At 47.5% G+C, this 121,896-nt stretch overlaps 1 protein-coding gene across 3 annotated transcripts; it reads right to left on the bottom strand.

The window, feature by feature from the left end:
- Window positions 1–6,975: 6,975 nt before the first annotated feature.
- CORO1C (coronin 1C) lies at window positions 6,976–120,544 on the bottom strand. 3 transcript variants are annotated; one of them, XM_060249328.1, is made up of 11 exons: window positions 119,702–120,544; window positions 72,255–72,454; window positions 40,985–41,107; window positions 22,712–22,841; window positions 20,020–20,201; window positions 18,452–18,571; window positions 17,422–17,526; window positions 16,652–16,797; window positions 14,905–14,962; window positions 14,538–14,783; window positions 6,976–10,340 (listed from the first exon to the last, which is right to left on the bottom strand). In XM_060249328.1, the coding sequence occupies exons 1-11, from the start codon at window positions 120,522–120,524 to the stop codon at window positions 10,221–10,223; spliced, it is 2,253 nt and encodes a 750-aa protein (XP_060105311.1). In that variant the 5' UTR covers window positions 120,525–120,544; the 3' UTR covers window positions 6,976–10,220. The 3 variants fall into 3 exon arrangements, with proteins under 3 accessions (XP_060105311.1, XP_060105312.1, XP_060105313.1); XM_060249329.1 differs by lacking the exon at window positions 119,702–120,544 and adding an exon at window positions 114,589–114,674; XM_060249330.1 differs by lacking the exon at window positions 119,702–120,544 and adding an exon at window positions 114,539–114,551.
- Between the last annotated feature and the right edge of the window lie 1,352 nt (window positions 120,545–121,896).

Here is a 121,896-nt window from a genome sequence, read left to right on the forward strand (position 1 = left end):
GGATTAATGACACTGTGATATTTAGAAGCAGGGGTGGTTTTGTAGAAAAATAGGTGGTGAAGCTCATTAGCATATCTCATTAGCATATGCCACCCCCCACCAGCCAAAAGCAACACGACACAAGAAAGGAGAGCCCCAGGCAAGTGAGGCCTGCTTGGGCTGGCTAGAGATCCAGCCAGCCCAAGCAGGCCAAGCTCACCTGGGGCTCTCCTGGGCTGCTTCCCCCACAGTCAAAAGGCCAACAAGCCACCCGCTGCCCAAAATCACATCAGAAGTGGAGAAAGGGTGGTGTGGGCTTCTCCAGGGGTTAATGAGGGCTGCTGGGGGCGTGGCAAAGCTCTTGGTGGCTGGCTGGCTGCCCGCTCTCCTAATCCAGGGATTGTTATGCAGCTGCACCTGCTATTCAATGGACAAGGTAGATAGGTGGGGAGGGGGGGCATCAGAAAGGTTCAGGAGCTGCACTCCTGTGAGCTCCTGCTGAATTCAAGTCCTGTTTAGAAGCAAGAGTTTGGCCTGCACTGTCCTTTGAGTGAGTTTGACATTCAGGGGAGGAACAGAAAATGTAGGTCTCTCCACCCATTTGCACAAGCGAGAGAAAGCTGGCGGTGCTGGGAAAGGAAGTGTCGATGCAGAGACCATTGTGAAATATGTTGCGGCAACATTTAAATCCTGTAGGCTGCAGGGGCTATGAGCATCCAGAGGAGACGTGTTTGTTAGGAGAACAAGCCACCAATGCAAAGCCACTTTGTCTGAACAGACCGATCGACACAGCCATGAGAGGACAAGACAGAGTGGATTCGCATTAGCATCTCTTGGACTGCAACAGCCAAGTGCTGCGCTTGGATTTCTTAATGTTGGTTTAGATCTTTACCCATTTAGGAACGTTTCTGTGCAACCTCAGGCAAGTCATTCTTGCAGGTTGCATTCAGATGACACAATAAGCCATGGTTTGTGCAATAAGCTCTCATGAGGCTACCAGATTCAAGTAAACAAACCCCTGATTTTGGCTGCTTCTTGCCTCCTCTCCAGCTTCCGGCAGGGGGGACATCTTTCCTAGACGACAATATTTTGTGGAGTCAGAAGAAGAAGAAAATGAAGATATTGGATTTATATCCCGCCCTCCACTTCGAAGAGTCTCAGAGCGGCTCACCATCTCCTTTCCCTTCCTCCCCCACAACAGACACCCTGTGAGGAAGATGAAGATATTGGATTTATATCCTGCCCTCTATTCCGAAGAGTCTCAGAGCGGCTCACCATCTCCTTTACCTTCCTCCCCCACAACAGACACCCTGTGAGGTGGGTGGGGCTGAGAGGGCTCTCACAGCAGCTGCCCTTTTAAGGACAGAGCTATGGATGACCCAAGGCCATGCTAGCAAGTGAAAGTGGAGGAGTGGGGAATCAAACCCGGTTCTCTCAGATAAGAGAGCTCTGGCTGACCCAAGGCCATTCCGGCAGGTGCAAGTGGAGGAGTGGGGAATCAAACCCGGTTCTCCCGGATAAGAGTCCACGCACTTAACCACTACACCAAACTGGCTCCCCACAAACCACAGTTAAAAGCCACCACAAACCACAGTTAAAATAAACTGCGGTTAACCATCAGCTACAGATCCTAGCCGGAAATCCAGGTTTGGTGCCATATCACACTACCTCAGACTACCTGCATTAGGAGAGATTTAAACACCAAACCATGATTCATCGCAATGCCTGCTTGCAGTCTGTGACAAGGAGGAGGAGGAGAATCACAGATTTATACCCCACCCTTCTCTCTGAATCAGAGACTGAGCGGCTCACAATCTCCTTTATCTTCTCCCCCGCCCCCGCAACAGACACCCTGAGAGATGGGTGGGGCTGAAAGAGCTTTCACAGAAGCTTCCCTTTCAAGGACAACTCCTACAACAGCTGTGGTTGACGCGAGGCCATTCCAGCAGCTGCAAATGGGAAATCAAACCCGGTTCTCCCAGATAAGAGTCCATGCACTTTACCACTTCACCAAACTGGCTCTCTGTTTTGAATGAAGGTTCCAGGGTTCAATCCCCAACATCTCCTGTCAAAAAGACCAGGCAGGAGGTGATGTGAAAGAGATCCTGGAGAGCCGCTGCCAGTTTGAGTAGACAATATTGCCAATGGTGGACTGAGGGTCTGATTCAGTAGAAGGCAGCTTCCTGTGCCCTCGCAGTGCTATTGCAAAATAGGTCTCATGATAAAAATGTAGGCAGTTGCTCACTGCATCTTGAAGACTTATGGACACTGATCTCATGAAAGCTCCTAAGTACATTCCAGTTCAAGTTGACCACACAATGGCAGGATTTGAATTTATACCCTGCCTTGCAAGTTCCTTTGCCCATGCAAATAATGCAACCCTTACAAAAGTGTACCTGTGCGGATCCAACTCACCTCTTGTGCTCAATTAAATGGTGGTGCTGAAAGTTCTCTGTCCCAGGGATGTAAAAGGGAGAATTTAAAGAATAGAAGAAGGATCAGACCAATGGATCAGACCAATGAGGGTCTCTCTAGTCCAGCATCCTGCCTCACACAGTGGTCAATCAGTTTCTCTGGAGGGCCAACAACAGAGCAGAGAGGCCCTGAGAAGAACATTAGAAGAGCCCTGCTGGATCAGACCAGTGAGGGTCCATCTAGTCCAGCCTCCTGTCTCACACAGTGGCCAGCCAGTTCCTCTGCAGGGCCAACAACAGGGCAGAGAGGCTGAGGCCTTTCCCTGAGAAGAACATCAGGAGGGCCCTGCTGGGTCAGACCAGTGAGGGTCCATCTAGTCCAGCCTCCTGTCTCACACAGTGGCTGACCAGTTCCTCTAGAGGGCCAACAACAGGGCAGAGAGGCCAAGGCCTTCCCCTGAGAAGAACATCAGCAGAGCCCTGCTTGATCAGACCAGTGAGGGTCCATCTAGTTCAGCATCCTGTCTCACACAGGAGCCAACCAGCTCCTCTGGAAGGCCAACAACAGGGCAGAGAGGCTGAGGCGTTCACCTGAGAAGAACATCAGAAGGGCCTGCTGGGTCAGACCAGGGAGGGTCCATCTAGTCCAGCCTCCTGTCTCACACAGTGGCTGACCAGTTCCTCTAGAGGGGCAACAACAGGGCAGAGAGGCCGAGGCCTTCCCCTGAGAAGAACATCAGATGAGCCCTGCAGGATGAGACCAGTGTGGGTCCATCTAGTCCAGCATCCTGTCTCACACAGGGGCCAACCAGCTCCTCTGGAGGGCCAACAACAGGGCAGGGAGGCTGAGGCCTTCCCCTGAGAAGAACATCAGATGAGCCCTGCAGGATGAGACCAGTGTGGGTCCATCTAGTCCAGCATCCTGTCTCACACAGGAGCCAACCAGCTCCTCTGGAGGGCCAACAACAGGGCAGGGAGGCTGAGGCCTTCCCCTGAGAAGAACATCAGAAGAGCCCTGCTGGATCAGACCGGGGGGGGGGGGGGTCCCTCTAGTCCAGCCTCCTGTCTTACACAGTGGCCGACCAATTCCTCTGGAGGGCCAACAACAGGGCAGAGAGGCTACGGCCTTCCCTTGAGAAGAGCATCATCAGAGCCCTGCTGGATTAGACCATTAGTCCATCTAGTCCAGCCACCTGTCTCACACAGGGGCCACCCAGTTCCTCTGAGGGCCATAGAAGCCGAGGCCTTCCCCTGACTCTGGGATTCAGAGCCTGACTGTTTTCTAATGTGGAGGTTTCCCTTGAGTTATCATAGGTAGGAGCCACTGATAGACCTCTTCTCCGTGAAACTACCGAATCAGTTTGGTGTAGTGGTTAAGTTTGCGAACTCTTTATCTGGGAGAACCGGGTTTGATTCCCCACTCCTCCACTTGCAGCTGCTGGAATGGCCTTGGGTCAGCCATAGCGGTGAAGTGAGCGGACTCTTATCTGGGAGAACCGGGTTTGATTCCCCACTCCTCCACTTGCAGCTGCTGGAATGGCCTTGGATCAGCCATAGCTCTGGCAGAAGTTGTCCTTGAGAGGGCAGTTGCTGTGAGAGCCCTCTCAGCCCCACCTACCCCTTACAATCTCCTTCCGTTGTGGGGGAAGGAGATTGTAAGCCGTTCTGAAAGAGAGAAGGGCGGGGTATAAATCTGCGGTCTTCTTTTAAAAGCCTGTGGCCATCAGTACATCCTGTGGCAGTGAAAGCCCTTGGTTATATGTTTTTTGGGAAGCCTTAATGAGGAACTGTTGTTAACCATGAGCTATGGGGTTGGGTGTTTGCTCTATATTTCTTTGAATAAGCCACCACAAGCACCTGTCTCAGTTCTGGGCCAATGTCTGGACATTGTGGTCAAGCAGTTGAAGAATAACTGAATCCAAGCAAGACAATGATAGTTGGTGAGGGAATGGTTTTGCCTACCATAGATGGGATGGTTTTAAGTTGACAAATGAAGTGAAGCAATTGGTGTGCCATTGAGAGAGCCTGGCAAAGCAAGCTATCCCTCTCCCCACCCTTCCTCCCCAAGGGAGGAGCCTTAGCCAATGGATTAAATAGAGGTTTTGTTCTATAGCTCCTGTGCGATTGAGCAAACCTGGCAAAGCAAGCTGTTACACAGAAGGAAGCAAGAGAGGGGGAGAAGGAAGCAGATGACCGCCAGCTGCTCGGGGGCCTGATAGGAGCTCTCCGGGGGTCTGATTCAGCCTCCAGGCTGCATTTTTGATAGCCCTGGCTTAGTGGAAGAGCATCTGCTTGGCATGCAGAAGATCCCAGGTTCAATCCCCTGCACCTCCAGTTAAAAGGCTCAGGTAGCAGAAGAGATGAACGGTCTCAACCAGAGAACCCAGGGAGCTGCTGTTGGGGTAGACGACTCTCACTTGGATAGACCAATGGCCGCCACAGCATCCTGTACATCCCTCTTTATCTCAAGCAAATTCCTTCTCAGCTCTTTGGAGCAGTTTCCCAGAGATCAGCGAGATCCTTGCCATTCCAGAGGCATGTAACACCACCTTCAAGACGACCTTTGAAGGCAATGGATGGATGTTTATGCAACAGAGGATATGTAATGTGAATGGAAAGTTAGGGCTGTTTCGTACTTATAACGTCTCAATCCGCACCAGCCAATGTTTCTGTATGTCTGTGCAATTTGGCAACTGGATTCGTACACCGCCTGGGGCCTCCATCTCAGGGTGGGAACACGAATCACGAAGTTATTTCGGCAGGCTCTTTCTATAACGACCTGCTCGCGGCCTCTTTCAGTGCTCCTTCTTCTAGAGAGGAATGCATCCTCCTTCACCGCGGCACACATCGTGACTCCTACCAAGACGGCAAGAGCCACAAAATACCCAGCCCCACTGTGAAGGGAACAGCCGTCACTCAGTGGTCGCCCACGTGTGTCCCATAACCAGAGTTTTGACTCCCAATAAACATTTCTGACTGAATAAGCAAAATAGCATGTAACTCGAGCCCAGCCTGGTTGGAAGCAAGCTGGGCTAGAGACACACAATGTTTATTTACTCATTCAGGCATTTACGAGCTACCTTTCTTGGGAGTCAGAATTCTGGTTACGGCCCAGGTTTTGTAGCAGAAACTCCTTTGCCTATTAGGCCACACCCCCCCTGATGTAGCCAATCCCCCAAAAGCTTACAGGGCTCTTAGATTAGGGCCTACTGTAAGCTCCGAGAGGATTGGCTGCACCAGGGGGTGTGGTCTAATAGGCAAAAGAGTTCCTGCTACAAAAAAAAGGCGCCATGGTTGCAGCACACAAATGGCTCCCACTGAGCTCTGCCTCTCCTCCATCTTGGTGTGTCGTGACAAACATTTTCGGACCTCGGTCCTTTGTGTGGGAGGGAAAGTAGCGCCAGCACTTTACAAGATGCTGCAGGGGAGAGAAGCGGTATGACACAGCCACCGGAGAGGACTTGCTTCTGCCTCTCTGTTGCCGGCAGGGGTCGTTTCGTAGAAAAACAGGCGGTGGAATTCATTAGCATAACTCATTGGCGTATGCTGCCTCCCCACCAGCCAAAAGCAACCTGACGCAGGAAAGGAGAGCCCCCGGTGAGGCCTGCTTGGGCTGGCTAGAGATCCAGCCAGCCCAAGCAACCTTGCTCTCCTGGGGCTCTCCTGAGCCTCTCCGCCCCCCAGTCAAAAGGCCAGCAAGCCACTGCCCAAAATCACATCAGAAGTGGAGAAAGGGTGGTGTGGGCTTCTCCGGGGGTTAATGAGGGCTCTTGGGGGGCGTGGCAAAGCCCCTGGTGGCTGGCTGGCTGCCCGCTCTCCTAATCCAGGGATTGTTATGCAGCTGCACCTCCTATTCAATGGACAAGGTAGGTGGGGAGGAAGAGGCGGGAACCATCAGGAAGGTTCAGGAGCTGCGTTCCTGTGAGCTCCTGCTGAATCTGAGGCCTGGTTGCTGGAATGAAGGGCATCCCTGAGCTTAAAGATATTATAGCATTGGAGAAAGTCCAGAAAAGGGCAACTAGAATGGTTAAAGGGCTGGAACACTTTCCCTATGAAGAAAGGTTGAAACGCTTGGGGCTCTTTAGCTTGGAGAAACGTCGACTGTGGGGTGACATGATAGAGATTTACAAGATTATGCATGGGGTGGAGAAAGTAGAGAAAGAAGTCCTTTTCTCCCTTTCTCACAATACAAGAACTCGTGGGCATTCGATGAAATTGCTGAGCAGTTAAAACGGATAAAAGGAGGTACTTCTTCACCCAAAGGGTGATTAACATGTGGAATTCACTGCCACAGGAGGTGGTGGCGGCTGCAAGCATAGCCAGCTTCAAGAGGGGTTTAGATAAAAATATGGAGCAGAGGTCCATCAGTGGCTATTAGCCACAGTGTGTGTGTATGTATAAAATTTTTTGCCACTGTGAGACACAGAGTGTTGGACTGGATGGGCCATTGGCCTGATCCAACATGGCTTCTCTTATGTTCTTATCTGCTGCTCTCCCCCATCTCAACGCGATGCGTGGAAAAAAAGAACTTGCCCCAGTTGTGCTTCCGCAGGGGGGAAAAAAGACAACCACAAGAAAGCGATGGATGTAACCAGCGGTGTTTTTCTTTAATGTCTGAAACTGGAAGCAAGCATCTCGACAGAACGCTACGGCCGCTCTATAAGAGGGGCGTCTCTCAAAACACTTTTTTGGATGGATTCTGCAGGAGGCGGCCGTCACAGCTGGCAAAAAGCTCCAGGCACTGACTCTGCGGAGCGCGGATGGGCATCACCGGTTCTCTTGAAGAAAACGCACCCTGTGGAGAAAACCTGCAAGGCGGCCTTTCCCGACCCCTCCTCCCCTCAAAGAAAGCCAGTCTCTGCGAAAGCCAGTGCTGTTGGGAGCAACAAAGGGAGGTCACTGCGGGACGGCTGAACTGGACGCTGGGGTGGGGGAAAGCGCCTCCCCCACCAACAATTAAAAATTCAACAGGTCCCCGAGAACGTAACACTGAAGCGACACGTATGGATTGATAACAACTTGGGGAGGGGGGCTTCGTCTCTCTTTTTTACCTCTCTTCTGTACTTCCGCACGTCACTTACCACTTTGCAAACTGAAACACCACATTTCAAGGCACCCCCCAGCAGCCCTGACTTCAGATTCACTGCGGCTTCCCCTCCTCTCCTTAAAATGCACCGATCGATACCGACCGCACCTCTTCTGCCCCTTCCCCCTTCCCAATTCGTAGAAGCTCCTGTTTCCTAAATCTTCACGCAGCAACGCATGCACAACGCCCCCTCCTCTCAACAAACCCCCGGCAACAATTGTTTCTATGTGGTTTAGCTTTCCGTACAAGAACGTCAGGCGCCGGAACCTGTGAATCCATTCCACTAACGGGTGCTGCTTTTGCGCTGGTTCAAGGCGTTTTTCTTCTGGCAGTAGAAGGCTCCCTGTATGGGGTGGGGGGAGCTTGGTTAGTGGAATGGAGCTGCAGGATCCAACCTAACGTCCTCCCAGAGCACTTACTATCCAATCTTGAACATGCAATATATTTTTTCAATAACTGACAACTTCAGAAATCCTAACTAAACGAATGGGAGAAAAAAGCTCACCGCACATTTTAACTCCAGGTGATGAAATGAGGGTTTCACCATGTCCCAATTTCATTTTTGTTTCCAGCGGTGTATGTGTTTGTGTGTAAAGTGGAGAAACACCGTGTGTGTTATTCAAAACCTCCTATAACAAAGAACCTCCAAGGTGACCGGCAAGCTCTCCAGTTATGGTCCAGCTGCAAGATTCTTCTAGGAATCTTGGCGACCCAACGCATCCCATGTTTGCAAGACACTCAGCGAAGGGAGAAACTGCATCAGCCTGTGCTGGTTGAACTGGCACCCTGGACCCAGCACAAATGGTGAAAACTACTGTGGAACTTCCTTCTGAACCACCCCCCCCCTCCCCTTCACCTGCAGCCACGGACCTCAAGGACACACAATCACCTGGACACAGGATGGACAAAGGCCTTGCAGATGAGCAAGGATGGACAAGAATGTCCCACGTCACCTCTGGGGCCTGAAGATGTCCCCTTCTGGCATGAAGGCGCCTCCTGTTCAGCAGCCGTTACAAAGAACGCAGTGGAGGAAAACATAAAGAGCAGAGAATTCCACCTCCCGTCTCCTGCAACTCAGGCACCCACAAGCTGTCTGCATTTCCTCTGGACGCGCACCAAGGACCCAGCAGTGGGTTCTTTTCAGACGTGCGCTCAGCTACTAAGTGTGTGCAAGCTGGGAATCAAACTCTGCCGCAAGTCAGCGGAGGACACGTTTCTATTCAGTGTCTGATGCTGGAGCCCCTGAGTGAGGGACTGTGGCAGCGTGGCCGACGCGGCAGCACGCAATCCAAGGGCACTGGGTGTCTGGCCTCGGCTGGGCTACAGCGCCGCACGCGAAGAGAGCTGGAGAGCAGTGCTGCAGCCAGGGAGCCAGCAAGGATCAGGTGGCCCAAGGGACCTACGGCCGCCTCCCACCTGGCCCAGCAAAGCTTCCATCTGAGAAACGTGTCCCTCCTTGCTGAAAAGCTGGTTCTTTGCTGAAATGCCCACCTGTTTCCAGGCCACCAGGCCGGACAGCCCAAGACATGAAATGCCCACCTGCCTCCAAGACACTGGCCATAAGCAGACAGGACGCCCCTCTGCTGCTGCAGCTGCAGTCAAGCTCCAGCTGCTATTTCTCAAGGAAAATGAGGATTTTTAAAAAGAGAAAAATCTCACTTATTTAAATAACCCTTCGTGACCCAGACGAGGAAGCGCCAGGCTCCGAGAGAGGCACGGTTGTGCACGCTATAAACACAGGAAAGGAAGGAAGGAAGGGGGGGAGGGAGGGAGGGAATACTAACAAGTTGCTCAAGAGCTTGTAAAATTTTTTATCCTTGATGCTCCAATATCATTTTCTAAAATCTTACATCCGGGTGATAAATGGAACGGCTGCAGAAACACGTGGACCCGAAAACCAGCAGTCACCACAACATGCCAATCTGGGACGCTAATGGAGATTAAACCAAAAGCACAACATGCCCGGCTGAAGGGGAAATAGGACTTCAAAGGGCAGGTCTGGAAAAAGCCCTCCGCTGCACAGGGGAGTGAGAGGGGTCTGTAGCCTGCAGGGAGGAGGCGGGATCAGGATGCCTTCAGTAAAAGTCTGCGAGCTCGAGCCATTTCAGCCCCAGACCACCTTCTGAGCCGCCTGGTCCATGTTTCATGGGGACCCTCCCTCCAAAATGTTCAAAGATAAAAAGATTTCTCACAAAAACCACTTTGTTCTCTGAATGGCACCAATAAACACAGAGACACATTTCAGTAGATTAAGAAAATCAAATACTGCAAAATTTGTTTTAAAAAGAGAGAGAAATTAAAAAAAAAAGCTACTTTTGGATTTTGGCAACGTTAAAGTTAAAAAAAAATACTTTAAAAACAACACAGTAATTGGTCCCAAATCCAAGGAAGTTGGCAAGTTTGGAAAGGCAGAAGGACTCGCGTTCGGATCAATTAATATGTGGAAACAGACTGTAAAATCAGCACTTTTTGGCAACGGCCACATGGCAATTGTCAGGAACAAAATGATCATCTTTCACTTTTTAAAAAAGTTGGCTTTGGATTGTTGGCTTCCATTGGCGCTCATGAATTTAGGAGAACCAAGTTCTAACCGGAATACTCCCGGAAGCAGTCTGCTGGGAGGTGGAAGGTCTTCCCCAAATGGCAGTGTTTCCCCCCCAGCCCCTCCCTCTCCCCCGTCCCACGCCTGGCTCTCGTCACAGTTCTGCTTCTTTCCCTCTCCCCTTCCTCCTGCACGGCTCTCAGACTGCAGTCTTCGCCATCTGCTGTTCTAACTTGGAAATGCGCTCGTCTTGGTGGGCTATTGTGTCTTTTAGAGATTTCAGCTCTTTCAAAATTTCATCCAATTTGGTTTCATTTTGCTGGAACAAAGAGAAAGAAAACGAGCATCAAAATAAGGAGAAGATACAGTCACATGCAGTGAGACGAACACTGGGCTCCCAGGGGATTTATCCAGCCCTGCCCAAAGCAGCAGGGTCGTTTGGATGGAAGCAGGGAGGGAGCTGCCCTAACCAAGAGTGCCACTTCCACGAATCTTGTGGCCTTAAAACAGGCATTAGTGGAGGCGGGTCCAGAAGCAAACCACACTGGCCTGCTCTGAGCACGAAGGGCTGTCGGGTTGTAGCTTGGGGATCCACCTTGGTCAGACGTGGCAGCTGGAACCTGAGGCAACAACTGTAGCCAGAAGTAGATCCAAGCAGGCAGCCGTGTTGGTCTGAAGCAGTTGAACAAAGCAGGAGTCAAGTGGCACCTTTAAGACCAACCAACTTTTATTGAGAACGTCAGCTTTCGTGGGCTCTTAAGCACACTTCATCGGACGAGAAATCCGGCGCAGTGAGCAAAGCCATACATGACAGAATAGTAAAATTAACAAATTGAGCAAACCTTTGATCTGAGTAGCACGATCAAAGGCTTGCTCAATTTGTTAATTTTACTGCATATTGCTGTTTTGTTGTTTTCGCGTGCTCATGCTACTTAGATCAAAGGTTTGCTCAGTTTGTTAATTTTACTATTCTGCCATTATACCATTTTACATTCTAAACCACTGCCTACCAGATAATTTTACTTCACTGTCATTGGTTCTTAAATCTGTACCATGTTGCATTCTGGGCCACTGCCTACCAGCTCTGTATGGCTCTGCTCAGCTCTGTATGGCTTTGCTCCCTGTGCCGGATTCCTCGTCTGATGAAGTGTGCTGAAGACCACATGAAAGCTGACGTTCTCAATAAAAATTGTTTGGTCTTAAAGGTGTGACTTGACTCCTGCTCTGTAGCCAGAAATGTCTTTTTATCAATTCTGATTGATTTACCAACTATGCCCCCTCCTGGAACAAAGAGGTACTGCTACCATCATCCACGCCTCGATGACTTCTTCATCAGATTGCTGTCACGCACTCTGTACTATTTATTTTATTTTATTTTATTATTTTCGTAGTTTTATACCCCGCCCTTCTCTCTGAATCAGAGTTTCAGTGTAGCGTACAATCTCCTTTATCTTCATCCCCCACAACAGACACCCTGTGAGGTGGGTGGGGCTGAGAGAGCTCTGAGAGCAGCTGCCCTTTCAAGGACAGCTCTGCAAGAGCTATGGCTGACCCAAGGCCATGCCAGAAGCTGCAAGTGGAGGACGAAGAGGAAGAAGATATTGGATTTATATCCCGCCCTCCACTCTGAAGAGTCTCAGAGGGGCTCACAATCTCCTTTCCCTTCCTCCCCCACAACAGACACCCTGTGAGGTAGATGAAGATATTGGATTTATATCCCGCCCTCCACTCCGAAGAGTCTCAGAGCGGCTCACGATCTCCTTTACCTTCCATCCCCCACAACAGGCACCCTGTGAGGTGGGTGGGGCTGACAGGGCTTTTCACAGCAGCTGCCCTTTCCAGGAAAACTTCTGCCAGAGCTATGGCTGACCCAAGGCCATTCCAGCAGGTGCAAGTGGAGGAGTGGGGAATCAAACCCGGCTCTCCCAGATAAGAGAGCTATGGCCGACCCAAGGCCATTCCAGCACCTGCGAGTGGAGGAGTGGGGAATCAAACCCGGTTCTCCCAGATAAGAGAGCTCTGGCTGACCCAAGGCCATTCCAGCAGCTGCGAGTAGAGAAGGGGGGAATCAAACCTGGTTCTCCCAGATAAGAGAGCTAGGGCTGACCCAAGGCCATTCCAGCAGCTGCGAGTGGAGGAGGGGGGAATCAAACCCGGTTCTCCCAGATAAGAGAGCTCTGGCTGACCCAAGGCCATTCCAGCAGCTGCGAGTGAAGGAGGGGGGAATCAAATCCGGTTCTCCCAGATAAGAGCGCTCTGGCTGACCCAGGGCCATTCCAGCAGGTGCAAGTGGAGGAGTGGGGAATCAAACCCGGTTCTCCCAGATAAGAGAGCTCTGGCTGACCCAAGGCCATTCCAACATCTGCAAGTGGAGGAGTGGGGAATCAAACCCGGTTCTCCCAGATAAGAGAGCTCTGGCTGACCCAAGGCCATTCCAGCAGCTGCAAGTGGAGGAGTGGGGAATCAAACCCAGTTCTCCCAGATAAGAGAGCTCTGGCTGACCCAAGGCCATTCCAGCAGCTGCAAGTGGAGGAGTGGGGAATCAAACCTGGTTCTCCCAGATAAGAGAGCTCTGGCTGACCCAAGGCCATTCCAGCAGCTGCGAGTGGAGGAGGGGGGAATCAAACCCGGTTCTCCCAGACAACCAGTGCACCAAACTGGCTCTCAACTAGCCAGGGTTGGCCCTGCTCAGCTTCTGAGATTGGGCTGGCCTGGGCTATCCACGTCAGGGCTAGCATGTATATGTAGTAAAGAAAAGATACCAACTAATGTTGGGACCTTGCTCAGTTCCGCAGGGCCTGTAAGACAACCCTCTTCCGGCTGGCTTTTATATTAATTCTTACAACAAATCTAAATTATATAAAGATTTTTTGTGCCTATAATTTACTTTAATATATTTAACTATGTAAGCCTACTATTGGTTTTTCTCCTTTATTTTCTATGTTTAATGTGTGTTATTGTATTGGTTATTTTTATTAATGTATGTAACTTTTATACTTATCTATGATATGTTCATTTTCAGAATTTTCATTAATAAAATCATTTGAAATTTAAAAAAAAAAATAATAACTAACCGGCATAGGAAACTGAGTGTAGTTCTATTAGATTTCTGCTATGTTTTAATGTTTTTAACTGTGTAAAATGCTTAAAATTAATATTTTTATGTTCGAATTTATGTGCTGTGAGCCGCCCTGAGCCACCTTGGTGGGAAGGGCGGGATATAAATCATAAATAAACTAAACTAAAAACTAAACAATACACAAGATATTATTTCCAGGGTCAGACCTTGGTTCAGAAGAAGCACAAGCGAGCACTGGAAATGGCAGGGGGCAGCTATAAGCGACCCACCTGCAGAGGCACTGCAGCCCTCACTTGTGGGTCCTGACCCACAGGCTGGGAAACCCTGTTTTAGAGGATGTTAAATTAATGTTAGGGTATATCCTAGCAAAACTTAATGACAAACTGAAACCATTAAGGGACCATTAAGGAGAGCCAGTTTGGTGTAGTGGTTAAGTGTGCGGACTCTTATCTGGGAGAGCTGGGTTTGCCACTCCTCCACTTGCACCTGCTGGAAAGGCCTTGGGTCAGCCAGAGCTCTCGCAGAGGTTGTCCTTGAAAGGGCAGCTGCTGTGAGAGCTCTCTCAGCCCCACCCACCTCACCGGGTGTCTGTTGTGGGGGAGGAAGGGAAAGGAGATTGTAGGCCGCTCTGAGTCTCTGTCCTTGAAAGCGCAGCTGCTGTTAGAGCCCTCTCCAGCCCCACCCACCTCACAGGGTGTCTGTTGTGGGGGAGGAAGGGAAAGGAGATTGTAGGCCGCTCTGAGTCTCTGTCCTTGAAAGTGCAGCTGCTGTTAGAGCCCTCTCCAGCCCCACCCACCTCACAGGGTGTCTGTTTTGGGGGAGGAAGGGAAAGAAGATTGTAGGCCGCTCTGAGTCTCTGTCCTTGAAAGGGCAGCTGCTGTTAGAGCCCTCTCAGCCCCACCCACCTCACAGGGTGTCTGTTGTGGGGGAGGAAGGGAAAGGAGATTGTGAGCCTCTCTGAGACTCTCCGGAGTGGAGGGCGGGATATAAATCCAATATCTTCTATCTTCTTCAAACTACCATTCTGATATAGTGACTGTCGGGTTTCCAATTATAGAATTCCTACAAGAAAAATCTGAGACACCTACTGTTATAGCAGCTTTTCATTTATGGTAAATTGGATTCATTTACTTGTAACAGTAAGTCTGACAACAGTGACAGGGAAAAGTATTTCTTTGTTAATACTGTTAAATAATACATAAGTTTGTATTGCTACATGAGAGAACGACCAATAAAAATTACTAGGGGAAAAAATTAACGTTAGGGTTTTTTAAAGACACTATTTTTATTTTAAACATTATGAACGGATTTGAGAACTAAGCTAAAGGGCTGTGTAATAAATATGACAAATTCGACGAATAAATAAAAGTGCCCAATAGGGAAACAATAAGTTTCCATAGCACAGACACCGAGGGCCAGTAGCTCGTGTTGACTCACAGGGTTTGAGTTGTCTGCTGCTTTCTTTGGGGCGCTGATGAGATCGCTCTTCTTGTTCACTGCCGGCTTGTTATCCAAGATGTTCTTCTTCACCACCTTGAGATCCCTGTTCTTGCCTGGAATGTATCCGTGCTTCAAGGAGATGAGGATGGGGTCGGCGTTCTTGCCCTCAAACCACTCCTCCGCTTCCAACGCGGCCTCCGGCCCAGCCGTATCCGGATAGAGATCATCTTGGAATAGGTCAGACTGGGGGAGAGAAGGAGCCGAGGTAAGAACCCAGAAGATAAAATGCTGCAGATAAAACTCACGTTCTGCTGAAAGCACAGGACGACGTCCACAGGTTTGAAGAAGACACGGCGGTGCTCACCTTTCGAGGGACAGTCATGATAATGGGCTCGCATTTTCGCTCGTGAAGCTTGAAGAATCTTCAAAAGGAAAGGAAAAAAACAAAAAGTCAGCATGCGCAACTTTATAACCTTTCCCACTAAAACACTTTTAACATTGCAAAGGCCCACAGCGAGAGGTTAAAGCCTCAAGACAGGAAAAGGAAACCAGGACCCTTCTATTGTACTGCTGCTCCACACAAGGGTGGGTGTCTTTTTTCAAATGACCATTTAGGTACTAGTAATGAGATGGAACTATGGGCAGAGGTTCGTGACATTGTACAGAAGGCAGCAATCAGCACCATCCCAAAGAAAAAGAAATGCAAGAAAGCAAAGTGGCTGTCTGATGAGGCTTTACAAATAGCTGAGGGAAGAAGGAAAGCAAAAGGCAAAGGTGAAAAGGAAAGATTCACCCAACTTGAATGCAGATTTCCAGAGAACAGCAAGGAGAGATAAGGAGGCCTTCCTGAAGGAACAATGCAAAGCAATAGAGGATCATAATGGAATGGGAAGGACAAGAGATCTCTTCAAGAAAGTTGGAGAAATCAAGGGAACGTTTCGTGCAAAGATGGCCATGATAAAGGACAAAAATGGTAAAGACTTAACAGAAGCAGAAGAGATCAGGAAGAGGTGGCAAGAATACACAGAAGAATTATACAAGAAGGATCTCAATGTCCTGGACAACCATGACAGTGAAATCGATGACCTTGAGCCAGACATCCTGGAGTGTGAAGTCAAATGGGCCTTAGAAAGCATTACTAACAACAAAGCGAGCGGAGATGACAGTATCCCATTTGAGCTATTCAAAGACCTAAAAGATGATGCTGTTAAAGATGATTTGTTGACATAATGTTGACACTTTATGTCAACAAATTTGGAAAACGCAACAGTGGCCACAGGATTGGAAAAGGTCAGTTTATATCCCAATCCTAAAGAAGGGTAATGCCAAGGAATGTTCAAACTATCGCACCATTGCACTCATTTCACATGCCAGCAAGGTCATGTTAAAGATTCTACAAGCTAGGCTTCAGCAGTCCGTAGATCGGGAACTACCAGAAGTTCAAGCTGGGTTTCGGAGAGGTCGAGGAACTAGAGATCAAATTGTATGACGCTCATCATGCCACATCCCCAGTCCTGTATTAGCCTTACAACATCTGAAGCCATTTGCTAAGCAGGGCGAAGCCCTGGGCCACGGGAAAACACACTGTGCAGCTTCTTTGCCCACAGACCTGGGGAAGGGCAGCGCATAAGGGAGGGTGGCTTGGCCGGTGTGGCTGGCCAACTCAGACTTCTCTCGGAGATGCCAGCACTGCACGTTTGACTCGAAGAATAATTGTGATTGTATCACTAGTTCAGTCCCATTTATTTCATTTGCGCCTGACGAAGCATTCTGGGAAGCAGACTGCTTGCTGGTTCGCTGCTGCGTCGGTTTCCAACTTTGGGACAGTTATACCATACAAGATATAAATCCTGTTGGACCCAGAGGCTCCACACAAGCGAACAAGAAGAAATAAAGCCACTGCTTTTTAAATCACGGGGAAACTCTCTTCTTGCAAGCGGAGCAGCATTACGAAGTGACTGCTTTTGGTTTGGGTCAGCATTGGGAACTTGCAACTGTGCGTGCGTATACATTGCGTATTCTGGTTACGTTTTCTACATACAGTTTATAAATCGATTCTGTTTGTGCAACGATTAGCCGCGAGCTTGGTGCTTTTTCATTTCTCTCGTTACCTGGCGATCTCACACTTGTTGACGTCCAGGCCCCTCTTGGGCATGAATCCCATCCCTCGCTGGGGCTCTTTGCTGCTGAAGGTGTTGAGGTAGTGCACGTAGGGCGACTCGTCCGTGATCTCAAAGTAGCGGATGCTGCTGTCGCCCTGGAAGGGGAAAGGCAGATGAAACAATGAGGCGGGTGCATCTATTCTTCCTGCTGCGTGGGTGGGCTTCCCTCAGGCAGGCAGGCAGGCCCACCCTGAAGTCTGATCTAGCAGGCTCTGGCCAAGGGCCTATGAACCCCCTCCAGGAGAAGCACATCCCCTAAGGGCAGCCTGATCACTCCAGCACTGTCAGAGAAGCCCTCGGGAGACAGAGCCTGCTGGGGGATGCTGCTAAAAGGCAGCTACTGCCCCAGAACACTTGATGGGGTTCTCAATGAACAAGTTGCCCTACTAAGGGAAGGTCAGCCAGCACTCCGGCTTGCCTGTTGGACCCTGACTTTCAAAAAGAACCACATTCAAGGGACCAAAGAAGAAGATGATGATGATATTGGATTTATATCCCGCCCTCCACTCTGAATCTCAGAGGAGCTCACAATCTCCCCCAGATTCTTCCCCCAGAACAGACACCCTGTGAGGTGGGTGGGGCTGAGAGGGCTCTTACAGCAGCTGCCCTTTCAAGGTCAACCTCTGCCAGAGCTATACAAGTTATGCTAATGAGTTATGCTAATGAGCTCCACCACCTATTTCTCTACAAAATGACCTCTGACTGCAGCTGCCTCCTACCTTTCCACATAAGTAAATGATGTTGGTGTCTGGGTCGTAGAAAGGTAGCAACACCCCATTGCTGGTGTCCATTTCATGGAGGGCGATGGGCTCGTCCATATTTTTCTGAAAAGAAAAGAGAATCTTATTTATTTATTTCTTAAAAGCTACGGTCTGACTTAAGGTATCTAAAATCCCACACGCTTCAACAAAAGACAAGAAAAAATTCTTCTCTTGAACTGACAGAAGTTGTTGACCTTCTCAAGCAAAGACTGCAGAACACTTTACAGAGAGACCCTAAAGTTCTTCGAAAAGTTAAAGAACCCATGCAGTAAAAACGCAAGATTCAGGAGGAACGCAGGCTAGCAGCAGCTTTACATAGGATTGTTTCCAAATAGCATAACAGAGAGATTAAAGTGCAGCCATCTGCACTCCATTAACAAAAAGGTAACAGTTTGCTGAATAACCTCTTAACGCTTGCTGACATTAAGAACTGTTGGTTATTTTTCTTGCAAATGAATCAAGCTCCAGTTAGGACTCTGGTGAATCCTCGGGGAAAAAAGGAGTTTCATAGAATCCTAGAATCATAAAGTTGGAAGGGATCTCTAGGGTCATCTAGTCCAACCCCCTGCACAATGCAAGAAACTCACAAACACCTCCCCCTAAACACAGAACACAGTAAGAATGGCTCCCTAAGCATCTCTGTTCATGATAACGGGGGATCATGGAGGAAGGAGGAAAGAACTTAAGAATATGAGAACAGCTTTTCGAAACATCAGCCACAGACAATCAGGCCTTTTTGTGTAGCAGGAACTCCTTTGCATATTAGGCCACACACCCCTCCAGGAGCTTTCAGGGCTCTTATTACAGGGCCTACTGTAAACTCCAGGAGGATTGGTTACATCAGGGGGTGTGGCCTAATATGCAAAGGAGTTCCTGCTACAAAAAAAGCCTTGTAGACGCACACCCCCGGAGGGACATCAGTGCAGATCTGCTTCTCCATTAGCGGAATACATGCACGCCCACCCGCAATGGCGAGACGAGGCCTTACCGGGTTCCAGAGTGCAAGCTGCCTTTCACTCATGCGGCTGAACCCGGTGGTGAAGACGTTCCCGTCAGAGAGGAAGATGGCTCTCATGGGCCGCGCCCCTTCGTGTGCCTTCTCTTTCTCCTGGTGAAAAAAGAAGACAGTTGTAAATAGACTTAAAACTCAGCAAGAAAAGTGATAACCATCCACAAGATATGCCTTTCTCCCAGCTTTCCCAGTGAGGTGTGCAAAATAAGCTAGATTGCCCCATCTCATTCCTTCTAGGTTCAAGAATGAATTTGATGCTCAGTTTATCTAATTTAATCCCCACATCCAAATCACAAACACACACAGTCACACATGAAGAAGACGACGACTGCAGATTTATACCCCGCCCTTCTCTCTGAATCAGAGTCTCAGAGCAGCTCACAATCTCCTATATCTTCTCCCCCCACAACAGACACCCTGTGAGGTATGTGGGACTGAGAGAGCTCTAACAAAAACTGCCCTTTCAAGGACAACCTCTGCAAGAGCTATGGTTGACCCAAGGCCATCCCAGCAGCTGCAAGTGGAGGAGTGGGGGATCAAACCCGGTACTCCCAGATAAGAGTCCGCGCACTGAACCACTACACCAAACTGGCTCACCAAAATGAATCTGCCTTCTAGGGATGGGCATGAACCAGCACAAACCAGCTCACAACCATAGGTTTATGATAAATTTTGGCTGGCTTATGATTCATGAACTGAAGTTTGGGAACTGAAGTGGTGCTGTGGATTTCCACAAATTTTAAGGCAGTCCATGGTGATTTGCAAAGAGCAGAAAGAAGGGGAGTAAATGGCTTTGAGCCATTTAAATCCCTACTTTCTGCTTTTCACACAAACAGCTGAGCAGCAGGGAGCAGAAAGCAGGAGTTTAACTAGATCTGAGCAGTTGACACCTCAACCGCTAAACTGTTTTTTCACCAGGAACAGAAAGCAGGGGAGACAAATGGTTACAAACCAGTCCAACTCACAAACCAACCTCATGGTTTGTATCAGTTTGTGGTTTAAGCAATGAACCATGAACTGAAACAAATGGCAAAAATCCAGTTCGTGCCCATCCCTACCGCCTTCCACTGAACGGATCCTTGGTCTGTCAGGGTCTATATTGTCCATAGACTGGCAGTGGCTCTCCAGGATTCTGAGTCTTTCCCATCACCTATTACCTGGTCCTTTTTAACTGGAGATGGTGAGGACTGAAACTAGGACTTTCTGCATGCCAAGCAGATGCTATTTCACTGAGTCACAGCCTCTCCCCACATGAAATCATAGCAGATATGGAGCATACAGCTTGGCTTTGTGGCATGCAACAAACTTAGTTTTAAGCAAAACCTGACTCTCCGGGGCAAAAACTTCCACGGAATACCACCCGCACGATTGTGTTGCCACATATACCAGGGGTGGCCAACAGTAGCTCTCCAGATGTTTTTTTTGCCTACAACTCCCATCAGCCCCAGCCATTGGCCATGCTGGCAGGGGTTGATGGGAGTTGTAGGCAAAAAAAAAAAAGCCACCTGGAGAGCTTCCGTTGGCCACCCCTGACCTATACTCACAGCAACGATTTCTTGTTTCCTGGGATCGATGACGCGGACTTTCTTGTCTTTGGAAGCCGTGCAGATGAGGCTGCCGTTCCGATTCCAGCTCACGTTGTAAATCATGTCCTGGTGCATGTCGTCCAGGTTGATCAGAGGCTCCCCGGTCCCCACATTCCAGATGATAACGGCATTGTCACAACCTAAACGAGGAGAAAAGTTAGCATTGTGCATTGACACATGAGTGATCCTATTGGTATTCCACCAAGTTAAATCACATCTCCTCATCTCTAAAGAGACGAGCAGAGCCCCGTGGCGCAGAGTGGTAAAGCTGCAGTACTGCAGTCGGAGCCCTCTGCTCACGACCTGAGTTCGATCCCAGCGGAAGCTGGTTTCAGGTAGCCGGCTCGAGGTTGACTCAGCCTTCCATCCTTCCAAGGTGGGTAAAATGAGTCCCCAGCATGCTGGGGGGAAAGTGTAAAAGACTGGGGAAGGCAATGGCAAACCACCCCGTAAAAAGTCTGCCGTGAAAACGTGAAAGCAACGTCACCCCAGAGTTGGAAACGACTCGTGCTTGCACAGGGGACCTTTCCTCAAAGAGACAAGGGAATAACATCCTATCTCCCTCCAGGCTAGCCCAAAGGCCTCTTCAGTAGTGCTAACCTACGGAAAAAAGAAGTGGGGCATTCAAGTGTTTTAAGAAGTCTTTATCCAGTGGATACACATCACAGTTGAGAAGAGTCAGGGCATCAGACCAGGACTCGATCTAGGCCAGCTTATTTCCTCAACAAGTAATTCAACTGTGGATGTAACTGCCAGTTGATGCACTGATGGCCATGAGCACAGATGGCTTTAAAAGGGGGGTTAGACAGAGTCCTGGAGGAAAGATCCATCAATGACTAGGTGCCACGGTGATGAAAGGGAACCTCCATTTTCAGAGGCAGTAAACCCACTCTCCTGAAAATGTATTTGCTTAGCCGTTGATTCTTGCAAAGCTGAAATCCCCCCCCCCCAAAGGAACCAGTAATGCAAACTTTCCTTTGGCCCACCCAGGGTCACAAAACGTCACGGAAGACACTACAAGAGAACCACCTACTGGGAGGTTTTGTGGCTGCTGTTTCAGTTCATGCCAGTTTTCAAATATACCGAAGAGAGGAAGTTAACAGTACAGCAGAGAACAAAATGGCTTCTCAAAGCCAATCTGGTGTAGTGGTTAAGTGCACGAACTCTTATCTGGGAGAACCGAGTTTGATTCTCCACTCTTCCACTTGCAGCTGCTGGAAGGGCCTTGGGTCAGCCATAGTTCTGGCAGAGGTTGTCCTTGAAAGGGCAGCTGCTGTGAGAGCTCTCTCAGCCCCACCCACCTCACAGGGTGTCTGTTGTGGGGGAGGAAGGTAAAGGAGATTGTGAGCCGCTCTGAGACTCTTCGGAGTGGAGGGCGGGATATAAATCCAATGTCGTCTTCTTCGCTATGAACAGGGCTTTTTTGTAGCAGAAACTCATTTGGATATTAGGCCATATCCTCCTGATGTAGCCAACCTTCCTGGTTCTTACAGTAGGCCCTCTTTGGTGTAGTAGTTAAGTGCGCGGATTCTTATCTGGGAGAACCAGGTTTGATTCCCCACTCCTCCACTTGCACCTGCTGGAATGGCCTTGGGTCAGCCACAGCTCTCTTATCTGGGAGAACCGGGTTTGATTCCCCACGCCTCCACTTACACCTGCTGGAATGGCCTTGGGTCAGCCAGAGCTCTTGCAGGAGTTGTCCTTGAAAGGGCAGCTGCTGTGAGAGCCCCCTCCGCTCCATCTACCTCACAGGTCGTCTGTTGTGGGAGAGGGGGGGAAGGTAAAGGAGATTGTGACCACTCTGAGACTCAGAGTACAGGACGGGATATAAATCCAATATCTTCTTTTTCTATAGTGTTGTTGTGAAGAGGGAAACTACAAGAGGGTGCTAAAAGAATCTCCTCAGGGAATCTGAGGCAAACTGTTCTCTCTGCCAGAACCTCCCCCTCCACCAACCCACACCCAATACATCAGAGGCGATAATACTCAGTTGTCTTACAAGCTGGTTTTAAGGATTACAGAGACTACACGTGTGGAATACAATGAAGGCTCCAAAGTACTGTATAAGCATTCAGTATTGATATCACAAGATTTACGCCTGAGCGTCCAGGGTTCTGGAAAGCCCTCTCATCGCACCGTGCTCCCTCCAGCCACCAGTTCCATGGCAAAGGAGCCAAGCAAGATCTATTCCTCCTTACAATCCCTGGGCCAAAGGAGGCCCGTCTGAAAACAACTAGGGACAGGGCCTTTTCGATTGCAGCCCCCTGTTGGTGGAACCAGCTCCCGGAGGAGGTGAGGGCCCTGCGGAATCTCAGACAGTTCCGCAGGGCCTGTAAGACAACCCTCTCCCGGTTGGCATACAACTGACCGATATCTGAATATCCAAATTCGTGAACATCAGCATATCTGAACATTGGAATACTTGAAGAACCGACTTTTAGGGAAGATGTAGCATGGTATATTGATAAATGTGTTTTTATGTATTTTACTGTATAAATTATTAATGTATTTTAAACTGATTTATTGTTAGAGTTTTATGTTGTAAGCCGCCCTGAGCCGGCTTCGGTGGGGTAGGGCGGGATATAAATCAAATGAAATAAATAAATGAATGAATGAATGAATATTCCCCACTCAGAGGCCCAAGGCCTACCTGCGCTGAGGAGGACATTCCGGGCCGTAGGGTGCCAGGCTACGATGCCCACTCTTTTGGAATGACCTTCTAAGACAACGACGGGGTCCGTCAGTGAGAGCGTGAGCCCGTTCTCTGGGATCTGCCACACCTAGAAACAAAAAGGCAAGGATTATTGTGTGGAATGTTGTCCATTTTAAAGAGACACGTGTGCCGAGCTCTCCCTCTCACCTCCATTTTATGCTCACCACCTGACCATAACTTAGATTCCGGTCCCCAGCCTTTCTGTGGAATTGTGACCCAGGGTGGCAGAAGCAAACACAAAATGACTGCTGCAGGAGTTGGAGCCAATTGCACGGAAGAAGGACAAAGAGGGAAGAAGAGAACTTGAGAACGTAAGAGAAGCCATGTTGGATCAGGCCAATGGCACATCCAGTCCAACACTCTGTGTCACACAGTGGCCAAAAGAACCAGGTGCCATCAGGAGGTTCACCAGGGGGTGTGAACTGGCAAGTGTCCTTCCTTCCTTGCCCTCTCAAGCAGAGACTGACCAAGAGAGAGATCTTGGGGTCGTGGTAGATAACTTATTGAAAATGTCGAGACAGTGTGCGATTGCAATAAAAAAAAAGGCCAACGCCATGCTGGGAATTATTAGGAAGGGAATTGAAAACAAATCAGCCAGTATCATAATGCCCCTGTATAAATCGATGGTGCAATCTCATTTGGAGTACTGTGTACAATTCTGGTCACCGCACCTCAAAAAAGATATTATAGCATTGGAAAAAGTGCAGAAAAGGGCAACTAGAATGATTGAAGGTTTGGAACACTTTCCCTATGAAGAAATGTTAAAATGCTTGGGGCTCTTTAGCTTGGAGAAACATCGACTGCGGGGTGACATGACAGAGGTTTTGCATGGGACTTTGCATGGGATAGAGAAGGTAGAGAAAGAAGTACTTTTCTCTCTTTCTCACAATACGAGAACTCGTGGACATTCAATGAACTTGCTGGGCAGGCGGGTTAGAACTGATAAAAGGAAGTACTTCTTCACCCAAAGGGTGATTAACATGTGGAATTCACTGCCACAGGAGGTGGTGGCGGCTACAAGCATAGCCAGCTTCAAGAGAGGATTGGATAAATATATGGAGTAGAGGTCCATCAGTGGCTACTAGCCACAGGGTATAAATGGAACTCTGTCTGGGGCCGTGATGCTCTGTATTCTTGGTGCTGGGGGGGGGCACAGTGGGAGCGCTTCTAGTGTCCTGGCCCCACTGGTGGACCTCCTTATGGGACTTGGGGTTTTTTGGCCACTGTGTGACACAGAGTGTTGGACTGGATGTGCCACTGGCCTGATCCAACATGGCTTCTCTTATGTTCTTATGTGACACAGAGTGTTGGACTGGAGGGGCCATTGGCCTGATCCAGCACGGCTTCTCTTATGTTCTTATGTGACACAGAGTGTTGGACTGGAGGGGCCATTGGCCTGATCCAACATGGCTTCTCTTATGTTCTTATGTGACACAGAGTGTTGGACTGGAGGGGCCATTGGCCTGATCCAGCACGGCTTCTCTTATGTTCTTATGTGACACAGAGTGTTGGACTGGAGGGGCCATTGGCCTGATCCAACATGGCTTCTCTTATGTTCTTATGTGACTCAGAGTGTTGAACTGGATGTGCCATTGGCCTGATCCAACATGGCTTCTCTTATGTTCAGACTAACCCACCTTGCAAGGTTCTTGGGGGAGAGGGCAGAGGAGGGGAGAACAGTGTGAGAAGACTCTTTGGGCCCCGGTTAGGAAGAAAAGTGGGACATAAACAAAAAGGGCATAATAAAACAATAAGCATAAAGCTGTATACTATACCAGCCACCCCTAAATATTAAAATGGCAAAAGCTAAAACAAAAAAAAAGTCAAAAATCCGGAAAGGTCCATCATAACAAACAGAAGACGAGTGAGATGGTGACAGTGCTTTCAAGATCTGACAGGCTAATGAAGAGGCATCTCCTGAGAATCTTCCTCTGCCCCGCTACTGCCTCTTGGACCACAGCTGGCCTACATAGGACAGAAAAAGTCAAACCGCTGAGGCAGCTCAATTATTCCCCAGCAGGGGGCAGCACAACCATCAGCGGCTTCTGCTAACTAGCCGGTTGTTTCAGGTAGGCAGGTGGCCTGTGTCTCTTTCATACATACTATGTGGCTCTCGAAGCCCCCACCACCCTGCCCACTGGCTTGGAGAAGGCATTTGTGTCTTAAAATCACTTCTCCAAGCCAAGACAATCGGTAGCTTGGAGAATGCACGTAAAGTTAAAGTTGCTTTCTTTCCACTTCTGCCTCGCCCATCTATCTATCTTCCCTCCCTCCCTCCGACTTTCATGTCTTGCGGCTCTCAGATATCTGACACTTATCCTATGTGACTCTTACATTAAGAAAGTGTGCCCACCCTTGGTCTGAAGCAACAGAACGAAGTTTGAGTCCAGTGGCACCTTCAAGAGTCGGGTAGGGAACGATGGCTCTCCAGATGTTTTTTTGCCTACAACTCCCATCAGCCCCAGCCATTGGCCATGCTGGCTGGGGCTGATGGGAGTTGTAGGCATAAAAAATCTGGAGAGCTACTGTTGGCCAATATATGTGTGTGTGTGTGTGTGTACAGGTGAGGGGTCCCGTAAAATCCATAAGGAGGCTGGACCATCAGGGCCCTGTGGGGCGCTACAGGCCTGCTAGCGACCCTATGAACAGTGGAGCCTTCCCTCGTCTAGGAGCCTTCCTCAACATTGTGCCTATTGCAACAGAGGAAGTCTTGCACTGGGAGGAGCCAGTGAGCCACCGTTAGAGGAACAGATCTGCGGAAACCAATTTGAAGTATCCACACTCAAAGCAACGCAGGCAATCTGAGAACACCCAACAGACTGTCAAAACTCAAGAGGCTGCAGTGGTCCAGGAAAACCACCAAGGATCTTTTTTCACGATAAGCAAGGTCGCGGAAAAGTCACGGGCTGCTCAAGATGGGATGGCAGCGTCTCCTTTAAATTGGAAACCCTCCCTCTGCTGGTAAGGGAAGATTAAAAGTACTCAACACAGGCTCCTGTGAGGGAACCTTACGGTACTCAACACGTTACTGCTAGTCTAAGAGGGTAGCTTCAAATATCTATTTTTACCTATGTTTTAGTATTGATAATACATGATCAGCCATTCATGCAATTGCTCCTGGGCTTCCAAAGTGAAGTTTCAAACAAAAGAATGGACATAAACACAATGTGACGAGGTATGATTAAGAGAAATGCTGAACTGCCAAGTTCAATGCTGAGTCACTTGCACGGATGTTACCACTTCGAGGATCGACTCGAAAGGATTCTGGCAATCAGGCTTGTTTTGTGCAATCCAGACCAGCTGCACAACACAACCAGCTCACGCTTTAGTGGGCGGGCAGTGCTGTTTCTCACTAGGCAGGTACAGGAATGCACTGCCTGTTTTATACCAGCCAGCATTCTCTACTGAGGTACATGGAGACCAACCCAGCTTAATTCCAGGGCTGCAGCTCAGGGGCAGAGCTTCTGCTTGGCATGCAAGAGATCCTGGGTTCAGCCCCCAACTAAAAGGACCAGGCAGTGGGTGATGGGAAAGACCTCCATCTGCCTGAGACCCTGGAGAAAGAGCTGCTGCCTGTCTGAGCAGACAAGGCTGACTTTGATGGACCAAGGGTCTGATTCGGTATAAGGCAGCTGCATATATTCAAATGTCCAGCCCATTCCTCTAATGGGAGAACAAGTTTGGTGTAGTGGTTAAGTGTGCAGACTCTTATCTGGGAGAACCGGGTTTGATTCCCCACTCCTCCGCTTGCAGCTGCTGCGATGGCCTTGGGTCAGCCATAGCTCTCGCAGGAGTTGTCCTTGAAAGTAGGAAAGTAGAAGTAGGAAACCAGCCAGGGAGGCAGTGGGGCCCTTGGATGACCATGGGGTAAAAGGATTACTGAAGGAGGATAGGGAAATGGCTGAAAAGCTAAATGAATTTTTTGCCTCCGTCTTCACTGTAGAAGACGAGAACTTTTTGCCCGCCCCAGAACCACTAATTTTGGAAGGGGTGTTGAAAGACCTGAGTCAGATTGAGGTGACAAATGAGGAGGTCCTACAACTGATAGACAAATTAAAAACTAATAAGTCACCGGGTCCGGATGGCATACATCCGAGAGTTCTGAAGGAACTCAAAGTTGAACTTGTGGATCTTCTAACAAAAATCTGTAATCTTTCATTGAAATCTGCCTCCATTCCTGAGGACTGGAAGGTAGCAAATGTCACCCCCATCTTTAAAAAAGGTTCCAGAGGAGATCCGGGAAACTACAGGCCAGTCAGTCTGACTTCAATACCGGGAAAGTTGGTAGAAACCATTATCAAGGACAGAATGAGTAGGCACATTGATGAACACGGGTTATTGAGGAAGACTCAGCATGGGTTCTGCAAGGGAAGATCTTGCCTCACTAACCTGTTGCATTTCTTTGAGGGGGTGAACAAACATGTGGACAAAGGAGACCCGATAGATGTTGTTTACCTTGACTTCCAGAAAGCTTTTGATAAAGTTCCTCATCAAAGGCTCCTTAGAAAGCTTGAGAATCATGGAGTAAAAGGACAGGTCCTCTTGTGGATCAAAAACTGGCTGAGTAATAGGAAGCAGAGAGTGAGTATAAATGGGCAGTCTTCGCAGTGGAGGACGGTAAGCAGTGGGGTGCCGCAGGGCTCGGTACTGGGTCCCATGCTTTTTAACTTGTTCATAAATGATTTAGAGTTCGGAGTGAGCAGTGAAGTGGCCAAGTTTGCGGATGACACTAAATTGTTCAGGGTGGTGAGAACCAGAGAGGATTGTGAGGAACTCCAAAGGGATCTGTTGAGGCTGGGTGAGTGGGCGTCAACGTGGCAGATGCGGTTCAATGTGGCCAAGTGCAAAGTAATGCACATTGGGGCTAAGAATCCCAGCTACAAATACAAGTTGATGGGGTGTGAACTGGCAGAGACTGATCAAGAGAGAGATCTTGGGGTCATGATAGATAACTCACTGAAAGTGTCAAGACAGTGTGCGTTTGCAATAAAAAAGGCCAATGCCATGCTGGGAATTATTAGGAAGGGAATTGAAAACAAATCAGCCAGTATCATAATGCCCCTGTATAAATCGATGGTGCGGTCTCATTTGGAGTACTGTGTGCAGTTCTGGTCGCCGCACCTCAAAAAGGATATTATAGCTTTAGAGAAGGTGCAGAGAAGGGCAACTAGAATGATTAAAGGGCTGGAGCACTTTCCCTATGAAGAAAGGTTGAAACGCTTGGGACTCTTTAGCTTGGAGAAACGTCGACTGCGGGGTGACATGATAGAGGTTTACAAGATAATGCATGGAATGGAGAAAGTAGAGAAAGAAGTACTTTTCTCCCTTTCTCACAATACAAGAACTCGTGGGCATTCGATGAAATTGCTGAGCAGACAGGTTAAGACGGATAAAAGGAAGTACTTCTTCACCCAAAGGGTGATTAACATGTGGAATTCACTGCCACAGGAGGTGGTGGCGGCCACAAGTATAGCCACCTTCAAGAGGGGTTTAGATAAAAATATGGAGCACAGGTCCATCAGTGGCTATTAGCCACAGTGTATGGAGCACAGGTCCATCAGTGGCTATTAGCCACAGTGTATGTGTGTATATAACATTTTTTGCCACTGTGTGACACAGAGTGTTGGACTTGATGGGCCGTTGGCCTGATCCAACATGGCTTCTCTTATGTTCTTATGTTCTTATGCTGTGAGAGTCCTCTCAGCCCCACCCACCTCACAGAGTGTCTGTTGTGGGAGAGGAAGATAAAGGAGATTGTGAGCCGCTCTGAGACTCTTTTGGAGTGGAGGGCGGGATATAAATCCAATATCATCATCATCATAATAATGGGAAGAGAACCAGTTTGATGTAGTGGTGAAGTGTGCGGACTCTTATCTGGGAGAACCGGGTTTGATTCCCCACTCCCCCACTTCACCTGCTGGGATGGCCTTGGGTCAGCCATAGCTCTCGCAGGAGTTGCCTTTGAAAGGGCAACTGCTGGGAGAGCCCTCTCAGCCCCCCCACCTCACAGAGTGTCTGTTGTGGGGGAGGAAGGGAAAGGAGACTGTAGGCCTCTTTGAGTCTCTGTCCTTGAAAGGGCAGCTTCTGGGAGAGCCCTCTCAGCCCCACTTACCTCACAGGGTGTCTGTTGTGGGGGAGGAAGGGAAAGGAGACTGTAGGCCTCTCTAAGACTCTGTCCTTGAAAGGGCAGCTGCTGGGAGAGCTCTCTCAGCCCCACCTACCTCACAGAGTGTCTGTTGTGGGGGAGGAAGGGAGAAGAGATTGTAGGCCGCTCTGAGATTCTGTCCTCGAAAGGGCAGCTGCTGTGAGAGCCCTCTCAGCCCCACCCACCTCACAGGGTGTCTGTTGTGGGGGGAGACGATATAGGAGTTTGGAAGCCGCTCTGAGTCTCTGATTCAGGGAGAAGGGCCATGTAGTCGTCGTAATCGCATAGCATACTCCCCTGGGCAACGCAAAATGATAATATCTGCAAGCTGTGGCCCACAGAACCAGACCATGAGCTTCCTGCTCTAAAGTGACACATGATGCTGCCATTGAGCTCAGGAGAGCTGATACCAACTGGCACCAAGGTCTCTCCCCATCTCCTAAGGGCTGAACCTGGCAGACCTTCTGCATGCCAAGCAGATGCTCTCCCAACGGGCCTCAGCTCCTCCAGCTGCGCACTGAAAAAGGAGAAGGAAAGACTGGATTTATACCCCACCCTTCACTACCCCAAGGAGTCTCAAAGCGGCCCCGTGGAGCAGAGTGGTAAAGCAGCAGTTCTGCAGTACTGTGGTCTGAACTCTCTGCTCATGACCTGAGTTCGATTTCTGTGGAAGCTGGATTCAGGTAGCCGGCCCGAGGTTGACTCAGCCTTCCATCCTTCTGAGGTCAGTAAAATGAGTACCCAGCTTGCTGGGGGGGAAAGTGGAGATGACTGGGGAAGGCAATGGCAAACCACCCCATAAAAAGATCCAAGCGAGCAGCTGTGTTGGTCTGAAGCAGTTGAAGAAAGCAGAAGTCAAGTTGCACCTTTAAGACCAACCAATTTTTATTTAGAACGTAAGCTTTCGTGCACTCTTAAGCACACTTCATCAGACCCCGTAAAAAGTCTGCTGTGAAAACGTTGTGAAAGCAACATCACCCCAGAGTCGGAAGCGACTGGTGCTTGCACAGGGGACCTTTCCCGTTCCTTCCCTTCACTACCCGAAGGAGTCTCACAGTGGCTTACAATCTCCTTTCCTTTCCTCTCCCCACAAGAGGCACCCTGTGAGGTAGGTGGGGCTGAGAGAGCTCTGACAGAAACTGCTCTTAAGTGGAACAGCTTTGAGCAAACTCGTGGCTGACCCAAGGCCACTCCAGCAGCTGCAAGTGGAAGAGTGGGGAATCAAACCCAGTTCTCCCAGATAAGAGTCTGTGCACCTAACCACTACACCAAACTGGAGGCCAGGATGATGTAAAAAAGGGAGAAAGCCAGCTATTTAAATGCAAGCACCCACTAAGGCTGAGAGCCAGGAGACCTTTCAGATTTAAACCAAGTTATCTTGCGCACTGAACTAGCCAGCCTGCAATGCCTTTCATAAAAACATGGTCGCCCCCATGATCTATATAAGGGGTGGCCAGCAGTAGCTCTCCAGATGTTTTTTTGCCTACAACTCCCATCAGCCCCAGCCATTGGCCATGCTAGCTGGGGCTGATGGGAATTGTAGGCAAAAAACATCTGGAGAGCTACCATTGACCACCCCTGATCTATATAGCTTTACCAACTGAAGAGTGACTGAATTAAAAACAGCCATCTGGCCTACGACAGAAGGAGAGAGAGAAAGTCCGAGGCCTCAACTGCAGGAACAGAGAGATTTAATTGGATTAGAGAGAGCCGGAGCGCACCCATCGCAGGAAGCGTTTCCCCCAGGTAAAAGGGGGAAGGTTACCCACAGGGTCAAAATATACATTTCAGAGAAGGGATGGCAGGGCCATGACAGAGCAAAGATCAGACGAGACAAGGGCTCTGCTAATCCTTTCACGCAGAGGCAAAGAAAGGGCAGCAGGAGGGTCTCCAAAGTACAGACCCAGGGGTCAGGATGAGGGCCACTCAAATCCTTCCTCAAGAGTATGGCATCTGAGAGAGCTGTCATGTCACAGACGATTTATGGTGACTCCCCGATGGGGGTTTTCAAGGCAAAAGACGTTTAGAAGAGATTGGCTATTGCCTGCCTCTGCGTAGCAAGCCTGGGTTTCCTTGGTGGTCTCCTATCCAAGTACTAACTAGGGCTGACCTAGTTAGGGGGTCAGTGCTTAATCCTCTTGGCCCTTTCTTACACACCCAGGGAAAAGCTGATCACCACTTTGGAGTCAGGAAGTGAGTTTTCTCCAGGCCAATTTGGCCACGGATAATGGATACTTTTCTGCCGCCTTCTGGGCATGGAGCAAGGGTCACTGGGGGTGTAAAAAAAGGTAAAGGGAGAGCCCTGTGCAAGCACCAGTCGTTTCCAACTCTGGGGTGACGTCGCATCCCGACGTTTTCATGGCAGACTTTTTTACAGGGTGGTTTGCCATTGCCTTCCCCAGTCATCTACACTTTCCCCCCCAGCAAACTGGGTACTCATTTGACTGACCTCGGAAGGATGGAGGGCTGAGTCAACCTTGAGCCGGCTACCTGAACCCAGCTTCTGCCGGGATTGAACTCAGGTCGTGAGCAGAGAGTTTGGACTGCAGTACTCCAGCGTTACCACTTTACGCCACGAGCTCTTCGCCTGCAAATGTCTCCACCGCAAAACCCAACACGCTAAACTCAAGGTACACGGCTGGCCTGCAGCCTCTTGATCAGCCTCCTCCCAGAATCCAGTGACCCTTGTCATGGAGCCTCAAGCTCAGCTAAGTCAGATTTACCCAAAGGGCAAGTTTCAGTCTCAATACAGAACACAAAGTTTTATCCAAGTCGTGAGCTCTCGTGGGCAAGCACACTTCCTCACACAATGAAATGGGATTAGGAAAAGCAGATGGGGAGCAAATGAGCAGGCGAAACGGTGAAGATTTCAGCCTGTGCTGAAAGCGCCGCACTGGCTACCAATAATGCCTTCCCCAGTCATCTATACTTTCCCCCCAGCAAGCTGGGTATTCATTTGACCAACCTCGGAAGGATGAAAGGCTGAGTCAACCTGGAGCCGGCTACTTGGACCCATCTTCCGCAGGGATCAAACTCAGGTCGTGAGCAGAGCTTAAAGACTGCAGTAGTGAAGCTTTACCACTCTGTGCCACGGGGCTCTTCGCTGGGGGTGTAGAGGGGGTATTTGTGAATTTCCTGCATTATGACCCTGGAGGTCCCTTTCAGCTCTATGATTCGATAAGCTTGCTTAGCCGAGCTACCCTGGGCCATCCAGGTACTGGAGAGCATGATGTACCTTTATCCCCTGGGAAGGTCTTGTCCCTGGCCCCATCAGCCACAGCTCTCCATACCTGCAACACAACGGTAAGCTAAGCTCTTCACACTCAGTCTCATGAAGTGTTTAGGGGATTGCAAAGCACTGCACACTATTTTGTGTTACTCTAATTGGTCCTAAAGAGCCCCCTGGCGCAGAGGGGTCAAGCTGCAGGACCGCAGTCCAAGCTCTGCTCACAACCTGAGTTTGATCCCGGCGGAAGTTGGGTTCAGGTAGCCGGCTCCAGGTTGACTCAGCCTTCCATCCTTCCGAGGTCGGTCAAAGGAGTCCCCAGCTTGCTGGGGGGAAAGCGTAGATGACTGGAGAAGGCAATGGCAAACCATCCCGTAAAAAAGTCTGCCGTGAAAACGTCAAGATGCGATGTCACCCCAGAGTCAGAAATAACTGGCGCTTGCACCTTTACTTTTTAATTGGTCCTAAACCCCAACTATTAAAGGCATTTTATTTTATTTTGATCATTCTGATCGTATGTCTTATCTAACACAGAGCTCTTTTGCTGTGGGCCATGAGCGGAAGAAAGCAGTCCATGTTTGGTGCCAGAAAACAGCACTGCACACCAGGTTTCCCCACCCATACGTATGCACCGCAACAGGCTGCACGGTGACACAGACTCCGCAGCACCAGTGCAGCTGTCTCTGGTGGACACCTTCTGGAAAGCCATTGCTCAGGCAACTCGGAGGCATTTCAGGAATGGAGCTGAAGTACGGATGACTGATGAGATGACTATCACAAAGAACAAGCATCGCGTGTGAAGATCTGTGCATACTTTTGCTCCAAGTATGGGTGCTATGAACCTTATCTATATACTAGCTCACATGTCCAATAATGCAACAGACACACCTTTGATGTTTTAACACTCATGTTTTAAATTTTTTTGTAAATTAAAGATACTGCATCACATCGCCCTAACATACCCTCAAGACAGGTTTTTTTTTTTTAAAAAAGCACAGCCGTCAATAAATTTTACCAAATTAATTTCAAAATTCCAAACCGGGAGAGCTGCAGAACACCAGAGCACAGAAGAATAGTAAAACAAAAGCACGGGGCACTTGGAGCAAACATAGGAACACATGAAGCCACCTTATACTGACTCAGATCACCATCTACTACTCAGACTGGCAGTGGCTCTCTAGGGCACGGGTGGCCAACGGTAGTTCTCCAGATGTTTTTTTGCCTACAACTCCCATCAGCCCCAGCCAGCATGGCCAATAGCTGGGGCTGATGGGAGTTGTGGGCAAAAAACATGGAGAGCTACCATTGGCCACCCCTGCTCTAGGGTCTTGGGGAGGGGCCTTTCACATCACCTACGAGAGCCAGTTTGGTGGGGTGGTGAAGTGTGCGGACTCTTATCTGGAAGAACCGGGTTTGATTCCCCACTCCTTCACTCGCACCTGCTGGAATGACTTTGGGTCAGCCAGAGCTCTGGCAGAGGTTGTCCTTGAAAGGGCAGCTGCTGTGAGAGCTCTCTCAGCCACACCCACCTCACAGGATGTCTGTTGTGGGGGGAGAAGATATAGGAGATTGTAGGTCGCTCTGAGTCTCTGTCCATGAAAGGGCAGCTGTTGGGAGAGCTCTCTCAGCCCCACCCACCTCACAGGGTGTCTGTTGTGGGGGGAGAAGATATAGGAGATTGTAGGTCGCTCTGAGTCTCTGCCCATGAAAGGGCAGCTGCTGGGAGAGCCCTCTCAGCCCCACCCACCTCACAGGGTGTCTGTTGTGGGGGGAGAAGATATAGGAGATTGTAGGCTGTTCTGAGACTCTGTCCATGAAAGGGCAGCTGCTGGGAGAGCCCTCTCAGCCCCACCCACCTCACAGGGTGTCTGTTGTGGGGGGAGAAGATATAGGAGATTGTAGGCTGTTCTGAGTCTCTGTCCATGAAAGGGCAGCTGCTGGGAGAGCTCTCTCAACCCCACTCACCTCACAGGGTGTCTGTTGTGGGGGAATAAGATAAAGGAGATTGTGAGCCGCTCTGAGCCTCTGGTTCAGAGAGAAGGGCGGGGTATAAATCTATGGTCTTCTTCTTCTACCCCCGGATCCTTTTTAGCTCATGCCCGGGATTGAACAGGGGACCTTCTGCATGCCAAGCAGTTCTTCTACCACTCAGCCACAACCGGCTTCAGCTCCCTCCAGATGGCTGCTGCTGGAATCAAATTACTTCATCCATGGTTTCAAAGGCACCAATGCCAACCATGGTTTGAAAGGCCAAGGAGTCAGACTGGCAGGCTTCCCGTGGTAAGGGTAGAATGACAAGGATCATGAAAGAAGGTGCAACTGATGGGAAACGTATGCTCCTGCAACTCCCTCCCCGCAACCTAACCTCAGGAAGAAAGGACAATGCAGGGGAACTTGCCATATGTAGAAATCTGTTAAAGCAGAAGACATTCTCTTGGGCAACTGTGGCTCAACCAGTTTTGACATTAAGTATGAATTGTGCTCAGAACTCAACTGGTAGCCAATACAGTTGTTTTAGCTCACTTGGGCCCATTCTTGTAATTTATCAGTTTTTGGAATGAAACTTCCCCCCGAACAGTGTCCAAAAGCACGCTCCACACACAGTATATTACAGTAGACCAGAATGGAGCTTACTAAGCCACACTGCACTTTTCCAGGAGTGGCCACAGCTAAGTCTAAAGGCACAGCTGCCCATGGCTGGCTCAGCAGCACCCCAAAATGATGTTTCAGAGGGAGCGGAACTGCCCGGTCCAGCACAAGAAAGCCTCCAACTCTGAGATTATTCAGAACCGCCATTAACGTCTGGGGGGAATGTCCCTCCATTCATGATCCTTCAGCTGCTCTCAGAAATCCCATGCTCTCATCTGGTTCCACTGAGTAGGAGAGCTGACTGTCGTCCGCATCTTCCTTCCTCCTCTGGAGAACCTCTCCCAGCAACTTCACACAGCTTTTGAAGAGCATGTGGAGACAAGATGGAATCTTACAGAGCCGCGCAGAGCAAAGTTCCAAGGGGCTGAGCGGCAGCCTCCCCCTTCTCCTTCTGGGATCTACCCAACAGAGAGGACCTTCCAGCTGCCGCCGTAACATACATGCTGTTTTCAAAGATTTCAGGTTTTCATGGCTGGTAACATCATTAGGGTTTGTAGAATCTTTCGGGATCAAGTGCCGTGTTCTACTGGAGAAAGTTTTCCTTCCAGACGTTTCGTTCTCAGCTGAGAACGAAACGTCTGGAAGGAAAACTTTCTCCAGTAGAACACGGCACTTGATCCCGAAAGATTCTACAAACCCTAATACATGCTGTTTGTTTTACTGTATTTTATGGTGTCAGTTTGTAGTTTTTAATTGTTTCAATTTTTGTTGTTATCCGCCCTGAGCCCGTTCACGGGAAAGGGTGGAATACAAATTAACATAAACAAACGAATCCAGCTATGCAACCTGGAGCAAGATTTGAGTCCAGTAATGACTTAGATACTAAGAAGATTTTCCAGGCCTAAGCTGTCCAGACTCAACGCTTCCTTCATCAGATACTAGAGTTTAGACTCTTGAAAGCTTATACCCTGAAAACCTGGCTGGTCTATAAGGTGCCACTAGAGTCAAATCCAGTTCTTCCACTGCAAAGCAACATGGCTATTCTACGAAGCAATCCAGGATATCATGACTGATGGTATCAACAGCTGCCCAGAGAACCAAGAGGCTTCCATTCCCCCCGGCCCACCTCTGAGAACAGAGCTAGAGGACCAGAGCTACCGAGGCTGTTTTTGTTGCAAAGCTGCCTGGGGCCCCCCAATGGAGATAGGGTTGCCGGGGCAAACTCAGGAAATATTTGGGGACTTTGGGGGTGGAGCCAGGAGACTTTCCCATTCCCTAAAAACAAACAAATAAAAATATAGCAGTGCAGTTCCCCCGAACAGAAGAAGAACTGTGCATTTATACCCCGCCCTTCTCACTGAATAAGAGACTCAGAGCTGCTTACAATCGCCTATATCTTCTCCCCCCACAACAAACAACCTGTGAGGTGGGTGGAGCTGAGAGAGCTCTCACAGCAGCTGTCCGTTCAAGGACAACCTCTATAATAACTATGGCTGACCCAAGGCCATTCCAGCAGGTACAAGTGTAGGAGTGGAGAATCAAACCCGGTTTTCCCAGATCAGAGTCCGTACACTTAACCACTACACCAAACTTAACCACTACACCAAACTGAAATACATTTCCTCCTCTTTTTTGCATTCAAGTGGTTCCACAGCAGCTGCACTTCCACTAAAATGAAAGTGAACTCTCTCTCTGACACACACACACACAAAGCAGCCAAAATAAACTGTCTGCATGCCCACAGTTTTGTGATCTCCCTGGGGCAATGGTATAGATAGCTTTACTCACCAGAGTTGCTGAATGTAACAATCTGGTCTATTTCAACCAACTTACTGAGAGAGAGATCTAGAGGCTGGGGTTTTCCTTTAACCCAAACTCAGGTTCTAGTTAACACTTTACTATTCTTTCAATGAACAGAGGAACTGGGCTCTCTCGCTTACTCTCTCTCTCACACACATATATGTGGGCTCTTCCTGCTCGCCCCCCCCCCACAGCTTCAGTCTTGCTGAGATTTAAAGACACATCCCTTCCAAAACAGAAGCAGCTGCAAGCCTCTGAGTCTGCCTGAGATCTAAAGGCACATTGTGGCTGTTGCAGCGGGGTTACCCCCAATGGCTAGCTGGCTAGCAGTAGGGAGGAGCCTGTAAAACTGGGGGATGCCCTGCCTGGAGAGCCTAGTTGTAGAGCTGGGATAGGCAGCCCCTTGACACTAGCGCCCAACAACACAGCAATCTATCTTGCTCAGGACGCAGGGCCAATTCTTTGACCAAGGCTACTGGGGAGCTGGCAGTGCTGCTGGGGATGCAGCATGTGCCCAGTGTCCGGCCAAGGACAACCCTCGTGTTTGTGCTCCCCACCCTCAACTGTTATTTGGAAGCATACCAAGGACTTCACAAGTAGATGTGTGTAATTTGCCTACCGCTGATCTAGAGAATTGGATTCACTCAGATGACCCTAGAAACGCTGCTGCAACTCGCGTTATTAGACTTCTTTCAAAATGTTGTGAACAGGCTGATTGAGGAAAAAGAAGTCACCTGTGGGGTTTGCCCAGGTGGAAGCCCAACCTAAAAGAGCTGCTGTGCAAACGCAAAATCCTATACGTGTGAGTGTGTGCTTGACTTTGGCCACCACTGTGTTTGTCATCCTTACTTTGTTCAAGAAAGGCAAATTAGAGACTAGTATGCAGTTATTCAGGTCCAGAACATCCATGCTTGGAGGGGGGGATAGAAACACTGTCCTGCTTCAAGGAGGCAGGAACTATCCATTCCCCATAAGGAGGTTGTAAGTCAGACCTTAGATCCAACTAGCCAGTCTAACCGAGCTGGCTGTGGCAAGCCAGGGAGTGCACTGGTGTTCCCTGAACATCTCCAAGAAGACTGGCAGCCATGTTGGTCTGTGTTGGGGGACCACTGAACCCCACCTGCACTGTCGCAGCCTCCGCCCACAGGCTGAAGCGACTGAACAACGTCTGAGTCCGGCGGCCCCTTTCAGAGCAAAAAAGCATGCACACGAAAGCTTATGCCCAGAATTAAACTTCGTTGGGCTTAAATGTGCCACAGGACTCAAATTTTGCTCCAAGAGCTATCATCGAGACAAAACAATGGAAATTCAGCCAAGCAGCGACTTCTTTCCGCTCTGAGTGAAGAAAATGTGATTTGCTGCTAGGGTGAAGGCTGGCAAGTTGCACCCGAGCGAACAGAAGCACAGTCGAGATTCTGAAGCCAGCAAGGAGCCAGGTTGGTGCAGTGGTTAAGTGTGGAGACTCTTATCTGGGAGAACCAGGTTTGATCCCTCACTCCTCCACTTGCAGCTGCTGGAATGGCCTTGAGTCAGCCAGAGCTCTGGCAGAGGTTGTCCTTGAAAGGGCAGCTTCTGGGACAGCTCTCAGCCCCACCAGTTTGGTGTAGTGGTTAAATGTACAGACTCTTATCTGGAAGAACCGGGTGTGATTCCCCACTCCTCCACTTGCAGCTGCTGGCATGGCCTTGGGTCAGCCATAGCTCTGGCAGAGGCTGTCTTTGAAAGGGCAGCTGCTGTAAGAGCCCTCTCAGCCCCACCCACCTCGCAGGGTGTCTGTTGTGGGGGAGGAAGGTGAAGGAGATTGTGAGCCGCTCTGAGACTCTTCGGAGAGGAGGGCAGGATATAAATCCATTATCTTCATCTACCTCACAGGGTGTCTGTTGTGGGGGGGGGAGGGAAAGGAGATTGTGAGCCACTCTGAGACTCTTTGGAGTGGAGGGCAGGATATAAATCCAATATCTTCATCTACCTCACAGGCTGTCTGTTGTGGGGGAGGAAGGGAAAGGAGATTGTGAGCCGCTCTGAGACTCTTCGGAGAGGAGGGCGGGATATAAATCCAATATCTTCTTCATCTTCTTCTTGAAGAAACTGCAGCTGCAGAGAGAGAACCACACAGGCTGAACGAAGGGGGCAGCGGCACCACTTTTAGGAGGTGGGGAAGGGCATCATTTTGGAGGACTGGCCACCCGCTGTAATCCTTTGTAGAGGAGTGAAACAGAAGCTCTAATCTCCTTAGCAGAGCGTAACAGAAGGAAGAGGTCAGCTCGCTCCTCAGTGAGCCGGCTCGTTCATTCCTAAACAGGGTGGGGCATGACCTGTCTTTTTTTGTATGAAATCAGAGAGGAAGTGAGTTATGGAGCACAGGACTTAGCTATATGTGTTGGCATGTCAAAAGCTTCTTTACAAGTACGACACAGAGTAAGATTACGGAGAAAAAATAACTCCAAGGCAGCGGGGCTCTGGTCCTTTAATACTGCCGAGATGTTCACTAAGTCAGTATGATTGTTTCCTCGATGTTTGCAGGGAAGGAGACGAAGCCGCATGTGGAAGAACAGCCAGGAAGAGAAGAGTTTGTATTGGCAAAGACGGTCAAATGGAAAGGAACATTCTTGCTGTTGATTTCTGCAAAGTTCTAGGGCTAAACCGAAGACGCTTTCTCCGGTCTGGAAGGCTGGCTCTAAATCCCGTCTGCGCTGGACCAGGCTGTAGCCGGCTCACCGATGAGCGAAACATTCTTGGTACGTGCATGGAATCGAGGCTCGGCCTTGCTGGACCCTGCTCGCATTCAGCTGGGGAGATGTTTCCCCCCTCAGTTGCTCAGCTTTCTTCAGCTCTTTCATGGATTTCACATTATTTCAAGGAGTGAGCTAAATCTTGTCCCAGGCCTTTCAATGAGTTAACCAGCTTGGAGATACACCATGTGACTGACACTTGCTCATAAAGGAAAAGCGTCCTGTCTCAAGGACTAGATTGCGTGTGGGGGGGGGGGGGTGGCTTTCGTTTTCTACTCCAACTGGGTCTTACATACCCAGCAACGGCCATAACAGCCAAGGTTGCAGTCTGTTGGCTTTTCTAACTTGAACCCATAGCAGTTTATCAGCATAATCAGCCTGGTAATATCGTGGGCTCATGTAGCAGCCAACTGGCCCCAAAAGCTTCTCCGAAATGTTTGCCAAAGCAAACTTTGCAGACCCTGGATGTCCAGGCAAACCGGCGCTTCACCTTCTTGGAAAGGGAAACTGGCTCCAGCTGCAACCGGTTCTTCCCATCTGAGAAGACCCATATGGCACCCTCCGCAAAACCATTATATAATCCAGCATTCTCCAGGCGAGGAGAAAACCTGTAGTCCATTACTGTCATTCAAAAGCTGCTAAAGAATCCACATTTAAGGAGTTCCTTATTGTCTGGCATGAGAAAAACCACTCTTCAAAGAGAACGCGCAGACTGTGATCATCATGCAACCGAATGGCAATATTTCACTGCAATCCTCTCTGGAAGCTGAGCGAGAAAAAGCCAACAGGGCAGGGCTACTGCATACCTTAGCCCCCTAAAAGATCAGTTTATATATTTGTTTTTTAAAAGTTTGTTTACGGAAGGTGACATGGAAGTGGTAAGAGGCTGTACTTCGTGGACATTGTTTACTACTGCACAAGCAACAAGGTCCTAAGAGGAAAAGGTTCTAGAGCAGGGGTGTCAAACTCATTTGTTATGAGGGCCGGATCTGACATAAATGTCACCCTGTCAGACTGGGCCATGCGTGTCATAAAATGTAATGCCAGGCAGCAGAGAGATAAACTTTATAAAAGACACTGACAAACACAAAGATTTTTTTAAAAACTTAAAGTAAAACTTGCTTAAAACATTAGCACTCGTTGGTCTTAAAGATGCTTGCCTTGTATCTCTCCCGTGTGATCCAGGAAACTGGGCAAAGGAAGCTCTGGCTCTTTCCTTCCTTCCTTCCTTCCCCAGGGGACCAGGAGGGGAAGGAGCCTCAGTCAATAGAAGGAAGGGAGGCTTGGCTCAGTAGCTCTGCTGTGCGATTGAGAGAGCCTGGCAAGCCAAGCTCTCCCTTCCCCCCTTCCTCCCCGAGGGAGGAGCCTCAGCCAATGGAGAAAATAGAGGCTTTGCTCTGTAGCCCCTGTGCGATTGAGTAAGCCTGTGATGGAGAAGGAAGCAAGAGAGAAGGAGAAGGAAGCAGATGACAGCCAGTTGCTTGGGGGCCTGATAGGAGCCCCTCGTGGGCTCCTGATTTGGCCCCTGGGTTGCATGTTTGACACCCCTGTTCTAGAGCCACTGTTCTTCACATTCTGCCAAAAAAGTACAACCGACAGTAACTAATTCACTCTGAGGTTAAGTTTAAGGTTAAAAACATCACAGTGGAAGCTCCATAAGATTATTTCTAAAGGTGAGAAGAAGCCAGCTTTCTGCAGTGCTTATTTCATCAGCTTACCATAACGGTGCAGTCCTCCGAGCCGCTGGCAATGACCTGATCATTGTGAGGACACCAGTCTATGTCAAGCACCGGTCCCGTGTGGCCACATACGGTGGGGTAGGATTTGTCGATTCTACCTGTCTGGACAGAGAGAAGGGAGCACTGTAACGAACAGGACACAAACAGCATTCAGGCTATAGACACACAATGAGGAAACATCAGGGGTCAAACTTATGCGTCTCATACCAAGAAATGATCTTAATTGTGATATTTTCCTGAAGGGGCTTTGACAGGAAACAAGGTTTGGCAAATTCACAGCATCAGCTAGCCTCATATTTTCAGATCCTAGAAGCTAAGGAACGTCTTACCCTGGTTACTATTTGGATGGGCGATCACCCAGGAACGCCAGGGTCACTACACAGAGAAAACCACAGGAGGTGGCGGCGGCTACAAGCATAGACAGCTTCAAGAGGGGATTGGATAAGCATATGTAGCAGAGGTCCATCAGTGGCTCTTAGCCACAGCTTATCATTGGAACTCTCTGTCTGGTGCAAGTGATGCTCTGTATTCTTGGTGCTTGGGGAGATACAGTGGGAGGGCTTCTAGTGTTCTGGCCCCACTGGTGGACCTCCTGATGGCACCTGGGTTTTTTGGTCACTGTGTGACACAGAGTGTTGGACTGGATGGGCCACTGGCCTGATCCAACAGGGCTTCTCTTATGTGACACAGAGTGTTGGACTGGATGGGCCATTGGCCTGATCCAACATGGCTTCTCTGATGTTCTTATGTGACACAGAGTGTTGGACTGGATGGGCCACTGGCCTGATCCAACATGGCTTCTCTTAGGTTCTTATGTGACACAGAGTGTTGGACTGGATGGGCCACTGGCTTGATCCAACATGGCTTCTCTTATGTTCTTATGTGACATAGAGTGTTGGACTGGATGGGCCACTGGCCTGATCCAACATGGCTTCTCTTATGTTCTTATGTGACACAGAGTGTTGGACTGGATGGGCCATTGGCCTGATCCAACATGGCTTCTCTTATGTTCTTATGTGACACAGAGCGTTGGACTGGATGGGCCACTGGCCTGATCCAACAGGGCTTCTCTTATGTTCTTATGTGACACAGAGTGTTGGACTGGAGGGGCCATTGGCCTGATCCAACATGGCTTCTCTTATGTTTTTAAGCAATGGCAAACTGCCTCTGATTAATTTCTTTGCCTTAAAAACCATACAGGGTTGCCATTAGTCAGCTGTGACTTACTGGCACTTCACACACACACAAAGTGTTTGCTCATCCAGCTAGTAACTTGCAACCATAAATGGAAGCAACTTTCCAGGGCTTTAGCAAATTGCTTTGCACACCCTTTCACTCCCTGTGCCATAATTTTTAGAAGCCCATGCAGGTATATATTGCTGGAAATGCCTTTAATTCATGCCGACCCAGCAAAGGCAGCCTTAATTTCTAGTTTGCTGTATATACTTTACAGAAACACAGCTGCAGTTGGATATTCTTCATGTCTTGTCTTCTTTCAGAATCCCTGACTTGATTTACAGAGCTGCTATTTACTCCTTATAATTCCTGAATTTGGGATTAATCACACTTGCTATTACTACTCTGCTAATCCCTAGGTTGGCTTTTTCCAATTCAAAGTTCATTGCATGAGAGGCTTTAGAAACAGCTATAACTATTAGCTCTTGCAGACAACTGACCTTAGACCTTCTTGTCAAAAGAGGATGAAGAGGAAAGTCCTACCGGAGTTAGAGCAACATTCTTTATCTAGCTCAATTTAAGCTTAATAGGAAGAACCATAAAAGTACCCACTGAAAAAAGGTATGTTATGTGACAACTGTGATGTGACAGAGAGGTCTAGGACCTCTAGCCTCATAGCAAGCTCAGTATTTCACTAGATTGCTTAAAGGGCTACTGTGCAATTCCTGGGTTAACAAAGGGGAAAGCCAGGTTGTGACCTAACTTTCTTCCATGAGAGTGGTTGTCAGCGCGCACACACAGGGATGGGCACAAACCACATTTTTGTGGTTTGGCTTGCGGCTGAACCATGAACTAAACCATGAACCGATACTGTTTGTATAAGATCGTGAGCCATTAAAAGTTTACGCTCCAGCTTTCTGTGTCTTTTTAAAAAATGGCTCAGAGCCGTTTAAACCAAACAAGAACCACCATGACCCTGTAAGAGCCAGTTTGGTGTAGCGGTTAGGTGTGCAGACTCTTATCTGGGAGAACCGGGTTTGATTCCCCACTCCTCCACTTGCAGCTGCTGGAATGGCCTTGGGTCAGCCATAGCTCTGGCAGAGGTTGTCCTTGAAAAGGCAGCTTCTGGGAGAGCTCTCTCAGCCCCAGCCACCTCCCAGGGTGTCTGTTGTGGGGGAGGAGGGTAACGGAGATTGTGAGCTGCTCTGAGATTCAGAGTGAAGGGCGGGATACAACTCCAATATCATCATCATCATTTAAATAAATCTGTGTAAAAAAAAAATCAACTTTCTGAATGCCAAAACTACAGACACACTGCTTTTACCTCACCGCAGAACTGCATACATTGCCATCCATGGTACTTGCTTCTGGCTCAAGGGCAGAAGAAGGTATCGGAGGCAATCCTGCTGATACCTTCCAGGCATTTCTCATCCCAAGCCCTCACGGCAGCCTCCACAAGTGCTCCTACCAATCCAGAATCCAACAGCATCCACAAGCCTCTATGACAGAGCCATTCGAATGGATCCCCGCCTCCTTCAGAGGGTCAGCACAGACTGAGCTTCCATACGTTAAGACAAGGGTGGTCAAACTATGGCTCAAGAGCCACATGTGGCTCTTTCATATGCATGGTATGGCTCTCGAAGCCTCCACCACCCCATCAGCTGGCTTGGAGAAGACATTTCTCTCTTTAAATCACTTCTGCAAACCAAGTCAGTCAGCAGCTTGAAGGACGCATTTAAAGTTGCTTTATTTCCATCTCCCTCCCTCCTTCCTTCCTTCCTGCCTTGTGGCTCTCAAACATCTGATGTTTATTCTATATGACTCTTACATTAAGCAAGTTTGGCCATTAAGCAAGTGTTAAGACAATAATAAGGATCTACTTGTCTATTAAGATTATCTTCCATGTGTTTCCACCATCTGAACCCACCTAGGAAGCTACTTAGGGCAGACAACTTCAGTACCGCCAGAGCCCCAAACTTGTGGAAATTCCACTCGAGGGAGGTCTGCCTGGCTCCATCTCTGTTGGGCATTAAGCAAAGCAGTCCTTTTCCAAAGCGTTTTGGGGGTATCTTGATTGCCTTGAGCCAGTTTAGTGTGGTTAAATGCATGGACTCTTGTCTGGGAGAACCGGGTTTGATCCCCCACTCCTCCAATTGCAGCTGCTGGAATGGCCTTGGGGTAGCCATAGCTCTTGCAGAGGTTGTCCTTGAAAGGGCAGCTTCTGGGAGAGCTCTCTCAGCCCCACCCACCACACAGGGTGTCTGTTGTGGGGGGAGAAGATATAGGAGATTGTAAGCAGCTCTGAGTCTCTGATTCAGAGAGAAGGGCGGGGTATAAATCTGCAATTCTTCTTCTTCTTCTTGACCGGCTACTACTACTGCAATTTTGTTCTGTTCTTACATCACAGCAGCTTTTTTGTTGTGTGTGATTTTCTTCTATATCTTGGTTCTTGAGCAACTTTCTAGTAGTTACGTTGGATATTTTAACTGAAAGGCGGAGTATAAATTATCCATGGGGGAGACTGGAAAGGCAGAGTGGCCTAACAGGACAGACTGTGGATCAGCCACTGAGGAACAGGCCTTCCATTATTCTGCCTGTTATGCACATGTGAGAGAAGCACACCTTAACCTAGGAGGGGAAAGTCTACATTGACACATGCTGGACACAAAATGAAAGCATCCCCCATGAAAAAAACACATCTGAGGTGAAAAAGAAAGAAGATCACCTCATCTAAAACTCAAATCAAAAGAGCTTCAGATGAATGGGATGAGATACCCATGAAGAATTCCAACAAATAAATGAACACATCTGGTTAGCTTAAAAGAAATACCCTAACAGATGAAACCACATGGTACAGCTGCATTCAGAGAACCAACGGTGGGCTAATCAAGATGTATCCTCATCTGTCAATCAGCCGGGGGGGGGGGGAGGAATTAGCCATTACATACATATTAAACTGACAAATTTATCCCATCTGTCAGATCAAGATAAAGGCCAAACACCAAGTTTGCAAACAAGCCCCTGAGTGTTAAATCAACCTCATCCTATTGTGCAAAATGATTGGAATGGCAATTCATTTGCTGCGACATGAGCGTGCAATTACCCCTCTGCTGGTATCTTTCTTTCTAGACTAACAAAAGGCTAGCGACGTAGAGTCAAATACAACCAAAGAGGCCCTGCACTTATCTGTCTGTCAGTTTGGGGTGTTCCCAGAGACCTGGGAACTTACTGCAAGCTTCTTAAATACTATGAAGAAGAGAATGGGGATTTTCCCTGCTTGATTAGCAGCGTAAGCCACAGACCAGCTGCGGCTCGTCTTGAGCCCTTATCTCTGATCGCTGCCTTCAGATAAAAACACGTAGAACGTTATCAGGATAGAAAAGACAGGAGTGATAGGTCTCTGGGATGGGAGTTGGCTACTGAGCGCTCCCTCCTTACAAAAGCAAAATGTCATCCTGTTATGAAATTATGGGCCGCAGCTTGGTGGAAGACAACATGCTTTGCATTAACAGTTTCCAAGGTTAATCCCTAACAGCATCTCCGGAGAGCAGGCTGGGGAAGACTTTTGCAGGAGACGTTAGAAAGCTCCAAGCGGGCAGCCGTGTTGGTCTGAAGCAGCAGAACAAAGTAGGAGACAAGGTGCACCTTTAAGACCAACGAAGTTTTATTCAGAATGTAAACTTTCGTATACATGTATACTTCTTCAGACTGAGGGGATAGGGTACAGTGGGCTGAAATGCATGTAGCGGGTGGGTTAGGAGTGTAAACTGATACAAAGGATCAAATGGCAAAATAGTGTAATAAATTGGAAGACCATTTGCAATTAACAGGCAACTTTTATTACCTTTTATTGCTATCCAGACCAAATGGTCTTCCAATTTATTATACTATTTTGCCATTTGATCCTTTGTATCAACATCAGTCAGTCCTAAGGGAGATCAACCCAGACTGTTCCCTGGAAGGTCAGATGCTGAAGCTGAAGCTCAAATACTTTGGCCCCCAAATGAGAAGGGAGCACTCCCTAGAGAAGACTCTTGAGAGCCCCTTGGACTGCAAGAAGATCCAGTCAGTCAGTCCTAAGGGAAATCAACCCAGACTGTTCCCTGGAAGGTCAGATGCTGAAGCTGAAGCTCAAATACTTTGGCCCCCAAATGAGAAGGGAGCACTCCCTAGAGAAGACTCTTGAGAGTCCCTTGGACTGCAAGAAGATCCAATCAGTCAGTCCTAAGGGAAATCAACCCAGACTGTTCCCTGGAAGGTCAGATGCTGAAGCTGAAGCTGAAGCTCAAATCCTTTGGCCACCCAATGAGAAGGGAGCACTCACTGGAGAAGACCCTGATGCTGGGAAAGTCAGAAGGCAAAGGAAGAAGGAGACAGCAAAAGAGGAGATGGCTGGACAGCGTTACTGATATAACAAACATGAATTTGAGCCGACTTTGGAAGATGGTGGAAGACAGAAGGGCCTGGCGTGACTTTGTCCATGGGGTTGTAAAGAGTCGGACTCGACTGTGTGATTGAACGACAACAAAAATCAGTTTACACTCTTAACCCACCAACTACATGTATTTCAGCCCACTGTGCCCTATCCCCTCATCTGAAGAAGTCTGCATGCATACGAAAGCTTCCATTCTTAATAAAACTTTGTTAGTCTTAAAGGTGCCACTTGGCTCCTGCTTTGTTCTACATCAGAAAGCTGCCACTTGTCAGAGGCTGCAGACAGGCCAGATGGACCAGTGGTCTGATAAGGCAGCTACAGGTAGCCAGGAAAACAACTGAATAAGCAATGAAGCGTGGTCACAACCACACTTCATGGTATGCCACATTTCAGCCTGCTTTTGAGGCCATGCGAACCAACCCTGCAAGACGCTCCTTTTGGCCAGAACTCTTGCTTCAAGGGAAGAGAGCAGGACGACACCATGTGGCCAAGCACACCATCAAAGTCACACACGGGCTGGGGAAAGGAGAGACTCCACAATCGATTCCTGCCTTCACAGCTATTCACTGCAGTCCCGACAAAGCGAGCTGACAGGTGCTCAGGCTCTTAGTGCAATAAGCATCGTCTCAAACTGTTAATGTGCACAGCAGATTCCATACAGGATACTGTGCCTAAAAGTAGATTATACTCCTTACAGCAATTAATATGAATGTCAATAAAACATCTAAATCAAAGAACATCTGTAACACTTATGGCCGCCCACGGTCTGGAATTACGACTGAGCCGCAGACCACAAAGCTCAGTGCCTCTAGAGGAAACGGCTGCTTTGGGGAGTGGACTCAGGAGCAAAACCTGCTGGGGTCCTTCCCCTCCATCAGCCCTACCTCCAAATCTCCAGGAATTTCCCAACCTGGAGTTGGCAGCCCAAGTAAGACAAGAGCATCTAGTAAATGCACCAAATATTGTGTTTAATCCATCTTTTATCCCCGGAGTCCCCAAAGCTGTTGAGCTTGCAGCCGCTTGTGGAATTCTCAGAATTGCTAGTGAGCGTCATAACAAATTGGCATGAGGGAAATCACAAAGGAGCCCCGTGGCGTAGAGTGGTAAAGCTGCAGTACTGCAGTCCAAGCTCTCTGCTCATGACCTGAGTTCGATCCCAGAGGAAACTGGGTTCAGGTAGCCGGCTCAAGGTTGACTCAGCCTTATATCCTTCCAGTACCCAGTTTGCTGGGTGGGGGGGGGGGGGGGGAGTGTAAATGACTGGGGAAGGCAATGGCAAACCATCCTGTAAAAAGTCTGCCATGAACACTGTTATGTATGTGGACTCAAGAGAAGACTCTGGATACTCCCATTGGAGCCAGGCAGACTGAGCTTTACCTTTCAAATCACAATATGCTGAACAATGTCACATGTCAGAAGGTTCCAAGCCATGCACTCTCCCTAGGACAGAGGCAGCCGGGCCCCCTGGGGACACAAAGGCAATGCCTTCTGGGCTGCTCTGAAGCACCCCCTGCCCCAGTGAGGTGGAGGAAAGCCTGGTCTGGCCCTGTGCTTTGCAGAAGAGAGGCTTTGGAGAAGGAGCAAGTGGGCGATGGGAACATAAGAGAAGCCATGTTGGATCAGGCCAATGGCCCATCCAGTCCAACACTCTGTGTCACACAGTGACCAATATGTGTGTGTGTGTATATATACACACACTCACACACACATATACATACATACACACACACACACATATATATATAGTGGCTAATAGCCACTGATGGACCTGTGTTCCATATTTTTATCCAATCCCCTCTTGAAGCTGGCTATGCTTGTAGCCGCCACCACCTCCTGTGGCAGTGAATTCCACATGTTAATCACCCTTTGGGTGAAGAAGTACCTCCTTTTATCCATTCTAACCCGACTGCTCAGCAATTTCATTGAATGCCCACGAGTTCTTGTATTGTGAGAAAGGGAGAAAAGTACTTCTTTCTCTGCTTTCTCCATCCCATGCATAATCTTGTAAACCTCTATCATGTCACCCCACAGTCGACGTTTCTCCAAGCTAAAGAGCCCCAAGCGTTTCAACCTTTCTTCATAGGGAAGGTGTTCCAACCCTTTAATCATTCTAGTTGCCCCTTTCTGCACTTTTTCCAATGCTATAATATCCCTTTTGAGGTGTGGTGACCAGAATTGCACACAGTATTCCACATGAGACCGCACCATCGATGTATACAGGGGCATTATGATACTGGCTGATTTGTTTTCAATGCCCTTCTGTGGCTCCCCTGGGCGTGATGCTAATGGGGACTGCTGCCTTAACTGTGGCTGATTGTCCCACCGCAGACAGGCAGGGATCGAGCTCTATGGGTGGGATGAAATCGGGGGACTATTTGTCACAACATGATCTGTAATGCAAATGCTGCTGTTTTAACTTCTGACGCATAAATCAGAATGAATTCGGCGGGGTCGGAAGGTGGCAATCGACCGGACGGTTAAAAATCCAAATTTGGATTAGCAGCAGATCCCAATCAACAGGATGAGGACTGACGAGAAATTCACAAAACTTCAATCCAGGTTTTTAAAAAGGTAGTCTCCTGCACAAGCACCAATCATTTTCGACTCCAGAGTGACGTCGCATCACGGCATTTTCACGGCAGACTTTTTACGGGGTGGTTTGCCCTTGCCTTCCCCAGTCATCTACACTTTTCCCCCAGCAAGCTGGGGACTCATTTGACCGACCTCGGAAGGATGGAAGGCTGAGTCAACCTTGAGCTGGCTACCTAAACCCAGCTTCTGCCGGGATGCAACTCAGGTCGTGAGCAGAGCTTCAGACTGCAGTACTGCGGCTTTACCACTTTTCAATCCAGGCAGGTGAATGTTAAATGCAAACAGCAGTAATTACTTCTTAAAAGTTATTGCAGATAAAATTTGCCAAATAAAGGCGCTTGAATTCAGAGTGGCCAAAACATTACACATAACAGCTCTGACTAGACAGCTGCTACTAGGAAGGGGCACAGCTGAACACAAAAAAGAATTTAGATAATTTAGTGCAGAAAGCTGTTACGGGGTGGGGTGGGTGTTTTTTTTAATCCTCACGGTTGAAAAGAAGGAAGTAGCATAAACTAGCACGCTCTGCTATACGTGTGCTGAAGAAGGGAGTTGAGGAAGGAAACTGGATTGCAGAAAATGGGCTTGAAATGCAGACTAAGCTTTTCTCTTTCAGACAGACGCTGTTTCTTCTCTAGGGCCCGACACTCCCGGCTCCCAAGCCTCCAACCCCAGCGGCTGCTTATCATTTAACGAGAAGGGCTATATCTATATAGAGCATCCGCATCTACTGACACCAGATGGTTCATACCCCAGGCGCTGGGGCTTAAAGGAGGAGTGCCCTGCCGATTCAGACCGTGACAAATGGCCATTCGTCATCCGGCAAGTCGGCCAGGCCCTCCTTGACTAACCCTTGTTAAGATAAGTAAACGAGGCCGTTCCCCAAAGGGGGAATAGATCATAGTATCGCGGCTGTCACCAAAAGGCTTCTAAAAACATTACGCTTAAATTGTATTTGGGAAGATGAAACTTGCATCTTTCACCACAAGTCACAGAAGCCTGCACACCGGTAACGTCACGCACAGCAGAGTTCAAGTTCTATCAAAGCAGTGAGTTGGAATGTGAGCAGGCATTAGCCAAGAGGCAGATTAATTTGGCAGACTAAGGATGCTCATGGGGAGGGGGGAGGAAGAGAGAGAGAGAGAGAGAGAGAGAATAATACAGCGGGTACAATGCAATGAAATGGCAGGGTGGTGGTGATCATGAACTCTTTATTATGTATGGCACAGTGCAGGGCTGCACTCAAAAGACAGACGAACGGGGCCAACGGGGCCACTATAGACATCTCAGGGTTCCCACGCAAGCATGTTATTGGATCATTCAAACCAGCAGGGGGGCGTGATTGGTCCAGGGCTGCAGGGATTTGGATCCTGCTGCCCATTGTTCCCAAGTCCCCAAGCTCAGTCTGCCTGGCTCTAATGAGCCTTACAGGAACACTCAATAAGTCTACACTTTGGTCCGCATACACAACAGAGAGAGAGAGAGAGAGAAAGCATGAGTGCTAGAGAGCTGTGTGCAAGCACAAAAGTAGGTGCCTGAGGAAGCATACGGGGGGGGGGGACAGGGCAGTACTGGAGTAGGGGAAAAGAAACAGCCTCTGCAGAGCAGAATGACGTCACGCCATTCTGTACAGTGCCGAGAGCCACCGGAGTCAGACAACGGGTAGAGAAAAAGAATCTAGCCGACCATTTTGTGTTTAAGAACTACTTAGCAGCCCTCGGGGGGCTGCCCATTCGCCGTAAAGTGCACTGGGCGTGCTTGTGTGAGTGTTTTTGCAACAAAACGCAATTCTCAAAGGCAGCATCCTACTTAGAGGCTATGGGGTCTAAAGTGAAAAACTGACAACAAAAGAGAATGAAATGATCTGTGGTCATTCATTCCTATTTCTCAACAGCAACTCCTCTTCAGTGGAGGAACCAACATTAAGATGGAGCTTAGAGTTCTCCTGGAATTGCAATGGATTGCCATACTACACAGCCCAGTTCTCCTTGAAGAAACGGCAGCTTTGGAACATAAGAAGCGCCCTGCTGGATCAGACCAGTAAGGGTCCATCTAGTCCAGCATCTCTTCTCACACGGTGGCCAACCAGTTCCTCTGGAGGGAACAACAGGGCAGACAGGTTGAGGCCTTCCCCTGTTACGATCATTAGAACAGCTCTGCTGGATCAGACCAGTGGTCCATTTAGTTCAGCATCCTTTCTCATGCAGTGGCACCCAGTTTCTCTGGAGGGCCAACAGCAGGGCATGGACGCCAAGGTCTTCCCCTGATCAGAACATCTCAGAAGAGCTCTGTTGGATCAGACCATTAGTCCATCTATTCCAGCATCCTGTCTTCTCTCATAAGGTGGCCAACCAGCTCTTCTGGATGGCCAACAACAGGGCAGAGAGGCCAAGGCCTTCCCCTGAGAAGAACATAAGAAGCATTCTACTGGATCAGACCAGTGCTCCATTTAGTCCAGCCTCCTGTCTCACGCAGCGGCCAACCTGGAGATCCAACAACAGGGCAGAGAGGATGAGCTCTTCCCCCGATGTTACCTCCAGGTTCTTGGATTCAGAGGGTTGGTACCCCCCGAACATGGAGGTTCCCCTCAGCCACCATTGCTTGTAGCCACTAACAGACCTCTCCTCCATGAATCCATCCAGTCCCATCACTATGTCCTCTGGCAGTGGAGTCCACATTTTAATCGCTCTCTGTGTAAAGAAGTATTTCAAGCCAGAGCAGGGAACCCTACTTTTGTGCAAGGCCCCTTGGAACAAAGAAGAGTACCGCAAGACACCACCATGCTGGGCTTTTGCACTTCAACAGGGTTGACGCAGGAGATACGTCGCTGGCTTGCATCACGCATGTCGCTTGACACTCTGACTCAAAGATCTCTGGAAGGCCTGAGAAGCGTCCCCAGGATGGTCGGTCGCTCACAAGCAGCAGTGGGGGCTGAATCTCATCCCATGGGGAAAGTGGGATCTAAGCAGCCGGATGACTTCATCGCCTAGTGCCGTGGCTTACAGCTGAACAGAGATAAGTGGCGGGTACAAGCACAAAAGGCTTTGTGACTGCAGCAGTTTCCATGGAATATCAGTCCCTGGAAAGTCTATGGTAATGCACAGAAATCCACCGCAAAATTAGCCGTCACAGCCAGATTCAGACACAGCAAAAACAAACTGTCAACTGCTTGGCAGAGCAAAATCCAGCATTTGGCACAGCTGATGCATTTCAGGGAGAGAGCAGTAGTTTGTTGCAACTACTGTATCCCGGGGTGTGTATGTGTGTGTGTGGGCGGGGGGGGGGGGGGAGATTTGCCAAAATGTAGGAGAGCACCTTGCTTGAATTCCTTGCCAGAACAAGAGGAAATGGAATCCTTCGGTTCCAGAGAGCGCTTTTTTGATTGATCCTGAACTGTTCTTTTAAACAGGTGAAAATATATACTTTTCTAATAATGCTACCTCCTTTAAAAAAAGAATCTTCTCCAAGTAACCAATTAGTAGTAGCTAGAAACCCAGTTTCCAGCTACCTGTGTAAGAACATAAGAGAAGCCATGTTGGATCAGGCCAATAGCCCATCCAGTCGAACACTGTGTCACACAGTGGCCAAATATGTATACACACATACACTGTGGCTAACAGCCACTGATGGACCTCTGCTCCATATTTTTCTCTAATCCCCTCTTGAAGCTGGCTATGCTTGTAGCCGCCACCACCTCCTGTGGCAGTGAATTCCACATTTTAATCACCCTTTGGGTGAAGAAGGACTTCCTTTTATCCATTTTAACCCGACTGCTCAGCTATTTCATTGAATGCCCACAAGTTCTTGTATTGTGAGAAAGGGAGAAAAGTACTTCTTTCTCTACTTTCTCCATCCCATGCAGAATCTTGTAAACCTCTATCATGTCACCCCACAGTCGACATTTCTCCAAGCTAAAGAGCTCCAAGCGTTTTAACCTTTCTTCATAGGGAAAGGGTTCCAAACCAAGCCAGACTACACAGCCCAGTTCTCCTTGAAGAAACGCGGCAGCTTTGGAACATAAGAAGCGCCCTGCTGGATCAGACCAGTAAGGGTCCATCTAGTCCAGCATCTCTTCTCACACGGGGGCTACTGCAAGCTGTATATATTGTCATTCTTTCCCCACCACTGGTAAATGCAGGAAAGTTTCAAGTGCTTGGCTGGTATACTGAGTTTAGGTAGAGCTTTCAAGAGTCAAAACTCCCTTCGTCAGGGGATTAAGCACTTTTAATGGCATCCAGGAACATACACAAAATCAGATGACTGATCCATCTCAGCAGTCCCCAAAACTTTTGGCAGCAGGGACCAGTTATGTGGAAGACAATTTTTCCAGGAACCGGGGGAGGGGGGATGGTTTGGGGTTGATACAATTGTGTACTTTATTTCTATTAGTTTGGTGTGGTGGTTAAGTATGCAGACTCTTATCTGGGAGAACCAGGTTTGATTCCCCACTCCTCCACTTGCAGCTGCTGGAATGGCCTTGGGTCAGCCAGAGCTCTCTTATCTGGGAGAACCGGGTTTGATTCCCCACTCCTCCACTTGCAGCTGCTGGAATGGCCTTGGGTCAGCCAGACCTCTCTTATCTGGGAGAACAGGGTTTGATTCCCCACTCCTCCACTTGCAGCTGCTGGAATGGCCTTGGGTCAGCCAAAGCTCTTGCAGAGCTGTCCTTGAAAGGGCAGCTTCTGGGAGAGCTCTCTCAGTCCCACCCACCTCACAGGGTGTCTGTTGTGGGGGAAGAAAATATAGGAGATTGTAAGCTGCTCTGAGTCCGCTGATTCAGAGAGAAGGGCAGGGTATAAATCTGCAGTCATCGTCGTCATCTTCTCCACTCCTCCACCTGCAGCTGCTGGAATAGCCTTGGGTCAGCCAGAGCTCTTGCAGGAGTTGTCCTTGAAAGGGCAGCCTCTGGAAGAGCTCTCTCAGCCCCACCCACCTTACAGGGTGTCTGTTGTGGAGGAGGAAGGGAAAGGAGATTGTGAGCTGCTCTGAGACTCTGAAATTCAGAGTTGAGGACAGGATATAAATCCAATGTCTTCTTTTTCTTATTATTATCACCACATTGTAATATATAATGAAATAATTAAACAACTCTTGGCCTGGTTGCTAACAGGCCACGGACTGGTACCAGTCCACAACCCAGCGGTTGGGGACCCCTGCTCTAGGTCAATTGTGCCTATTCATTCAGGCAGCAGCTCTCCAGGGTCTGAGGCAGGGGTTTTTCACACCACCGACTCCCAGATCCTTTTCAAATGGAGATGCTGGAGATTGAATTTGGGGCCTTCTGCATGCCAATCTCAGCCACTGACCCACAGCCCCTCCCCAGTTTGGTGTAGTGGTTAAGTGTGTGGACTCTTATCTGGGAGAACCGGGTTTGATTCCCCACTCCTCCACTTGCAGCTGCCGGAATGGCCTTGGGTCAGCCATAGTGGTTAAGTGTGCGGACTCTTATCTGGGAGAACCGGGTTTGATTCCCCACTCCTCCACTTGCAGCTGCCGGAATGGCCTTGGGTCAGCCATAATGGTTAAGTGTGCGGACTCTTATCTGGGAGAACCGTGTTTGATTCCCCACTCCTCCACTTGCAGCTGCCGGAATGGCCTTGGGTCAGCCATAGTGGTTAAGTGTGCGGACTCTTATCTGGGAGAACCGGGTTTGATTCCCCACTCCTCCACTTGCACCTGCTGGAATGGCCTTGGGTCAGCCAGAGCTCTGTTATCTGGGAGAACTGGATTTGATTCCCCACTCCTCCACTTGCAGCTGCTGGAATGGCCTTGGGTCAGCCATGGCTCTCGCAGAGTTGTCCTTGAAGGGGCAGCTGCTGTAAGAGCTCTCTCAGCCCCACCCACCTCACAGGGTGTCTGTTGTGGGGGGAGAAGATATGGGAGATTGTAAGCCGCTCTGAGTCTGATTCAGGGAGAAAGGCGGGGTATAAAACTGCAATTCTTCTTCACTAGTTTAGATAGGAAAATAAAAAGGCTGGGGCATTACTGCTACCACTCTGGGGACGGGGTCACTTTGCAGCCAAATAAAAAAAGATACAGGCGTGTAGTAGAGAACTGGGAGAGGTTATCAGGCAGTAATCATTTCTGTAAAACAAACTTTGCATCACAAAATCGATTAGCTCACAAATCCCAAGTTTGGATTTTCAGGGTTTACACTGCACCAAATTCCTCAAGGATAAAGAGAAAAGAGCAAAGAAGTGTGATGCTCAGGCGATAACTCCCGGCTGGTGATTTGCCCACTTATTGGCTCAAGGGTCAGCTTCATGCCATGCCCATAAGCCAGCAGAAGCAATTCCTCTGATCTCTCGCCTACAGATTTGAACATTCGGAAGGGACCCAACACTTCCAGTTGCTTCCACACGGCTCTCGACAGCAACTTGACATATTTGGCAGATATTTTCTGAAGTCAGTGAAGGCTCTGCAAGCAGCAAATGAAAGAAGCAGTTTCAAATTCAAGTCTCTTCCCAGAAAAACAAACAGTAACCCTCCCCAAAATCAGGATTTTTCTGTTTTTTGCTCCCATCCTTCGAACCAAAGCCAACATTTTCACAGGCAAGGTTTCCAGCATTGTGCTGACAGCCCCTCAGCAGCACAAAAGTTAGTAAAGTACTTTAGCTGCTGCAACCACCTAAACCGCTGGAAAAACATCCAGGGGATTGCAGTCAAAGTTTGTGATATGGCACATGGGTGTGTAGGATTCAAAAAAAAGGATCAAACCGAAGGAATCAGGTGCTGCTAAGATGGACAGGGGAAAGGGCTGAGGTTTCACACTGTCTACAGATGCAACCGCAGAGAAATTCCCTTGTGGACGGTGGCTTCTCCTAGAAGAACAGCAAGTTATAACACCGTATCACTTTACAGCCTGTGTAACAAATTGTGCAGAAAGCATGCTTCAAGGCTGGGAAAGAACGGCTCTTGGTAGAAGGCGTCTGCTTTCTGTCACGTGCAACAGCCTGCACACGTTTCCTTGAGGAAATGCTGACTGCACCTTTCTGTCAATGGACCGCAGGGGACCACAAAGGGAGAGAAACCAAGCCCATCTCTAACTGGTACTCCGGCTCCAAGGCAGAGAGGACCTGGTCATGGTTACTCACATAAGAACATAAGAGAAGCCATGTTGGATCAGGCCAATGGCCCATCCAGTCCAACCCTCTGTGTCACATAAGAACATAAGAGAAGCCATGTTGGATCAGGCCAATGGCCCCTCCAGTCCAACCCTCTGTGTCACATAAGAACATAAGAGAAGCCATGTTGGATCAGGCCAATGGCCCATCCAGTCCAACGCTCTGTGTCACATAAGAACATAAGAGAAGCCATGTTGGATCAGGCCAATGGCCCATCCAGTCCAACCCTCTGTGTCACATAAGAACATAAGAGAAGCCATGTTGGATCAGGCCAATGGCCCCTCCAGTCCAACCCTCTGTGTCACATAAGAACATAAGAGAAGCCATGTTGGATCAGGCCAATGGCCCATCCAGTCCAACACGCTGTGTCACATAAGAACATAAGAGAAGCCATGTTGGATCAGGCCAGTGGCCCTTCCAGTCCAACCCTCTGTGTCACATAAGAACATAAGAGAAGCCATGTTGGATCAGGCCAATGGCCCCTCCAGTCCAACCCTCTGTGTCACATAAGAACATAAGAGAAGCCATGTTGGATCAGGCCAGTGGCCCTTCCAGTCCAACCCTCTGTGTCACATAAGAACATAAGAGAAGCCATGTTGGATCAGGCCAATGGCCCTTCCAGTCCAACCCTCTGTGTCACATAAGAACATAAGAGAAGCCATGTTGGATCAGGCCAATGGCCCATCCAGTCCAACACGCTGTGTCACATAAGAACATAAGAGAAGCCATGTTGGATCAGGCCAGTGGCCCTTCCAGTCCAACCCTCTGTGTCACATAAGAACATAAGAGAAGCCATGTTGGATCAGGCCAATGGCCCCTCCAGTCCAACCCTCTGTGTCACATAAGAACATAAGAGAAGCCATGTTGGATCAGGCCAGTGGCCCTTCCAGTCCAACCCTCTGTGTCACATAAGAACATAAGAGAAGCCATGTTGGATCAGGCCAATGGCCCATCCAGTCCAACACGCTGTGTCACATAAGAGAAGCCATGTTGGATCAGGCCAGTGGTCCATCCAGTCCAACACTCTGTGTCACATAAGGACATAAGAGAAGCCCTGTTGGATTAGGCCAATGGCCCATCCAGTCCAACACTCTGGTCGTTTTCGCACTCACCTCCAGCCGGCGCGACCCCCCTCTTCACCGCGCAGGATCTGCACGGATTTCGCACTAAATGCCGCGGAGCAGCCTTTTGCGCCGGAAACTCCCATCGCAAAAGCCGCACAAACGCCAAACTGCTTTTTGGCGATTTACGTTTGAGCGGCTTTTGCGACGGGAGTTTCCGGCGCAAAAGGCTGCTCCGCGGCATTTAGTGCGAAATCCGTGCAGATCCTGCGCGGTGAAGAGGGGGGTCGCGCCGGCTGGAGGTGAGTGCGAAAACGACCTCTGTGTCACACAGTAGCCAACCCCCCCCCCCAAGTGCCATCAGGAGGTTCACAAGTGGGTCTAGAAGCCCTTCCACTTTGCGCCCCCCAAGCACCAAGAATACAGAGCATCACTACCCCAGACAGTTCCAATAATATACTGTGGCTAATAGCCACTGATGGACCTCTGCTCCATATTTTTATCCAATCCCCTCTTGAAGCTGGCTATGCTTGTAGCCGCCACCACCTCCTATGGCAGTGAATTCCATGTGTTAATCACCCTTTGGGTGAAGAAGGACTTCCTTTTATCTGTTCTAACCCAACTACTCAGCAATTTCACTGAATGCCCACGAGTTCTTGTATTGTGAGAAAGGGAGAAAAGGACTTCTTTCTCTACTTTCACCATCCCATGCATAATCTTGTAAACCTCTATCATGTCACCCCGCAGTCGACATTTCTCCAAGCTAAAGAGTCCCAAGCATTTTAACCTTTCTTCATAGGGAAAGTGTTCCAAACCTTTAATCATTCTAGTTGCCCTTTTCTGAACTTTTTCCAGTGCATCCTATTTGAGGTGCGGTGAGCAGAATTGTACACTGTACTCCAAATGAGACTGCACCATCGATTTATACAGGGACATTATGATACTGGCTGATTTGTTTTCAATTTCCTTCCGAATAATTCCCAGCATGGCGTTGGCCTTTTTTATTGCAATCGCACGCTGTCTTGACATTTTCAGTGAGTTATCTACCACGACCCCAAGATCTCTCTCTTGGTCAGTCTCTGCCAGTTCACAACCCATCAACTTGTATTTGTAGCTGGGATTCTTGGCCCCAATGTGCATTACTTTGCACTTGGCCACATTGAACCTCATCTGCCACGTTGACGCCCACTCACCCAGCCGCAACAGCTCATGCCTTACTCATTCCAGTTGTATGGAATTTACACAGGGCTTCCTTTGAGAAGTGCTTAGAAACTGTAACTCATCCAGAATGTGACTGATATGAGTTAACACAATCCTGGTAATTGGTGGAGACCAAAACCCTGCCTTGTTTCATCTTCACTGGTCACCTGTTAGTTTCCAAGTCCAACCAGAAATGCTGGTTTTGATCTTTAAAACCCTAAATGTCTGGTATCCCCAGTGACACCAACGCCTCCCTCCATATGTTACCATTTATTTATTTAGAACAGATACATAATGATTTTTCAGAGAATGTCTTCAAGATGACTTAAAGATAAGAGCCAGTTTAGTGTAGCGGTTAAGTGTGCGGACTCTTATCTGAGAGAACTGGGTTTGATTCCCCACTCCTCCGCTTGTAGCTGCTGGAACAGCCTTGGGTCAGCCATAGCTCTTGCAGAAGTGTCCTTGAAAAGGCAGCTGCTGTGAGAAGTCTCTCAGCCCCACCCACCTCACAGGTGTCTGACTTCTGAGAGCCAATTTAGTGTAGTGGTGAAGTGTGCAAACTGTTATCTGAGAGAACTGGGTTTGATTCCCCACTCCTCCTTACTAAATAAAGTGCACAGGGGAAGTGTAAAATGAGTAAAAGCCAAAGCATCCTCTGCATTTATTTACTGAGGGAATTGTTGTGCTGCCTCTCAGGGGGGATCCTTCACAAGTTAGCTTACAAAATAACAGAACAAAACATAGCATTAAAAGAAGACCCAGCAGAGAACTGCAGAGGGGGGGGGCCCTTTGAAAGAACAAACATTGTCTTAAGAATTTGGGTGGGTGCGGTGAGAATCAGGCAGTGATGTATCTCTGAAGAGCCAGTTTGGTGTAGTAGTTATGTGTGCGGACTCTTATCTGGGAGAACCAGGTTTGATTCCCCACTCCTCCACTTGCACCTGCTGAGATGGCCTTGGGTCAGCCATAGCTCTCGCAGAGCTGTCCTAGAAAGGGCAGCTGTTGTAAGAGCACTCTCAGCCCCACCCACCTCACAGGGTGTCTGTTGTGGGGGGGGGGAGGTAAAGGAGATTGTGAACACTCTGAGACTCTGAGATTCAGAGTATAGGGTGGGATATAAATTCAATATCTTCTTCTTCTTCTCCTCTCTTCCTCTCAAATATTTTGTGCAGCAACGGTTAAGCTAGGGTTAAAAGCTGATGCATGCCCAAAACCAAACAGCCTGTCGCTCGGAGATAATAATGAAAGGTGGAAGGACGGCTCACCTTTCTTGGTTCTTCGCTTTGCCCATTGTGACTTAAAAGATTTCATGCCCTCTGCAGCAACATGTAAATTAATAACCTAACATGAAATTGGCCAAGAAACCAAAGAAAGGCTTTGGGGGGGGGGGTCCACATTTAGATCCTTTGGTGATTCTGACAATTACAATTTATTCCATTTTTCACAGCCAGTATCAGTGTTAAGAGATAAACTCCACTGGTGCTCAGTAGTATAATGTGTTCAGTAACACAAAAACAAAAAATGGCTTCGTTCTCCCAGTCAGAAGATGAGAAGATAAACCTGTTTTTCAGCTGTTCCCTTTTAGACCGCTGCTGAAGGACCACATGACTGAATGTTCCCACTGTTTAAAAATCTCCGCACAAACCCCCCCTCTGTGTTGGGAGAAAGACCTCTCGCCTACACTTCTTCCCAACTAGTTTTCTACATGCAGGGAACTGTGCTCGACCATGCAACCCCACCTGCAGTCTGAAGCTAGAGCACCTCCCAACTGGCCAATCCCTCATCAGCAGTTTGCATAAGCCAGACCTTAGCAACAAAGGGCTTCTAGTATTCAGTATACCCCACACCCAAACCACACAGCATCTGCCAAGTGAGAACTAAAATGGACTGTGCACATGGGCACACTTCCACTAAAAGAAACGGGCTGCTCACATGAAAAGTTGTGTGTTGTGTGTTGATGGAAGGAACCTTCCAGTCATAAGAGAGCTGGTTTTAACAGGGAAAAGAGCTCAAGCTTGCATTTTCTGTTGAACAGGCATCCCACTTGAACCCCACACTTCTGGCACTCTACAAACTATATAAAGCAAGAATTGCTCGGAAGAGCATGTTTATAAAGGCCTGGGTGACAGTATAACACAGGGGTGGCCAAACTGCAGTTTGGGAGCCACATGTGGCTCTCTTTCACACATATTGTGTGGCTCTCTTTCGCACATATTGTGTGGCTCTCAAAGCCCTGTCAGCCAGCTTGGAGAAGGCATTTCTCTCTTTAAATCCCTTCTCCAAGCCAAGCCAGCAGCTTGGAGAATGCATTTAAAGTTGCTTTCTTTCCACCTCCACCTCCCTCCCACCACCTATTTGCCTGCCTTGCCTTCCGACTCTCAAGCATCTGATGTTCACGTCTTGCAGCTCCTCAAACATCGGACGTTTATTCTATGTGGCTCTTACGTTAAGCAAGTTTGGCCACCCCTGGTATAATGGAATGGTTCAGAAAAGTGCACTGTAGTCTATGCCACTCTGTATGGAATATATTGTTTATCTGGAACAGCTAGATTGGAGTCCAGAAGCACCTTAGAGACCAACAAGATTTTGAGAGTCAAAGCTCCCTTCGTCAGATCCGACACAGGAAGCTTTAGTTTATACCCTGAAAACCTTGTTGGTTTCTCAGGGGCTACTGGGTTTGAATCTCGCTGTTCTACTGCAGACCAAGAGGGCTGCCCCTGGAAATATTCTATTTGTTGTGTGCCTTGTTACCCCTGTTGCTGCACTGTTTTCTACCTCTGTAGTCCCATTTTTTGCATTGCTTGCCACATCTAATGCTTTCTGCAGTGCTTCTCATTTTTGTAATCCTAGTCCTATCGCATTGCTTATTAGATCTCTCATACTGCCTGATTGCACTGCTTTGCTTTACTCCTCATCATCACCCACCTTTTCAGTGAGAAAGGCAGACTATAAAGTAAATAATAATAATAATAAGATGAAGAAGATATTGGATTTATATCCCGCCCTCCACTCCAAAGAGTCTCAGAGCGGCTCACAATCTCCTTTACCTTCCTCCCCCACAACAGACTCCCTGTGAGGTAGAAGAAGATATTGGATTTATATCCCGCCCTCCTCTCCGAAGAGTCTCAGAGCGGCTCACAATCTCCTTTCCCTTCCTCCCCCACAACAGACACCCTGTGAGGTAGATGAAGATATTGGATTTATATCCCACCCTCCACTCTGAAGAGTCTCAGAGTGGCTCACAATCTCCTTTCCCTTCCTCCCCCACAACAGACACCCTGTGAGGTGGGTGGGGCTGGAGAGGGCTCTCACAGCAGCTGCCCTTTCAAGGACAACCTCTGCCAGAGCTATGGCTGACCCAAGGCCATGCTAGCAGGTGCAAGTGGAGTGGGGAATCAAACCTGGTTCTCCCAGATAAGAGTCCGCACACTTAACCACTACACCAAACTGGCTCTCCACGTAAGGTATAAGGTAAATAAAATATATCCAATCACTTTCGACAGCATCTTCCTCCTCCTCCACCACCACCACCACCAGCCTCTGCTGCAAGATCCACTGTATCTCGGTCAGAACAGGTTATAGTTAGTGTTAAAGTGAACCAATCTGAAGAACCTCTACTACACAGAAAAACCTGGCCCTACCAGCACATGCCTGAGGTCAGCAAACGGCCATCATTCTCTGTTCAGGTAAAAGAGAAGAAGAAGAGAAGGAGGAGGAGGAGGCAATGGATTTATATTCCGCCCTCCACTCAGAGTCTCAGAGCGGCTTACAATCCCAATTACCTTCTTCCCCCACAACAAACACCTTGTGAGGTAGGTGGGGCTGAGAGAGCTCTTACAACAGCTGCCCTTTCAAGGACAACTCCTGCAAGAGCTATGGCTGACCCAAGGCCATTCCAGCAGCTGCAAGCAGAGGAATGAGGAATCAAACCCAGTTCTCCCAGATAAGAGTCCGCGCAATTAACCACCACACCAAACTGGCTCTCTAAGGAATCTAGGGAAGCTTCCAGACACCCACAGCCCCCTTTACTGTGACTTTTCCATCGGTGTTAAGTATAGGTACTGGACTGGCTCAGGCTAGAACAGTTTCATCAGAACCTAGAAACTAAACAGGGTCAACCCTGGTTAGTATTTGGATGGGAAACCCCCAAGGAAGTCCTGGTTGCTACACAGAAGCACACAACGGCTAAGCACCTCTGCCTTGAAAACCCTCTGGGGTTGCCATAATTCAGGTGTGACTTGATGGCGCATTCCACCATCACTGGACTCTACAAAGGTATTTTTTTCCCCAGCAGACTTTCGACCCCTTGCAGACCCATTCAGAACTCCCAAACTTGACTTAAAGGCAAGGCTTCTTTTTTTTTTTGTAGCAGGAACTCCTTTGCATATTACGCCACACCCCCCTGATGTAGCCAGTCCTCCACGAGCTTACAGTAGGCCCTGTACGAAGAGCCCTGGTAAGCTCCAGAAGGATTGGCTACATCAGGAGGGTGTGGCCTAATATGCAAAGGAGCTCCTGCCACAAAAAAAAGCCCTGCTTCAAGGGCTCATTTCCCCAAAGTTCCCGTTTCACTTTAAAGCGGTTTTTTTTTTAAAAAGCGGGGGGGCTTCTCAAAAGCACTCGACACAACAAAATAAAAAAACACCAAGTGATTCACTGATCTCTGCAGCCCGAGCTCTGCCTGCTGTCCTTCCCGGCATTCTGCGCACCCCTCCCTTCCTGTTAAGGGTACAAAGCCAAGGAGCGAGCGCAGATGCTCCAACGGCACTGCTTGTTCCACTGTTTTAATTCCGTGCAGTCTTTTGCAACCACAGCTGCCAAGGGTTTCACATGGGAGGACTCCGCAGATAACGTAAGCATTATTTAAACCTCCCACACGAACACACAAATCAAGTCTACCAGGTAATTCAGCTGGCACACTGGGAGGGGCGGGGGGGGGGGGAATCCAGGCAGCGAAGAGTTAATCATCCTTGCCCACTTGACTCAGAGGGGCTTCTCTCTCTCTCTCTCTCTCTCTCTTTTTTGCAGCCGCTGCTCCTATCCCATCCTTCTCTAGGCTCAAAGTGGCCAATCAAAGCACAGGGTGGAAATTATTCAGGACATATCCCCGACCCAAAGAGCTGCGATGGCCATATATGGTAAAAACGACTGTCAGAGCCCTGCAGTGACGGCTGCTGTTAGATGCAGGGAAATGCAGCAGAAGCAAGAGAGGCAGTGCCAAAGGGAGGGGGAAGCTGGAAGGGAAGAAAACATACTCAAATGCAAAGAATAACCAGCCCATTTGTTTGGCTTCTTATAAAAAAAAATCAGGATGTGGAGGAGCAGGAAACGGGCAATGCTCGGCCAGGACACCATCAAAGCACGGCCAAAACCACAAAGCATAATCAAAAGCAGCCCCACCCTCAGCCCGATCCAGGTATACTGCGCCGGCTGCTATGCTCCAGGCTGGGCTCATGGTAACAGGTTGAGCCACAAGGATGTGATAAAAACAGGGGCGGGGAGGAAGGCCGATGAATGCCTTCCACTTGTATGTCGCATGGAAGAAAAGGACAGGATGCTGTGTGTCTGCTCCGAGTTGAGCACGGAAGCCATCATGGCAGCCTTCAGAGCCTCGACCTGCTTCCGAACAGGTGCTCTGCAGAGCCCTAAAATCTGACTCGCTTATTCGGCCTTGACAGCTCCCATCAGCTCTCGAGAGCTTGTGCCGCCCGCTGCGACAAGGCAGAGCCCCTGAAATGCATCACAGCCGCCGGAGGTGGCAGCAGCCAACTGAAGCAAAGGGAGAGCTCTGGCAACGATGGCTGGGGCGTCGACATGAAACGCTGCAATTGAATGAGCCCCCACGTGGAAGGAGATGACCTAGCCAGGGTGAGGTGTTTGGACAGGCAAACTCAGCACATCTAGGGCTATGTAGAAATTCTTTGGTCTGCTCTGTCTCTTGTGGCAAGAGATCTACCCCCAGGGGTTGCTTAACACACTCTCTTTGCACTTGTTTGCAGGGGGGGGGGTTGGTAGAAGAAGCCCCTCAGGAACTCATTTGCACATTAGGCCACACCTCCTGACATCACCATTGTTCCACACAGGGCTTTTTTATAGAGAAAGCCCAACAGGAGCTCATTTGCATATTAGGCAACACTTTCCGGCATCGCCGTTGTTTCACGCAGGGCTTTTCTGTAGAGAAAGCCCAGCAGGAACTCATTTGCATATTAGGCCACACACCCCTGACACCAAGCTAACCAGAACTGCATTCTTGTGCATTCCTGCTCAAAAAAAGCCCTGCTTATTAGTATAAAGAACTAATACAAGAACTCGTGGGCATTCGATGAAATTGCTGAGCAGACAGGTTAAAACGGATAAAAGGAAGTACTTCTTCACCCAAAGGGTGATTAACCTGTGGAATTCACTGCCACAGGAGGTGGTGGCGGCCACAAGCATAGCCAGCTTCAAGAGGGGTTTAGATAAAAATATGGAGCAGAGGTCCATCAGTGGCTATTAGCCACAGTGTGTGTGTGTGTATTTTGGCCACTGTGTGACACAGAGTGTTGGACTGGATGGATCATTGGCCTGATCTAACATGGCTTCTCTTATGTTCTTAAAGAACTCTTGTCCACTTTCCATGTTAGCTAGCATTAGAGGAGATGGGCATATTTTTGCCATAAAGGTTATTTTGACTCATTACAGAAAACCTGTGGGGCTGTCAAAAAGAACACACTCATATTCTGATTTGCAAGACTCTTTATCTCACAATTGCAAAGAACGCCTCACTGCCCCGACATCACTTCTTTAGTACAATGGATGCCGCTTGAGAATTCCCATGCCTTACCTGTTTTGAAAGTGTGTCACCTGCTTCTCTGATGTTCAACACCCAAAGCACACCAACAGAATCACTAGACAGTCCTGCCCTGGATGGCCCAGGCTAGCCCGGTCGTGTTGGATCTCAGAAGCTCAGAAGAGTCAGCCCTGGTGAGTAATTGAATGGGAGACCACCAAGCCAGTCCAGGGTCACTATGCAGAGCCAAGCAATGGCAAAGCGCCCTCTGAACATCTCGTGCCTTGAAAACCCCAAAGGGTCACCATAAGTCCAAGAACACCAATCACAAGACGACAGAACAATGGCTATTTCAATCACGAAGGGTCTGAAAGCAGCATCACAGATACAAGTTCTCTCTAAACTAGGCCTTGCAAAACTGCTTCAGACCCTCCTTATGATAGCAGCTTCTTGGAATTCTGACATTTTTGTGCAGTGTCCTCATATTGGAATCATTAATTGCACATTCCCTTGCCTCATCCTCGCCAGCATTCTATCACATGCGAAATGTGCTTCTTCTTAACAAGGGCCCTTGTTGGCCATACTGCTGTTTTTGTGGTGGGGGAAACGTCTGTTTTGCACACAAAAGGTCACAACTAAAATTCTTGGTGCCTCAAATAATTAAAGCAGGCGTCCCCAACCACTGGGCCGCAGACCAGGACCGGTCCGTGGCCTGCTAGCAATTGAGCCATGGAGCATAAGAACATAAGAGAAGCCCTGTTGGATCAGGCCAGTGGCCCATCCAGTCCAACACTCTGTGTCACATAAGAACATAAGAGAAGCCATGTTGGATCAGGCCAATGGCCCCTCCAGTCCAACACTCTGTGTCACATAAGAACATAAGAGAAGCCCTGTTGGATCAGGCCAGTGGCCCATTCAGTCCAACACTCTGTGTCACGTAAGAACATAAGAGAAGCCATGTTGGATCAGGCCAATGGCCCCTCCAGTCCAACACTCTGTGTCACATAAGAACATAAGAGAAGCCATGTTGGATCAGGCCAGTGGCCTATCCAGTTCAACACTCTGTGTCACAGAAGAACATAAGAGAAGCCCTGTTGGATCAGGCCAATGGCCCATCCAGTCCAACGCTCTGTGTCACAGAAGAACATAAGAGAAGCCATGTTGGATCAGGCCAATGGCCCATCCAGTCCAACACTCTGTGTCACACATAAGAACATAAGAGAAGGCATGTTGGATCAGGCCAGTGGCCCATCCAGTCCAACACTCTGTGTCACAGAAGAACATAAGAGAAGCCCTGTTGGATCAGGCCAATGGCCCCTCCAGTCCAACACTCTGTGTCACATAAGAACATAAGAGAAGCCATGTTGGATCAGGCCAGTGGCCCATCCAGTCCAACGCTCTGTGTCACAGAAGAACATAAGAGAAGCCATGTTGGATCAGGCCAATGGCCCATCCAGTCCAACACTCTGTGTCACACATAAGAACATAAGAGAAGCCATGTTGGATCAGGCCAGTGGCCCATCCAGTCCAACACTCTGTGTCACAGAAGAACATAAGAGAAGCCCTGTTGGATCAGGCCAATGGCCCATCCAGTCCAACGCTCTGTGTCACAGAAGAACATAAGAGAAGCCATGTTGGATCAGGCCAATGGCCCATCCAGTCCAACACTCTGTGTCACACATAAGAACATAAGAGAAGGCATGTTGGATCAGGCCAATGGCCCATCCAGTCCAACACTCTGTGTCACTCAGTGGCCAAAAAAATTATACACACACACACACACATATATATATATACACACACTGTGGCTTATAGCCACTGATGGACCTCTGCTCCATATTTTTATCTAACCCCCTCTTGAAGCTGGCTATGCTTGTAGCCGCCGCCACCTCCTGTGGCAGTGAATTCCAATGCAGAGCAGCCCCACTGTCCCTTTCACCGGCCAGGACCTGGCCAGACAAAACAGGCAGCGTAACCTTTCTCCAAAGCTTCCTCCCCTTTCAGGGGAGGTAGCCTCAGAGTGAGGCCACACTGTCATAGAATCACAGAGTTGGAAGGTACCTCTAGGGTCATCTAGTCCAACCCCCTGCACAATGCAAGAATCTCACAAACACCTCCCCCTAAATTCACAGGATCTTCATTGCTGTCAGATGGCCATCTAGCCTCTGTTTCAAAACCTCCAAGGAAGGAGAGCCCACCATCTCCCGAGGAAGCCTGTTCCACTGAGGAATCGCTCTAACGGTCAGGAAGTTCTTCCTGACGTTGAGCCGGAAATACTTTTGATTTCATTTCAACCCACTGGTTCTGGTCCTACCTTCTGGAGCCACAGAAAACAATTCCACACCATCCTCTAGATGACAGCCCTTCAAGGACTTGAAGATGGTGATCATATCACCTCTCAGCTGCCTCCTCTCCAGGCTAAACATCCCCAGCTCCTTCAACCTTTCTTCACAGGACTTGGTCTCCAGACCCCTCACCATCTTCTTTGCCCTCCTCTGGACCCGTTCCAGCTTTGTCTATATCCTTCTTAAATTGTGGTGCCCAAAACTGAACACAAGACTCCAGGTGAGGTCTTACCAGAGCAGAGTAAAGCGATACCATCACATGACATGAGCTGGACACTATACTTATGTCGATACAGCCCAAAATTGCATTTGCCTTTTTAGCCACCGCATCACACTGTTGACTCATGTTCAGCGTATGATCCACTAAGACCCCTAGATCCTTTTCGCACATACTGCTAAGACAAGTCTCCCTCATTCTATAACCGTGCATTGGATTTTTCCTACCTAAATGCAGAACTTTACATTTATCCCTGTAAAAATTCATTTTATTGGTTTTAGCCCAGTTTCCCAGTTTGTCAAGGTCATCCTGTATCCTGTTTCTGCCTCTTTCTTCAGCCTGGGTCCCGGGCCGGCGGGAGGGGCAGTACTACTGCGACCTTAGCCTACTCCTCGTTTATATGGCGCAAAACAGGAACTACTTATTTGATCTCCGATAAATGCGAAGGTTTAAAACAAACTAAAAGTTACTTTTCAAAACAAGTAGTACTACGGAGTTCATCTTATGTCACCTTCAAGTGCGTATTTAAATGGGGGTCTTTAAATGGGAGGGGGAAGCAGACTGGCCTTCTGCCACCTGGCCACCTATTGGGGAGGCACCAGAAACAGCCCCAGTTCCCCCACACACACTTAAAGACCCCCATGGGGAGCAGGGATGGGGCACAGGTGGGGGGGCAGCTTGGGGGAGAGCCAGTTTGGTGTAGTGGTTAAGTGAGCAGACTCTTATCTGGGATAACCGGGTTCGATTCCCCACTCCTCCACTTGCACCTGCTGGAATGGCCTTGGGTCAGCCATAGCTCTGGCAGAGGTTGTCCTTGAAAGAGCAGCTGCTGTGAGAGCCCTCTCAGCCCCACCCACCTCACAGGGTGTCTGTTGTGGGGGAGGAAGGGAAAGGAGATTGTGAGCCGCTCTGAGACTCTTCGGAGTGGAGGGCGGGATATAAATCCAATATCTTCATCTACCTCACAGGGTGTCTGTTGTGGGGGGGGAAGGTAAAGGAGATTGTGAGCCGCTTTGAGACTCTTCAGAGTGGAGGGCGGGATATAAATCCAATATCTTCATTTACCTCACAGGGTGTCTGTTGAGGGGGGGGGAAGGTAAAGGAGATTGTGAGCCGCTCTGAGACTCTTTGGAGTGGAGGGCGGGATATAAATCCAATATCTTCATCTACCTCACAGGGTGTCTGTTGTGGGGGAGGAAGGGAAAGGAGATTGTGAGCCGCTCTGAGACTCTTCGGAGTGGAGGGCAGGATATAAATCCAATATCTTCATCTACCTCACAGGGTGTCTGTTGTGGGGGAGGAAGGGAAAGGAGATTGTGAGCCACTCTGAGACTCTTCGGAGTGGAGGGCAGGATATAAATCCAATATCTTCATCTACCTCACAGGGTGTCTGTTGTGGGGGAGGAAGGGAAAGGAGATTGTGAGCCACTCTGAGACTCTTCGGGGTGGAGGGCGGGATATAAATCCAATATCTTCATCTACCTCACAGGGTGTCTGTTGTGGGGGAGGAAGGGAAAGGAGATTGTGAGCCACTCTGAGACTCTTCGGAGTGGAGGGCGGGATATAAATCCAATATCATCTTCTTCTTCTAAAACCCCAGTGCTGCCGCCGGCCCCCCCCCCCCCACTGGTCCGTGGAAAAATTGCCTTCCACAAAACTGGTCCCTGGTGCCAAAAAGGTTGGGGGGGGGCACTGAATTAAAGGATATCAAGCACTGGGAAAGACACTTCTCTGCCTGAGACCCAGGGAAGCTGTCACTCCCAGTAGACAATACTGAACTAGACAAACCAGGATTGACCTGGTATATGGCAGTTTCACACATCCACAGATGTCCAATGCCAGAGCCCCCTGCTTCTTTGATTGTCCCTCCCCACACTAAAAAAAGAAGGATCAGCATCAGAGAACAAGTGGACAAGCCGACTGCTCCCACCAAGAAACCCGCCTGCTATTTTAGCCTGCGGTACAGGGTCACTCTCCACACCAGCAACGCTCTCTCACACCCCGCCCTGCCCGAAATCTAATAGCCTTCTTTGTTGGATATTTTGTACTGTACTCTCCTTGGGGGCAGAGACCTGACAACTCTCTGAAATACTGCATACACTTGTTGCATTGTGCAAATAATAAACACAGGATGGAATATTATGCCACAAAGATGAAAGCAAAGCCAGTGTCTGTGGCACTATGAATAAAAATGAAGGGGAAAAGTGTACTGAACTTTTAAAATAAAGCTACTGGCATACAGCTATTATCTCCTGTAGTAACTAGAGGAAGTCAGTTTCTGATGGCAGCCACGTTGGTCTAGATTTGAGTCTTGGAGAAACGTCGACTGCAGGGCGACATGATAGAGGTTTACAAGATTATGCATGGGATGGAGAAAGTAGAGAAAGAAGTACTTTTCTCCCTTTCTCACAATACAAGAACTCGTGAGCATTCAATGAAATTGCTGAGCAGTTAGGTTAAAGTGGATAAAAGGAAGACTTCTTCACCCAAAGGGTGATTAACATGTGGAATTCACTGCCACAGGAGGTGGTGGCGGCTACAAGCATAGCCAACTTCAAGAGGGGATTGGATAAAAATATGGAGCAGAGGTCCATCAGTGGCTATTAGCCGCAATGTGTGCGCGTGTGTGTGTGTATATATATATATATATATATATATATATATATATATATATATATATATATATATATATATATATATATATATATATTGGCCACTGTGTGACACAGAGTGTTGGACTGGATGGGCTATTGGCCTGATCCAACATGGCTTCTCTTATGTTCTTAGAGACCAGCAAGAATTTTGAGATATAAGCTTTCAACAGTCAAAACTCATAAGAACATAAGACCATCATGTCTTTTTTAACTGTTGTTAGCCATCCTGAGCTCATTACGGGAGGGCAAGATATAAATTTGATAAAATAAATAAATAAGAGAAGCCATGTTGGATCAGGCCAATGGCCCATCCAGTCCAACACTCTGTGTCACACGGTGGCAAAAAAAAATCCAAAAAAACCGGACACCATCAGGAGGTCCATCAGTGGGACCAGGACACTAGAAGCCCTCCCACTTTGGCTCCCCCAAGCACCAAGAATACAGAGCATCAGTATGAGAGTTCCATCTATACCCTGTGGCTACTACTTTGGCCACCAAATGAGAAGGGAGCGATGAAATTAAAGACATTTGCTCCTTGGGAGGACAGTTATGGCGAACCTGGGCAGTATAATAAAAAGCAGAGACATCACCCCGCCAACAAAAGTCCGTATAGTTAAAGCGATGGTATTCCCAGTAGTAATGTATGGCTGTGAGAGCTGGACCATAAGGAAGGCCGAGCGCAGAAGAATAGATGCTTTTGAGATGTGGTGCTGGAGAAGACTCTTGAGAGTCCCTTGGACTGCAAGAAGATCCAGTCAGTCCTAAGGGAAATCAACCCAGACTGTTCCCTGGAAGGTCAGATGCTGAAGCTGAAGCTCCAATACTTTGGCCACCCAATGAGAAGGGAGCACTCCCTGGAGAAGATCCTGATGCTGGGAAAGACAGAAGGCAAAAGAAGAAGGGGACGGCAAAAGAGGAGATGGCTGGACAGCGTTACTGATGTAACAAACACGAATTTGAGCAGACTTCGGAGGATGGTAGAAGACTGGAGGGCCTGGCGTGACTTGGTCCAGGGGGTTGCAAAGAGTCGGACTCGACTGTGCGACTGAACAACAACACCACTAGCCACTGCTGGACCTCTGCTCCATATGTTTATCCAATCCCCTCTTGAAGCTGTCTGTGCTCCCTATCTGATGAATGGCCTCAAATCTAGAGGAAGTCTGTACCTTTTATCTCCTGCTGTCCTACAAAACTTTCAGTGCAAATTCTGAATTTTGACCCCCACACAGAAGACACGTAGATCAATCAGAAGCAGGATACAGTCAAGCAGGGCTTTTTAAGCAGGCACTATTTGAAAATACCCACTTCCCACAGAACATTCTCATGTTTTCCAGTGGAAGCTAAATCATAAATCTCGGAATACATTTGCAGTTTCAAATCTGATGTGCCAAGGATGGGAACCACTGGCCTGCAAAACGAAGGGGTCTCCCATCTCCACAGTAACAAGGGGCTCATTCTTTCCCTCCTGTCAGCAACCATAATGAAATTAGACAGACAATCTAACGAGCGCTAATGCCAACAGCAAGAGAATTCAATTCAACTACACGAATACAAACCAAGCTTTTCTGTTTGCTGAGTTTTTTAGGGTTTTCTTTAAAGGAAACCATTCTAAAGGAAACAAACCGCACCGTAATAGCTGCGCAGGATGAAAATGTAGAGCAGAGTTAACAGCTTACCTTGTGTAAAGGCAGAACCAGGAATGCGCCGCCGCCACTCGCCTCTATTATTATAGCAACGAATTTGGGATTGACCGCACAAAACGAACTATCCCAGGTAACACGGGAAACTCTAATGTCATCGTAACACTGGTCGTTTTTCACCGCCTGCCCAAACACGTGCCGAAACTTGCTCTGTCGTACCACTCGTCTCATTGTTTCTGTGGAAAGAGGAGGACAGGAAATTAAAAAAAAACACACACACTATTGTTCGTCTGCTTACAAAACCTGGAAAATCCCTCCTTGGCAGCATGGGCGGGAGAGGGAAAAAAAATACTTTCATCGATATGCTTCCAAATGTTTAATTCTGGACCCTTCACAAAAGGAACAATGGCAGTAACAAATTTAGCCTACAATCCATTCTTCCAAGTTACAAGCAGCTATTAGTTTTGTTTTAAAAACACACAGTTTTTGTTTCGATAACATGTAGCAGTTTGTTGAACTATTTACGGAAACCTGCTTTGAGAGCCCAGCGTTGGGGTAATGAGGCAGAGGAAAATGTTGGAATAAAACAAGGAAGACCCTTTGGAATAAGCGGGTTGTTACTGGTAGGCCTGATTTGCAAAAATTAATTCATTTATAACATCATAGAATCATGACTCTTTTCCAGATATCTTGGGGGTATCTTGCAAGATCTGTATCACTACTGCAGAAGCACAAAACTACTTGCTGTGCCCAATATGAGAATAAGGAAATGACTACTATCTGGCCGTACAGAAAGGAGACCCAATCCAATTCTATCACAAGCAAAGAGCTGGAAGTCTGCAACAAGACCAAGCGTTGGCTCTGAAGACCTTGACAACCAGAACAGCTTTCTACTATCTACTAGGACAGAGGTGTCAAACATGCAGTTCAGGGGCCGAATCAGGGCCCGGAGGGCTCCTATCAGGCCCCCGAGCAATTGGCTGTCATCTGCTTCCTTCTCCCTATATCTTGCTTCCTTCTGCATCACAGCTTGCTTTGCAAGGCTTGCTCAATTGCACAGGAGCTACAGAGCAAAACCTTTCTTTTCTTCATTGGCTGAGACTCCTCCCTTGGGGAGGAAAGGGGGAGGAATAGCTTGCTTTGCCAGGCTCTCTCAATTGCACAGCAGAGCTACTGAGTCAAGCCTCTCTTCCTTCTATTGGTTGAGCCTTCTCCCCCCGCCCCCCATCCTAGTCCCCTGGGGAAGGAAGAAACTAGCCAGAGCTTCCTTTGCCAGTTCCCTGGATCCCATGGGAGAAATACAAAGAAAGAATCTTTAAAACCAATGAGTGCTAACGTTTTAAGCATGTTTTAAGTTTTTTAAAATATATGTTTGGGTTTGTCTGTGTTCTTTATAAAATTTATATCTCTGCTACCCAGTCTTAAAAAGGTACACACATGGCCCAGCCCAACCCAACATGGCCCGCCTCAACAAGGTCTCATTTATGTCAGATCTGGCCTTCATAACAAATGAGTTTATATTCAAAAAAACTGCAGAGACCTTTTTGCTTGGATTACAATTAGAAAAATTTCCAAAGGAAGACAGGACTTTAATTTGGTATTTGCTCTCAACTGCTAAGGACATTGTATGCGCAGCTTTGGAAACAAGGAACAATACCAGAGAAATGGGACTGGATTGTGAAAGTTTTATTGTGGAGTGAGATGGACAAATTAACTAAAACTTTAAGAGACTATGACTTAGACTTATTCAAAAAGGAGTGGAAGAAATTCAAAGGATATATGGAGAAAGAGTGGAACGTAAAAAGACATTGGACAATTTTTTAGTATTAATCAAAAGTATTACATTTTGATAGATTAGTGGTACCTTTAGAATTAACTGGAAATTTATAACTTCGGGGAAGTCAACATTGGAGGGAGGGGGGGTGAAATATCATATGGTTTAGTATAAGAAAAAGTTAATTAAATATTGTAACCATGTGTTATTAATAAATTGTTAAAACACAACAAATGAGTTTATATTTATGCTTTTCCTGATGTATATGTATGCGATCGTTCCATTTTATCTTTTTTTTTAACCAATTTGCTCTGATATATATATATATATATATTGTATGCCAATAAAAGCTAACTTGACTTGACTTGAGTTTAACACCCCTGCAAAAGCAGGTATTGATAAGCAAAGTGATTGGAATGACGCTTTAAGCAGAAGTGATGATTCTCAAAACAAATCAAATGCTAGGTCATCTCGAACTCAAGGCTTAGGAATGTGGCATTCTACACAAATCGCTTGCGAACAAGTGTTAGAGAAGACTGCTTGACAAGACATATCCCACATTCAGCCTCCACTGCACCCTCGAGCACGTACGCAATCAAGATAATCTGCCCAAAGCTTTGTAGTCTGTCAGTGAAGAAATTAATAATCTCTACGTCTATATAGTAAAAACAAAAAATTAAATGCCAGTCAACTAATCATTCTGTTGAGGCTACAATGAGAGACACGTGAAATGCTGAATCACAAAAAAGATTATCTTCAGTGCTTGCCAAATTATTTATAATGCAGAAAGAAAGTGCTTTACAGCTTTGATGGCTTCCAGAAAAAATTCCAAGGTTCTCAGTAGCATAATAAAAACACAGGGCCAAATTCTGCAGAGCCAGCCAGAATCCAAAGTAGTGCTTTATCTAGTATCTCTGATCCAAATCTGAAGTCAACAGATGACACATGCACACGGATTTTAACAACAAGCAATGGCTTTACAAGAGCACATGACTTCTTTGTGGAAGTACAAAGGGTTGGATGGAGCTCTACCACGGGGGATGGGAACAAGGAGTCCCCTTTGACCACCAAAGAAGTTTGTGTCTGGAATCATGGGACTCATACGGACAAAAGCCACATGGATCAGGAGCTGTTGTAAGATGGGGAACTGAACAAGATTGAGTGGAAAAAACTAGGTGGATTCAACCCAAAGCTTGTTTATCTTTTTGCGTCAGAAATGTTTTGCTGTATGACATAAAAATAAATGTGCATGAAGTTCTTGTCATGGCTTGTCTTTACAAGAACTTAATGCCTTCCGCTAGTGGCAGTGAATTCCTTACCTAAAGGCTTTCTGTACTGGATCCAATATTTCATTAAATGGAGCGTTCTAAAGAATAACTGATTTATGTGAAATTGGAACAAATTGGTGCAGATTAGAAAAGGGTTAGAGGCTGCTGTATTGATCACTACCACTTATCCCTGTAGTTACAATACCTTTTGTGACCAACTTTAAGGATATTATGAAAGACTGTAAAGAGGGGAGTATTATGTTTCGGGGCAGCAATACTTAAGAAAATCTGGTCATTAAAATACAGAACCCAGAAGGCTGAAAAAGGAACCTGGCTCCTAGAAGATGATGATGATGACATTGGATTTATATCCCGCCCTCTGCTCCAAATCTCAGAGTGGCTCACAATCTCCTTTACTTTCCTCCCCCACAACAGACACCCTGTGAGGTGGGTGGGGCTGAGACGGCTCTCCCAGAAGCTGCCCTTTCAAGGACAGCTCTGCAAGAGCTATGGCTGACCCAAGGTCATTCCAGCAGCTGCAAGTGGAGGAGTGGGGAATCAAACCCGGTTCCCCCAGGTAAGAGTCTGCACACTTAACCACTACACCAGGGGTGGCCAACGGTAGCTCTCCAGATATTTTTTGCCTACAACTCCCATCAGCCCCAGTCATTGGCTATACTGGCTGGGGCTGATGGGAATTGTAGGTAAAAAAACATCTGGAGAGCTACCGTTGGCCATCCCTGCACTACACCAAACTGGCTCTAGAGCTGAAGAGAATGTGTCACGGCCTGCTCTAATCTCTTTGCAAAGACAAGTGAGGGTGCAAATAATGGACACGAGGCAAGCGCAGCACAGACCTCTGACAAATAGTTGGAAGAGCACCAGCTGCTTCTATACAGGCCAAATAGCTGCCAAATGGTAATGACATTCACTTAGATCTGACCTGCCAAGAGTTCAAGAAATGATACCAAAAGACTCCATCCATCTCATTCCAAGAGTCTTTCAAAAATCCTCACTTTTGGATTGATTAGTGGTGGCTGATCGTTGTTTTAAGCTGTACAGTTGAGATAAGAGCTGTGTCTGTCTGTCTACCTACCAACTTACCTACCTATCTAGCCTTTAGCAGCAGTGAAACTAAGAGACAGCAGATTTTACAACCAGAAAGAGTTGCCTACCAGTCATCTAGTCACAGACAATTTCTTCCAGTTTGGTGTAAATGGTTAAGTGTGTGGACTCTTATCTGGGAGAACGAGGTTTGATTCCCCACTCCTCCACTTGCAGCTGCTGGAATGGCCTTGGGTCAGCCATAGCTCTCTCAGGAGTTGTCCTTGAAAGGGCAGCTGCTGTGAGAGCCCTCTCCAGCCCCACCCACCTCACAGGGTGTCTGTCATGAAGGGTGGGGGGGAGAAGGTAAAGGAGATGGTGACCACTCTGAGATTCAAAGTGTAGGGCGGGATATAAATCCAATATCATCTTCTTCCTCATGTGGCAGCACTTCACATTTAAATAAAAGCAGCTGAGAAGTGCATCTCCTGGGCATGCCTGAGGAACATGATGTCCTTTCTTAGGGCAGAAGGAAGCACCTAGACCAAATTTAAGACTGATTCGCCATTCCTTTCCCCAGACTAACTTGGGAATTGTAGTTCTGTGAGCCAGGCCACGGATCTCTGAAAATTCTCAGCACAGTCCCCTGGATTCTTTGGGCAAAGTGATAAGAGTTAAACTAATATTCAACCAGTGTCATGTGATATCGTTTGCCCAGGTTGTTTCAGAGGGTAGCTGTCTTGGTCTGCAGAAGCACAGGTGGATTTGAGTAGCACCTGAGAGGCCAACAAGGCAGAGGGGAGGCGTGTATGAGCTTTTGAGGCCCTGACCTGGACGGCCCAGGATAGCCTGATCTCATCAGATCTTGGAAGGTAAGCAGGGTCAGCCTTGGTGCATACCTGGAGGCCTCTAAGCAGGGGTCATTTTGTAGAAAAATAGGTGGTGGAGCTCGTTAGCATAACTCATTAGCATATGCTGCCCCCTCCCCAGCTGAAAGCAACCCAACGCAAGAAAGGAGAGCCCCAGGTGCGCGAGGCCTGCTAGAGATCCAGCCATCCCAAGCAGGCCTCACTCACCTGGTGCTCTCCTTGGTCACCCCCCCCAGTCAAAAGGCCAGCAAGCCACCCGCCGCCCAAAATCACATAAGAAGTGGAGAAAGGGTGGTGTGCGCTAATGGGGTTAATGAGGGATGCTGGGGGCATGGCAAAGCCCCTGGTGGCTGGCTGGCTGGCTGCCCGCTCTCCTAATCCAGGGATTGTTATGCAGCTGCACCTACTATTCAATGGACAAGGTAGGTGGGGAAGAGGGGGAGCATCAGAATGGTTCAGGAGCTGTGCTCCTGTGAGCGCCTGCTGAATTCAAGGCCTTCCTCTAAGGAATACCAGGATAGAAGAAGAAGAAGATGATATTGGATTTATATCCCGCCCTCCACTCCGAAGAGTCTCAGAGCGGCTCACAATCTCCTTTACCTTCCTCCCCCACAACAGACACCCTGTGAGGTAGATGAAGATAATGGATTTATATCCCGCCCTCCACTCCGAAGAGTCTCAGAGCGGCTCACAATCTCCTTTCCCTTCCTCCCCCACAACAGACACCCTGTGAGGTAGATGAAGATATTGGATTTATATCCCGCCCTCCACTCCGAAGAGTCTCAGAGCGGCTCACAATCTCCTTTCCCTTCCTCCCCCACAACAGACACCCTGTGAGGTAGAAGAAGATATTGGATTTATATCCCGCCCTCCACTCCGAAGAGTCTCAGAGCGGCTCACAACCTCCTTTCCCTTCCTCCCCCACAACAGACACCCTGTGAGGTGGTGGGGCTGGAGAGGGCTCTCACAGCAGCTGCCCTTTCAAGGACAACCTCTGCCAGAGCTATGGCTAATCCAAGGCCATGCTAGCAGGTGCAAGTGGAGGAGTGGGGAATCCAACCCAGTTCTCCCAGATAAGAGTCCGCACACTTAACCACTACACCAAACTGGCTCCAGTGACATGGAGGTGGGAAATGGCAAACCACCTCTGAACATCTCTTGCTTTGCGAGCCGTACAGGGCTGCCAGAAGTCAGCCGTGACTTGACAGCACTGTCCATCAGCATGAGCTTTTGAGAATTCAAGTTCCCCACCCCTGCACCCCATCTAAGGTGCTCCTGGACTGGAATCTAGCTTCACGTCTGGACTATGTCTGCTACAACAATGGCTTACAAACTGTGGTTTGAGCAAACTCCACTGCCCTTCCTGACCACCTGGTCACAGAACTGGCACCAAAGGGAAGGCCTCCTTCCTGCTAGGAAGTGGGAAAGAAAGCAAGAGGCAAACAAGTCAGGTTTATGCACAGCCCAGTATTTGCTCTTTGCATCTAACAGACTGGTGTCCATTAGATGCTGGTGTCCACAGCACCGTTTAAACAAACCACGATTTATCGCGATGCGTGAACAGACTCTGCTGTGCCCCCTTTTGCTTGTCTGAAACTGGTCCGTTGCCTTGGGTTGAGGCCCGCATGGTCTCAGGTCCTCACGTGTTTCTCATCTTCCAAGTCAACATGCGTCTAACAGGAATCCAAGCCCACGTTCTCCAAATAAAGGGAAGGATGGCGATGAGAAAAGGAGGATGCAAAGGGCCTGCAGCATTCCATCAGTAAAGCGCTTCAGGAAGCATACACTCGAGTTGCCTCAACCGCCTCCCACTCCGTAACACACCCACTTGACAGGTACTGTTCTCTGCAGCAACAGCAACTCTAGTTCCAACTCATTGTCTGTGGTGAGTCATTTATATATTTGTTTTGTCACTGTGATAAAGGCGGAGAGGCGGGACCTGTACTTGGGCCAGTAGACTTTCATCGCTGTTTTGCAAGAACATCCACTGTATTTGCCAAAAGCTATATAAAGCTGATGTTTTACAATGAGAGCGTCTGCAATCAAGTCCTACGCTACCAACTTTTAAACGTCACATGGGCATATTAATTATGGAAAGAAGGGATAGGGAGAGAGAGAGAGAGAGAGACAAGGAGTTGTCTTAATAATGAAAAGAGAGAATGAACTTGGGGCCAGATGTTCTTACTGCCTAACTAGGATTGTTAATACCTTAACAAGAGAGCGGTTTAAGAGCTGTCACGTCATTTTAGAAAGCAACACCTCCTCTCTGGGACCCTTTCACACATTATGTAAAGCAAACCCACACAAGTCAACCTGCACAAGTTTTCAGGTGTAAACTTTAAAATATTTAAAAGTTAAACTTCGTCTCCTGTACCCTATCAAAAGCCCCCACATCAAAAGCACCATGGTATTTTCTAATGTGAAATGGCCTTTGAAGCAGGACACCTATAAGAAAGTATAATTTCTAATAGATAGAAAATGCATTAATTTTTTATTTATTTTTATTTTATTAGAGTTATATCCTGCCCTTTCTGTAACGGGCCCCGTTAAAGGGTTACCTATTTGTAACATTATACACTACTTTCCACAAATCATTTTTCAAAGCAGCATACAATCATAACATCACAATTTTTTTAACTCTGAAAATATCAGAGCCATTAAAATCTAGAACACACGGGGGGGGGGAGTAGACCAGACATTAATAGATTTTTTTTAAGTGCTAATTTACAAGGCTCCTGAAGCAAGAAAATTTCCCACCTTTCTATGGAAAACCTGCATAGAGGAACAAGTGAAAGGACACCCTGGAGTTGTGGGGCAGCTACTGAGAAGGCCCTGCATGTTGTCAGTTCTGAATTCGAGATGGGTTGTCACCTGATCCAGGACTCCCCCAAGCTGACCTTAAACAACGGTGGGTTTCATATGGGAACAAATGGTCTCTGATCCATCCAAGACCCAGGCTACTCAGGCCTATATAGATCAATGCCGGTACCTTGAATTGGGCCTAGAAACATATTGGTAAATATAGAGATTACTAGTGGTATCTGACAAAGGAAGATTTGGCTCACGAGTCACGACAACTCACACTCTGGAAAGCTTTGTTGGTCTTTAAAGGTTCTACTGGAGGAGAATTCTGTTCTACTGGTACAGACTAAAAGGGCTACTCACCTGAAACAGATTACGTGCAACGTTCCCACCTGAGGGCCTAACGACATAATACAAAGCCCTCACATTCAATGCCTAGCCACCCAGTTTGGATCAGAACCACGAGCAAAAGAGTCTTGAACCTCCTCTTATCATTTTTGTGAACTGAAACGGCACATCTGGTCAGCAGGACCAGGGCAGATGCAAGCACTTTCCAGTGCCTGCTAAGGTCCTATACTTTCTACACACTTTTCTAGACTCCCTTGTCATGAATCTGTATCATTCAACAGAAACAATGAAAGACAACCCCCCCCCCCTACACACACACACACACACCGAGCGCCCTCTCTACATCTTCGTTTCCATAGTCAAGGAATCAATTCTTGGCCTTGGATCACAGCCATTTTGATCTGGCTCCCCTTCAAAACAAAAGAGGTGTGGAGAAACAGAGAGCAGGCATAAAATACACGCTCCAGTTATGAAAAGCAGGAGCGATGGATTCCCTGAAACACATCCAACAATGACAATCAGATGAAAAATTAAACAAGGATTACCTTGTGCCTGAGAGCAAAAGAGAAAGTTCCCTGCCTCCATTTAAAGCTCTGAAGACCATTTCCTAACCTAATTAGGTTTCCCATACTGCACGCCACAATCCCCATCATCAGGAAGAAAAGGGACAGCTGACTGCTGAATGCCACCGGCTCTTTCACTGAGGTTCGCTTGCTTTAGTCAAGATAAGCAGACTGTAAGAACAGAAGGAAACTGGGAGGGAATGGCTGCAATGGCGATAAGGGGATCCAAAAGAAATACTCAGACATATCTGAGCGATCCTGAAACCTTTGCAAATAAAAAGCTTCCTTGCAGTCTCGCTTGCAGAGCCCTTTCTTTGTACTTCGTCCAGTACACGTCAAAATTGTTCTACAAAGCATACAGTAAGTACATTATTCCAGGGGTGGCCAACGGTAGCTCTCCAGATGTTTTTTGCCTACAACTCCCATCAGCCCCAGCCATTGGCCATGCTGGCAAAAAACATCTGGAGAGCTACCGTTGGCCACCCCTGCATTATTCCATCAAATACGGTAGAATGACGCAACAGGAAATGCACACAACATTTTTCATTTTTCAGACGCGTAGACCCCTTTTAAGAATGACTTGAAAGAGGTTTACACATCTGTAACCCTGGCAAGACCAGGGGTTACCTCAAGCTCCTGCCAGGGCACAAGGAAAACCCAATGATTCTGTTTTAGCTTCAAACTTTGCGCCTGTGTAAGAAATTATTGAAATCTGGTTCCATCTTAACAGCCTGACTAACTGAAGAAGACCAGTACTGAAGCGTCTTGGAATCTAGAGAAGACGTCTCATGAAGGCTGCAAGGATTTCTTGGCCCCTCCATTTGAAAGAATTTCACAAGAAGTTCTGGACTGCATGATGAACTTTGTTTATTGGAGGAAGGATTTCTGAAAATCCCTTTATTGGAAAGCATTGGGACAAATTGCTCTTTGTTAATAATTTGTAAATCTTCTGCAGGGAAGAAATTGGAAACTGATGTTGATATTTGCATGCACTGGTTTAAAGTTGTATATAGGATAAATCATCATCATCATCATTATTATTATTATTAATAATAATAGTTTATTTATATTCCACCCCCCCCCCATGGGGGCTCAGGGCAGAGCACAACATAATAAAATCACATTAAAACCATGTATTAATAAAAGCAATTACAATTATTTCATAAATAGCTCGGCAGGTCAGTTTTGATGAGATGGTGCAGCTGGACAGTGCAGCAAGTCTGCGCAGTAAGATATACAATACATACAGTAGGGGAGGCCGACCGATCTAATGGGCAGATGCCCGCCGCCTCACCCGAAAAACTATAGAAGGGACCTCTAGGGTTCTCTAGTCCAACCCCCTGTACAATGCAGGAAACTCACAAACACCTCCCCCTAAATTCACAGGATCTTCATTGCTGTCAGATGGCCATCTAGCCTCTGTTGAAAAACCTCCAAGGAAGGAGAGCCCACCACCTCCCGAGGAAGCCTGTTCCACTGAGGAACCACTCTAACAGTCACAGAATCCTAGAGTTGGAAGGGACCTCTAGGATCATCTAGTCCAACCCCCTGCACAATGCAGGAAACTCACAAATACCTCCCCCTAAATTCACAGGATGCTCATTGCTGTCAGATGGCCATGTAGCCTCTGCTTAAAAACCTCCAAGGAAGGAGAGCCCACCACCTCCCAAGGAGGAAGCCTGTTCCACTGAGGAGTCGCTCTAACGGTCAGGTGGAACAGCTCCGTTTTACAGGCCCTCTCTCTCTCGGCTTGGCTTCGCGAACGAAGATTTAAGAAGGGTGCAATAGTCCACGTTTGCTGCAGGCTCGCTGGTGGCTGACAAGACCAATGTGGGACAGGCAGGTCCGGCCACAGCGGCTGCAGGGAAAAGTCTGACGAAAGGCTAATAAGCCAGATAGGACCTGGATAGAGAGCTGATTCCACCGGGTTGGGGCCAGGACCAAAAAGGACCTGGCCCTGGTAGAGGCAAGACGGGAATCTTTTGGGCTGGGGACAGTCACCCTATCCTGGGGGGCTGAACTAAGCGACCTCCGGGGCATATATGGGAAGAGACGGTCCTGCAAGTATGCTGATCCCAGGCCGTGTAAGGCTTTGAAAGTCAGAACTAGCACCTTGAAGCGGATCCGGTACTCTATAGGCAGCCAGTGCAGGCCACGAAGCACTGGCCCCATGCTCACTCGTATAGGTGATGCAGTTAGCAGGCGGGCTGCCGCGTTCTGCACCTACTGCAGTTTCCAGATCAGCGGGCAAGCCCGCGTAGAGCGAGTTACAGTAATCTAATCTGGAAGTGACCATCGCATGGGTCACTGTGGCCAAGTCTTGGGAGGAGAGATATGGTGCTAGTTCCCTGATCTGTAGATGGTGGAAGGCAGACCTGGCAGCTGGAACGACCTGGGCCTCCATGGAAAGTGAGGCTTCCAGGATAACTCCCTTGCTCTTCACCTGTTGGGTTGGCACTAAAACTGCGCCATCCAAGAATTGGAGCTGGGTACCCCCAACTCAGGCACAGGACTTCCATCTTTGCTGGATTTAACTTCAGTTGGCTCTGCTGTAGCCATCCCGCTACAGCTCCTAATGCCTCGGACAGATGTTCAGGGGTAGGAGACGGTCTGCCATCCATCATATATAAGGGTTGAAGTATACTCATTGTTTTTCAGTGGTGTTCTCTCTGTTTAGGGCACAATGTATGGCTGGTGGATTCTGCAGAGCTTTGTGAGTCATGCGTTGCACACGTCTGACTTCCCAAGAGATTCCAAGCCAGCCTGCATTTACTGTTAAAACATCTCAAAATGAAGCTGGGGAATGTCAGAGTATGTAGTCATTAAGTATAGGGCACACACCATAACATTAGCAAGGCAACGGAGACCACTCTTTGAGAGGCAAGTTTTGATCTTGCCAGAACAACAGACTCAACCCTCTGCTCCCTTCACACAGGATAGCAAAGTTCTTTCTCAGGGATGTGTCTTTCCTGGAAAAAATATGGAAATGGAAAATTCTACCCCACCCCCACCAAAAAAACCCCCTTCCAATGCCCTAAACAGAGCATCATCTGATTTAGCATGTTCAGTCACCAAGTCAAGTCATCTGACCTCAAAGAGGCAGTTATCTATCCACTGCTTAAATTCCCTACCCAAAAAATGATGCGGCTGTTATGTACTGGACCTTATGTTTGGCGGGACGTTTTTGCATGCCCAGGCAGCACTGGAGACTCTTTGATTCATTTTGAGATATGGACTCTAAACGGAAACCAATGAGCAATCTTGGCGTGAAACTGGACTGCCGTGATTTGGTATGCGAACCTAGGGGGGTGGTTCTTGCGCATGCATATAAGCGGGGTTGCGGGTCCGCCATGTTGTCTTGTTCCAGAATTATCGATAAAGCATGTTCCTGTTTTGAACATCTATGCATCAAGCCCAGTATTTTACAGTGGCCCGTTATTGCCTACTCTCTAATTTTCCCTTTCTGGGAAAAGTGACTAAGAGAACAGTAGCAGCCGGCCATGCATTTGTGCCCTTGGAATCTTTTCCAGTCTGGTTTCAGGCCTAACTATGGGACACAGATGGCCTGCTGGCTTTAGTTGCTGACCTCTGTCTATATGAATACATGACGCTGCCTTATACTGAATCAGACCACTGGTCCATCATACTCAGTATTGTCTCTTGACTAGCAGCAGCTCTCCAGGGTCTTGGGCAGTGGTCTTTTCACTTCATCTACTCTTTACAATGGCAATGTCCATGACTGAACTTGGGACCTCTTGCATGAAAAACAGCTGTCCTACCACTGAGCCACTGCACCCCCCCCCTCCAAAAAAAAACCTTCTTTGTTTTCTATCTGTACCCTTTGATACAGTATACAGTGCCAACCTAATGAGGCATTTGAAAGCATAGGAACACTTCCCCTATGAAGAAAGGTTAAAACGCTTGGGGCTCTTTAGCTTGGAGAAACGTCAACTGCGGGGTGACATGATAGAGGTTTACAAGATTATGCATGGGATGGAGAAAGTAGAGAAAGAAGTACTTTTCTCCCTTTCTCACAATACAAGAACTCATGGGCATTCGATGCAATTGCTGAGCAGTCGGGTTAGAACGGATAAAAGGAAGTCCTTCTTCACTCAAAGGGTGATTAACATGTGGAATTCGCTGCCACAGGAGGTGGTGGTGGCTGCCAGCATAGCCAGCTTCAAGAGGGGATTGGATCAACATATGGAGCAGAGGTCCATCAGTGACTATTAGCTACAGCATATTGTTGGAACTGTCTGTCTGGGGCAAGAGATGCTCTGTATTCTTGGTGCTTGGGAGGGGCAACAGTGTGAGGACTTCTAGTGTCCTGGCCCCACTGATGGACCTCCTGATGGCACCTGGTTTTTTTGGCCACTGTGTGAAACGGAGTGTTGGACTGGATGGGTCAATGGCCTGATCCAACATGGCTTCTCTTATGTTCTCATAGGCAGGTATCAGGAGATGTGCCTTGCACTGGTTTAAATTGCTCCTCACGGATCAGACTAAACGGGTGTGGGAGGTCTTTCTGGTGTTCCACAGGGTGCAATCTTATTCCCCATGTTATTTAACCCCTATGTGAACCTTTTAGGAGAATTCATTTGTAACTGGATGTCATCATCGATATACTGATGACACCCAGCTGTGTATCTGTCTACCCCAGCCCCCTGGTGTTTTAACAATTTATTGATAACATATGGTTACAATATTTAGTTATCTCTTTTCTATACTAACCCATATGCCATTTCAACCCCGCCTCCCTCCAATACTTGACTTCCCCGAAGTTATAAATTTAAGTTCAATTATAAAGGTACCGCTAACCAATCAAAGTTCAATACTTTTCTTTTCTCATTGATACTAAAAAAAATGGTCCAATGTCTTTTTACGTTCCACTCTTTCTCCATATATCCTTTGAATTTCTTCCACTCCTTTTTGAATATATCTAAGTCATAGTCTCTTAAAGTTTTAGTTAATTTGTCCATCTCACTCCACGATAAAACTTTCACAATCCAATCCCATTTCTCTGGTATTTTTGCTTGTTTCCACAGCTGCGCATACAATGTCCTAGCAGCTGAGAGCAAATACCAAATTAAAGTCCTGTCTTCCTTTGGAAATTTTTCTAATTGTAATCCAAGCAAAAAAGTCTCTGCAGTTTTCTTAAAGTCATAACCCAAAATTTTGGAGATTTCTTGTTGTATCATCTTCCAAAACTCTTTTGCTTTTTCACAAGTCCACCAAATGTGAAAGAAAGAACCAGCCCCCTGGTGATACGGTGGAGATCTTGGGCCAATACAGAGGCGTTCTCTGTTGAGGCCGCCCGCCACCTGATGGAATGGCCTGCCTGATGAGGTCAGGAAGGTTTCACACCCTCCCGGCTTTCCGCAAACTGTGCTAAACTGGAGAGAGCTTCTTTTATAAAAGTAATTAGGGCTGTACTGTAATGAAAGGTTTTAGAAAGATGCTTCGGTAAAAGGATAAGGACTGTGGGCCACACCACTGCGTCTGGTATGTAGGTTCTGTTGATGTAAGTATAATCCTGCTATGCAATTTCTGCATCGTTTAACGTGCCGTGTCTATGCTTATGCTTTGTTTCAGCTCTATTTTCAGATTTCTGCAATCTACATTCTATTGCATTGCTCGCAGTGTCCCAGCCTGTTGATTCTGTTTCACCTCTGCCTTCAGCCTCAACGAGAAAAGCAAACGCTAAATAATGTAAATAAATATTCCTCTTTACTTCTATCAACTTTACTTATACTTATTTATGCAGGGATTTTTTTGTACAAAAAGTCCAGCAGGGTCACACTCCCTGGTGTCACTACTGTTTCACAGGAACTCATTTGCATATCAGGCCACACCCCCAACAACAAGCCAGCCGGAACTGCGTTCCTGCTTTTTAAAAAAGCCCTGTATTTAGGTACCATTTTAATATGTCTTAACAACCAATAACTGAACTGAAATATCAGATTAGTTAGAAGAAGTTTGGATTTATACCCCACCCTTTACTCAGAGTCTGGTAGTTGTTACTATCTCCTTCTCTTCCTCTCCCCCACAACAGACACCCTGTGAGGTTGGTGGGGCTAAGAGAGCTCTTATAGAACTGCTCTTGAGAGACCAGCTCTGAGAGACCTGTGACTGGCCCAAGGTTACCCAGCTGGCTTTATGTGGAGGAGGAGTGGGGAATCAAACCTGGTTTTCCAGATTAGAGTCCAGCGCTCTTAACCACTACACCAAACTGGCTCTTCAGTTTTAAAAAATCAAGTATGGTGTAAATATTGTAGTCAGACAAAGTCAAAGTTGTATGAATTACTGCAATAATTTAAAAAAAAAATTAAAGACACACATACTTCCCTAACTTTAAAAAATAAATAAGAAAAACCAAAGGTACAGAAAACGGCTGACACATTAATTTTAGTGCACCTCCAAAATGTGCATGGATCTGTTTATTCATCTGTTCCAATAGAACTTAATTCCTTCATGGAAGTCACTCAACCACCATCAGGGTTGCCAAACCCAGGTTCAGAAAGACTTGGGAGATTTTAGGTGGAGCTGGGTGGGGGGGATCACTTTAGGGACAAGAGGGTACTCAGTAGGGTATAATGCCATACAGTCCACCTTCAAAGCAACCATTTTCTCTACTAGAAATGGAATAAATGTTTTAAAGCCTTCTCATTAGTGGCCCCGCGCTGGTGGAATCAACTCCCAGAGGGGGTGCGAGCCCTGCGGGACCTGAACCAGTTCCGCAGGGCTTGCAAAACCTCTCTTTTCCAACTCGCATTTGAATTAGGACCAGACTAACTTGATAAAATCATTCTAACTCTAGCCATCTTATGTTGTAACTGAAGCTGATAATATGTAATTTGTGACACCAGAAATTATAGCACCTATTTTTATGTATTTTAATCTATATATGTAATTGTATTGTATTCATAATGTTTATCTGCTTTTAATTGAATCATGACGTAGTCATGTCTGTGAGCCGCCCTGAGCCCGCCTTTTGGTGGGGGAGGGCGGGATATAAAAATAAAATTTATTTATTTATTTATTTATTTATTTAAATAAATAATCTGTGTAGCCTGGAGGTATTTGTGAGTTTCCGCCTTGTGCAGGGGGTTGGACTAGATGTCCCTGGAGGTCCCTTCCAACTCTTATGATTCTCTGATTCTAAGCTGTAATTCCAAAGGATCTCCAGCCCCCCACCCCCGTCGCTCTCTGTAGCATCACACCATGTTACTTGCTAATTCCACAGCAAATTGGCATTTGCAAATTTGCAGCATCCCTTCTACCATGTGAGAAAAAGCACAAACACAATGTTTTTAGCTTTGACGTTGTTGTTGTTATGGCTTTTTGGAGCAAAAACACATGGGAACACAGTTCCGGCTGGCTTAGTGTCAGGGTGTGTGGCCTAATATGCCAATGAGTTCCTGCTGGGCTTTTTCCACAAGAAAAGCCATAATAATAATAATAATAATAATAATAATAATAATAATAATAATAATAATAATAATATGTTAGATGTATACCCTGCCCATTCTACAAAGTCTACAAAGACTCAAAGTCAATCAGGTGAATGCATAACTTAATTTTTATTTCAATTATATGTATTTTTCAGGATGGCCTTTGCGGATTGCTGATTGAAGGATTGATGGATTCGTCTAAGTGACTTTCGCCATCATGCTAACTGACAGAATAGCACCAGAAACGCCTATTGTTATTGTCAATTTATTGTTAATTGTAAACTAGAATGGTTTTAAGACTAATGTTGATTTTAAAGTTTTGTATAATTACTGTATGGATATGTTGTTAGCCGCCCTGAGCCTGCTTCGGCGGGGAGGGCAGGATATAAATAAAAAAATTTATTATTATAATTATATGTATTTGTGTTTTTATCTCCCCTCCCCCATTTACAAATAAATTGACGTATAAATGTACACAGTTCTTACAGATAATCACCTGAAGAACATGAATTACGATTCTGAGACTGCAAAATTTGCCTAGAAAATGGCCACCAAGAAGGCCATGCTGCCTGGATCCACCCCAGTGTCATACATCATATCCTGTGGTGGAGGAGATGAGTAACACAGCAACGCTGAAGGGTACAGGAGCCATGCATGGATGGGGCAGAGATCTCAGTACCAAGGATTCAGCTTTGGGGTTAGTCGTCTTTCTTTATTTGGACAATGCTTGTTAATTAACTGTTAATCAACCGGCTTTCCAGGCAGTGCAAGGGTAGCATTCACAGAAGGAATCTGGAGTGAAGGGAAAGCCCTCTTAAGTTTCATGCATGACAACATTCTCAACCGTCCAAACTGGCCACTGCTAGCCACCCAACTACAATTTTCACTTTGCAAGCAAAGGTCTGTTTAAGTCATCATGCCCGGAGGACTGAAAACACGCCACATACTTGTGCACTCTCTTCTCTCTCCGCTGTGTGGACTCCCCCTTGCCCCATCACCTCCAGACTTATCATATTTTGCTACATCTGAAAGGGGAGGGTGGGGGGAAGAATGATTATTAGTGCTAGTTACCTATGAATGGACTTGGAGGAAAGCCTGCATTGAGGCAGATCATACAACAACTATTAGCAGCAATGTTTCAATCAAGAACTTCAAACCTCCCAAGAACGTATAAGAAAATATGCGCAGCAAATGAACTGCTTTCTTACTGTGCGTAACCAAAAAAAAAAAAGTATTCAGAGTTGGCCCATTTTCCTGTTTGCAAGGATCGTTTAAATAGCCAAGCAAATGTAGTTCTCTAGCTTGGAGAGATTTCAACCTGTTTATGCAAGAGGAAACACATCCTGCTAGGGAACACTTACAGGAAAACTGCTTCGCAGAGCAATACTCCTGTGTAGCTCATGCAGATGAGATCCTGACAAGCTTTCAAAATACTTGATGATGTTGATGATATTGGATTCATATGCCGCCCTAAACTCTGAATCTCAGAGTCTCAGGGCAGTCACAATCTCCTTTACCTTCCTCGCCCACAACAAACACCCTGTGAGGTAGGTGGGGCTGAGAGAGCTCTTACAGAAGCTGCCCTTTCAAGGACAACTCCCATGAGAGCTATGGCTGACCCAAGGCCATTCCAGCAGGTGCAAGTGGAGGAGTGGGGAATCAAACCCGGTTCTCCCAGATAAGAGAGCTCTGGCTGACCCAAGGCCATTCCAGCAGGTGCAAGTGGAGGAGTGGGGAATCAAACCCGGTTCTCCCAGATAAGAGAGCTGTGGCTGACCCAAGGCCATTCCAGCAGCTACAAGTGGAGGAGTGGGGAATCAAACCCGGTTCTCCCAGATAAGAGTCCACACACTTAACCACTACACCAAACTGGCTTTCTTTAGAAATTACATTTGCACCACATAACTTTCTGCACAGTTCAAATTACAAATCCACTTGACAGGTCCCTTCCCTTCCTGAATGCTACTGTTCTAGGGGGGAAACTGCAAACTAGCCTTTGATAGTCATTGGGCTGTTGCATTCTGGACCAGCTGCAGTTTCCAAGTTCTCTCCAAGAGCAGGTCGAAACAGACCTTTTTGCAGTAATCCAATTGCGAGGTTACAAAAGCATGGCTCCACAAGGCCAGATCATTAAGTTTAAGGAAGAGCAGAGCTGGCAAAACAGATGCAATTATTGCTGCATCAACCTGATTTTCAAACAGCAAAGTTGTGCCCATGAACACCCCCATGGGAAAGTGGATCCAGGATAGTGGATCCAAACCCTCTAGGTGGCCAAAGCTGCTTAATGTAAGAGCCACGTAGAATAAATGTCAGATGTTTGAGAGCGGCAAGACATGAACATCAGATGTTTGAGAACGAGCAAGCAGGCAGGCAGGAAAATAGATGGAAAGAGAGAGGTGGAAAGAAAGCAACTTTAAACACATTCTCCAATCTGCTGGCTGGGTTGGCTTGGAGAAATTGTTTAAAGAAACAAATGTCTTCTCCAAGCCAGCAAACGGGGCAGTGGTGGCTTTGGGAGCCTCACAATATGTGTGAAAGAGCCACAATTCATCAGTCCTTCTAACCAGCATTATAACTTCAGTCTTGTCTCTACTGAGCTTAAACATGCTCTGCCTTACCCAAATGACCAGGGCCTTGTAAGAACATAAGAGAAGCCATGTTGGATAAGGTCAATGGCTCATCCAGTCCAACACTGTGTCACAGTGGGAAAAAAAAGGGGGGGGTACCATCAGGACCTTTCTAGACTCCCTTAACACCATTCTGTAATCAATAATCTGAGGGCAACTCCCTAGAGAGGACAGGAAATTCCTTAAATTTGGAGGAGATCTGCCCCAGAATGCTGCAGGAGAAAGAGCCAGCAGAAACTGCTGTTTATATCATAGAGTTCAGTGGTCAGTTGGCGCTTGCAACAGACAGAGTCCTACTCCTGGGCCAGAGACAGTGGCCATTTGGGGAGATATGTGTGACCAGCTTACTCTAGAGTAACTAAGTGAGGTGCCTGCCCTGCATCTTATCTAGATAGGACATGAATTTATGGTAGGGAGAGCGACAGGAGCGTTTTTGCCTATGTTGTTTTATTTCTTCCGTTCACTTTTGATACGTCTGTAAATAGTTGTGAGTTTTAAATAACTCTTTCACCTGTTGAAGGAGTGAAGTCCCTCTGTACCACATAGCTCCCCCAACTGCTTGGAAATGCTAGGAGTGGGTCGAAAAATCCCTAGGAAGAAGAAAAGCTGTAAAATGACCAGTTCCCAACTCTCCAGGGGAGCCCCAAAGATCCCCAGGAAACCCTGAGGTGGGTTCCTAGCGATACCGGAGGGAAGTTAGGAGACTGTCCTGCCTACCCAGCACCCAAGACAGAGGCGGTGGTAGCAGCAATACCCTGAGGCAGTGGAGTGGGACGGCCCCTTAGGAGGGGTCGGCAGAGCTGGGGTCCGCCAGCTGACGCAGGCCCGGTTCATCACACTTACTATCTGATTTTTTTTTTCACTTGACACACCAAGGATGGAAGCTAGGGCTTTCTGCACTTTATCACGGAGTGCAGATCGGAAGTCTGGTCTCCCCAATCCTAGTTTGGCATTTTTACCACTGCTACGCTGCTCTCACAACGCACAACCTCACAGAATGTCAGCCATGTTCCTGGTTGCACTCTCAACTGATGCAAGGTGGAGAAAAAAAACTGTCCAGAACATCCCTGCCATGACCTGGTGAGCATCCTAGAACACGCCTCGGAATCCATGGCAACATGCAGGGAGGTTCTTTGGTGGATACGCTGGTGTGAGAAAAAGGTTGCAAGAAGAGAGAAACAAAGCAGACTGTTTGCAGATTGAGCAACACTGACTCAGAGGAAGGATTGCATAAGTGTATAACAGAACAAAACCTAGCCCCCATCTTGCGGTTTATGAGGGGGAAATGAAACCTTCCTTTTAGCCATCTAGCACGAATGCCACCAACAAGACTGGCAAAAGTATCATATCCTCCAGTTTTCAGACATGTTACTATTTTAGCACAAGAATCTGTTTTGCTGAATCTCATCGCTTGCTGAGGTCATTCAACAAGGATGGCTTGTCTTGTTATCACAGTCCAGAGACCAAGGAAGGCCACTGCGCTTTGAATTTTGGATTTATTTTACACGAAGAGCAGCTGAGCAAGCTCAAGAATTACTACTTGCGCCCGTCAACATCTGCCAGTAAAACCGTTAAGCGTGGGATATCTCGCCCATATTGCCTAGCCAAAAAAGGGGATGCGTTCAGTCTCCCACAGACCATCTTAAAAGTTACAGAATTAATAACGTTGAGCATCATCTTCAAAGCTTATTAATTTATAAGAGGGGTAGCCCTCTGGAACAAGTCTTATCCTTATGTGCATTCACAAGATGCTATTGAAGTTACGATGATCACACTGTTTAAAAATGCAAGTTAAACTGAGTTCCAACATATGTGTTCAAACCGGCTTAGATAACATCCCACACGTTAACAGTGAAGCAGAATTTCCAATCCATATTTACAAATGAACTGTTTTCTTGGCAGACTCCCGCATTCCTGCATTTGGATCAGCTGCACGTCCTATACAGGGTTTGATATCATGTCATCAAGATTCAATTGCTTTAAACTGACTGCTAAGAGAAGAAATGGCAGGTGGCTGGAACCAGCTTTCTTCTTTGCCCAAGGCAGCAATGATTAGCAGAGAAGAACATAATCTGTTTTCAGAAACAAAATGTTAAATCGGTACAGTGAAAGCATAACCAGAAAGAGCTACCGCATTTCCGCAGAAGTCTTTGGCCCCAAGTGTGGGAAAACGCACTTTGAGTCCAGTTCTTCAACAATAACAGAAATCCACAAGGTTTACAATCCACAGTCGACAAAAACCATTTTAGCATGAGGCAAACAATATGTATACAGAAAATGACATCTGTCTTGATGATGTGCACACTTATACAGATCTTTAAAAAGGTAACAGTAGTCCCCTGTGCAAGCACCAGTTGTTTCCGACTCTGGGGTGACGTCGCATCATGACGTTTTCACAGCAGACTTTTTATGGGGTGGTTTGCCATTGCCTTCCCCAGTCATCTACACTTTATCCTCAGCAAGCTGGGTACTCATTTGACCGACCTCGGAAGGATGGAAGGCTGAGTCAACCTGGAGCTGGCTACCTGAACCCAGCTTCTGCCAGGATTGAGTTCAGGTCATGAGCAGAGCTTGGACTGCATCTGACCACTCTGCACCATGGGGCTCCTGTACATGACCTTATATACCCTCACAAATGCTTATACACATTTGTGTACCCCCCACAAGTCAAACAGTTCTCTTTATTTACATATCAAGACTTCTTTATGAATCAAATGTTCCTGCAAATTGAACAAAACCAGGTTTTGGGACTCCCTGCAGTCTCCGTGCCGTATCTGGAGATAATTAATGAAGGGCTTACTCTTTAAAAAGATCAAGGGAGTCCCCTGTGCAATCACCAGTCGTTTCCGACTCTGTGATGTCATATCACGACATTTACATGGCAGACTTTTTACAGGGTGGTTTGCCATTGCCTTCCCCAGTCATCTACACTTTACACCCAGCAAGCTGGGGACTCATTTTACCAACCTTGGGATGGAAGGCTGAGTCAACCTGAGCCGGCTACCTGAGCCCAGCTTCTGCCGGGATCAAATTCAGGTCATGAGCAGAGACTGCAGTACTGCAGTGTTACCACTCTGCACCACGGGGCTCTTTATCCAGATCTAGAGATGTAAAATTTCTAGAAACCCTGTATCTGTGGAAAAAAAATAAAACACAGACATTTTGGGGCAAAGGGCAGGGATGTAATTTACTTTCCTATCAAACCTCAACGTATGCTGTAATCCTAAGAACCCTTTCCCATGATTAAGCCCCCCTGAATAGTTGGTATGATTCTGAGTAAACGTGCTCAGGAAGGATTGCTCTCTTCAGTTACTAGTTTAACTTGTATCTCAGAATTTAGAAGTATAAATGCCTTTGTTTTCTGCAAGAACCTATGAATATATATCCAATACGACGGAAGATAGCAAACTGTTACACCCTGCTCTACTTTAGCACCTGTATGTTAATTTTTGCCAACAGAGAGGAAGGGAGAAAGCTGAAAACAACAAACTTTATAGTAAAAACAGTGTTTCATTTGAACATGAAAAGCCCCATACAGACACAACAGGACTACATGCATATTTGGATATCATGTTAAGATGTTTAACACCTTTTAAATAAGACATTACGAAACACACATAATTATCTTATGCTGTCACTGTCTTACATAAGAACTGTTTTATGTTACATATTCTGAGTGATTAAAACCTGGTCTTTTAAAAAAAAAACATTAACTCATTCCAAAAGAGTCTTTCGTAAGAGACCTTTTCAGTGCTTTCCAAAAGTTCCCAGTTTTTTCACTGGAAAAATGGACAGAAGACCTGAGAGAGAAAAAAAGAAGATATTGGATTTATATCTCGCCCTATACTCTGAGTCTCAGAGCGGTCACAATCTCCTTTACCTTCCCCTACACACACAACAGATACCCTGTGATGTAGGTGGGGCTGAGAGAGCTCTTACAGAAGCTGCCCTTTCAAGGACAACTCCTACAAGAGCAATGGCTGACCCAAGGCCATTCCAGCAGCTACAAGTGGAGGAGTGGGGAATCAAACCTGGTTCTCCCAGATAAGAGTCCATGCACTTAACCACTACACCAAACTGGCTCTCAGAGAGAGAGAGAGGGGGAGAGACTTCAAGCTAACATGGCACAATGGGAAATTGTTGGACTAGAATCTAGGAAATCCAGGTTCAAATCCCTACAGATAAACATAAGAGAAGAGAATGATATAAGCCACTTTGGATCCCAATGAGGAGAAAGGACAAGAGCTGGGTTAAAATGAGAGAGAGAGAGAGAGAGAGAGAGAGCGCAGGGTATAAGAAAATTCTGCATCACTAACCATATATTACATTTATTGCATCCAAAAGCAGCAGCAATGCTTTGTTTGGCTGCTTTGTAGAGATAAAAAGCATGCACCATGATGCAAAAATGAAGTCGATATTTTTAACAGGGAAGGTGAAAACTCAGAGGATTCGGAACCCTTTCAAAAAAAATGCAGGGACAAGGAAGCCCCTCATGCATTCAGCCAAGCACCTTAAAGCCACGGAGGCTGAGGTTCAGAAGCAGAGGATGCTTAAGAAAAAATCATGCATGAGCAGCAGCAGCAGCTGCCAGTGCAGTAAGCAGGAGGCTCAGGTGGTCTACAACTCTGACCCCATCTTCTGTGTTCAAATAAACACTGGAGAAATGGGGCATAATCCAGCCCACGCATTCACACCCCATTCCCATAATTCTGCCGGGGGAAGGGCGGGGGGCGGGAATCAATGCCAGGATTCCGAGCAGGAGACAGGTATGTTGATAAAATGCCTTCTCTGAATTTCTGGCCTTTTCTGATGACCTACTTTTCTTATCAGTGCACGAAGGTTAATAAAGCTGATTGGTCTGCTTCGCTCTGTTCGCCAGTTTTCCTTTGCTCTCCGAATGCTGTTTGCAGGCTTCTTCCATATGCTTCTAAAAACCGCGCCACAATAGTGTGCCACAATGCATTAGACTTCAGTCGGTATTCCTTGTAAAAACATTTCAACGGATAGCAAGTATGGAAAACTGGTTTCCTGACCTACCACCAGGGCTATTATTTTAGCAGGAACGCACAGGAACGCTGTTCCGGCTGGCTTGGCATCAGGGTGTGTGGCCTAATATGCAAATGAGTTCCTGCTGGGCTTTTTCTACAAAAAAGGTCCTGCCTACCACTCTGGTGGGAGATGGGGGGGACACAGGAGTCTTGTGACACCTTAAAGATCAGGGCTTTTTTTGAGCAGGAACATAGTTCCGGTTGGCTTGGTATCAGGGGGTGTGACTTAATATGCAAATAAGTTCTTGCTGGGCTTTTTCTACAAAAAAAAAGCCTGGTTAAAGACTAACTAAACCTTATGGCAGCATAAGATTTAATGAATCAGACCCCACTTCGGAAGCATGGAAGGCATAATCGTTTTGCAGACACCTTTACAAACTGAAGTTACAGGCAAGGGGAGGGAGAGTTGTGTCAGGGAACCCTGTTTGTTCATAGCATGGCTTCCTCTGCTACATGCCCACCCGCATGACTTCTGAAAGATGGTCAGACACTCCACGCACCTGATGAAGTGGGATCTGAAGTTTATGCTGAAATAACAGTCATCTTTCCCCAAGGCTCCAATTTATTTTTACTGCAACAAATTAACACAGATATCCCCCCTGGAATTATAACATTAGCAGGGGAGCAACTTATTAAGGCAAAAGCTCAACATTTCCATAGTCACCACAAGTGGAAGAAACTATAGCAAGCAAAAGAAACTAAGCAACTGTTTCCAACCTTCAACACATTTAGGAAAACGCATGTGCCACTTAGTAAATAAATGTGAAAGTCTCTTTAGAGCCAGTTTGGGGTAGTGGTGAAGTGTATGGACTCTTATCTGGGAGCGCCAGGTTTGATTCCCCACTCTTCCACTTGCTGGAAAGGCCTTCGGTCAGCCATAACTCTCACAGGAGTTGTCCTTGAAAGGGCAGCTTCTGGGAGAGCTCTCTCAGCCCCACCTATCTCACAGGGTATCTGTTGGGGTGGGGGAGGTAAAGGGAGATTGTGACTGCTCTGAGACTCTGAGATTCCAAGATAGGGTGGGATATAAATCCAATATCATCATCATCTTCTTCTTCTTTAAGCATCGAGGTATATTCCATCCTTCCGAGGTCGGTAAAATGAGTACCCAGCTTGCTGGGGGGAAAGTGTAGATGACTGGGGAAGGCAATGGCAAACCACCCCGTAAAAAGTCTGCCATGAAAACATTGTGAAAGCAACGCCACCGCAGAGTCAGAAATGACTGGTGCTTGCACAAGGGACTACCTTTACCTTTTTATATGCATGGAAGTACTACAACCTCTTTGCTCAGAACCCATCAGAATTAGTTCGTATTTCCATAAAATGTGATCAAGTCACTATTACAGGAAATTCAGACTCAGGCAAAGAAGGTAGCTATACTGGGATCCTCAGATGTCAATACTAGGTGCTATGACAGAAAAGCTAGCACACGCTGGGCATGAATACCAATATTTTAAGAATTAAGAACATAAGAGATGCCATGTTGGATCAGGCCAATGGCCCATCCAGTGTCACACAGTGGCCAAAAATTTTTTTATACACACACACACTGTGGCTAATAGCCACTGATGGACCTCTGCTCCATATTTTTATCTAACCCCCTTTTGAAGCTGGCTATGCTTGTAGCCGCCACCACCTCCTGTGGCAGTGAATTCCACATGTTAATCACCCTTTGGGTGAAGAAGTACTTCCTTTTATCCGTTCTAACCCGACTGCTCAGCAATTCCATCAGAAATCTTTTAAAGAGCCTTGGGTTTTTCCAGCTACAGAAGTCATGCTACCAAAAGAAAATATTCAGAGGCTGGCTTGCAAATGTTATGGCAGTCCTTATGTTCCTAACATGACCCATAGAAAATTCAGCACCAGATTCTCTCCCCGCTAGAATTCAGCTCAATAGAAGGAGTCACAGTCTTCAAAATTCAGATGTTGACTATGAGATGTAATTTACTGACTAATTATGGTGAAGTAAAAGGGCAATGGATTCGAGGCTTAATGAAATATTAATTTCCCATGTTTCACGAGTGCAAACAAGCAGAGAGTTTCAAACAGCAGCATCACTCTTCTGCCTTGCAGCCATAACATGCGCTCTGAAATTGAGAACAGACATCTAGATAGTTCAGTCTACTAATTTTGCCTCAAATCCTTCTCTTATGATACCAACTACAGCCTCTACAACATCTGTTTTAACAAATGCTCTCAAAGATTAACTATGCTTTCTTGTACAGATGTTCTTTATCTACAAGTTTTATCTCTTTTCATCCCGGAGTCACTATTCTGAGCTACTTAAGGCCTGCCATCCATGCGACTAAGCGTTAGTATAAGAATAAGCACACTTATTGGATAAAGAAAAACACCTGACTCACTGGAGATACAGCTGTTATATGTAGAAAAGACTCCTGCTTCTACAAGATGAGTGCACTACATTGATCTAGAAAAGCCAAGAATTGTTTCATACCCCTGCAACAATGTGGTGCAGAATATCGGCTTCCAGACTGTCAACAGGGGTTAAGTGTTTTCAACATATTACCCCATGTTTAAGACCATTATACCAGCAGTCAATTTGTTTCCATTTTCAATGTAAGGTGCTGGTGTTAATCTTTAAAACTCTTCATGATCTGAGCCCCTAATATTTGCAGGTCTGCCTCCATCAGACTAGGAGTTTTTAGCAATTCTTGAACTCAAGTCAGTGAAAATTGGTTCTGCTCAGACTCTCTCAGTGCTCACTTCTGTGATATGGAACAAGCTTCCAGCAGCGAAGAACGCCCCAACCTCACAGCAGTTCCTGCAGATTCTCTCTTTTTTTTTCAGTTTTATTTATATCCCACCCTCCCCGCCGAAGCAGGCTCAGGGCGGCTAACAACACAAATCAATACATTAATTTTACAAGATATTTAAACAAAAACTAATTAACAATTTCATTAAAATTCTACTAGAACTCTAAAATCCATAAAATTAATATGGTGGTGCTATTATACAGATGGTGAATTTCATTAGCAGTTTCCCCCTTAGTCGGTGAAGGCCAATCGAAAAAGGGTGGTCTTGCAGGCCCTGCGGAACTGTTCAAATTCCCGCAGGGCCCGCATTTCCTCCGGAAGCTGGTTCCATAGGCGTGCAGCCATAACAGAGAAAGCCCGATCACGGGTGCTCTGAAGCTTTACCTCTCTCGGCCCGGGGATAGTCAGCAAGTTCTTCCCAGCTGACCTCAGTGTTCTCTGGAGTTCGTACGGGAAAAGACAGTCCCTAAGGTAGTGGAACTTTTTCAGCATTTCCAACTTTTTTGTGGCTCATGAGCGGAGATTACAGTCTGTTTCTTTTTACTTGTGGTTCTGTGATTTTAGATTACTTTGATGTCAGCCATTTTTAAGTAAAAAAGCAAAATTGACTTCTAACAAGGTAAAATAATAGAGGTACCTCAATTCCCTGCTGCATGAATGAGGAAAGTATTATGTGAGAAACACATGCAAACATGATTCACAACACTGCACATGATTCTGACGCCCACTTCATACAACCCCTGGCCCTGGCCCACCCAACGGTAGAGTCTTCATTCAACAGGAGTTTCATACTCACGCATGCCCCTCACTCACTGTGTTCATTTCACAAGAGACCGGTGCATATGTGCTATCTATTTTTTTTTTTCTATTCAGGTGGGCAGCTGTGTGGGTCTGAAGTAACAGACCAAAGTTTGAGTCCAGCAGCACCTTTAAGACCAACAAAGAGTCTCAGAGCGGCTCACAATCTCCTTTCCCTTCCTCCCCCACAACAGACACCCTGTGAGGTGGGTGGGGCTGAGAGGGCTCTCACAGCAGCTGCCCTTTCAAGGACAACCTCTGCCAGAGCTCTGGCTGACCCAAGGCATTCCAGCAGGTGCAAGTGGAGGAGTGGGGAATCAAACCCGCTTCTCCCAGATAAGAGTCCACACACTTAACCACTACACCAAACTGGCTCTTCTTCAGATACATCTGCACACATGCATACATGCACTCAAAAACTTATACCCAGAATTAATCTTTGTTGGTCTTAAAGGTGCCAGTGCACTCAAACTTTGTTCCATTTTTTTCCTATGAAATTTATAACCATCCCTCAAATACATCAATACTTTCCCTGCTTCTGAGAACAAGACAATCACCTATTTAAACCAGCTTATCCAATTCCCAAGTCAACTGAAACTATATCTACTACAAAACATAGCACCAAGTTACACCTAGTTCCGCTCAGACTTCATCCTATGACCAGTTATAGGGCCCACCAGGCAGGAAGCAGAAATTGCAAATTTCTTTCTTCCAATCTAATCTGCCTCCAGTAACTGAATCAGTCTTCCCTTCAAAATACGGTTAGAGCATCTGAACCGATACACCAATCTGCAAATGGCCAGCAAACCAAAACCAGAAACTATGGTTTAGAAAGGGTGTGCAAACCACGGCTTGGGCCATCTATGGTTTCGTGTTAAGCAACAACTGACTAACCACAGTTAAAGCCATTATTCCAGTTCTAGAGACAGAAGCAACTGAAAAATGAAAACAGGTCAGCTGCTCTAGACTAACGTTTGCTTGTTTTGTAGCTAAAACTCTGGTTTAGTTTCTAAATTACAGTCAGTGCAAACCATAACTTGATGTAATGTCTCAATTAAGTCAACCTGAAAGTAGTGTTCAGAGGAGCTGCCTCAGACCAACTCAAGATCACAAAGGAATTATATAGCAATAAAGGAGCCGGCCTCTTTCCCCCAAGAGCTTACTTAGCCACCCTAATCCCAACTGAAACTGATAAACTTTATCCCGTGTTCTTAGCAGATCACAGACAAGTTCCCTCTACAAGTAATTTATCTGGGTGATTCAGCCATTACACTTTGAGTCACATTAAGAACGCTTTCCTAAGAAAATAAGTACCACGAATATTAAGAACGGCCCATTGGACTTACCGTGAGGGGTCCTTCTCCTCAGACGTTTGGAGGACATCTCTGTGGGTTATTCCTACTGCTCCTTCGGGGAGGCAGGAAACACTTTTTTCACCTTCCTGTTGGCGCCTTCGGAATAACCCCGCCCTCCGTTGTGGGACTCCGAAAGCAGTATCGTCTTCCCTCTAACTAGGACTACAAACACAACTAACAACTTATACTACAATATAAACTGTAACCTTGAACTCCGATAGCACTGAAAGTAACGCGGTACAAGGGAGAAAAGCTGAAGTAAGTAGAACCTAATGAGATATAAGCGATGAAGATAAATTTGGGAGTGGCGAGATGTCCTCCGAACCTCTGAGGAGAAGGACCCCTCACGGTAAGTCCAATGGGCCGTTCCCCCTCAGAGGTTGTTGGACATCTCTGTGGGACCTACCAGAGCAGTCCCCTTTAATCGGGTGGGTCTTCATCGCTGACCTCCCCCAAAACATGCTGTAATACCTTTCTCCCAAATGCTGCATCTGCTGATGCCATGGAATGGATCTTATAGTGCCTTATGAATGTAGACGGAGAGGACCAAGTAGCAGCTCTACACACCTCCTCGACTGAAGCCCGATTCAGCAGTGCCGCGTTTGTGGAGGCACTCCTAAGCGAATGGGCAGTAATTCCGCTAGGAACCTGCAACTCTGATGCCCTATATGCTTCACTGATACAGGCCTTTAGAACTGCACTAATTGACGAAGTAGACATCTTATCTCCAGCTCTTGGAGGAGAGATGTTGATAAACATGTAGTCAGTTTTCCTAATCGACTCAGATCTTAGAATGAAAATCTTTAAGGCTCTGCGCACATCTAAGGTATGCCAAACTATCTCCTTTGGGTGTTTGGGTTGAGGACAAAAAGTGAGTAGGTAAATTTCTTGTGTGCGATGGAACCTGGAAGCAGCCTTATGGTCCTTGACGGAGAAGCCCCATTCGAGCGCAAAAGGATCCCATTTCCTCCTGCATAGCTCGCCTAATAAAGAGCATAACCTCTGGGTTCAGAGGGTTGCTCATTAATACATTACCCCCGTCCTGGAAGCCTTCCAATTGCGGCTGCAGGTAGTTCCGAGCCTCCGGAGTGCCTGCTCTTAGGGGTTGGAAGGTCTGAGAGCTACGCTCCGCACTTCCAAAATGGCCGCCACTGTTTGCTGCCGCCCCGAGGTACGTAGCCGGGGCATCCATTACGCGCCGTTTCTTGGCGCTGGCAGCCGAATCGTCTGCGGCCGCGTTGGGAAGGGCGCAAGCAAGCCACGAAGGCAGGTCGGCACCTTCGACGAAAGTCGGCGCTGCGAGAGGCGCGGCACGCGACTCTCCCTCTTCATCCGAAAGGAAACCGTCCTTGCTACAGGCCATTCTAAAACTGGTCTCCTCTGCTGCCTTTGCCAAGGGAAGGAGAAAGGGGAGGGAGAGAAATAGATATGGAAGGGAAAGTAGATAATTGAGAAAGATAAAAGAGAAAAAGGCTTAGCCTAGCCTTGTGCTGCTGCTCCCTGTAGAGGCAGGAACAAAACTGGGGGCGGGGTTATTCCGAAGGCGCCAACAGGAAGGTGAAAAAAGTGTTTCCTGCCTCCCCGAAGGAACAGTAGGAATAACCCACAGAGATGTCCGACAACCTCTGAGGGAGAATAACCCATTCACCACATAAAAAAATCAACAATAAAACATTATATAGGCCAAATACTCCAATGAAGTCAAAGTCTGTAATGTTACAAGCACCAAAAGCAATCTCTGCGTTCGCAGAACTGGGACCCACACAGCAAGCTGGCTCTGACAGCTGCCCATTTTACAGGATAATTCAAGCAAGCCGGCGGGTGAACAATATTTAAGTGGTATACTAGGTCTGTCACCCTATTAACATCTGTATAGCACCTCATATCTTGTCTTAAATTGTAAATTGTTATGTTTTTGTTTTATACCTGTAATTGAGACTGTTGGTTTTATTATGACTGTTAGCCACCCTGAGTCCATTTGGAATGGGCGGGATATACATCGATATATACATAAATAAACAAACAAAACCCCAGTCACTCAAATGGATTGATCAACTGGATACTTCTTGCATTCATCTCGCAGCTTTTCCCCACATGAAGATGAAGCAGTTTACATTGTCCTTCTCCCCTCCGTTTTATCCTCACAACAACTGACAAGTTACACTCTGAACCATCTGTCAGGTTATCTACAAGGGAAGCCCAATGTAGAGGTTACGCAAGGTTACTTAGACACAGATCGGTGTGGCCAGGTCCACAGAGTCTAGGAAAGGAGACTGCTGCCTGGACAACCAGATGTAGCAAGCAGAAGACACTTTGGGCCAGTGCTCCATCCTGTTGTTCAAACTGCAAGGCTGTGTTGCAAATGGGTGGAGCCAGGTGTGAGTAGCACTGTGTGCAAGAAGCTGAGTTAGGCAGAGTTCATCAGTCCAAGGGTTACTCACAATGGTAGATCACACAGAGCCAAGAGATGAAGTCAAGATCCAGTCCAGGAGCCACACAAGCGAGGTGGGGGCTGATGCAGTGGTCATAGAGTCAGCAGTACAGTGACTTGTTAAGAACATAACAGAAGCCATGTTGGATCAGGCCAATAGCCCATCCAGTCCAACACTCTGTGTCACAGAAGAACATAAGAGAAGCCATGTTGGATCAGGCCAATAGCCCATCCAGTCCAACACTCTGTGTCACAGAAGAACATAAGAGAAGCCATGTTGGATCAGGCCAATAGCCCATCCAGTCCAACACTCTGTGTCACATAAGAACATAAGAGAAGCCATGTTGGATCAGGCCAATAGCCCATCCAGTCCAACACTCTGTGTCACATAAGAACATAAGAGAAGCCATGTTGGATCAGGCCAATAGCCCATCCAGTCCAACACTCTGTGTCACACAGTGGCAAATATATGTGTGTGTATACACACACACATATAGATACATAAATATACACACATATATACACACACACACACGTATATATATACACACTGTGGCTAATAGCCACTGATGGGCCTCTGCTCCATATTTTTATCCAATCCCCTCTTGAAGCTGGCTATGCTTGTGGCTGCCACCACCTCCTGTGGCAGTGAATTCCACGTGTCAATCACCCTTTGGGTGAAAAAATACTTCCTTTTATCCATTTTAACCTGACTGCTCAGCAATTTCATCGAATGCCCACGAGTTCTTGTATTGTGAGAAAGGGAGAAAAGGACTTCTTTCTCTGCCTTCTCCATCCCATGCAGAATCTTGTCAACCTTGATCATGTCAGCACGCAGTCGAAGTTTCTCCAAGCTAAAGAGCCCCAAGTGTTTCAACGTTTTTTCGTAGGGAAAGTGTTCCAAACTTTTAATCATTCTAGTTGCCCTTTTCTGCACTTTTTCCAATGCTTCCAGTTGCCCAGTTGTTGCTTCCAGTTTCCCAGTTGTCCACTTCTCCATTTATGAGGTGGTTTGCGGAACTTGGTCCAAACCTGGGTCAAGGACTTGGGTTGTTGGAGTGCTGTCCCACAACAGCTCCTTAGCTGCTGGTGGGGCTGTAACATCCGGCATCCTGCTGTTGGTAGCTTGCTGAACACACCCATCTATAGTTTGGATCCAGCTGCTCAAGTTTTCTAGAGCCAGCTGGTTGAGGCTGGGTGCATGAAGCCCACGAACACCCCCAAAAGCTCTTAACCTTTTTGCAAATGCCAGTTCTGCTCCATTCACCACCATCACTATATCTGTCTTTGAAGCAATACTTCCTTCGAAATTGTTGTCTGTAAGCTAGTTTTGTCTTCAGCCCATTACAGCCATGTGAAGCTGGCCCATTATTCCTGTTCCATAAATGAGTGATCAGTTCTATTCTGAATTCTGTCAAACCACCTGCGCTGCCAAATACTGTACAAGCATCTCTCCACTACGGTTTACCCAACTGCAAACTGAAAGTATTTAGCTGTCGTTTATGAGTTTTTTGTAGAGTGGCTTGTAAATGGAAGTTAAAACTCAGGCAAAAAATAGCAGTTATAAATATTAAACACAAATTCAGTGATGGCCCGCAGTGCATATATTAACCTCTACCCACACTCTAGTTTGGCTGGCTTTTTGAAACAAGCTATAGGAAAAGTTGCTAGAGGAAGAAAAAAAATCTATTATTCTACTACAGAGTCTGATTTCTTGGCACAAAATGCTTTTCTGTGTCGTAGTCTAGCAGCACGTAAACCACCGATCCATCTCGCCACCCCCTTGGGAGTGAACACACACACTCTCTGCTCTGAACCACTTATCACCTGCTGATCTCAAAAAGCATTAATTACATCCACTATAATTTGTGCAGTTTATCAATGTTAGGGATGGGCACAATTCACATTCAATTTCCTACTCAGTTCAAAATGTTAGGTTTGCAACCTTTGGCACACGAATGGCAGAACTTGGCATACAGCATTGGGCAGGCATCTATCACTTCATGCTGGTGACCAGTTACAGAATGCTGAGGGAAAAGGCTGCAATACCCATTAAAATAATTCATGCCCTTTAATTTGAGATCCTCTCAAAGACCGTTAAACAAGATCTGTATAACACAATATTATTGGAAGAAAAATTCTTCCTGTACGTGATGCAAGTTAACCCTTTCCAACATACAAAGGATCTCATGCAAAGGCTCATTACTCCCTCTCGATTATATTCCATTGTAATTGGGTTAGAGCTTGTGCTAGTATTATTTTAATTTCATTTGCCACTGCTTTTTAAATAGAATTATTGACCAGGCTAGGGACAGCACAAAGGAAAGGGAAAACTAATTACAGATTAAGGCAGCCCCTGCTCTCCATGGAATTTCACAGTCCTGGCTCTCTCAGTGAAAGGATGCCAAAAGGCCAGCTGAAAGTTGTCCGTACCACGCTACTGATCCAGATGCATCCTCTACCCACGCACTCTGGGATGTTTCCTATAGAACCACCACTCGGACTCCTTTCAACACGCAGCTGATGCAATGCAGAGGACACACAGGTTCTGAAGTTCAGATGGACAATTGCAAATGGAAAAGCAAACCTTGGGAAAAATGTGAACTTAGGCCCATTTCCATCCTCCTTCAGGTGAAAAACCTGAGTCAGCACGAAGTGTAAACAATATTTATTCCCTGCTCTGTTGCGGCCTTTAACAATGGAATTAATCTTACTGACCTCAGTTGTTTCTAAAGTGAAACTCAAACACTTTTAAGTCTCCTCTCCTCAAACACAATTGTTTTTTACACAGCTCTTCCATTACCCAGCATCCCAGAGGTTTTTTCCCCCTCCTTATCATTTTCCATTGTTTTAATATTCTGTTCATTCTAGGGATATCTGGATTGCTCTATAAGGAGGAGAGGGCTCTTGCAGTCAGCCGTCTCCACTAAAAAGCAATAACGTCAACCCTGGTGCTTAATGTACATCAATTTAGTACCATCAAAACCTCTCTCACACGCAAATGCTACAAGCTCCAAACTACTGGGCTCTCCTGGCTCACAAGTCAACTGCCCTGGTACCTAAGGCTATCTCACAAAGAATTCTTAGCATCTTTATCAAAAACTACAGTCCCCAGGATTCTTTGGGGAAAGTCATTACATGCAAACTGGCTTCAGATTGGTTTATGAAATGCATGTGCCCTACTAGAGCCAAGAAGCATTATACGCAAGGCTTTTTTTGAGCAGGAACACAGTTCTGGCTGGCTTGGCATAAGGAGGTGTGGCCTAATATGCAAGCAAGTTCCTGCTGGGCTTTTTCTACAAAAAAAAAGCCCTATGTGGAACAATGGCAACATCAGGAGGTGTGGCCTAATATGCAAATGAGTTACATCTGGGCTTTTTCTACAAAAAAAAAAGCCCTGATTATGATTGACCTCTTTAGAAGGGCACTGGGGTTAGCAGCAGGTGGAATACCCCCTTCCTCACTGGGCATGCTTTCTGCTACATCATCCTCAGCGTCTCTGGGTTCAGTTTTCAAAGCAGATCAAAAGTTAATGGACCGGAGAAGCACGGAGCAATTTAACTCACGCTTCAACAAAGCCTCCAGCAACCTCAGCAGGCTAACCGCTCTCACAATTAAAACCGTGTCAAGTTCCAATGAGCCATTTCACGAGGCAATTATTAATCTGTTCAATTCCAATACACACGCCATAAATCTGCAATTATTAAGCACCGTTTGTCCCTCCTTCCACGCTGCATCACAAAAAAAACACCACAGTGTTAGCTTCCTGGCCCTTCCATGTCATCACAGCCACATCCGGCTCTCTCCCTCGTGCTTGGAGCCCATCCCAGAAGTGACAGATGCAATAAGCATGAAGATCTAACTTGAAAAACCCAACGGTGTTTGAAAAGCCTGATCGTCAGAAGACAGAAAAATCCCAACGTGCTCCACAAAGAGAACGATGAATGCCGGCTAAAAGGATCCCGCTGCAAAGCTACAGATGTTCATTTTAGAGAACGGTAGCTCGATGCAAAAAGGAAATACACGTAGTCTTCTGTGCACGGGGGAGGGTTGGGCGGCCTTATGGTCAAGCTACAGCACTTGATCTTTTACCTCTGTGGATGCAGCCTTTGGCAAACATGGATATCAGCAATAGCGAGATAATGTCAGCGAGTTAAGCAGCCTGCTTTTCTACAGCAAGCCCTTAAAAACTACCCCCGTCCTTTGCAGTATTTTCTCAGCAAACGTAAGTTCTCTGCCACCAAGTTAATTCCTATAATTTCATATCTCTTAAACCCAAAAATTTATTCCCCATATTCAACCTCCAGATTCTTACCACTACCTGCAAGCCCTCACCCAGCATATTTATATTCTCTTCTTCTCTTGCACGTGCGCGCACACACACACAAAAGAATTAAGCGGCGCGCTGCATGCAAAAGCATGAAACCAAAAACAGGGAAAGCAGCTTCTCAAAATAAAGTATAACAAGGCATATCATCGTCCCTGAATGGTGACTGCAACGGCACTGCAACGCCTTAGATTTTGGCATGTGCCACTTGAATAGGTAGGGGACTCACAGCCGAGCGCAATTATTTTCTTCATCTGAAAGCCACATGCCGCTCCACATGGCACAGCCCTCACAAAAGACACCACCATATGGTTACCATGGCATTTCTGACCCAATTAAAGATTAATAAGTGTTGCCTATAGGCTTTTTCTTTTTACAAAATAATTACGTCTAAACAATAAACTACCACCCAGCAGCTTCTGGTTTTTTGCCAGCTTCCTGTTTTGTTTTGGTTTTAAATCATATTCTCCTGCTTTGCCACAACGATGCATTGTTCTGCTTGTAGCATTTTACAAGGGAATGCTTGTCTGCTTAAGAGTGCTAACTGGCTGAAGTTCTGGAAATTGATCAGCTATTTTTGAACATATGAAGCTGCCTTCTACTGAATCAGACCTTCGGTCCATCAAAGTCAGCACTGTCTACTCAGACTAGCAGCGGCTCTCCAGGGGCTCAAGCTGAGGTTTTTCATGCCAACTTGCCTGGACCCTTTTTAGTTGGAGATGCTGGGGATTCAACATAAGAGAAGCCATGTTGGATCAGGCCAATTGCCCATCCAGTCCAACACTCTGTGTCACACATAAGAACATAAGAGAAACCCTGTTGGATCAGGCCAATGGCCCATCCAGTCCAACACTCTGTGTCACATAAGAACATAAGAGAAGCCCTGTTGGATCAGGCCATGGCCCATTCAGTCCAACACTCTGTGTCACATAAGAACATAAGAGAAGCCATGTTGGATCAAGCCAATAGCCCATCCAGTCCAACACTCTGTGTCACATAAGAACATAAGAGAAGCCATGTTGGATCAGGCCAATGGCCCATTCAGTCCAACACTCTGTGTCACATAAGAACATAAGAGAAGCCCTGTTGGATCAGGCCATGGCCCATTCAGTCCAACACTCTGTGTCACATAAGAACATAAGAGAAGCCATGTTGGATCAAGCCAATAGCCCATCCAGTCCAACACTCTGTGTCACATAAGAACATAAGAGAAGCCATGTTGGATCAAGCCAATAGCCCATCCAGTCCAACACTCTGTGTCACACATAAGAACATAAGAGAAACCCTGTTGGATCAGGCCAATGGCCCATCCAGTCCAACACTCTGTGTCACATAAGAACATAAGAGAAGCCCTGTTGGATCAGGCCATGGCCCATTCAGTCCAACACAATGTGTCACATAAGAACATAAGAGAAGCCATGTTGGATCAGACCAATGGCCCAGTCTGTCCAACACTCTGTGTCACATAAGAGAAGCCATGTTGGATCAGGCCAGTGGCCCATCCAGTCCAACACTCTGTGTCACGCAGTGGCAAAAAACCCAAAAAAAACCTCCAAGTGCCATCAGGAGGTTCACAAGTGGGGCTAGAAGCCCTTCCACTTTGGAATACAGAGCATCACTCCCCCAGACAGTTCCAACAATATGCTGTGGCTAATAGCCACTGATGGACCTCTGCTCCATATTTTTATCCAATCTCCTCATAAAGCTGGCTATGCTTGTAGCTGCCACCACCTCCTGCGGCAGTGAATTCCACATGTTAATCACCCTTTGGGTGAAGAAGTACTTCCTTTTATCCGTTTTAACCTGACTGCTCAGCAATTTCATTGAATGGCCACGAGTTCTTGTATTGTGAGAAAGGGAGAAAAGGACTTCTTTCTCTACCTTCTCCATCCCATGCAGAATCTTGTAAACCTCTGTCATGTCACCCCGCAGTCGACGTTTCTCCAAGCTAAAGAGCCCCAAGCGTTTTGACCTTTCTTCAAAGGGAAATTGAACCTGGGACCTTCTGCATACTGAGCAGATGCTCTACCAGTGAGCCACTGTCCCTCTCCTAAGGATTTTAGGATTCGTAACGTGTTCATAATAATCCCATGATGGCACCTTCAACATACACGGGATTCTATAGATTCAGGTGGGTAGTCGTGTTGGTCTGAAGCAACAGAACAAAGCTTGAGTCTAGAGGCACCTACACGTTTCTTCGGATATCAAGCACATGCACACGAAAGCTTGCCCCAGTTTGGTGTAGTGTCTAAGTGTGCGGACTCTTGTCTGGGAGAACCGGGTTTGATTCCCCACTCCTCCGCTTGCACCTGCTGAAATGGCCTTGGGTCAGCCGTAGCTCTGGCAGAGGTTGTCCTTGAAAGGGCAGCTTCTGTAAGAGCTCTCTCAGCCCCACCCACCTCACAGGGTGTCTATTGTGGGGGGAGAAGATACCGGAGATTGTAGGTCGCTCTGAGTCTCTGTCCATGAAAGGGCAGCTGCTGGGAGAGCCCTCAGCCCCACCTTCTTCACAGGGTGTCTGTTGTGGGGGGAGAAGATATAGGAGATTGTGAGCCGCTCTGAGACTCTGAGATTCAGAGTAGAGGGTGGGATATAAATCCAGTATCATCATCATCTTCTTCTTACACCCAGAATTAAACTCTGTTGGTCTGAAAAGGTGCCACTGGACGCTAACTTTGTTCTGTGAGGTTTTACAGAGTAGCACCAGCAAAATGACAGGCCCCTGCTCAAAGAATTCCACAACCTAAATGTTGGTGGAGGATAGGGTTGCCAACATCATAAGAACATAAGAACATAAGAGAAGCCATGTTAGATCAGGCCAATGGCCCATCCAGTCCAACATTCTGTGTCACACAGCGGCTATATATATATATATATATATATATATATATATATATATATATATATATATATATATACATACACACACACACACACACACACACACACTGTGGCTAATAGCCACTGATGGACCTCTGCTCCATATTTTTATCTAACCCCTTCTTGAAGGTGGCTATGCTTGTGGACGCCACCACCTCCTGCGGCAGTGAATTCCACATGTTAATCACCCTTTGGGTGAAGAAGTACTTCCTTTTATCCGTTTTAACCTGTCTGCTCAGCAATTTACCAGGTGGGGCCTGGAGATCTCCTGCTTTTACAACTCATCTCCAGCTGGCAGAGATCAACTCCCCTGTAGAAAATGGCTGCTTTGAATGATGGGCATAGCATTGGATTGATGGACACAGCCCCGCCCCTCCCCAAACCCTGACCCCTCCTGGCTCCACCCCCAAAGTCTCCAGGTATTTTTCAACACAGACCTGGAGCCCTAATGGAGGAGAGGGAGGAAGACAGAAGCGAAGTCCACATGGGAAGAATATGTCTATAAATCTAATTACATTACAGTAGAGGGAGAGGCAGAGTATCCACTACCGGCTGAATTTGATAAGAAGTACGATGTGGCAGAATCCCTCACAATAAACCCCAGGCTTTATATATATTATTTGTTTTATGTTGTCCAAGAGAGGCTGATAACATTAGGATCCAAGTGAAGGATTCAGTTCTACACACTGAAACTCAAATCTGTTTTCTGTTCTCTTTGGCATCACAATCAGAACAAGAGCAAGTGTTAACTTTGGTGTGACCCTTCCTTTGCTGATACAGTAAGAAGATAAAAGCTTAAGGCAGACGGTCGTTTCAGCCTTAGTCATCTTTGCCCCACTGGTGTATGGCACTCCATCATCGAGAGAGGCGTGGTCGGATGACACATGCACGCACGCATTGCGAGGAACTGACTAATTCCTCCCCCATGTACACCACGAACAATTTGAAGAACAAAAGAACTATATCCCATCCCACATAAAAGTGCTCACAATACTCCTTAGGCATGGACCGGGCAATACTGGATGCTTCCTTGATCAACTGTTAACTCACAAAAGGCATCCAGTTCAGATTCAGAGGAGAGCGATTGCTGGAGGGGACGGGGCGGGGGGGGGGGGGGGGGGAGGAGTGGGGAGCCATTACAATTTACATCTCACCATCCTTCTTTTGCTCTGACCTCCATGGGCCAGGTAGCCTGCATCTTCTCAGATCTTGGAAGCTAAGCAAAGGCCCTGTGTAGTGCTTGGATGGGAAACCAGTCAGCGGTATCTAGCTCATTTGTTAAGAGGGCCGGATCTGACATAAATGAGACCTTGTCAGGCCGGGCCATGTCGGGTTGGGCTGGGCCATGTGTGTACCTATTTAAGATTAGATATAAACTTTATAAAGGACACAGACAAACACAATTAAAACATGCTTAAAACGTTAGCACTGGCTGGTCTTAAAGGCGCTTTCTTTGTATTTCTCCCATGGGATTTAGGGAACTGGGCAAAGGAAGCTGTGACTCTTTCCTTCCTTCCCCAGGGGACTGGGGGGAGGAGCCTCAGCCAATAGAAGGAAGAGAGGCTTGGCTCAGTAGCTCTGCTGTGCGATTGAGAAAGCCTGGCAAAACAAGCTCCGCCTCCCCCCTCCTCCCCAAGGGAGGATTCTCAGCCAATTGAGAAGATAGGTTTTGCTCTGTAGCTGCAGTGCGATTGAGCAAGCCTGGCAGAGGCAAATTGTTATGCAGAAGGAAGTAAAATATAGGGAGGAGGAAGCAGATGACAGCCAGTTGCTTGGGGGACTAATAGGAGCCCTCTGGGGGCCTGATTCAGCCCCCAGATTCCATGTTTGACACCCCTGAAGCAAGTCCAGGGCTATGAAGCCGAGGGAGGCAATGGCAAACCACCTCTGAGCACCTGTTGCTTTAAAAACCCCAGAGTTGCCATCAGTCAGCTGTGATCTTACTGCAAAAAAAAAAAAATCCTCCTTCTCCCCGGAGATGCCCAAGCTTTTTCCATCTTGATGACAGAGTGTCTTGGCTGCCTAGGCCAGGATCTTTCAGAATCCTCATTACACAACCGAAGGAAGCCGTTTATTCTCACATTCATCTCATCTCCATTCCCACCCTAGAAAATAAGGACCCTGCTGTGTTATTGAGCCAGTTTGGTGTAGTGGTTAAGTGTGCGGACTCTTACCTGGGAGAACCGGGTTTGATTCCCCACTCCTCCACTTGCAGCTGCTGGAACAGCCTTAGGTCACTCATAGCTCTCGCAGAGCTGTCCTTGAAAGGGCAGCTCCTGTCAGAGCACTCTCAGCCCACCCACCTCACAGGGTGTCTGTTGTTTGGGGGGGGGGGGGCAGGGAGAAGATATAGGAGATTGCAAGCTGCTCTGCGTCTCTGATGCAGAGAGAAGGGTGGGGTATAAATCTGCAATTCTTCTTCTAAAAATGTTTCAGGAAGATCCGCTAAGTCAGATGCCTTCTTTAGTAGGGCTTCTGCCAGGGGGGAAGCTTTACACTCCTCATCAGGCAATTTCCAGAGTGCTCTCATTCCCGCAACTCCCTCTTTTCACTTCCTTTACACCATCATCCTCTCCCTGTACCCGGCTCTTTGCTAATTAAAAAGCTATAAAAATCCTATTCCTGCTTTCCGTTGCCGGAAAGCCTGTTTTCCTCCCCAGCTCGTTCTCCCCCACCCACCTCTCTGCTGTGCACATGACATGTCACCGCGTGCCACCCGCTCCTGGAGACCCCCGGGTACAACCACCCTTCCCCTTCTCTCATCTGCTCCACAAGCACCTGCACCCAAACTCAGGAACCCGCCACCATCAACACCTGGCTCTCCTCACCACACCCTTCCTCCCCCACAAGTGGCTGCGCCCATCGCATGCATGTGCAGGTACCGCCTCCATCACCCCGCACCCAGCTGGAACTCCGCCCTGCTAACCAAACCCCTGGGCACACGGCTGAAGAATTCCCAATTTGCATGACCTGCTCTCCCCCAGGTACCTGCCAACACCTCCCTAAACAGTGGCGTGCCACCCACAGCCAGACTCTGCGGCACACTTACTGGCCTCTTCCCACGCAATAAGACCCCCCTCCTGTCCCCACGTTATCCCCCAACTCTTCTCCCAACCCAGCCATCCCCCCGCCCTCCATTATCACCCACCCGGGCTCCTCAGATGACCCTCTCGCCTCACCCATAAGGGCATTCCCTCCACCCAGCTCGGGCACCGCAAGTGCTTCGATTGCCTTTGGCAGAACCAGCCGCTTCTGGACCCCAAATCAGGCCTTGAATTCAGCAGCTCAGCTCCTGAACCTTTCTGACGGTCTCCCCATCTCCTCCCCGCCTACCTATCTTTCGGATCTGTCCACCGAATAGTAGGTGCAGCTGCATATCAACCCCCTGGATGAGCTCCACCACCTATTTTTCCGCAAAACGACCCCTGGGCCCAATGCTGAAAAACCAACCCCGCGGATCACCTCTGATCCCGCCCGCTGCTTGCCATCGCCCTCTTCCCCCCCCCCTCCCTTCTATACCCAACACCCCCAAGGCACGCTCTCTCACCCCTGTCCTTAAATCACTGCCGGTGCCATTTACGCTTTTGGAAACAGCGCGTTACGATTCGGATGCAAAACCTGTTTCCCTAAAAAAAAAAAAGAAACCAGGCCAGCCGCGCTTGCTGCGTGCGTTTTGCAAATGCAAGCTGCCCAGGGGTGGCCGAAAGGCGGGCGGGCGGGCGGGCACCAAGCCGCAGCTGCAGCGACGTTATGGGAATAACAGCGATGCTAAATCGCGGCGGCCGCGCGCCAGGAGGGCGCAGGCAAATATCAATAGCAGGAATCACCAAGCCAAAGCGAGATCTCATCACACTTCCGCTGCAATTAGGCTTCGTTCCACCGCCCCCCTCCCCCCACCTGCTCCAGGCCCCGCCCACAGCCCCCCTTCGCACGGGGGGGCCCTCCCCCCCCGTCGCCTCACCTCACCCTCCGCCCCGCCCCGCCCGCCGGCTCGCCCTCGCGCGCTCTCACCCCTCAGCCCGGCGGCGCGTCTCCCCCGCCGCTTCTCCGCCGCCCGCCGCCGCCGCCCGATTCAGACTGACTGAGTGACACTCGCCGCCGCCGGCCGCCAGGGGCAGTGGGCGGGGCCAAGACCGGCCAGCCACGCCCCTCCTCGCCCGCCGCGCCCTGCTGTCACTCTCCCCCCCCCCCTCTCCTCTCTCCAGGCGGGGACAGAAGCGGGTGAGTGGCAGGGGAGCGCAGCCAATCGCCTCGCAGCGCGGGAGCCCCGCTGCTGCCCGATCCGCCCGCCGCGCTCCTCCGAGGCCGGCCACGGCTGTTCCCAGCTTCCCCTGGCGGCGGCGCCTGAGGAGAGAGAGGGCCCTGCTGCGCCCGCCTCTTTGCCCCCCCCCAGACCTGCCTGCTGGTGCCGCCCCCGCCCCCCCCAGACACCCTGGAAACGCCCCCAATAACCCATCCCTCGTCCGCCCCCCGGCCCTTGGCCTCTCGCAAGCACCTCGCAAGCCGGCTGGCGGCTCGGAGAATGCAGTCAAAGTTGCTCTCTTCCCACCTCCACCTCCCCCATTTATTTCCTTCCTCCCTCCCTCCCTCCCTCCCTCCCTCCTTTCCTTTCTTCCTCCCTTCTCTTCCTTCTCTTTCTCCTTTCCTCCCTCCCTCCTTTCCTCCCTCTCTTCTTTCCTTCATTCTCTTCCTTCCTCTCTTTCTCCCTCCCTTCCTTCCTCTTCCTTCTTCCTCCCTCCCTCCCTCCTTCCTCCCTCCCTCCTTCCTTTCTTCCTCCCTCCTGTCCTTTCTTCCTCCCTCCTTTCCTTCCTCCCTCCCTCCCTCCTTTCCTTCCTCCCTCCCTCCCTCCTTTCCTTCCTTCTCTTCCTCCTTTCCTCCCTCCCTCCTTTCCTTTCTTCCTCCCTCCCTCCTTTCCTTCATTCTCTTCCTTCCTCTCTTCCTCCCTCCCTCCTTTCCTCTCTTCCTCCCTCCCTCCTTTCCTTCTCTTCCTTCCTCCCTCCTTTCCTTCCTTCTCCCCTCCTCCTTTCCTCCCTCCCTCCTTTCCTTTCTTCCTCTCATCCTCCCTCTCTCCTTTACTTCCTTCCTCCCTCCCTCCTTTACTTCCTCTTCCTCTCTCTCTCTCCCTCCCTCCCTCCCTCCCTTCCTTCCTTCCTTCCTTCCTTCCTTCTTTCTTTCCTTCCTTCCTCCCTTACAGCTCTCAAACATCTGACATTCATGTCTTGTGGCTCTCAAACATCTGATGTTTATTCTGTGTGGCTGTTACGTTAAGCAAGTTTGGCCCCCCTGTGTATTCTGACTGGACCCAATAAACTCCTGATTTCCCCCCCCCCCACAACACCCACAGAAAGGGGGAAACAAAAACAACCCCCCCCCCAGCACCCTTTTAGGAAAGCTCTCCCTTCATCCAGGGTTGCCAATTCCCAGCTGGGGGCAGGGGATCCCCTGATTTGGAGCCCCCCCTCACTCCAGGGGGAGGGAATGTCCCCTGGGAACTCCATTATACCCTATGGAGACAGGTTCCCATAGGATATAATGGAGAATCAATTGGTGGGTATCTGAGGGGCTGTTTTTTGAGGTAGAGGCACCACATTTTCAGCATAACATCTGGTGCCTCTCCTTAAAAAAAAAGCAAACACTTCCAAGTTTCAAAGGCATTGGACCAGGGGGTCCAATTCTATGAGCCCCAAAAGAAGAAGAAGACTGCTGATTTATACCCCACCCTTCTCTCTGAATCAGAGACTCAGAGTGCCTTACAATCTCCTGTATCTTCTCCCCCCACAACAGATACCCTGTGAGGTAGGTGGGGCTGAGAGAGCTCTCACAGCAGCTGCCCTTTCAAGGACAACTCTGCGAGAGCTATGGCTGACCAAAGGCCATTCCCGCAGCTGCAAGAGGAGGAGTGGAGAAGATCTCTCCCCCCCCATCCTCCATTATTTCCAATGAAAGGAAGGCATTTAAAAGGGGTGTGGTCCCTTTAAATGTGATGGCCATAACTCTCCTCCTTCAATCCTGCTTGTCACACCCTTGCTCCTGGCTCCACCTCCAAAGTCTCCTGGCTCCACCCCCAAAGTCCCCAGATATTTCCTGAGACAGACCTAGCAACCCTACCTAAAGCTGACTGCCCAAGGGCAAGGGGAGATAGCCTAAAAGGGTGTGGTAGTGGTGGGGTGTTTCCCTCTTTCCCCGAGTGTTAGGGGGTGGGGTGGAATCAGCAATTTAAAGTCCATGTGGCTTTTGTGTTCACTGTCTGGGAGTACCTAAAGGAATAGTTTGATTTCATGGATGATAAATCTCCAGGAATTTCCCAACCCAGAGTTGGCAACCATAAGCAGATATAGTTTAAGTACATTCTTTGGAGGGTGGGTGCTCAAGTTGGGTTGCCAGCTCCAGGTTGGGAAATTCCTGGAGATTTCGAGGGTGGGGCATACAGAGGGGAAGGGGTTTAGGCAGGGGACTCAGCAGCGTCTAAGGCCCTACAATCCACCTCCAAAGCAGCAATTTCCTCTACAGGAACTGATCTCTGTCATCGCTAGAGATCAATTATAATTCTGGGAGATCACCAGGCACCTACAGGGGGTTGGCAACCCTATCAGAGGCATTTATCTGGCTGCTGGGCTACGTGTCCCCAATGCATGGTCTGCTTACATTGTCCCAAAGGACTCAAAACAAAGCCACTGAAGCACCCTGTCTGCATAGTCCCTCTGGTTTTTGGCCCCACTTGAGCACAACAAAGACATAATGTGAGCAGAGGCATATATAATCATAAATAATTATCATACATAAAATCAAGCTATACCCCCGGGCATGCTCCCCTTTAGCATTGACATGTGATTAACAGCATTCTCCTTGTTCATGCTTTCCTTTCATTTTCTATAGATGTGTCCCATACTTAGTCTGAAAAAAAAGAGCCCTAATTAAAAGACTCGGATACTAGCAAAAAAAAAAAAAGGCAATTAACTAAAGAAACAGATGGGCTTTTTATCTTACATATATAGCAGACGGTTAATTAGGAAGAAGCTAGCCAGAGAGAGACAGAGGAACATGACAAAAGGAAAGATGGAATGATGTCCTTGTTTTTACGTATAGGTATCATCTGTTTATAAAATAAATATCTTAATACAAATATTTTCCTCAGGTGACAAATATTTTGCTGAATTTGGCATCTAGAGCATGTGTGGATTCTACCAGCATAGTTTTTTATCAGCATATCTTATTTCTATCATATTTAATATTTGCCTTAAGATTTTATTCAGCCTGTTCTTGACATTTCATTTCATCATTTTTTATCAGCTGCCAAATATGTCATAAAATCTGCATGGATCAAGTGGTCTTCTCCAGATTTTTTTAAACACCTGTTTTGCATTGCATTTGGAAAGTCTGATGTGAAGCTTTGGTGATCATGGCCCATGTAGCAGAAATTTCAGAAGATCTGACTTTGACTCCAGAAAACTCTGTGAACCTGTCATTTTGTCATCCATTTGATAAGGTAAGCAAGCTTGGGACTGGTATGCGTGCTTTCTAAGAATCCGCACATTGACTTTTTGAGCTGCTTGAAGGATGAAATGCAAATGCAAGAATTAAAACCCCATCTCCCAAAAATAAATCCTATCTCAACCCTTATCTATCAGATGATTCTCTCTCCCATCATCCTACATTTTACTTTTTTCAAGATGGCTTCTAAGACTGAGCACATAGACCCTGATCAACTGTTCAGTTCCCAGAACACGAAAAGAGAATCAGGCTTTTCGATTGTGTAGCCCAAAGAACTGAATCAGCAGCTTTCACACATTGTTTAATGTAGTGATCTGGAATCTAGCTGTCCAGTGAATCTACCACTGTCATCTGATGACAAACATTAATACATTTCAACAGTTTTAGGAATTGTGTGGCAATGGGAGAAAGTTGCCTCATCACCTTTTAATGGAAACATTTCATCAGCTCCTTCCATACTCACAAATTTAAGGCGAGCCTGATACAGCTTTGCCTGGGTTGATAATTAAGCTTGTATAGCTTGCTAGATCCACTCATCTTGCAACCACAACCAGTAAAGCATAGTACACAGTGTAGTGTAGCAGAATGTCTAAGAGAATGAGCTGTGATCCAATAGATCACCAGTTCAAAATCTTATTTCAGCACAATCTTCTCAGCACTCTACCAGTAGTGTGGAAATAATAACCTTGGTCTGCCTTTCAAGGCTGTTGTAAGGATTAGAAGTGCACTGCATACTGAACATGCTATATTTTGCTAGGTAGAAATTGCAGTTACGATTACTACTGTGAAAGTAGAGCAAATATTTTGTGCTTATGGGGGGTTGGCCACTTGACAACAGGAATAAAACAGAACTATCTGTCTCTGTCCAGACAGAGCTATTGCATTTGTGCCAGGGGCGGAAGGTGAAGGGGAGAAGGGGAAAAGAACAGAGCAATAAAAGTACATACTTTGAACATGTTTAGGGGGTAACCAGATTCTCTGGGGTTTGTAAAATGGGTATATTATCTCAAGAAGAAGAAGAGATTGGATTTGTACCCCACCCTTGATCCAGAATCTTAGATTGGCTTACAATCTCCTTCTCTTCCTCTCCCCGCAACAGACACCCTGTGAGGTAAGTGGGGCAGAGAGCTCTGACGGAAACTGCTATTGAGCGGAACAGCTCTGCGAGAATTTGTGACTGACCCAAGGTCACTCCAGCAGCTGCAAGTGGAGGAGTGGGGAATCAAACCCAGTTCTCCCAGATTAGAGTCTGCACACTTAACCACTACGCCAAACTGGCTCTCTGCACCGAAGTATTTAACAAGGACCTATTGTTTTATTTGATAGATTTCATACGCATTCACCTCCTTCTCCCTCTCATACACCTCCCACACACAAGTGTACGTCATACCGTTATTCCCTTTTTGTTGCTACATATCCAGATGGAGGCACAGCCCTGTGAACTGAAACGCTCACATCCAGCCTCTCAATCACTAGTTGATCCAAACACAAAGAGGGGTCTCAGCTTGCATGGCAATCTCATGGTGTTGCATAAATGTTCTTATGAGCAGCTGATAACAGCAGCTACTAATACTTTTTTTAAAGCATTAAAAGACTTGTCAACCCTGGACCAATCATGCCATTCCCATCTCACCTTTTTTAGCGGGTGGTGTGGCTTTCTCTGCCTCAGGTTTACGCTTCTCAAAAGTTTTCTTCACGTCTGCAACCTTAAGTGCTTTCTCATCCTCTTGGCTTTTTGCCTTTTTTCTTTGCCCTTGCAGGATCATATCCACATCTTCTGCAGGCTGTTCTCCAGCATCTTTGTTTGGGACACATTCTTTGGTATCATCATTAGGGGGGTTCATCAGTGTCACCAGCATGGCGGCTGCTGCTGGTTTGAGACTCTCCGCTGGTTGTAGCTCTGCAGCAAGGGTTTGCAAGCAACCTGTGTAGCTGTTTGAATCAGACACTGCTCCCATGTCATCACAGATACCAAGGTCTTCACCACTCTCTGGGGAGCAGCTGTCACTCTGTCTCAAATGTTTTTCAGCCTCTCCGGAAACCAAAGCAAAATTTAAAGCAGCAAACACCTTTATCTCAAGGCCCTTTGCCACCTTATCACTGTCAGCCGTCTCCTCCACCAAATCCTCTGCACCAGTCAGAACAACGTGGCAACAGTCTGGAGCGCTATCAGGCCCAGAGATACAATCAACAAGCTGTGTAAAGTTTCCCTTTTGATTGTTGGAAACTGTAGCTGGTTGGTCTCCTGTTTCTTGCTTGCTTTGCACTGGAAGAAAGTCCATCTCTCCATTTCTTGGCTCCTTGGAACCAACCCAGCTCATGGGACTGGCCTTGTTTTCATCGACAGGAGAGTTCAAAGTCAGTTTATTTACTTGCCTGTTCTCTACGCTGCTTTCAGAATCCGACCGTGTTAACTGTCTCTGTAGTGTTCCCTGGAAAGTGTTAATCATATTCATGCTCCCACCTGCAACCTCTCTTTCAAAACTTTCCCAGTGGCCACAGTTATTTACTTGGGTTGGTGGCCAGCTATGCCCTGTCATTTCCCTTTTCCTTTCAGGTTTTGGAAAGTCATTAGCCTGTTCAAATGGGTGGATTTCTCCCTCTCGGGTTATGATGCTGAGTTTGGTTTCCTCCAGCCTGTACAAAAGAGCACTCACCTTCCTGCCTTCTGTTTCTTCTGAGAGCTGCCTTTTAAACACCAGAGAAGGGACTTCATTCTCACATGTTGGTGTTGCCATGCCCCGGGCTGTGTGCAAGGGCTCCGCATTCCACGGTGTTGTGTCCCTCTCACCGGCTCCTCCACTCATTCGTATTTTTCTTGAAGAGACCTGTATACTGCAGTCACTCTCCACAGATGTGCTTCTCTCTGCAGTTCCACATTCCATTTGCTTTTCAGTCAAGAAAACATAATCATCACCTTTCATCTTGGAAGTCTTTCTGGTGTGAGTAGAGGCTTTCCTTTCGGTCATGGTTTTGCTATCAAGTGAATACCCAGAGTGGTGCCACCCAGGGGCTTCCATGTTTGGCTGAGCACTGCCTGAATGGTTTAAGCCGACTCCTTTGCAGACAAAAATGAAACAAAACCTGTCCCACTAAACGTCAGATACTTGGTTCAGAATCCCTAACATCCGTTTTCCCTTTTACGATTGTAAAGGGGAAGGGGGGACAAAGATTGCATGAAAATATCTGGCGGATGAGAACTGGAATTATTAACATTACAGTAACCAAAGAGGGACAACCCCCAGATCCATAGCATCTATCTCTATATCAGGACACAATATATTACTACCTACTACAGAGTTTCCCCACCTGAGCAGAAGCAGCCAGCCTTGTCCCAGGTCCAACAAATCCCAGTTTTGTGACTATAGATCACTTTGTAGGAAGGATTTCTTACATTCAGATGATTCTCCTCTCCGGTTGCTTTCTGCTTCTCACAAACAGGTTGCAAAAAGGGCTTTTTAGCAATTTCCAGTGATTTTCCTTTTGCTGCTTGTCTTGCTGGGATGATTCACAGTCTTCCTCTTGCAGTCATCGATTGTTATCAGTGCTCATCCAAGACTGGACTTTCTTCCACGGCTTTTGCAGAAAGTTTGAAAATAACTATCCGCACCTTGGTGAATTTCCAGTGTTTTTAAAATATTGAGCTTCCTTGTCATAAATCCCTTTTACCCACACGCTCTGTCCTTACACCATGCAGAGCAGAGGCTGATACTTGGACCTTGGTCTGGTTCCCAATGTCCTTAGGAAGTGATAAAGCATTCAGGGCAAAGAGGGAGAGGCAGAGGCTGGAATTCCTTGCAAGTATATGTTATTGTTAAGGGAATGACT

Source organism: Heteronotia binoei, chromosome 11 (genome assembly GCF_032191835.1).
Source record: "Heteronotia binoei isolate CCM8104 ecotype False Entrance Well chromosome 11, APGP_CSIRO_Hbin_v1, whole genome shotgun sequence".
NCBI classification, from domain to species: Eukaryota; Metazoa; Chordata; class Lepidosauria; order Squamata; family Gekkonidae; genus Heteronotia; species Heteronotia binoei.

Excerpts from the sequence above, each read along its gene's own strand:
- CORO1C (XM_060249328.1), bottom strand. The coding sequence starts at position 120,524 with ATGAATATGATTAACACTTTCCAGGGAACACTACAGAGACAGTTAACA. Across the intron at positions 22,842-40,984 it reads CGGAGGACTGCACCGTTATG|GTGTGGCAGATCCCAGAGAA; the intron begins GTAAGCTGATGA and ends TTTTGTTTCTAG. Across the intron at positions 18,572-20,019 it reads GGAAACAAGAAATCGTTGCT|GAGAAAGAGAAGGCACACGA; the intron begins GTGAGTATAGGT and ends TTTTTTCACCAG.